Source organism: Oreochromis aureus, linkage group 4 (assembly GCF_013358895.1).
Source record: "Oreochromis aureus strain Israel breed Guangdong linkage group 4, ZZ_aureus, whole genome shotgun sequence".
NCBI classification, from domain to species: Eukaryota; Metazoa; Chordata; class Actinopteri; order Cichliformes; family Cichlidae; genus Oreochromis; species Oreochromis aureus.
The window spans coordinates 23,517,477-23,659,719 of NC_052945.1; the positions used below are offsets into that span (position 1 = coordinate 23,517,477).

At 41.2% G+C, this 142,243-nt stretch overlaps 5 protein-coding genes, 1 long non-coding RNA gene and 2 other non-coding genes across 14 annotated transcripts; 4 read left to right on the forward strand and 4 right to left on the reverse strand.

The window, feature by feature from the left end:
* The first annotated feature begins 3,098 nt into the window (after positions 1-3,098).
* Positions 3,099-4,674, forward strand: rasd4 (rasd family member 4). Its single transcript, XM_031732693.2, has one exon. The coding sequence runs from the start codon at positions 3,224-3,226 to the stop codon at positions 3,848-3,850; it is 627 nt and encodes a 208-aa protein (XP_031588553.1). The 5' UTR covers positions 3,099-3,223; the 3' UTR covers positions 3,851-4,674.
* A 3,664-nt stretch (positions 4,675-8,338) lies between these two features.
* prpsap1 (phosphoribosyl pyrophosphate synthetase-associated protein 1) lies at positions 8,339-20,954 on the reverse strand. Of its 3 annotated transcripts, none has more exons than XM_039611065.1 (11): positions 20,675-20,954; positions 18,634-18,686; positions 17,147-17,213; positions 16,888-17,060; positions 16,682-16,797; positions 16,514-16,569; positions 16,088-16,233; positions 15,019-15,060; positions 12,405-12,475; positions 11,407-11,553; positions 8,339-10,082 (listed from the first exon to the last, which is right to left on the reverse strand). In XM_039611065.1, exons 4-11 carry the CDS (start codon positions 17,039-17,041, stop codon positions 9,924-9,926), a joined length of 891 nt encoding a protein of 296 aa, XP_039466999.1. In that variant the 5' UTR covers positions 17,042-17,060; positions 17,147-17,213; positions 18,634-18,686; positions 20,675-20,954; the 3' UTR covers positions 8,339-9,923. The 3 variants fall into 3 exon arrangements, with proteins under 3 accessions (XP_039466999.1, XP_031588457.1, XP_031588458.1); XM_031732597.2 differs by lacking the exon at positions 20,675-20,954 and adding an exon at positions 18,947-19,359; XM_031732598.2 differs by lacking the exons at positions 15,019-15,060; positions 20,675-20,954 and adding an exon at positions 18,947-19,358.
* An 884-nt stretch (positions 20,955-21,838) lies between these two features.
* Positions 21,839-27,494, forward strand: LOC116314548 (cytoglobin-1-like). Its single transcript, XM_031732600.2, has 4 exons — positions 21,839-22,046; positions 22,141-22,283; positions 25,194-25,425; positions 26,429-27,494. Exons 2-4 carry the CDS (start codon positions 22,141-22,143, stop codon positions 26,591-26,593), a joined length of 540 nt encoding a protein of 179 aa, XP_031588460.1. The 5' UTR covers positions 21,839-22,046; the 3' UTR covers positions 26,594-27,494.
* A 7,654-nt stretch (positions 27,495-35,148) lies between these two features.
* LOC116314545 (fas-binding factor 1 homolog) lies at positions 35,149-48,124 on the forward strand. 5 transcript variants are annotated; one of them, XM_039611520.1, is made up of 31 exons: positions 35,149-35,165; positions 36,036-36,084; positions 36,239-36,269; positions 37,267-37,311; positions 37,407-37,452; positions 37,562-37,604; positions 37,701-37,751; positions 37,834-37,975; positions 38,105-38,185; positions 38,318-38,365; positions 39,887-40,012; positions 40,108-40,237; positions 40,446-40,600; positions 40,693-40,786; positions 40,873-41,316; positions 41,405-41,470; positions 41,553-41,623; positions 42,330-42,379; positions 42,947-42,994; positions 43,089-43,217; positions 43,338-43,438; positions 43,549-43,755; positions 44,094-44,201; positions 44,351-44,490; positions 44,603-44,721; positions 45,402-45,524; positions 45,622-45,798; positions 45,877-46,053; positions 46,135-46,272; positions 46,343-46,442; positions 46,529-48,124. In XM_039611520.1, the coding sequence occupies exons 2-31, from the start codon at positions 36,082-36,084 to the stop codon at positions 46,681-46,683; spliced, it is 3,348 nt and encodes a 1,115-aa protein (XP_039467454.1). In that variant the 5' UTR covers positions 35,149-35,165; positions 36,036-36,081; the 3' UTR covers positions 46,684-48,124. The 5 variants fall into 5 exon arrangements, with proteins under 5 accessions (XP_039467454.1, XP_039467453.1, XP_039467451.1 ...); XM_039611519.1 differs by lacking the exon at positions 35,149-35,165 and adding an exon at positions 35,410-35,527; XM_039611517.1 differs by lacking the exon at positions 35,149-35,165 and adding an exon at positions 35,522-35,620.
* Positions 47,759-49,405, reverse strand: LOC116314546. Its single transcript, XR_004199026.2, has 5 exons — positions 49,257-49,405; positions 48,894-48,961; positions 48,669-48,717; positions 48,418-48,484; positions 47,759-48,219 (listed from the first exon to the last, which is right to left on the reverse strand). It is a non-coding gene; the product is annotated as an uncharacterized LOC116314546 (long non-coding RNA).
* Positions 48,318-48,387, reverse strand: LOC116314617. Its single transcript, XR_004199028.1, has one exon. It is a non-coding gene; the product is annotated as a small nucleolar RNA R38 (small nucleolar RNA).
* On the reverse strand, positions 48,558-48,629 carry LOC116314618. The gene has a single exon (XR_004199029.1). It is a non-coding gene; the product is annotated as a small nucleolar RNA SNORD49 (small nucleolar RNA).
* Positions 49,406-50,442: 1,037 nt separating the features above from the next.
* On the forward strand, positions 50,443-70,921 carry LOC116314592 (sphingosine kinase 1-like). Its single transcript, XM_031732675.2, has 5 exons — positions 50,443-50,959; positions 59,686-59,835; positions 64,181-64,275; positions 64,724-64,839; positions 65,810-70,921. The coding sequence occupies exons 1-5, from the start codon at positions 50,533-50,535 to the stop codon at positions 66,708-66,710; spliced, it is 1,689 nt and encodes a 562-aa protein (XP_031588535.1). The 5' UTR covers positions 50,443-50,532; the 3' UTR covers positions 66,711-70,921.
* The last annotated feature ends 71,322 nt before the right edge of the window (positions 70,922-142,243 follow it).

A 142,243-nucleotide genomic window follows, 5' to 3' on the forward strand; every position in this document is an offset into this window, starting at 1 on the left:
CTCCTCTGTTTGTGAATTCACTGAACAATGAATAAAGTTGCTATTTTTTTCAGCTCTATATCATTGCTCCCATCTATATTTATATTAGCTCTTACTACAAGCAGTTTTTTGGTACAGCTTCTGACATGAAGTGCAAATTTTGCAATTGTAAGTACAGACTATTGGAATTTTTACCTGCGTATACAGCAGTGGCACTGGACCAGTGTAGTGTGACCAGGAAACATTTTGTGAAACATGACATGAGTGTTTGACTGATGGGCTGGGCTACCACTCATATTAACACGCCCTGCTGAGCTAACAGAAATAAACAGATAGGCATTAGATATAGTATGTATCTTATACAACTATTACCTATGCAACTGAATTAATGCTCCTAATACCTTTTCTCAAAAACCTTTTTTGAGGGGTAATTAGGGGAACATCGGGTAACATCTCTCTAAGCTGTATCCTTCATTTTGCTTTGGACAGTGAAGGCAGACATGCTGGGCAAACCACAGTTACACGACAAAAATAAGCATTTTTTCTTCTTCTTCTGTTATAGCTGAATAATATCAGAGTAACCTGCGTACAAAAATCAGAGTTGCTTAACAGAACACCGGATCCTGTGACCATATGAAAGACTGTGTTCAGAGAACAAATTGTTCCTTCCACTGTGACAGTCAGTCAACAGAAACCAACGCCTCCAGGCGACCAGCAGCTCAATGCTACATCACTGCTGGTGCTGCTGCTATTCATACATCTGTATCTAACATCCGAGAAGCCTGGAGTGGATGTTTAAAAAAGGTATCAAGTTTAACAAACAAAGCAAACAAAAGTAAATCATATCTAAAAATTGATCATGCAGAAGAAAAAGGAACCGAAATAGATGGGCAGTGACACCAGAGAAGTTACTGTTCACGGTCAAGACTATAAATAAAAACTAGACCAACCTCCCCATCCTCAAATTTAGCATTTTTTTTGTTTTTTGAAGCTAGAAAGGATCAAAGCTGCCAAAGCAAAGTTGTGCATCCACAGAAGGGAAAAGCCCAAAGACCAAAGCTATTTTTGCACCAATACTTGCCAATGAAGTGAAAACCTGAGCAGAGACATTGCATTCCATCTTTAGAGAAATATGATCAATATGGACATCTAGTCTAAACTTAGCATCCCTAATGAGTACGAGTAAGATCATGAACTGTACTTTAAAAGTATTAAAGTTTATATTTATTGTAAAAGAAAAAACGGTGACAGTGTGCTCTTTAAATTAGCCAGTATATTACTGGTTATTAACATTCCCCAGTGAACAACTGGAATCAGCGATGAATGGCATGGCTACACAGAGTGCTTCTAGCCCATGTAACTGATACTGTGGTGTCTTAGCAACAAGTGAAAGCCTGTTCAAGAACTAATAATGACAAATGCAATGTTATTACTGCGTGTGTGTTTTAATGCAATGATAAACTGAAATGTATTAGCTTTTTTTAAGCAGAGTGCAGTGTTCATTACAATCATGATGTAAAATTAGTAAACTCATTCAAAAATGACTATTTATTTTGGATATTTAGAGTGAATTACACATTGCGCACATTCTTTTTCACTCATTCTGTTGTTCATTTGCTGCTGTGCTTGTGATCATTGTCCTGTTTATGGCCTAATTCAAGCCAAGCTTTAGCTGTCAGTCATGTGTCTTCACAAGAATCCTTACAATTGAGGTTATGGTCAAGGCCCATTTCATGTTTCACAGTTGGTATGAAGTGTTTGCACCGATATGCTGCACTTGGTTTTCTCCAAATATGCCGCTTTGCATGTACAAACATTTCTTCTTTAATCTCATGTTTCCCAAAGAGATTTCTCCAGAAGTCTTGTGGTTTGTTCAGATACAACTTTACAAGCCTTAGAACTTCAAACAAGCCAAAGTTGTTCAAGCTTTTTGTAACTGTCCTGTCATGAGCTTTAACATTTAACATGCTAACTGAAGCCTGGAGAGTCTGAGATGTAGCTTTTGGATTTTTTTTACAACTTCACTGAACATTGCACAGTCTGATCTTGTTTGCTGGGACATTCACTCTTGTGAAGATTGTGTTAACAGACAACTGAATGCACTAGGCTGGCACACTGTGAAAATTGTGCTTTTATAGAGGTGCTCACACTTGCTGATTATCAGTTAATGAAATGCATTTAATTATCACCACCTGGCTGCTACTTACTCTCTTAATTCTTTATTCTACTTCTTATGGAAGCAGTAAGGTTGTACAGTTTTTCACAGAATGCCACAGAATCCTGTGACTACTTTCTTTTTCTTATAACAGTAAACTTAAATTACAATATTTCAGTGAGGACAAATAAAGTCAAACGGTGTTTATTTACAGTGATTTATATTTTACATTATTGCTCTGTTCTGGGATCTATGAGAAAGATAAAGACCATCAGTAGCGAACAAAGCAGAGATCAGGTACAATAGATATGAATAAGTCAGTTACAATATTAGAAGGACAAAACTGGGTTGCAAAAGGGCTTGCATGTGCACAGCAACTTTTAGCAGGCTAAAACAATTCAAACATTATGCTCTATATGAGACTTGCCTATTAGACGCATAGAAAGCTGATCTGTCAGAACTGTGGCTGATATTGACTTTGTCATTTGCCTAAATTACCTCTAGATAAAAACCTTAATTATTGTTTCTGATTCTGGTGCTACAACAACTGAGTATTAAGTCTTTGATGTTCAAAGATAAATTCCACAGGATTGTGAACAATTTAGTAAATGTAGTATAAACTCTTTTAAAACAAACTCTTAGCAATAGATGAAAATGATTGACCTCATTGCTGCAAAGGTAAGTATTATTTTTCAGATAAAAAGATGTGTTTAGATATTTGATGTTGAGCCAGCAGTCAGGAACGCTTTCTGCACTGCACACAAAAACTCTCAGAGAAAGCATCACTATCACCTTCTTTTCTTTTACTGGACTTGATTTACATGTATCTCTGATTGGCTGGTGTAGGTTCAAGATGGAGACGCTGCTCCCTGCTGATTGGCTGGGAGCAGAAGGGGGCAGGCAATGTGTGTAAATAAATGAGCAGTGTAGCCTCACAGGCAGACTCACATGCCAACCACTTTCCTCTTCATCATTGCCATCAAAACACCTTCCAGGCTAAGGATCCAGAGCCAAAGAGGAGAAGAATAAAGGGGTAAAAAAAAAAAAAAAAAGGCAAATTCTTCCTGTTACAAGAAGAAGCACATCAAGATGTCTTTTGAAGTGAAAGAGAAGACAGAGGTGCGTCTGGTGTTTTTGGGAGCAGGTGGAGTGGGGAAGACAGCCCTCATCCAACGTTTCCTCAAAGACACCTTTGAGCCAAAGCATCGGCGTACAGTGGAGGAGCTCCACAGGAAAGAATATGAGGTGGGGGGTGTCAAAGTCACTATCAACATCATGGACACCAGTGGCAGCTACTCCTTCCCCGCCATGCGCAGGCTCTCCATCCAGAACAGTGATGCCTTCGCTCTGGTCTACGCTGTGGATGACCCTGACTCTCTGGAGGCAGTCAAGAGTCTGCGGGATGAGATCCTAGAGATCAAAGAGGACAAGTACACACCGATTGTGGTGATAGGGAACAAGATTGACCGTAACAATGAGCGACAGGTGTCCAGCCAGGACGTGGAGTCCACTGTGGAGTTGGACTGGAACCACAGCTTCTTGGAGTCTTCAGCCAAAGACAACATCAATGTCCTGGAAGCTTTCAGGGAGCTGCTCCAGCAGGCCAACCTTCCTAGTTGGCTCAGTCCAGCACTGTGCCGGAGGCGGGAAACCTTCCCCAAAGACAGCAACAAACGACCACCTATGAACAAAACCAACAGCTGCCTCCTCTCATAGTGATGTTGAGATGCACAAAGGACAAAGAGAGACTGAGGGGCAGAAAACTGTTGTAAATAGATTTAAAGTTCCTCGTTGGTAAGGGTCAGATTTGGACAGAAGCAAAACAAGAAAAGCTGTTATACATCTTAAGCTTCATGTAAGACACTGAGTCACTAAAATATTTGTCCATCAGTCTTGTAAGCATTGCAGTTAGCCCCACAGAGGCACTGAGACCACAGAGATGCTGCAGCGAGGACCGACATGTGATGATGTAAACAAATATGACCTTAAAGACAGTGTGGAATGTGGCTGAGCTCTAAAATACTTACTGTGAATGTTAAAAATGTAAGATATGGTGACAGTGCAGAGGTCATTTTACACACAAATATATGGTAATATTTGATTTGGGGCCTTTATGTTACTGCTGTTAAAAAAAAAAAGTGCAATAACTGTGAAACCATATAAATGCAAAAGTGTTTTTGTGTCTGCATATGTCGGTTTTATGAATCAAGTGAACAACTAATTTAAACTTTTTTCTTGTGAATGCTTGTGCAACCTGTTCTACAACTCTTAGAAGATGGTTTGCAAAACCGCTAACATTTAAATACACAGAGCACATTCACTGCTGGTTTTCTCTACTTTGATGCTTATTTATGTGAGTTTGCCTTAAAGAATAGCTGACAGAAGTCCATTGCAAATCTGAGCATAAAGTTTTGTTTTGTTTTTCTTTTCTTATTAATGCGGTATTTTCTATTTATTGTGACACCACAAAGAGCCACAAAGGCATGTTCGATGTATTTATGCAGTGCGTATTCCAAGTTAAATAAAAGATTTGAATTTAATCCTGTCTATCCCGACTATTTTATCTTGTTTACTGCTGTGACTTTGTTATTTGACAGAGCAGCAGAGCAGACAAACAGGAACGGTATGAAAGTTACTGTGTAACTAGGGGAAGTTATCACATTCATAAGTGAAAAGTTATGAATCTAAAAAAAAACAGAATTTAAAGTCTAACACCTGAAAACAGGCGACCATTAAATAAATAAAACAACTTTGTTTTGTATGTCCTTAAAAAGATTCACACTGCACAGACCTCCTATACTGTTTCTCTTATAATAACAATTCAACATCAATCCATCATTTTTCTTCTGCTGTCCTGATTCAGGGTCGTTCTGGGTCTCTTTATTCCAAACAAACTGGTGGGGTGAGATTGAAATCTGATCTAATGTGTAGCTAATTTTGCAGAGACAGCCACTCCCACTCACATTCACACCTACAGACACTTTGACCTAACATGCAAATTTTTGTACTGTAGGACGAAGCCCCGGTGCCCAGACACTACTTCCTGTTGCACACTTCAATGCATTTGAGGCGAAACTTAACGGCATATTAATTCTACTCCAAATTGTATAATGCAGACAAACTATACCTCCCTTCTGGAGAATGGGGCTGGTCTAACCTGATCTGTACGGGATTTTTTGTTTGTTTGTTTTTTTAAGACGGAAATGTGAAAAAACTGCTGAATCACCCAACTGACATGTCTTACAGTTTGTTCCTAAGACCCTAGAAAGGTTATGTTGGTACTGAGTGGATTAAATCAACTAATAGGATCGCTAGGTTTGTCTTTAACACAATCTCAACAGCACAAGCTCTGTTTTGTGCTGCATTGCCCTCTGGTGGTGCACTTGGTGATGTGTGCATTGTTTGATGACTTCACTTTATTAGGTACACATTGTGAGTACTGGTTTGTAGCCCCTTTTGCCTTGAGAACAGCCTTAATTCTTCATGGCGCAAATTCAACAAAGTGCTGGAAACATTCCTCTGAGACATGACAGCATCACATAGATGCTGCAGGTTTTCCATAGGTGATCTATTGGATTGAGCGCTGGTGACTGTGGAGGTCATTTGAATACAGGGAACTCATCGTCATGTGCAAGAAGCCAGTTTGAGATGACGATAGTTTTATAACAAGGTCTGTTTTCCTGTTGGAAGCATCTGTCAGAAGATGGGCACACAGTGGTCACAGGTAGACCGCGGTGTTTCAACGATGCCAAAATATGGCAAGAAACCTTTGCACCACCATCAACCGTGCCAAATCTAGTCTTATTTCATAACTGACAGGAGGGCACCGGTGTGGTCTTCTGCTCCTGTAGTCCATCTGCTTCAAGGTTTGACATGTTGCACGCTCAGAGATGCCCTTATGCACACCTTTGTTGTAATTAGTAGTTCTTTTAGTTACTGTTCCCTTCCTATCAGCTCGAGGCAGTCTGGCCATTTTCCTCTGACCTCTGGCATTAAGGTATTTTGCACCCAGAGAACTGCCGCTTGCTGGATATTTGATGTTTCTTGGACCATTCTTTGTAAAATCAAGAGATGCTGCACAGGAAAATCTCAGACCAGCCCATTGAACATAAAAACCAATTCTTAACCCTGTTCAAACTTCAGCAGGTCATCTTGAGTTAATGCCATGTCACTGTCTGATTACATGTTTGTGTTAATGAGCAGTTGATCAGGGAGACCACTGAGTATGTGTCCAATAACCTCTAAAGTGCAAGATAAAATCTAGTTACTAGTTTTATTATCTGAGGTAAAATTAGTTAATGAGATTAAATCTGGATGCGTAAGCCTAAAATCTGATCTACTGCTTTAAGAAATTCACATGATGATTTGAGTAAAGAGCTTACTCCAGATGGTTCTCTATCTAATTCTCCACTCTTAACAATGGCAGCAATGACAGGATAAAGTTGCCTGATAAAGCATGATAAAGTATCATGGTATTTAATGTTCACTTTTCATGTTCTCTAAAAGCACTTCATACACATTGTTAGCATTTCCTGACTGTTAAAAGGCAACACAGGCTTAGAGAAAGAGACAAAAAGGTGCACTTCCTTTTTCCAAAAATGCTCAGATAAGGTACATTGTTTCCTCAGAATGAGACAAGGAAGTGATCTGTAATTATCACATCTTTAGTTCCTCTTAGTGCCTTGTTTAAACTCACAGCTGCCTTCAGCTGCTCCACTGAGATTCACAAACCCGTCTTTCTCAGCACATGGACGAAGACCCGGGAGGGGGGACCCCTGCCTTTTAAAACTCAGGTGCGATTCAAACCTCTTTACTTAGGTTGCTGGTAAAGCACAGGGCTCAGCTGTAGATAAGGTTAAGGAAATGCAAACTACTCAGATAAGATTACTGCTACTATAGCAACAAGTAGAAAAGTCTGATTTGTGAGTATGACCTCTGAAATTCCTCCACTTCCTGGCAAAGTGTTTGTCTCTGCTCCTAGACTTGGTCCAAGCTCCTCAGTGCTGTTTACATACCTGAGAAGCTTTGAACAAGTATAGGATCTCTGACTGCCACATCAGGTGTTTGGAAGTGGTAAGACCTAATGGCAACTGCACACTGGATCTTTATGCTAACATTTGAATCACATGTTAAAAGTAAATGAAAGCCTTCTCATAAAGCCGTATTCAATTTTACATTTGTCTCTGCAAGATCTTTTTTAGCAGGATTCATTAAATATCCAAACAGAATGCATATGAAAACCCAGAAAAGCCAAGAGAAATCTGGCTCTTTGTAGCCAAAAAATGTGCTTGATTACATGCTTTGACTACAAATGGAACAAAATGTTAGCTTTTCCTTGCTGAAATAGATCATTTGGACCGCAAATGTATCTGCAATCTTTAAATCTAAATAGATTCTGACAGATCAGCTTCTTTTAAATTCAAAATTAAGGCCCACAAACCAAACCTGGTACTTCTTAAACTTTAATCCAGTCCCCATATCCTGTTTTTCAATAAATTCTGTTAAGCACACAACTCACAACCTATAAAACTAAACAGACATTTGCACCTCCACAGCATCCGTAAACTAGCTGCTATGGTACAAAAAGGAAATTCTGTGACTACTTTGGTTTTCAGAGAATCCAGTTTGTGCCAGTTTGACTTCTGAATCCACGTCCTCCTTTGGACCACAAAGGCTTCAGAGAGGTTCTGAAGTGAAAGTGATGGAGCTGTAAAGGGTAATGGCTAGGCCATATAGTACAGTCTACATAAGGCTCATAGTCAGGCAGTATGTCAAGAACACAGCTGAAGATTGATTTTTTTTTTTTTATTACAACTTATGTTTAATTGTGTTAGCTGATGTCAAATTCAGGCTTGTGACATTATGGGCTATATAGTAGCCTTCAAGCAGAAATGTAATATGGATGCAGTTAAGTTAGCTTGAGTGTTATAACATGTGTTATAAAGCGAATAAGCTTTTTTTTTTTTTTGATTGATGCAGCACAAATTAGATGCGATTTTCATTACACGGTGCAGCCTTTAGAGAAACAGAACAGACTCAGCTAATCTAGAATGTATAGATAGATAGTAGTTTAAGGTGCACATGTTATGGAAAGGGAGTTATTCAAACAACATTTTTTGTCACATAAGTGGCAGATGCTGTGGATTTAATTAGATTTTTTTTAATCATATGGTAAATAATAAAGAACAATAATAAAATTCCTCATTTGGTAGAGATGAGGCAGAACCAGAGGCAATGCTTTTTTTTTTATTTTCACAAACAGTGACAAACAGTACAGTCTGACAGAAGGGTGGGGTTGGGATGGGGAAGGGTTAAGGGTTAAGGGAAACAGTAAATACAGAGGAATTCTGAAACACGCTGTGGACAGAAATTTGAGCTGACATGGCAATGGCATTTTTACCCAACTCTGTGCACAAGAGTGCCCAACCGTATCAAATAACATCCAGCATCTATAGCAAACCTAAATTATGAGATAAAACGAGCACAGGTGTACAGTACTGCTGTATGGAAGACATTCTCGAAGTATTAGGGTGTGCGCACACAACAGTAAAACACCTTCATAAGCACAAGAGCAAATAATTGTGCATTGGCTTCTAAAGTATATTTCCCTGAGCAAAAGGCTCAAACAGCATAGAAAATAAAGTCATTTTCACTCAAGCTTCACTCTGAAGTTCTCTCAGAGGGCAAAAAAAAAGAAGTGTGTAGAGCTGAACAACAACAGCTCTTAAAGGCCACAGGCCATACTCACTTGGAGACTAACATCTGTGCTGCTGTGTTGCAAATCATCTTAAAAATTAGAAGGCAAAACAAATGCAAACAGGGGACACCTTACAAAGATGTCAGTATGTTGCAAAACTGTCTATCCAAGTCAAGGCTTCAATATAGGCTATCTAAAGAAGGTAGCACAAATTATCTGTACTTTTAATAACAGATAGAGAACAATATTCACCTTCATCAAAGGCATTCAACCAAACCATAGCAGGTCCCTGCATCAGTTGGCAATAGTGTGGTGCACACCTCCCTTTAGCTATGTCTATGTAGTGCATTGTCACAATCAGGTAATAGTTAACGGCATTTCAGTCAATTAATAAAGTGAGAATATGATAAAGGCTCATTTCGCCCACAGCAGCTTGCAGCGGTGGTATGAAGCCATTTGCTCTTAAATTCCTGCTGAGAGTGCAATACAATGAAAGCGAGTGACATTTTAACCTGTGGCGACGACACTAAAAAACATTTTCATTTTCCCAAATATTTCTACAGAAAATGCAAAAAAAAAAAGCTGCAAAAAAATTATTATTTGAGAACTACAGTTTGTATACTTGTTCTTACTCATTAGATGAAACATGCCTCGTTCAGTGCAAAGAAATCAGTGCCTGAGCAGCCCTAATCACAAGACCTGGCAAGGTGTTGGTTAGTAAAGCAACAAATTCTTGCCAACTCTTCTCCTTTGCAGATTAAGCTCAGTCACTAGATAGGAGGTACTGTTAGAGTATGACAAAATAATACCAATACAAAGCATCTTTTGTTCAACTGAAATGAATGAGAGCAGCAAGACGTGCCTTAAAAAACTGCAACAGGTCTTGTTTGTTATAATATCCACGACACGCCCGAAAACGTATCAGTTTTTAATAAGTGAAATATATTTTAATAACTTCTGGCAAGAAGATAAATAACTTTGGGCAATTTATAGAATCTCTTCAAATGAATTACATTTTTTTTTTTTTTTTTTACATGTACAACACAGGAAATTATGACTTGCTCTCTATCACTGACAACCTCTGATGACACTCTAGTCATCCACAGTGATGTTGCGGAACAAGTAAGCCATGGACTCGCCATTGTGGATCCTGCGGATAGCCTCAGCTAATATCATGCTGACATCCACAGTTTTGATCTTTGGACACTGCAGCTTCTGTACTTCATGGGGAACTGTGTTGGTCACCACAACCTGAGGAGCCACAGTAAAAACAGACATTTATATTATGAATTTTCTTTTTTGTAATATTAGTTTGACATATAATTAACAGGGCTGCTTTAAAATGACTTGAAACGCAAGTATCCAAACATGGGCATGCACTTGAAAAAGTTTTACTTTAAAAAAAGGACAGGTCGGTAAAGACATTAATTGGACCCAAAACATAATTAAACACTCAAGCAATACTGTCATTGACTCAGATCTGCTACTCAGATCTCAGTTTTGTTAAAGAAAGATGTCCCAAGTTCAAAAAGAGGGCAAAAGAATACCTGACCAATGAACAGAAGTCCTAAATAAAGATCACAGGTATAATGTTACCTAGTTGCCATCCCTGACTTTTCTTTCTTTCTTCTTCATGCAATCAATCAGACAAGTGCAAGAGGTACAGGATCAATATTCTGATTCTGTTGTTTGAATAACTTATTTCTATAATTCTTAATAAATGAGCACAGCAGCAGTTTAGGAAACATCCCCACACTAAGTTTGCCACCTTCACACTCTGCAAACCTTTAAGATAACATTTGTTTGTTTTTTCCCCAATAGTATTAAGTTCAAAGTAAAGCAAAAACTTGAATCTTGACTCCTCTGTAGGATAATTTAGTGGCTCTGTCATGCTGAGAGGGGCATGGCTTGGACCCACTTGTGTCTTTTTCTACCCTGATAAGAATGATTGTTTTTTCATCCATTTGATACGAGGAGTAAGTATGAAAATGATGTGATCTGTAGTAGAGTAGCTAGAGCAAGTCATTAGAGGCTTGGTGACTCCAGTCTGCACACCAAAGCATTAATGGGAAAGATACTGAAGCCTGAGATGCATTCACTGGAGTGCAACTGTGTATGAATATTAAATATAAAGTATGAATGAGTGCATGAGGCATGTATGTATTAAGGGCTTAGGGTAGAAAAGCACCAACTACCAGTTCTTTCACCAGTATGTGGATCAAGATTAAAGAGATTAATAGATCAATTAATAATTAATAGATCTCAGATCTCACTTGTTTGTTTTTAGTAAGTCATAAATGTAGAATAAACTGCACCTATTGTTTTCTAGATAGTTCAGAGGAAGTGAAAATGAAAACTTCTATTCAGCAGATCATGAAACTCCTTACCCAGTACAGGGAAAAAATGCCCACTACGAGGAAGTATCTCGTTTTACACTCTGTTTACAATGAACAAATGATAGCCCGTGAAAAAAAAGACTTTGTCACACAATCTAAGGGAGAAGTGGTAAAGAGGACAGTTTCGTTCAAATACATGAATAACCAGTTCTCACATGGGTGGGGTGATCAGTCCTCACCTCATCAATGGCTGATTCCTCTATGAGGCGTGGAGCGTCAGCAGAAAGTAAACCATGTGTGGCCATAATATAAATTTTATAGGCCCCTCTCTCTTTCAGGATCTCGGCAGCAGCAACAAAGTCTCCTACATCATCTATGATGTCATCCTGTCAGAAAAAAGAAAATACAATCTGTAGTTAAAACTACATCCCCCTTTTTCTTTGTGTTTTTTTCCTGTGATTATTGGTGATATACTTGCGGCACTGCTCACAAGCGGTCTAATGATACACAAAATATACAAAAACACTGAAAAGATTAGGAAGTGTCAAAACTCTCACATTGCTCATTGTTCAGAAAGATAACTGGATCATATTTACAATTAGAATTAACTTCCTGCTTTTTGACTGTACACAAAGAACAAATATTGTTCAAACAGAAAAAAAACAAAAAAAAGAAGTTAAATCTTTGTTCCCGTTTTAAAAACAAAAAATGGATAGCGTCTGTACCTTAAGCGCTGGGTACCAAATGATTCAGAAGAAAGAAAGATCCATTACACCCCAACTAATCACACTCAAAGACTGATTTTGATCATTATTATCATCTTCATCATTATAATAGTGTGAGATTTCTTTTTTTTAAATGTCAGTTTTCCCATTTTTTGGCTTGGATTAGATCTTTTCACATCCTTTAAAAAAAGAATTTGATAACTTACAACAAATACGGAAAAATAAAAACAAAAATATGTAGCAGAAGATGAAGAGCATACGTAACCAAGTAAAGTAAGGACAGTGCAAAATCAGAATTGCAAAAGCACATGGTGCAGTATGCACTGGATAAATAGACACACTTAAAAGAAGTAAGCATAGCACACTTCAAAATAACTAGCCAATCGTTTTAAAGAAAGCTGTAGTGTTGCATTGTCAGATTTATCAAGGAAGAGGGCTGAATCATCAGCTAAAGTTAGCCACGAAAGCTAATGGAAATGATAACTAAGGAAGGAGCAGCAGAAATGACCTACCACAATGATGGCAATCCTTCCTCCCACATCTCCAACCACAGTAATGGGAGGTTTCTCTTTGGCCATCATTACTGGAAATGAAAAGAGCAGTTTGCCCATGAGAGCACTTCCAGGAAGTTATGCGTACAGTTTCTCACTTAATCAAAAATAAATCTCAGTAGATTGGGTAAAATGGGTTGAGAAAATTGTTTTGCGATTTAAGCTCATTTCACTCCAAATCATTGTTTTTTCCATTGCATGATGTGAATGATTCGTAGAAATGCTGCATTCAATTTGGATTTCAAATGCACTTGATTACACTTTCCCTCCATTCTACCCCTCCTACCCCTAAAAGATTAAACTCAAATGGCAAACATAGTACAAAACATGCCATGCAAAGATCAAATGACCAAAGGGTTTTCTGCCCAGGATACCCAATCAGAAGACAATGTATATAACCGCCTTGACACACATGTTGTCAGGTTGCCAGGCTGTGGCAGGCATGTGGCAGCACTCTGCATATGAATCAAATAAGCACCACACAGTCTTATTTCACATGGGACAACAGTGGCAAGCACTGATGAGGGTTTCTTCATACACACTTGCCAGTGTTCTGGGATCAGTCTTCAGTGGAACATCAGTGCTGCCAGTAACTACTTTTACATGCACGCCATAATTTTCCACATTTTAAAAAACATACAGTGACTTGGATATAACTTATTTCTATTAAGAAAAGCTCTGATTGTCATCAACACTGTCACTGTATCAGTGCTGACGTCCACAATCACACTTCTGGTCTCACATGATATCATATCACATATCGCTATGTGTTTATAAAACATGAAAGTGCTTCATCTTGTGACAGATCTTATCATGTCTCTAATTCTCAACTGATGCATTAAAAATTATCCTCAGATAAGGATTGATGCAGTGTACTTAAAGTGGAGAACCATCAGTAACACTCTCACATGTAACCCAAATCAAAAACAGCTGTTTTCTGATTACAGGTATGCATGTAAACGCAGTCATTCAGAGGGTTTTGAGGAAACAATCAACTGATAAACAATCAGCCAGCCAAGCCGATTGTGCAGGAAAAGTATAAAGCAGCAGAGAAAGGAGGAGGCATGCCTTGCAGAACATTTTGCTGAATACCGTGAGTCCCACAGCATCAGAAAACCTGGGAGTGTCACATTCAGTCTTTTATTGCTATCAACCAAAAACAGCAAGAGCCATGTTGTTAGCGGTACACATACTTAAAATACATTGTCTTGACAGTTTGTTGATGTGCTACGAAATCGTCCTGTAAAATGTCTGCTCAGAGGTTTCTGAAATTAATTTCAGATGTCTAAAACGTATCGATACTTTGAGTTATCTGTAGAAAATGTTAAATCAACAGGTTGGCATGCCCAACCTGTCCAAACGGCCTAACAGAGTTAAAGCTTTGCACCACATTAAATATGCCACCCGTCAGATCAGCCAGCAACCCATATACAGGAAGACTGGACCGGTTCTTCGTGTAAAGGGTCTTACATGGGTATTATATAGTCTTGGAGAGGATTTGAGAGAAAGGAGATGTGGTACATCCTGGCTTTTGCTTTGCCCCTGCTAAACTGCTTCAATAAAATATCCTGCATTCAGAAGTCTAAATTTCAGACATTCCTGTTTTAACTCTTTACGTAATCTTGTGAATAAGCAATAAATCTTTTTATACTTCTTACATGTTACCCTTAGGCCTTAAAATTAACAGATCCCTGGGACCTATGTTCTTTTCCTGGCCACCAAAGTACAACCTAGCAAAATTACCAAGAGCAAGCATCACAAGAGGAGAGCTGCCATTAACCAGTGTGGCTGACAAACGGTACTCAACCTACAAGGCTACTTAGCCAAGCAGGACAGACACTGGGAGGACCACCAGCTCAAGAACCAAGGTCTGCATTATCTGTTGGGAGCATTGCTTGGAATCAAAAACATGGTCCCTTTAAATGAAAAGCTGGTCCAGACCTGCAGGAGTAACTGACCGATCCAACACTATTCAATAATAAAATAGGTTATCTGATCCAGCATATTAAAGGTTGTATGCTATAATTCACTAACCGTCCCATTCACAACATCTTCTGTTCCCGTCGCTGGATGTTAGATTTCAAATGCATGCGTTACTGTTTCATGACATGCAGTTACGACCAAATGTTAATCAGGTTTTTAAGGGCGGGTTTTTTATGGGTGCACAATGTGTTGATTGGCAAGATGAGTCCAGATGTTCAACTACAAAATAAAAACAGAAAGAATGTTTGGTATGGTTCTGGTTTGATTTATGGATTTGGAGTTTAAAAAAAATTAAATAAAGTAAAATAAAAATCAGAACACAACAAAACAAAGAGGGTTTTGACCATCTTGTAGAACTAGCTGTCTGGAGTCATAGAAATGTAGCATAATGCAAACAGCATATGGAAACTAAAATTTACTGGTCTTTTAATTCGTTTGAGCACTAATAATCCACTTTGTTTTTACCGACCTGAATCCAGACTGTATTTTCACAAGATGCAACACAAACCCTTTGTCTACACATGCAAATTGAGGAACCATTTGAAGAGGAATCATTTCATAAGTCAGATGTAAATTAATTTTACGGTCGTACTTGGAAGTTCTATGCCAGGGAACGGAGCTTGTTGTTTGCCTGCTATTGTCAACAAATAAACACCACGTTAAACACAAATGCACAATTTTTGACACGACACAACACATGACGCCAGGACTTGAAAAATCCTCTGCTCGGGCTGACGGGAATTTTAAAAGAGACACAACAAATCAGACTTATTCTGAGAAGGTTTTTTTTAAGGATGAAGCCATTTGTGAGTTGCGGTTCCAAAAGAGGATTTTTTAAGTCGAGGTTAAAAGCACAAAGTTGTTGTTTTGTTTTTTTAACAAAATAATAAACTAAATATTGGACACAAATTTGGAGTCATTTGCCAACGACACACTCATTTGACATTACTTCAGATTCAGATTTAGCACTATAAAAGCTTCACCCCAGTCACACGTATTCTCACCGACAAATAAATAAATAAATAAAAATAACGTGGCAAGAAACAAGCAGAAGACTACGCTTTTATGATTACATAGTAGTTCACACTTTGTAAGTTAGGAACTGCAGCTTGCCGATGATGCAGCATGAGTCAAAGTAGCTCATCTGTAGAAACTAAATCATGCATTAACAAAAAATAAATAAAAAACAGAAATCAGTTACTTGCAGTATGGCTGATGGTATGAGTGAGAAACGGCAGAATCGTCAGCTCAAAACAGGTTAGCATGAGTAAGAGCTGTATTTAGGCTGTTTTCCCACAGAAGACATTTTAACCTGCTACAGTAGCAAAAACACAGGTGAACTCTATCATGACTGCACCCCACTGACGCTGTTGTGCATGTTGGCTAATTGTCATAGCTTCCTGTGACGCTTAATAAACTCATCATTTCACCTGTGCTTTTTCTGCTTCTAAATGTCTGCTGTGAAAAGGTCTGTTAAATTATAAATACAATGAAGTGCTGACATTAAAAATTCAGATCAGTGAAGAGTTAAACTAGGAGAGAATTCTGAAAGAAACGATAAATAGTGCAACTCATCAGTGCTGGTAATATCTATGGAGCACTTAAGCTACAAGAAAAATTATAAAAATAAACATAAATGCTTTTCATATGGGTTTTCTTACAAGGTAACTCCAGGCCTGTGTGTCCTGTGGTGTTGCGTACACATGGTGGGGAGTGTCTTCCATCAGCCATGTCAGACTCTGAACACTGAGCCTCGCCATGGATCACAGCCAGACCGAGACGCAGTCGTTCTGCATAGGACTGAGCCCTATAAAAGAATAATAATAGTTCACTAAGAAGTCAATAACGACATTATTATTAGCAGTAACAACAACAAAAACAATAATAATAGTAACAATAATAATAATTTCAAAAATGCAATGTTGAAAGTTACATGTATGTACAAATATTCATATATATATATACACACATTAGTTATACATATGTATCTAAATATGCATGCACAGAATAGGACAGGAATTATTTTTGCAATATATATCTGATGTAAAGATTATCAGAAATTATCAGTGGTGTATTGCATCAGTTACCTTTTAGCTGCAGCAGGGGACTTTGCCACAATGATGGCATTTCTGTAATCGGGGATCTGGCAATAAAGAGTGAAAACAATCTGATTAGACTTATTGATGGAGTTCTGGATGGAGTGATCCACAGGTTCACTAGAATACACACAGCAGAGATCTGACAGGGATCATTACCTCTTCTTGAATGTACTGAATCAAAAAAGGGGAGGCACGCAAGTTGTCCACGGGAAAGCTGAAGAAACCCTGGATCTCCTTCTGATGCAAGTCCATGGTGATGATGTGTGTTAATCCTTCAGAGTAAAAGACATGAAATAATCAAAGTCAAATAAAGATTGTTTGAACAAATCACAGATTGAGGTTTTCTTTTTTGCTGTCTTTACCTGCTTTGGCTAACATGGAAGCTAACAACTTGCACACTATTGAGCCCCTTTTTCTCATCTTGCACTGCTTGCTGTAGGGGAAGTAAGGAATAACTCCAATGATGTTCTTTGCACAAGAGGTCTTGAGGGCATAAGCCATGACTAGCAGCTCCATGATGGCCGTGTTCACATCCCTGGTTGTAAAACAAAGATGAGATGACTCTGTTTGGTGAAAATCTAATAACCTTTTTAAATGTTTGGCACACACCACTATACTCACCGTGGTATGGTCTGGATAATGAAGATGGTCTGTCCACGAACAGATTCTTTTACATCCACTCTAGTCTCTGAACAGAGAAAAAAAAATCTGTACCAATACTTCTTAATACACATTTGTTGTTTATTTGAGCAACAGAGCACGGGATGTTGTACATTTATGTCTCATGACCTAAAAACTGATGAAATCTTGTAACTCTATTACATGAACAATGTGCTATTTTTGATGGATTCCATTAATTTCTGCAACAGTCGTGTCATATTAATATCCATGCCCTACTCTACAGCGATACTGTGCCAACAACTTTTAATGCGACTATTAGGAAAGCTCTGCTTTCCCAAATGAAACAGACAGTGGTACAGTGACTGATAATCTGAGCTAAAATGTCATAGATCAATTTCTTTGTTTAAGTAAGAAAAAAAAAGGGGAAGAAGATTTTTGTTCATAGTTAATTCATAAAGCTTTAAAGGTGTCAAACATAAAGCACGGGGGCTTTAAAACAAGTGTAACTAGTAAATAATTGATAAACACATCAATAACATAAAAGTTCCTCTTTTTCCACTATCTACTATAGAAATGTGGTTTAATGGGACTAATGCAGAAAAAAAACAGGAAGTTTTCTGTTAATTAGCAAAGGCTTTCTATTTTATAACGACAGGATAGCCTGTCCGTGAATAACCAGAACTCTTTCTGTAATTCTACACATTATATTCTAACAATTTAACTACAAACAGTCGTGCTGACAGATTTCTTTCTTTACAACAGCAGCATTTCTTTATCTTATAGAAAAATGAACCATATTATTGAAACTGCATGTATTGTTCTTTCATTAAGATGTGTCAGGTATTATATAAGTTTAATTAAACTTCTTTACACTGACACTAAGCAGTTTTGCTTGTTCAGATTTAAGGTCAAAGTGGGCTGTAGTGGCCCATGACGTAAAATGAGTTTGGCATCCCTGATCTTGAGGATACTTCTATTTATATAGCACCAAATCACAGCCGCCTTGGGGTGCATTGTGTTGTAAGATAAAGACCCTACAATAATACAAAGGAAAGTCCAACAATCAGATGAGCCCCTAGGAGCAAGCACTTAGCGACAGTGATCGTTGGGAGTGAGGTATTAAAATGAAAGGGAAAAAGTCACGGACAAGCTGTTTATAAAGTCTACTTCTGGTGAGAAATCAGCTTATCAAGCAGAACAAATAGAACAAATTGAAATACCAAGTCTGAACTGAACTTACACCTGTCCCTGACAAATTCCACTTACATTATGCATTTCATAAAAAGGAAAAATTCAAATACCAATATGAAACTGACCATTTCGAAACAACAAACAGTCATAAAAATATCAACTACAGTAACTTTAGCACACAATCTCTAACTACCCGCACCTACTTGTGTATCAGATTACAACCCTACATATCAGATCAAACCTGACCAGAAACATTTGGGAAAAAATTGCATATAAAGCCATAACACCCTGCTCACCTCTGTTAGACTCCTGGAAGACCACAGACTTCCCCAGCTCCACACCCAGACGCCTGCGAAACATGAACACAACATGGCAACCTAATGGTCATCTGCCAGCTGCAGAGCTTCAACACACAACATCAGGCTTTCACCGCACGACTAATTCATTCATCCACACTTTACAGACCACACTCGCTATGCATGGTAAAGTGTCGGCAGTGAAGTTTTTCCACAATTATCACCGACCAACAATCCCAAAGAAGCACTATTAGTGGCATTAAAAATTAACTAGCAGTCAGTCTTAACACTAACGGTTCAAAGCGTTACTTACTCTGTTATTTTCTTGGCTAATTCTGTGCATGCTGCAGAGGAGTTTGCAGAAAATACTCGATAAGCACTTTTAGCGACATTCATTCTGGTGTTTAACTGGACAGGCACTGTCAACAGCTCAACCTTATTCCTTCTAACCGATTAGTTTCTTGTCCTTTTTTTCTCTGACGTAGTCGTTAGCTTGCTCGCTAGCTGGCTCAAACTAGCCTGCTAGGGAAGCTGATGTACCCAGAATGACCGTCAGAGTGCGGCACAAAGTTAGCTAAAACATAGCTGTAAAATAAACATTGCTTATTTTGGTTTGTCAAATTATTATCGCAGTTTTTCGCGGGAATACTACTGACACCTGCCTCTCTCTCAGGTAGCAATGTAGCCTACAATTGTTAACTACGGAATCCCCGTTGGGTCAGTCTTAACCGCGGATCAAAAACTTACGCTCCGTTGTACTGAATGTCACACGCCGGTTTTTCTTTAGATATACTAATAATCTGGTAATAATTTGGTTAACCAAGAGATTACATTAATTAAGCAATAGTTTAGTAACACACTGAAAATATTCTGTTAAAAAAGTAATTTATCCAGAGCCAAAATATAGTTTAGCAAAATGTGGATATAGTCAAGTGACTAGATGAACTCGTCATTTCATATTATTGCATATTGTTTATATAAGATTATATTTTTCAGGGTTTTTTTTAATAAACACTTTACTGTTTTGGTAGGTCAAGTAGGTTAAAGCTTTTGAAAAAATTAATTACGGAGTTCAATTATTTACTCTGAAATGTATTACGGTCAAAGTAGCATAAAATATATGTACTCAAGCAAATTTACAAACTTTCTAATTGAAATAATAATAATTCATATTATTTTATTTTCATATCCTACAGGTTTTTTAATTTTGATTAATCGGGTAACATATGAAATATGTTGTTGTCATAGATTAATCATAGTGCGACCGTCAGTCAGTTAAATATTTTACTGCCCAAACTAATTTCACCGCGAGATAGCGAACTGTGTGAAAGAAAGAAAAAAGAAAATAAAGACAATAAAAGGAGTTATTACCGCAACTGTCCAGTAGATGTCACTGGAGCTGTACTGACTGCAGTTACAGCAGTTATTCTTTTGGATGATAATATCCATCCATATTGTTTTTCTTAAGAGAGTGGGTTAAAGGTTTGTGAAAAAGCGTCTGAGTTTACTGTGGGTGTGAACACCACTAGAGATTCAAGTAATCATAAAGTGTTTACAGAAGTATGTGGATTTGTCTACAGGAACATAAACCTGTAAAAATAGAGTTTTTTGATCCCAAACTTTATCCACAATAATACTTTGACCTGGGGCCACAGGTAACAGCATGCACATGAACAACATACCATCCTTTAATTATGTGGCTTCTTGTACGCCTTACAACCACGACGGGATGCAATATCTTGTATACCACTGGTTTAATGTGATGTTTATAATTACTGTTATAACTTGTAAGACAGCGCTGGCAAGGCAGCCATGGTGGTGCTGATCTTTGGAAAATGTAAAGGAACAAACATAAAGCCCTGACTGGCTTACATGAGGTCGACGAGTAGCCTACACGGTTAGGATCGTGCGCATATTCATGATCTTGACAAACCAGCTTGAAGGTCACATGCCTGCATTATAATGAGCTTCACACATGAACTGATGGTGCATGTGTCACGGCCTGGGCTCTATAGCTCCTCTTCATCCCCTGTGTTCTTACCTTTCTGACCCCCCTGGCTCCAATCAGCATGCACACCTGTGGCTCATCATCTCATCACCAGAAGCATCACTCTGCAGTCTCTTTGACAAACCGTTCTGCTTGAAGCTGTTACCCATCACCTTGTTGTCTACCTGCCCAGCTCAGGCTGCTTCCTCTGATTGCCTTCAGTTCCATTCTGCTGCCTGCCCAGCTCACTGCCTGTCAACTTGTGTCCTGCGTGCTCTGCTTTTGATCACAAAACCCAGATCTCATTGCAATGTTTCTCACCGCACACCTTAGGGGCAATAATACCCCGTCTTCCGTGTTACACTGTCCCCCTGTTCATTTCCCCTGTTTAATTGGTACTGCCTCTGCAGACAAGGTAAGTGAAAGCTGTTTTGAAAGGTTGATTATGATACATCTACCTTAAGTCTACTTTTTTTTTCACCAACTTGAATGGCATACCATCAACTCTGTCAATGTTTAACACAGAGTTGTACATTGTACCTCCCCTTGTAAGACAGCTGATATTACCTAAGTCACAGTGTCTGGTCTTGTGTTTGCTCTCCTCCCACATTTACGTCCCAGATTCCAGGCTACCTAGGTCGTGGTTGCCCAATTCATTATAAAACAGCAATAACAACTTACTCAAGCTTTTTTTTTTCAACACGTGGAAGCGATATATCCTTATACTGATAACACCAACCACAGCAAAGCTACACATGTTTGCTTTTGAAGGAAGAAAACGAAAAGGTTAAAGCACAAAAACACCTGAATTAAAGGGCTACAATAAATTGGAAATCTGCCCTATTTCTTCTTATTATTAATATTATTTTTATGATTTTTATCTATTTATTTATTTTTACATTTACATAAAGGGAGCTTTGTGAGAAAGTCAATATCATTCCAGGTTATTCTCCCGGACAGAGTGACTCTAGAGGGAAAACAAGTTAAGAGTGTGCAGCTTTATCTTATTTTACCATGCTGACATTACACTGTATCCGCGCTCACACGTTGCGTGCATGGCATATCGGGCTCCCTTGCCCAGGATTTGTTTCTGATCTCATCATATTTTCATTAAACACCACCTACAAAGGTGAGGCGGGCAGAGGGAGAGAAGGGGAAGAGAAGGAGGTAGGCAGGGAAGGCAGTGTATAAAGAGAGAGTACAGAGGCTCCTCCTCATTCGCTGCTGCGTGTGTTTCTTGTGTGATTTTTTTTTTTCCTAGCCTGTTCTTCACTCACACTCTCGCTCAGCAGAGATTCAGAGGTCGGGAGCAGAGATTCTCACAGGGAAAGGGGTGGAAAAAAGGAAACTGCTTTTCCCTTCTGCCACCACATAGGAGACACAAACAAGAGGAAAAAACATCAACAACAACAACAACAACAAAAAGGTACAAATTGTGTTTATTTTGCCTGAGGGGGAGGGGTGCTCTCATCAGCCCTGCCTTCTGCATGTGCTCAGCTCACTACACACTGTGTTTCCAGATGGAGAGGACGCAGGGAGACGGAGAGGTGGACCACCTGGAGCGGCCAAGCCCGCTGACTGACAAGGAGAGGGTGATGATCCAGGACTCCTGGGGAAAAGTCTACCAGAACTGTGATGATGTCGGGGTGGCCATACTAGTCAGGTATTTCCTTTTCTATGTATGTCTGAGGAAATATCTAATTCACACCAAAATAATAAAAAGAGTACTGTGAAAAATGTTGTCTATAATTAGCAGGAATGTTATATTTGAACTATTTTGATGTTTATCATCCTTTGTTAGGGCTATGCATCTATTTACTCACATGCTTTTTTTAAAAATATATAACACAAACAGTGTAATATCACCTATTTTGAGACTTTGGTATGAAAGTTCTTTCCATCTTTATTATATAGTTCACAACACGTAAGTTAAGGTTTCCCTTTTACCCCCTTTTACCTTCAGCACACCAGCAGGAGCCAATAAAAAAACAGCTGATGCTTGTTTGTTCCCCAGTGCAGACTTTTAAAAAAACCCTGCTTCCTCAAAATCCAGGATACACTCAACTTCAATGAGCTTGCTGACTTTTACAGGTTTTACAGTCATCTCTTTAGATGTGACGCTCTCTTAATCCTGTTTGTTAAGTTGTTAGGGCAGAGGTCAAACATTTAAACCCCATCTGTGTCCATGAAAGGGGCACACTCCCTCTCAGAAGAGGTCCTGATTCGAATGCCTGTATAGAGGGCTTGGCAACCTATGGCAGCATGACTCCATCACCAGCTGTAAGACGTTTAAAATCCTCCTCTTTTCTCTATTACAGTGTATACATACACAGTAGTATATTTACTACATCCTATTTTGTTGATTTGTGGGTTGATTCCTACACTTACCAAGCTATCATTTTTCACACTGAAAGTTAAGCAAAGAAAATGTTGCAAAAATCATCCACGTGCAGGGATTTAGGAGAAGTGTGACGGCTTTGAATGTAATTCGTGTGTGACGAGATTCGATGCACGACAGAGCATGCCTTTAAAATCCGTTCCGACTGCAGGAGGTGAAAGTTGAGAGGGAGTGTAATACTGTATTTATACAATCACTATTGGTAATGTAGTTTTCACAGATTGTTGAAAAGATGGAATTTAGCTGCTGCGCTTTCCTACAAAAACAGAAAATAGTATAAAAAAGTATTTAAAATATTTCCTTTCACATTGTCTTGCTTATATTCCATCACTAATTTCCTGCGACCTTCAGGAATTTGATTAATAAAGTCCAGTTGATATCCGTGTCCCTGGCAAAATTCTCCTTCAGCCAGCGAGAAAAGATCCTGCCACCGTTTCCAACTTCAAGCCTAACGCTGCTAATCCTTCAAACTCGTCGGCTTTATGGTCGTCAGATAGGATCTAAAGTAGCAAATCTCGGCGCTCTGTCTCTGAAATGAAAAACTTTCTCTCACTTCAGCTCTTCATTTATTCTCGAAATAAGATAAGGAAGGATTAAGAACCAATGACCATATGAAAAACTAATGAGGCTATTTATATGCAACCACAGGTCACATGCAATTACAAAGACAGAAAGATTAAACACCACGGTTCATTATTTTGCTCCGGCACTTGCAGAAGCCCCTTCACCCAGGATTGAAAAATGAATGCGTCACCTCCCAACCTCCTTCCCTCAGACGTTGAAGTTCACGAGTAAAACTTTAATATCGAGCCATATGTTGCAGATCTGACAGTGTAAATCCGCGCTTCCTTTTTCTGTTAGTTGCTCTACAGACAGGGAGGAGATGGGATATCTCGATCCGATAGCCAAAAACCAGATGCTTTGGCCCTCTTCCCAGACTTTGGGAGGGGGTAAGTTTTTAGGTTCCTCATTGTTAATTCAGTCTGATACTTCTGAGGGTCAAAGAAAACATCTTTAAAAGGACTATTTTCTGTCTTTAGAAAGAGCGCAGCAATATTAAATTCTAGACCCGGAGCTGAAACTGAGATGAGAAACTGAGTATTCCAACATAAGAATAACTTCGTATCTGTCTTTGCAAGAATTATAATTTCAGTGTCACTCAGAAAGAAAAGGAAGTATCAGGTGTGATCATAGCAGCCTTAGTAAGCAGTAATACCCATGCCCTCATCTGTAATAAGCATGTTACTCTTTTTTGGAAAGTATGCAGGATTATGTTTTTTTAAGTCCTGACAGGAACCAGAGCAGAACTAGAAACATCAGCCAACAGGTTCCCAAACGAGGAGCAGCAAGGGTGGGTGGAGACAGGTTTCATGTTCCTGATATTAGTTTTGTCATTCCATCCCAAGGAATGAGCAAAACAACAAATATTGGCATTGATAACAGGACAGGAACTGTTTTTGTTTAAAAACAATACAGTTATTCATCACTCTGGGTTTTCAGGTACGAAATAAGGATACGCATATTTATACTACCTTATGAGTTGAATGGCAAAGGGCCTTAAACTGCAAAAGCAATAAGAAGTCTCCATCCATTCATTTATCAAAGCAAAAACAGTTATGAAACAGAAAAGCTTCCAGAATATCAGAGTTAGTGCACGCTTTGGGAGTCTTTATCTGATGCTACAAGATTCACTTTCCTTCTCCAGTGTGACATATTAATTGGTTTGGAAAGCAAAGGAAGCTATAACTTTATTTATGATGATAACTATTTCATATTTAGTCATTTAGTCAGTATTCCTCATTTTTATTTCATAAATGTAACCACAGCTGTTGTTTAGTACAATAAAACTTGTGAAATCACTTTGTAAAGTATCTATTTATTCAGCTCTTTGGCATGATCGCAGCTCTGCAGCTGGACTCTTCCCTTTACGTTGTAAATCCTTTGCAAATGTATGGAAACCATACTGCACAGTATCAGTTTAATGCAGTTATTTTACACTAAAAGTATGCAGCACCCTTATACATGCGCTAGTGTTTACTCGTGTTATCTTGCCAACTTGACAAGGGAACGTGGGTTTATAGGATGAGGCTGCAGGCAGAAGGAAGATGAGAATAGTACAGCAGTTACACGTATGTATATATATCGTATCTTTCATTTAGCACTCCTCCTTTGCAGATTCTTTGTCAACTTCCCCTCCTCCAAGCAGTTTTTCAACCAGTTCAAGCACATTGAGGACGCGGAGGAGCTGGAGAAGAGCGCCCAGCTCAGGAAGCATGCTCGGAGAGTAATGAATGCCATCAATACACTGGTGGAAAACCTTGACAACTCAGATAAGATGGCGTCGGTGCTGAAGCTGGTGGCCAAGGCCCATGCACTCCAACACAAGGTGGAGCCTGTGTACTTCAAGGTAAAGTGTGTGAAAAAAAATAGTGTGTGAACAGCTGTGCAGAACGCACGCTCCAAGACATTAGTAAAAAACAAACAAACAAACAAACAAACAAAAAACTGTCTTTCATTCTGCACCATGTGCTTCTGTAGAGTCACATATTTATAGTCAGTCAGTTTTAATAGGTTAGCATAAAATGATCAATAAATCATTTTGCATTCACAGGAAATGATACAATGTGAGACAAATGTGATACAATGTCAAAGCATACGACGCATGTCATCACCCCCAACCAGTCACAGCAGATGGCTGCCCCTCCCTGAGTCTGGAGATTTCTTCCTGTTAAAAGGGAGTTTTTCCTTCCCACTGTTGCCAAGTTCTTGCTCAAAAGAGATTGGTTGATTGTTGGTGTTGTCTTTGTATCATTGGGTTTTTACCTTACAATATAAACCACTTTATATTATGTTCGTCATTAAACTCATCTTTCCTGCCACCTCTGGTATTCCACAAGCCATAATTTTGTGACTTGGTTTTGCTTCCTGTCCTTTGATTCCTTTTATGTTTTTTCTCTTGCATGTCGTTTTAAGTAGATACATAATGTACAGTCAATTGTTGTGAGCCCGCGAACACAAACCAGCTGCACACCGTTTAATATGATGCACAACGCAGCTGTTTGGACCAGGAAACCAGATTAATTAGCTGAGAGCGCCGGAGACTACTAGCAACCCTTCCCATCTGAGATTCCTTTGATTCAGTATTGAAACATAGAGTTATATGAAAAAACTGACACTAAATAAGAAGATAAGAGACAGCTAGTGTATTTGCAAATTTGAAAAACAGTTCCGTGCATCTGACCAAAGATAACAAGCACAACTCAATCCCTCCCAGTCTGCATATTGTACATGTTATGCTTTCTTTGCTTCAACTGTACAAAAACCCGAGACTGGGGGTCAACATTTTCAGAGAAAAACAAACCTAACTGCTCCATCAATGTCCTGAGCAAATTTGTTTGTGTCTTACTCAGATTCTGAGCGGTGTAATCCTAGAAGTCCTGGGAGAAGAATATCCAGAGGTCGTCACACCTGAGGTGGGCGCAGCATGGACAAACCTCTTGGCCACGGTCTACTGCAGTATCTCTGCCATCTATAAGGAACTGGGCTGGGAAAAGCTCTCAACCTCGACTGGTTGAACATTTTAAACTTGGACTACCCATATGGAAAAGAAGTAGTAAAATTTTCTTAGAAATATACACGCTCTCTAATAGTAAAAGTTAGTTTTATATACATACATATCGTAATACTATGATTTACTCATGATTGTGTCCATTTTCTGTTTTTCTGGTGTCATAGTTTGAAGTTTTTTTTACTGTTGCATGAGAAAAATGTGAAATGGCCACTTTCATATGTAAATTGATGGTATAAAATATAAGCCTTGACAATTACACATATAAAAAAAACATTTACTTGGTTTTTGTTTGGGGTTTTTCTTATTTTCTATTTCTTTTCCACATAGGCAGGCATGCGGGGAAACCTTCTAATTTCTAGGCTTCATAGGACATCAATGAGTTGACTCTGATGTGAGATACAGCTTGATGTAATCTAAGATAATCATGGGACGTCCACTCTTACGTGTGGTTAGTAAAGTGTGTTTCTAGTGTGTATATGAGCGGGAGAGACAGAAAGAAAGAGAGGGAGAGAGGGAAGAATTTAAAAAAATCAGCTCACCTCCTTACATTTGTACTCTTGTAAAAAGCTAAACCATTAAAAGGAGAGAGAGCAAAGAGGAAGAAAATGCAAACATAGAACCACCAGTGGACTAGAGGTCACATTTGACTTGGATGTGCCTTCTGCTGAATGTGTATATCTCGAAACAGAAATGTAAACAGCATTCTTTCTAAACAGTATGATGTCTTTCAGATGTTTAATCTTATCAGTCTGTATCCACTTGTATCCACTTTATTAGCTCTTAAGTATACCGAGACGTTTTTACATTTTTACATTTAAATGTGACGATTGTACATTTTTCATCATGGCTCACGTTTGTATCTGTAATTGATTCAATTTTCAAATAAAAAGAAAAGCCTCTGTTTATCTGCTGCTCCGATGTGACTCTCCTGAAGTTCCACTCGTGGGCATGCCGACAAAATTACACCTTTCTTTTCTATTCCTTGCCCCACTGCTCCCTTATTCTGTGCTTGAGTCAGCAGTGCTAAGTATAAGTGGCTTAGCTGCCGACAGTCCGTATTTATACCCTCATTTATCCCACTATGTGCTCTCTTTTCATAATATATTGTAGGAACACTGCACTTGGCCTGCAGAGAAGTCATTAGAGGGTCTGGTTTTGGTATATTTAGAATCAGTCCCATGATATGTTGTAAACAATCAATGTTTCCCAAGGTATGTTTGAGCACAATAATGCTGAAGTAATCCACTTATAAAGCAATGTAAGCTGATTGGTATGTTGATCTTTAGGTTCATGTTGCGAAGCTACCCTATTGCCCCCGTTACATAATTCTGCCTATCCTCTACTGAAAAAAAGACAATATACTGATGAGATGGATTTAGCATGCTGTGCTAATGACATGGTGGTAAGGGTGGGCTGTTTTTAGAACAGCAACTCACAGCATGCTCTGTTTACCTCATAGTCCTGCCAGCGAGATCTAACCCCCCCTCCTTGATCCTAGCTAATCCTTCATGGTAATCTCCCCAATCATGTGTGAGCGCCAAGGCAGGAATAGTCAGATTGTTACACCACAAACTCTGCCTTTTACCATTCAAGCCTTTCAATGGCGGAAGACGGTTCAGTGCTCTGAACCACCAGCGTTCCCAAGGCAGGAGATCCTTGGGGTAGAGCCATGTGTACGACTATGATGGTCCTCACCACCATTGCTCTCATCCTACGACAGAGGTTCTCCAACAAAATCAAACCGTGAGTATAACTTTATAAACCCTCGTTTGAATTTTCACATCTAGAAATGTTGTTTTATTTTTGCATTTAACCCCCTTATGTCAGTATTTCCTTTAGCAAATGCCTGAAAGAATAAAGAGGAAATTAACCTTGAGTCATTAGAGAAACAGATTAAATACCTCATTAAATAACTGACACAAAAACTATACTTTTAGCACATAAAAGTGCATATCTGTTTCATATGTGGGGAACAGCGTGAGAGACTGGTTTTCATTGATACGAAATCAGCCATGTGATTATTTTAGGGCTTGCTTTGAGCAACAGCGTGGTGGATTAAGTGGCTGGCTATGTAACGACAGTGTATTCCAGCTTGGAGACATGAATGGAGGAGGAAAAAAATATTGGTGCTCTTGAGTTTATGGCTGCTAATTGACTTAAAGTGCAATCATCTCAGGCCCCTGGCCCTGCTTACCCACTCACACTGCAATAGCAAACAACGCCATGTGGCTACAGCACCATGGAGCACGGCAGCATCTAGCTCACTATTAAGACTGAAAAAAGCAAATAGGAAAAAATGAAACAGGAAAAACTGTGCGCACATTTTCCATCATCCAGATCTTAAGATTTTATCATGATAAAAGTGTGCATTGTGCTCTTGTTATGTATCACCTCCCACAGGCAGAGAGAGGAGTTTGAGGAAGACGTGCCATACATGAAGAGCAATGGAGCAACAGAAACAGAGAAATGACTGGGTAAGGAAACGCAAACAAAAGACCTGAAGGGAAGCAGACTGAGAAAATGCAACACCTTTTCTTCAAATTCGAGAACATGCGAGCGACAGATTAAAAAGCGGCGGACAACAAGATCCGATGGCTTCTTTAGTGCTTAGCGCTGGCCAGGTTCCAAAGTTTTAGCATTTACAACTCCCGTAATTCAACTTACAGCCCAGGTTGTTAAATGCTGTTGAAATTGTCAAACATGCATGTCATCCTTCTACTGGCCTGACATGAGATAACGTCCACCGGGTGTTATTATTGCAGCCTTGAAAAGTGTCCTCTCTTTACAGGTTGTTGAATCACAGCAAACCTCCAGTGCTCATTAAAACCCTGCTTTTAATGAGGAATCATTCAAAAAAGATCAGGATTTTGAAAACTTCAAAATCCTGTAGCTTGTGATGAAGATTACGCAATATGTTTTGTTCTAGGATTTGACAGTGTTTATACAGTCAGTGTTTAAGAATCCAAACCACACTACAGAACTCAACATATGATATGTACAAAATATTTTGGTTGTAAATCGAAAAGAAAAGGCAATTCATTAAATAAAAACATTACAATTTACTTAAGACCAACGCGCCAAAACTGAGAATCACAAAGGGTGACGGAAAGACAGGCTGACAATTATGAGGAAATGGTGTGTGTGTGTGTGTGTATGTGTGAGCGGAGGGGTTTACAAAGGGGCTTCAGACAAGTGGAGAAAGTGGAGCAGTGGAGCATGTTGGAGAGGCACAGATGCATAAAGAGCCAAGACGCCTGCCCCACATTTGGCTTTTAAGTACTCACTGCTACACTGCTAACACTAAATGATTCAGAGGCAGAAGAAACAATGCACCATCTCTTTAGAGGGTTATTATAAATACATTGCCTTCCTGGAACCGCAGTGTTAAATGCGAATGTGAAAGATCGCTACATAAAATAGTAAACCTGTGCCCCACTGCAGGATGGAGGTTTCATGTAGGTCACAGGCCACCTTAGGAGAGCATTTTTACGAGGGCAATTGGATTTAGCTGAGTCAGGATGACTATTCCTTCTAAATCATTATTGGCCAATACCATTCATGACTTTGCAACTAACAGCATTTCAGCACCAAACTGTGTGTTCGTGGTGTTTACTGTTCCAATTGCATAAGTAGAGGAATTGTTTTCCTCTCCGGTGCAGATGGCCAAAGTCTGAACTGTCATTGGTGTTTTTTTCCAAACTTCCAGCCATCACTTAAAATGTCATTAGCCATTGCAAACCGGAATTGTGAGTGGAAAACCTCTTCCCACCTTAGTTTATTTTAATTTGGTTTGCTTATGTGTGTCAGATACACCGTGTAGCGTTTGATTCCAGTAAATTATTGCCTATAAATAAACTGTCTTCAAAATTTGCGGCGATGCCACACGTTTCAAAATCATTAGAGGATAATTTCCAACAGGAGTGAACTGAGGCACGCACCCTCGGTTAGCTTTATCACAGGAGGTAATGAGAGAAATCATAACTTACGTGCAATCTGACACATTCCTGAGTTGATCTAGTCTAACGTGTGCTGGATTTGGGCTGTTCAGTCTGTTATGACAGAGGAAGGAAAAACCCCACTGATAAATCAATTCTGCAATAAAAAAGAAGAAAAAAAGAAAACATTCCAACATATCTGACATTCCAGGCGCGATATTTTAAACAGAGATTGAAAGATCTGCCAGATCCTCTATCATCTCTAGAACACCTGCAAACGCTGTGCTGTAGTGATGAAACTGAAGGAGGTTTCGTAACTTTTGTAAACCTTCGAAAGATGCACGAAGAACAGAGATGCCTGCCTCACATTTGGCTTTTGAGTACTCACTGTTACAACGCTAAATGATTCATGGGCAGAACAGCAATCCATCATCTCTTTGGAGGGGTAGTATAAATACATCACCTTCCTGGAACCGCACTGTTAAATGCCGGTGTAGGGGAACTTAATAAAGTAGCTGACCCCCATACTGAACCACAGCATGTGACTCTCATGAATCATCTTCTGGAGACAGCTGTATTCACCTGAGTCAAGGCGTGCCGTTCATTTTGTTTTCCCACATCATTCATGACTTTACATTTAATATTTCAGTTTTTTTCCCAATTACTTGCTCATCCTCCCCTGCAGACGTCATTTGTTAAATCTTAAGTAGAATAAGCCAGAAAACAAGTCTTAATTTATTTTGTGCTTCTTTTTTTCAGTGGCCTCTTGATGTCAAGACTTGTTCCACCGATGCTACAGGACAGACTTCATGTAATCTTCTTTGTATTCTCTCAGTGATCTGGTTCTAATTCATCTGCATTTGGCAGCTCACAGTAAGGCTCCCACCGGGAGTGAAAAAAAAAAGAAAATAGAGGGCTACAAAAACAATGAGGCTTGTTTTGATCATGCCTTCCCCCTGTCTGTCCAGCAGATGTTCGTTTTACTGAAGAGGAAACAGCAAATGAGTGAACATGGGTATGTTTCAGTTTGGAAGAAGAAACTGGACAAAGGCTGAATTTGCAACATCGCTAATACTGCTGTCTGCTTTAGAGTCAAAATGTATCTTTAGTTTGTGAATTTGATCAGATTTTCAGGGTTTAAAGTAACAAATATGTGCCTCCATACAATAAAATGCCACAATGTTCTTCTCTGATTGTCTGATGTTTTACTTTGACATATAAAATTATTTTCCATAAGGAAAAACAATAGAACAAAACATTTTCATACCCTCCAACAGTAAATAAACATACATACTACATTTTAAATCTTACAAAATTTATGTTTCATTCATACATGGTGCAAGTAGCTTCTAGATGGGAGAAGTGAATCCAAGGCCAAATCACCTTAAAGCTGCATTCTTTCTAGTGGCCAGCAGGGGGCGACTGCATTAGTCGCAAAAAGACTTCTGGTTATGTTACTGTGACCACTTGCAGTCAACAGCCAACTTTAAACTAACTTTGGTGTTTCAGGATGGTGATCAAACAGGAATAAGACGGCAATAAGACAGTTTGTCACTGAATGGGGTCAAGTTAGCAGTTACATTCAATCTGTTTGTGATTAACTGTGATAAATCTGTGCAATTACATACACAGAAATTCAATTTAACGATTAACATTCAGAGTTCAGCAAAAATTTCTTCAATTTGAAACTGAAAATGTACAAATTCCACAACAAACTGGGAGATAGTTACTCCAGGACTGGCAATTTAACTGCAAAATAACATAGATGCTCAGTATATTTGTTTTTATATGAGCATATAATCAGCTACATCCAACCAGCTAATAACCAGTTGAGTCCCGTATTGCAAAGACACATGTGACAGATGAGTTGTACTCATTGGAACAGACTGCCACAGACTGATTGCAAGGTGTTTGCTATCTTTCTACATTTCTAAATTAGATGGCAATCATTTGCAAACTTTTACCAATTTGTCATTACAGTCTGTGTGGTTTGGAACATCATTGCTTGGAGACAGGTCGCATCTCACCAGGCAACCTCCCGATCAAAAGTAGTCACTCAGAGGTTGAAGGTGTTGCATGCTCGAACTACGTGCAATCAGTTGCTAAAGAATTCAATGTAGTTATTGGGCAACCCTTGATTTTCCCTTGTCCCAAGAAGGTTGGTATCCTATTTTTACTCTACTATTACAGAACCGTTATATTAGAAGTCCTCAGCTCTCTCACACTTAAACATTTTTCTGATATGGGTTCAGTTACAAGTTTGAAGTCATACTGAACAAAACATGAAGTTCACTGTGTTGACATTATTATTAATGCTACAACTTGTAACTGACATCATTAGCTGAAGGGTGTACACTGTCCTCGGTTTTATTGTCACTCCCACCCCTCCTTCATCAACTGCTAAACTTTAGGCTTCATATGGAGGTCACTAACCAGTATGACCACACACATCTTTCATACTGTAAATAGTCTCATCTCACACTATGGTTAACCATAGATTACATAAAAGATGGACGCCTATTTGGAGGCCTGAAAACAGCCAACACCACTCAGGGCTAGCTAGCTTGGTGAGCAAAGTCCATTGGCATGCTAATTTTGGCTATTGGAAAAATAGGCCTAAAACAAAATGTTTTAACCAGAAAAACTGAACAACAAACTCCATTACATATATTTTAGTGCAACTGAATGCTGATCAAGACCAACCATCCATGCTCCCATGTTTTGCATAACTTTAGGCCTTAGCAGAATTTTAATGGGAACATTAGAGCAAAATTCACATGTCATGATTACAGAACTTAGCTACAGTGGCCCAAATGGTTTTTGCAAAAGGGTGTAAACATATTTATATTGGTGGTAAAACTGAGTATTTTAACATGGCGTATCTGCAGATTGACTCACTTTTGGAGTATTTTAATTAAACATATTTTTTACTTTATTAGCAGCCAGTTCTTGTGTTTTTTTCTCCAGAAGACTGCAAATGTTACCACTTTCATGGGTAAATCATAGCATGACACATACATTTTTTTCCTGCTTCTTTTCCATATGGTTTGTGTTAAGTTGTTGTGCACAAAGAGATCCTTTGGCAGGATGCATCTCAGCATTTCACAAGTGGCCTCATTTCTTCTGAAGTATTGAGCTTATGTCATATGTTGCACTGTATGTGGCATGTAAACATTAAAGCTTTATGCTGCTCTCCCAGAGGAACCCCAGCAACTAAATAAAGCATTAAAAGGCATTTATGCTCTGCTGTGTGCCACTGAACATCAGGGAGGCTTCTCTGTCATATGCACTAATAATAACTGTTCCATACTTTGGTGATTTATTAAAATGGTTTTCATATCATAGAAGTATTTATTTTCCACTCTAACACAGAAGGTCAAAGTGCTTTTTTTTGCCTCCTACCAACATTTAAAATGTCAGCTGACATTACAGTAAACAAAGCACTCCTGTAAAGTACACTGATCACATGACGTGCACAGCAGATCATTTGGAAAATAAATAAAATCTGATTTGCACACCCAGAGTATTTTATCAAAGGCAAATTGCCACAGATTATCATTTGTGTGCATTTATCCGACAGTCTCGACAAAACTGCAGAGGGGAAATGAGGCCTGTCCACATTTGCCAGCAGAGGAAGGAAACGTCTCTGTTAACAGCTCCTGTCTGACTCACCAATTCAGGAAAAAGGAAATAATATCAAGCATGTACAGACCTCATGTGCTGAAACTGTTTTGATACTACAATGAATAGGACACAAAATCAGCTTGAGTTGTATGTAACTCTGTAACATGATGAATGACGGCTTTGAGGAATGTGCTTACTGGAAAACGACTGTCCTCCTGCACATTCAAACTCAGTCCACACAAATCATCACAGAAAATAAACTTTACAGTTCAAATTAAACATTAGATCAATATTGGAAAATTCCATTAAGATATAAAGCTCACATTCACATTCTTTTATTTATCCATTTCAGAGCTCATGGGAGGGTAGGGGCGGGGTACACTGTGGACAGGTTGTCAGTGTGTTGCAGACCCAACACATAGAGCACAGGTGTCGAACTCCAGGCCTCGAGGGTTGGTGTCCTGCAGGTTTTAGATGTGTCCTTGATCCAACACAGCTTATTTAAATGGCTAAATAACCTCCTCAACATGTCTCGAAGTTCTCCAGAGGCCTGGTAATGAACTAATCATTTGATGCAGCTGTGTTGACCCAGGGTGTTATCTAAAAACCTGGACACCGGCCCTTGAGGCCTGGAGTTCGACAACCCTGACATAGAGACTGATGATCACATTAGAGTCACCAATTAATTTAATCCACACGTCTTTGGGATGTGTGGGGTACCCAGAGAATATCCCCGCAGACACAAGAAGAGCATGTAACCTCCCCACTGTGGCTGCAGTCTGAATTCGAACCCAGCACTAACCACTGCATCTCTGTTCCACCCTACATGAAAATTAGTGTTTATGTATGAGCACATATGCATGTATAGCTTCAGCACTGTGGGACAAACTTCCCTTTGCCATCAGAACTGCTCAAAAAGCTCTTTTTAAAAATCTACTTGTAAACTTTTAAAGATGATTACTCTTTTTTTTCAATTTTTTATAATGACTTTTATAAAACTTGAAGTTTAGGTTAAAGGTACTCTTCTAGTCAATTTGCCAGCTGTCTCTGACAACAGAAAAGGCTTTAGAATTTTAATAGTATTAGTATTAGTCCTAATAGTTGCTGTAGTAGTAAACTGGTTTTAAAATATTACTCAGCTGTGATTTGCCTTGAGTCATTTTCTAAGCTTTGATGCCACCTGCTGGTAAACCACTTTGGCAGACCTCACTAAGCAGGCCCAAGCACTTTGGCTTAATATACCAGCTCACGTTCAAAACGACTAACTTCAGTGTTTTTAGACACAGCCCAAATCAAAAGCTTCTTTTTAAACAGCTTTTCCCGAAGGGTTACTTGAAACTACTCTACCCATAATGCACCTCAAACAGTAAACAGGAAACGTATGTTTTGCCGGTCGGTACGATTGTGGCACCCGCTACTCCAGCACTGAGTGGCCCAAACGCCGAAGCTCGTGGTTTACTGCTTATTTTTTTGTATGTAGCTACATTTAATGCTAATCACAAGCCTAGCGCTGGAGCACTAGTTAGCTTTTGTTTGCACTGTGGCTAAGGTGCAACCTTCTGTAAAAATGTGTTGTGTGGGGGCGGTGTGATTTTTTTTCTTTACCGTTAGTCTGCTGGCCAACTTTAAGATGCTAAACACAACGAGCTGTATCAATACGTGACTATTTAAACCACAGTAATTAAGACGAAAGGCTCCAGTCGTGCTATGTTCTTGACAAATGCTAGCTAGAGTAGCTGAGCGGTTGCCAATGGAGACAGGAGGCGCTTATGTGTGTTCATTTTATGCTGCTCTTAAATCCAGAGCTGCTAACAGTGACGATGAAATGATAAATAAATAAAAAATGACAGTAAAAATTTATTCTTCTCTTTTCCTTTGCACTGTTAGCTCAATGGCTACTTTTACACTGTAAACCCACCAGCACAGATTGAACATGGTAAGTCAAACTGTGCTCTCACTCGACATTTCTTTTTATTTATTCATTGACGATATAACGGAGTTTCATTATCATTGAGGATCATTTCATTATCATTCACTTTTTTCATGATTATCTGCTAACTTAATAAACTTATTTTCACTGCTATTTTCAGGCTACAAAGCCGAAGGGGAAAGCCTCGAAAAGTAAGTTAATCTTGTGCTATTTGAATCCTACAAACTTTCCTTTTTTTTTTTTTTTTTTTTAATAAACTTTCAGGAGTATCAAACATAAGGCCTGGGGCCCAGAATCAGTTCGACAAAGACTTCTAAAGGGTCTTGTACCAAGTAGTGATTTCCGATGTTTCTGTGTATTTGTTTCAATGTGTAATGTCTTTGCTTATATTGATATATAGACTGTAGCTAACATGATTTATTAAGGGGTTTTGTATATAAAATAAATAAAACACAGTGTCTTTATATAACTATTATTTTGTATTTGTTGCAATTTTTGCTCCCTTCTTGGAGAGATCACTCTTTAAAAAGACACTTTTAATGTCAGTGAGACTTAGCTGGATAAATAAAGGCTTATATATAAGTTAGTTTGCCCAAAACTGATTGCAGCTTCTACCTTGTGACAGGAATGTTGTTTGTGGCTCCAAACGGCTCGATAGCAATCATGAAAGATATGTTTGACAGATTATATGCCAACAAGTCATTTACAAGAGTTTAAAAACGATGAATTGTGTTTGGTACAACACTGACCTGCTGCGTGGCTTTGAACAGTCTAAAGCACGGCATAAAATTAGACTTTTAACTGATTTACAGCTTGATAAGGAGCTCTCCCATGGCCATTCATACTACACCAAAGTAATTAAGTAATATATAAACTATAAAGCAGAAAATTTAAACTTTTGTACAGTGACAGTTAGGGGAGTTTCACTGGTCTGGTCCACTTTATATTCAAGTGTGTTGTATCTGGCACACAATTACATCCTTGTCCCTCATGATTGTACCTCAGCAAAACATTGACTATAAAATGATAAATGCCTATTTCTGCATTAAAATATAACCCAGTGTGTCTCCGTCCTCCTGATCCAATGAGGATGTCATACCACCACAAATACAGATATAGGCAGCAGCAGTAGTATACCTCGCCTGCACCATGCTGAAGTTGACTGTATACCTCTGTTGCTTTTCTAAGGTTCATTCAAGGATGATTTGCTTGACAGCTTGCTTGATGATGACAGTAAGTGAGCGCAGTTGTGCAGTTTTATCAGAATTAGCGTCTATCTTTATGTTAAAGTGTGTCATAATATTTTCTTGCAATTATTTGCTAACTAGAGCAGCCAGTAAGGACGAAAGCATCACGCGATGGACCTATGTATAGGTAAGTTAGAAGGAAGATTTGTGAATTGCAAAGTGCCAGCTGTAAATTATTACTCCTCTTCATGTTCTGTTTTCGTTTCCTGCTTGTCTGCTACTGATTATATCTTCAGCACGCTAGCACAGGAGATAAAAATGGATGGTGCGGACACTGAGGTATGTAGGATAATATGCAAACTGGGTCATATTCACACAGTTTTTTTGTCCTTTTGTGTTTATTTTGTCTCTTTATATTTTCTTCTTTTGTCCAAGGACTCGGATGTGTCAGCGGCTGATCCCAGCGACATACTCAAGAGCATGAAGGTGGGTCATTAAGTGAGGTTGCGGCGGCAGAGATAAAGTTCACACTGTGCACGTTTCACTTTTCCTCTCTGTCCTCGTGCAGGACATGGACGACATGGACGCTGACCTCTTTGCATCAAAGAAGAAGCCTAGTTTGGCTCCCGCGCAAACAAAGCCACTTGTTAGCGAAGGACCAAAGAAAGACTCTGCTGTGCTCGAGAGCAATGCAAAACCAGAGGGAGCAGGTAATTCAGTGCAGAGTGTTCTCGCATAAATTACTTTCCCATTATTAGCTCCACATTATTACCAGCTTTGAAGTTTTACATTAATAGCAGCGATCAGAAAAAGGCTTTTGTCTGCCTCGCTTCCCTCAGATGAACCCACCATAGGGGGGAAGAAGCCGAACTCTGCACCTTTATCCTCAGCGCGGAGTTATAAGAAGTTCACCTTCTCTGGTAAGCGAGTCTCCCCGCTCCCTCTCATGGCATCCGCTTCCTCGACTGAGCTTTGTATAAATGAACAAGGTGCAGATGTGTTGTTGACTTGCAGCTTTGCTTTGTTTCTCTCAAAATGTTGCTTTAACTCAGACAGTGGTGGTGAGGACGAAGGTGTTGCTCAGACTCCTTACGCTGAAGGTACATTAGTGTTGATACGTGTTTAGTGCTGTACTTGCAGTTAAGTCACATCAGTGGGTGCTTGTGGGTAGTATTTAACAGTGGAGGTGTACACTGTAAAATGTTTGCTTTTCCACATCGAATCAACAAATCTGGAAGTATACGGAAGGAATTAGATTTGCATTTTTATGATCCAACAACCAGATGCGATTACCCTCCAGTTATTCCATTATGATATGTATACATGTAAAGGGAGAAGTATAAATAATAATTTGAAATGGTGCCTATGGATAAAGCTCATATATTCAAACAAAATGTCACAACTTCATCTGCATTCTTTAGTTTTCTTTGCCATTGAAGTTCGTGGTGTCGTCAGAAGTAAAATGTTGTTTTTGCCGGTGACTTTGACTTTTAAAGCTCTCCAAATGATTTGAAATTAACTGTTCCCCTCTAAAGAGAATCAGCTACAATTTTTAGAGGAGCAGCCACCACAACTTACCCACTCTAAAAGCAGATTTTTTTATTTTTCATTTTTAATAAACACAAAAAAGTCCCCAGGAAGCCTGAAATGTCCTCACATCATCTGCAGTTAATTGTTTCGTTGGCTTGCACTTATTAAGTCAGCTGAGTGAGTTCTGCATTTTATTAAAGAGTGAAGTTGAAGTTTAATTGAAAGTCAACTGAAAGCATAGAGGGGAAAAAACTGTCAAACATATTACAATTAAAGAGATTTTGCTCAAAATTGTTCAAAAACAGTCGTCAGAGATTGTTGACAGACATGCAAAACAGCTAAAACAACTGATTTCTGCAAAGAAAAAGCTAGATTCTGTTTGATCTAGCTTGTGTACACTTACTTTTTTCACAACAGACTATTTATATTTGTATTTTGTTCAATAAATGGTAGATGGGCATGATCAGAAATATTACTCAGGTTGACTGTGAGTCCGTGTGAACTGTAGCCTCAATTTCCTGTTATTAGCTGACTGAAATCGCACTCAGTATCATCGTCTTCTGCTGTAGCCCTTCTGCTTCTTGGTTCGACAGGTTCATTCAGAGATGCTTTCTGCAAAACTTGGTTTTTCAGGTTATTTGAATTAATGTTGCCTTCTTATCAGCTCAAAGTAGTCGGTGTGTTCTCATCTGACCTCTGGCATTAACCACTCTAGATTCAAAGTCAATTAAATGAGCTTTTATTTCCCATTTGGATGCAAAGTTTGAACTTCAGCAGGCCATCTTGACAACATCTGCCTACCTAAATGCACTGAGTTGCTGCCATGTGATTGGCTGATTAAGTATTTGTGTTAACGAGCAATTGAAAAGTGTGCCTAACAAAGTGGCCATTAAGTGTATGTTTCACAACTGGGAAATGTGTCACTTAATGAATCCAGTTCAACAAAGTACAGTTTCAAGTTATTGTATTGGTATAGCAGATGTGGAAAAAAAGTTTTTTTAAAAAGTATTTAAGTGTTTTTTACTCTTTTGCACTCTGGGGCCCAAATCCATTATTCATGATATAAAGATTCTTATTTTTTTAATCTGCAGATCTAGACGACCCCCTGAATGATTTGCTTCCAGGTGACTCAAAGCCTGACTTGAAATCTAGCTTCTCCAAACCTGAAAAATCCGTGCCATCTCCTTCAGCATCTCCCATGCTAAAGAATGAAACGAGTAAGCCTTAAACTTACCAGGATCCTTTAGTTTCCTTTCTTTTTTTAAATAATCGCCAAATGCTGAATGCTTGTGTTTTATTCTTTGTTGATCAGCTAAGGCAACAAAGAAAGGCGAGCTCACGTTTGAGGATGATAAGGATCACCTAATGGATGCACTCGGATTTGACAGTGACAAAAACAATCCCAAGAAAAAAGAGACACCGCTTTGGTCTCCCAAGGAGAGGTAACAGCTCTGTTTTCACTTTTTTTTTTTTCCTCTCTCTCTCGTTGTTGTCCTTATTTATAGCGCTCAAATGATGAATAATTACTGTGGTATTGCTTTGGGCTGCAGCTAAAAACATAACCAAACTCTGACTTTACAAACTAGCCTCAGTCTGGTTTGTTTAGCCTAGCTGCTTTTGTGCATCACCTCTGTTCCCTGTTGCTTTCAGAGCCGACGCCCCTCAGAGACCTCGTACCAGAATTGATGAGATTCTGGAGAGTTTCACGTCACCGCGTCTTCTGGAGCGACCACCAACGGGCGAGAGGAACGACGAGCTTCAGTCTCAAGAGAAGCCGCAACAGGAGAAGACGTCTGCTGGGAAAGGTGATAGAGCACCATAGTTTTGTCCCTAAGTTGGCTGTAATTAAATACTATTTTAAAACAATGAAGCAGCTAATCTTCTTCCCAACTATCAGAGCTGCATTTAGACGACGACCTCACATTTGGATCCTATCAGCCCACACTGGGATCCACTTCTGAAGGGCGTCAGTCTCGTAGACAGTCTGTCAGGTGTGCCCAGGTTTTGTTATTTACAGTTTGCTTCATGCCTGCAGCTTTCAGCAGGACAGAAGTAATCTTTTTTTTCTTATGACCAGATTTTCTACTGAGGACATGAGTGTATCTACGCCAGAAAAGAAGCCAAAGCCCACCACTCCCACATCTTCTCGACAACGCAACTCAGCCGACTGGCTGGGCCTCAAGACAGAAGATGAGCCCGTCTATCTAGAGGAGGGCGTCGATAAGACAAAGAATCCAGCAGAGGCTTCAAAGAGCCCCTCGTCTCCTTTACTGGAGAGAAAGACCTCGTTCACTGATAGCCATTCCACATCTGTTGCAAAAACACCAGAAGAGAGCTCAGCCCCAACTGACAATACCATTAAACAGGCCAAGCCTGAGGTTTCTAAAACCCAGAGGAAAGAAGGGGATGATGAGGATGACTGGTTAGCTGGGGCACTGAGCAGGAGGAAGGCTCTGTCCACGTTAAACACAGAGGCAAAACCATCCAAGCAGGAAGAGTCTTTCACTGACTTCAGTGTTAGGTACAATTTGAAGACAATAACAGAAATGCTACAGAGACAGAAAGAGCATGTTGCTCAGTAATGATTGATGACCTGATCTCATTTTTAGTAAACAAGTAACATCACAAACTCCCAAAAGCAGAGAAGACACGCTTCCTTCAATCAAAGAAACGAGGTAAGGGGTTTGTGTAAGTCCATTAAATCCATGTTAACGATTTGGCCCTTTTTTAAAAAAATGTTCCTTATATTTTATGTAGTGACACTTTTCCCGGACGCCTCGGTCCTGCTGCTCATTCCACGCCTGTCAGAGAAGAAAGGCTTAATCATGGTAGCTATCCTTCCAACTTATTAAAGTCACCGATTCAGATTGCCAGCAAATTTGCCATTGCACATTTACAGCAGAAGCCCTTTTGACCACTCCTCTCACACAATCATGCTAGTTAATGTTAATTAATTAGTTAGGCTGCTTCTTGTATACTTAAAAAAGCCATCTAATACCTAATCCTACCTTTTATCACATCATTTTAAAATAGAAATAAGTCATGAGCTCATATTTTACTAAACCGTGTCTTCCTTTTCTCATACACTCTCCTTCTGTAGTCAACGAGTATACACCCACAGGCGAGTGTTACCTCCCCTCCACCTTAGCATCATCCCCACCAAACCCACTCCATCCATCAACTCTTAGTTCCCCTTATCCCTCAGTTTACTCTGCTAGCGATACTGGTCCCATGTTAGCCTCTGCTGTTAGCATTAGCCAGCCTCAGCTTCAGTCCAAACCCCACCACTTTCCATCCAGCACGGGATCCAAGGTGCTAACTGAGCCCACTCAGGCTTCAAATGAAACCTTGCAACAACTGCCTTTGCCCAGCCCCCTGTCTACTGCACTGCCCGGCACAATGTGGTGTAGGTAATCTCAGGGAAATGACTCGGTTCACTAAAGTACCATCAGATTTCTCTCCAGCGCTTTGATATCAGATGTAACGCCTCGGTGTGGTTGTTACTCATGTTTTTTTGTTTTTTTTTTCCTGCAGTTCCGCAGCAAAATGCAACGCTAAACACGTCAGCTGCTTTCCCACAACAGGTACTGTTACCTTCATGCATCAAGGCTGTCATAATTGTAATAGATATGTTTTACCTCCACCAAGGGGGTGATGTTTTTGGCACTGCTTGTGTGTGTACGTGTCCTTCTGCCTGTCTGTGAACACGATAGCTCGAACAGGTTTGGATGAATTCTGATAAGACTTGTAGCTGCAGAGTGAGGTCATGTTAATAGTTCATTATAATTTGACTCATATCCACCAAGGTCTTCGAGGTTAACTTAAAGATTTATTGTTCAAAAATGGACAAAAACTCTTATAACTTAGAATCTATGATTCTTACAAGTGCAGTGTGTATTGTCAGCATATAGAAAATGCTGTATAAAGATTTAAAATAAGTCACTGTTGACCTTTACGTCATAAGCTCAAATTATTCATGTCCAGTTAATTGCAAATCAATACCTATTATCCATTACCTACTCCTACTAAAAAGCCTGCAGTTTGTAGAGCAGTAAAAACAAGTGCAAGTCCCTTTAAAGTAAATACCCCCAAAAACAGGTTTCTTCTCTTTGAGTGTTTCTTGTTGTTTTTTAATGCTTTCTTTGGAACAGGCATCATTTTCAGCCGACAGTTTGCAGCAGCTGCTCCTCCAAAACCAGGTAAGGACCTCCTCACTTCTAAAGACCTACTGATAGATTAAATCACCAGATTCATCCTTTGGTTTGTTTTTAATTTGGCTACTCTCTTTCAAAGCTGATGCAGACTCAGTTGCTGGGCCTAGGCGGTGTTGTTGATGCGGGACTCCTGCAGAGACTTAAAGAAAAAGAACAGCCTGCAGACTATCAAGCTTTACAGGCCCGTGTCATCCAGTTGGAGGGACAGGTATGTCCTGATGTGATGGACAAGAAGGATGGGAGGTGTGATGGGGGAGCATTGTTACTGTATTTTTTTATTTTATTTTTTGCAGTGAGCTGCTTTAAAGTTTATTGTGTCATCATCCAGGTCAAGACTTTGCAGCTGGAGCGAGACCAAAGCCAAATGATGCTGGAGAGCATGCAGCAGCGGCACAAACAGGATATGGAGCTCCTGGAGAACGCACACAAGTAGTCCATTCCTAGACCACATCAATTTATCAATTCAGTTTAGCACATGAAACTGTGGAAGTCTTCTACATACATGTGTCTGTAACCCAAGTCTCTCTGTGTATTTTCAGAGCTCGTGTGAAACTGCTCGAGGATTCGGTTGCCCAGCGGGAGATTCAAGCGCGACATGAGTGCGAAGACCTAATGGAACGCCTGGCAACGGTAACACGAGCGGCTGAGAAGGAACGCTCGGAGCTCCAGGCTCAGTACCAGCGGAAAATGGCCCAGGCCCAGCAGGAAAGAGACTGTGAGGTGGAGAGACTCAGAGACCTTCAGAGGTAAACGTGGGAAAACCTGTTTTATGGCAGCAGGTTGACTATGAAATGAAAGCAAGAACAAATTCTGCGTTATATGATTATTTTTCTACAGTTAGCAACAAATTTACTGGCTGTGAAGTTATAGGTTCAAAAAAATAATTCTCCCAAACAAACACACACACTGTGAGACAACACCATAGAAAAAAAGCTTTATTGAAATTGGTTTGGGTTTTGGGATTTACTCGACTAAATTATCCAGATAACTCGGTGAAATAACTCAATAAGTCTCCAAATGTTTTGTTTTTTATCGCAAATAGATGACTTTATGTTTAGTGTATATTTGTTGAATTGCTGCTCAGAAAATCTATCTTGGAGATGAAGAGAGACTATGAGGATCAGATCCACAGGCTGAAGAGGCTAAAGGAAGAAGAGATCGATGCTGTTACAAGCGCAACATCTCAGACCAGGTAAGAAAATTCCCAAAAAGTCTAATTTACAGTCACACATTGAATTTTTTTGCTTCTTTTTCTTTTGTGCACGATATCAGCGCCAGTGCTGATAGATGTAGCAACCTTTTCGTAGACGTAAAAGTTTTAATTCCACTGCCTTTGTCCAGATCCGTTGCAGGGGTGATTGAAAAGATGGAGCAGTTCTCCTCGCGTCTTGGAGAGCTTTCCTCTCGGGTGGAGAGCACGCACGAACACACCGCTCACGGCCTGGAGCAGGAGGCACGGCACAGAGACGAGCAGCTTCGAAGTATTTTACACACACACACGTGTGTACTTTATATAAAATGGGTCAAGATGCAGATTGTCCGAGAACGCGATGGCTTAACGTCATTCTGTGTGTGTGTATGTGTGCATTTCAGCAATGCAGGGTCATCTGGCCCAGCAGCAGAAAGCCATGGCAGAGGAGAAAGCTTACCTGAAGGACATTATTTCCAGGATGGACACTCAGCTTAAAGAGCAGCAGAGACAGCTTGAGAAGGTGATTATGAGAAATGACAGTAACAGACCAAGATCATACACCGGGACCTGCTGCAGTAGTGCGTCAACAAAAAATGTCATACTTTAGATTTCCAAACACTCCCTTTGCATATTAAGAAATATTGCAGAATCATTTTTACCTCACACCAAGAGACAACTAAGCACTTGGAATTTGTAGAAATATGGCCGAGCACTTGATGAAGCAATAAGACTAAACATGGGCGAACGAACAAAAGCATGGTTCGTGTTTAACTGAAATCATAACAATAGGAGCAACTGCGCAGACTGAGAAGAAGAAAAAGACAGAAGATAGTCGTCCTGCGTCTGCAGAGCATCACACAGACAGAAAGTATGCAGCAGACGTGCATCCCAACCGCACCGAGCTGATCTCCGAACTGCCAGAAGCCTCACAGCCAAAAAAACTGCTTTTAATGCTGAAGAAATAAAGCCCAAAGCTCATTTTGATGTACGATGTTGACAAAAAACATGCAACCACAGTCATAAACAGTGGTCTTCTGTCCTTTGGCAGGTTCTCTAAGGTGTTCAGAGCATGCTACTTATTCATTTTTAAACTATACTTTATAAGTGTGAGGAAAACAGCTAAAAAAAACACACCTATAATATAAACTGAGCCTCTTCTCATTAAAGACTGAAGATGCCATTTAATTTTGCGTGCTTTAGGAGCGCTGGAAGATGACAGCAGAACAGGCCAAAGCCGAGTCGACCCAAAGAAGCCTGGAGGAAGAGCGGCGTGTCCTCACCACGCAGATCAGCGTGGAGCGAGAGGAGCTGGAGAGAGCCAAGGTGAGGCCAACGAACATCCGCAGCAGCAGCGCAGGTGTTTTGTGCCGACTTGACCGTCGCTTGATTCTTTGGCCAGTAACGCGCTCTGTGTTTTCAGAGCGCGTTACTGGAGGAGCAGAAGTCAGTGATGCAGCACTGCGCGGATGAGAGGAGGAAGCTGGCGGCCGAGTGGGCACTCTTCCACGCCCAGGAGAAGCAGAGGCATGAGAGGGCTGAGCGTGAGGTCAGCAGTCTGTTGGAGAAGAGGGAGGGATCCATCATAAGTCTGGCACAGGTGAGCTTGAGCTTTAGGTCATCTCTTTACCCCACACAAGTCGTCAAAACACACAAAAAATGTAAAAAACTTTTGTAGGAGCAAGCTGACTTGAAGCTTCGCACGGCCGAGCTGAAACAGAAGGAGCTGGCCGTGGCACGGGAGCGAGAGGCTCTGGAAGAACTTAGAGAAGAGCTGGACAGAGAAAAAGAAAGACTAAGCAGCACGGCCCTGAGACTCAAAACACGAGCCCAGGAGGTCGAGGCCTTCAGCAAGGTAATTTCACACTACACCGATCCCTGTGTGCCGTTTTGTATCCGGTGTGTGTTCATATTTTCCCTACACTGTTCTTCACAGCTCGCGGCAGAGAAATATGAGGAGGGGGAACGAGCGTTGCAGGAGGCAAAACGATTGGAGGCGGAGCACAATGCGCGACTGAGAAATATTCACAGCCAAACAGAGCACCTGAGGCAGCAGGAGCAACGGATTTTAAAGGTATGTGTGTCACTTTATGAAGGACATAAATGAGTGGATGTGTTGGTTATCTTAACACTTGTTGTTACAGGAGCAAATACGATTAAGTCACCTGCAGAAGGATACAGAGAGGCTGAGGCAAAACCCTCCTCTTACACCTCTACCACAAATTATTGCCCCCGTTTTACCAGGTGAGGCTGAACGTTGGTCTTCTCTACTAGCTTAAAGTAACACATTTTCTGTGATCTCTAACTGGCCTTTGTTACTGTCCCTACAGACTCAGTTTCAGAGCTCCCTGCAACCCTGAATGTTCCTCCTCCAGTTTCATTTACCAGCTCTCAGTCTATGGCACTTCAGGCCAATCTGGCTCTGTGGAGATATACTGCAGAAAAGGTGATCGCATTTTTAGTTGCAAATGTCAAATATCACTAAAACAGAAACGACAAACAGCAGCTCACAAGTTCTATTTTTCCTCACATGTGAAATTTTTACCTCTTACTTGAGCCAACCTTATTTGATCCTAAATTAAGACACAGGTCTGATTGTTTGTGGATGTTTTTGGATGAAATCTATTTCAGTGAAGCCAAACACATCTTCTTCCCACCACTCTGGCTCCAATTCCACATTCACCTCTGTGCAGAAGTAGCAGGCGATGTGCGTGACTGAGTAATTGGCCCAAAACCTGCCCAAAGAAATTGCTCACTTCCACTGCACATCATAGACTTCATGGCCTCTGTTTATTTCTGTACAGCAGCGTGCTATACTGACATTTTTAGTGTTCCTTGGGGTGGCTGTGGCTCAGTAGGGTAGAGCAGGTTGTCGGTTTGATGCCTGACTGCTCCAGGCAGCATGACAAAGTACCCTTGTGACTCAGGTAGAGTAGAAAACCAGTCCGTTTACCACTCTTTTGAACACAAGTGTCTGCTCTGGCCAAACAAAATCAGAATGGTGGTGTGACGTTTGGAAGGTTGAAACCAGCCCAACGCTTTCCTATTTCCATATTTATCAATTTACTGTCCTAAAATTAAGAAACCCTTCAAAAAACTGAGACTGTTCTGTAAGGAGAGTTCAGCGTATCTCTCCATTATCTGGGTCCCCTTACCCCAACATGTGCAACTGGGATAAGTAGTCATGCAAAGCTGGTTATCAACTAAGTTAACCCAGGGTTTCACATGTATGTTCAGGCATTTAGCATCTGACCAATCACAATTATTGCCAAAGCAAGGTCACCACAGAAACCTTGGAGCCACCAGGATAGTACAGGCAGCAATTTTTACATTTAAGAAACAGATTAATCCATTTAGTTTTAAATTTATCCTAGACATAAACTGAAAGAATATATAAACCAGTACAGTCTGTTTAAGATTTTAATTCCAAGTCTGAGGTTATTAATTGCACCAAGGTTTGTTCATATCTTTTATTTTGGTAACTGTTGCTAAACTGTTGGTGGGAAAAATGGAACCACAGCAAACAATCCAAAAGAAATGACTTCAGATAAACACAAGTGTTATGATCCAGTACAGGCTTTTATTGCGCTTTGGAAACTCAGTCAACATGAGGCATCACAGTGCACATGGCTTTTTAATACAATCACTATTTAGCCAGCAATGCTTGAAATCATTTGTCAATAATTCAAGTGTTCAGATTTGACTGACTGGATTTTGTTTTTCTGCCCCCAACAGGACCGTGAATATCTCCAAGAGGAGCAGTACTTTCTAGAAAATCTGAAAAAGAAATCTTACAGATCATCTTTCAGCACAGATTGACCAACACATGCTGGGGGTTCTTCCCAGCACATATGGACTCATGTTACTTTTTATACTTGAATTTTATACGTCATTGTAGTTTTATTAAAAGCACATTTCTGATCCAACATGATTTTCATCTTTCATAAAGACAAATACTGAATTTATTCTCCTCTGGCATCAGACTTGAGGTTGGTATTCTGTCCTTCCGCACCAACTCAATCTGCAAGTTAGAAAATAAAAAAATAAGACCATAACACTAAAATACAACATGATCAATACAATATTCAAGCAAAACTTTGCTATAAAAAACATCAGCAGTCAAGCCTCAGGTTACCATGACTCCACACTTGAGTTCAGACAGGGATAACTTGTATCATCACTGGCTTGACTTTAAAATCACAACTCTTGCATGATTTACCTGCTCAGGACCTGCTGTCTTCAAGGCCCAAAAATCTTCTCCATCCTTTCTCTTGCTACTACAGCACCTGTATCACGAAACAACACGTGGATGACCGAGTGCTCAGATCACACAAGCTGAAAGCAAAGAGCTTTGCAGATTCTCAGAACAGCTTTCTATCGTCAGTTATCGCATCAGACGGCACTTCCTATGCAGCAGTTTTCATCACTGAACAAGTGGCAACAGATCACAAGACCCAGTGCAATACAAACCTTTTCACTGTGGTTCCTCAGTGGGAAGGAGAACAGATGAGCCACGAATCTGCAAAAACACAGGTCATCAGTGACGATCCATCAGCAGCATGTGGGTTTCACAAATAAACACAGCAGCTCAGATACCATTGTTTTCCACAAGGTATTGTTTTCTCGGACAGGGATAACAAGCTCATCATGTGCACTGCACTGACACAAATGCATGTAACTGTTAACCAGTTTTACCTTTAACCAGGAAATGAAACTTCGCCCTGTTGCAGGCAGAAAGAGGAGTCCCTCTGCATCATCCAGACCTGTATGAGAAGTTAAATCAGTGATTGGCTGTAACGTGACACAAGCAGCATAACACGGTTCGTCAAAAACGTAAATAATTAATTACACTTATCGTGCTTCTATTCTGCGTGACAGTAAACGTGATGCAGGTTTCCTTACTTAAACGAAACACTCACTCTACCACTTTCTGAGTCCTCGACTGCGTGGACTCATTGCACGTGTTCACCCGGCTAAAGAGCAGCTAACAGCTAGCACACGCGCACAATTATAACTTCCACATATTGAAGTGTCATTAAAGGCTCCCCAAAGTCTCACCTGCTCACGGTGGGTCACCAGCAGCAACCTCAACATTTATACATAAATATAATTTAACAAAAATGAACTGCATGGCGAGAGTCAAAAAAGCTCCACGCGCTTATCTACTGCCTGGAGAAGAAGACCGGAAATCTCGCGTGAAAACGTTTTTATGTGTCGTACGCGTCACATGCCACGTGACCGTGATTGGGTGTGGTTGAAAAGTTGTTGTTTTTTTCATTGTTCCACGCTAAAAATATGTAACAACACAATTACCATCCATGGTTAATAATAATAATAACAATAATAATAAAGCTAACAAAACTAGCTGATAATATTGCGGTCCGCTTACGGTTACTGTGTAAACAGAGGTCATGTGATCAAATTTTCTAATTTACTATGTTTTTGAACTTTAAAACATTTAGTTGCTATTTATTGTCGCAGATTCCCATCAATAATACTAATAGAAATACATTAATAAATGATGTTTGGTTATAGATTAAGATGACCAGCAGTATAAAGCAGGTTAAATGAGCGAGTTACTCGTCATAAATAGTTTACTGGATGCTATACTTTTTCGTTATAAATGCTTTTACTTGTAATAGAGTATTTCTATGGACTGTAGTATATGATTATTTATTTGTTCGTTTTACTTAAACTCTTCTTTTACACATATACCCTTGTGCATACGTGCAGAGGCAATTTTCATGTAATAAACTATCAGAGCACAGGATCCTGACAAGTATGGGCAGAAATCTGTGCCATCAGAAACTGAATTTGAATAAGTTAAATTTGAATTTGAATTACTCGGATTGAATCTGAATTGTAACTTGAATGAAAGCTTTTGACTGGTGTGTCATCCAAACATCTGTGACTTCATTCAATCAGGAATAAAATAAAATGAAATGAAATAAAACAAAATAGGAGACATCGCCTGTTGAATTTTAAACTGAAGTTTGTGAGTCTAATGACACGCAGTTAGTGGCTTAAAATGGACATACTAGTTTTAAAATATTGTGTAAGACTTGGTGCCACTAGATAAAATCTGCTGCACAGATAAGGTGCAAAGTGTTTCATAAAGTCTGAGAAGGAGACGCGGTTGGGACGGTTCGTTCTGCGCTCTCCTCCAGCTCCATCACTGCCATTCCCCTTCCCAGTCACTAGGGAGAGACTCTGAACTAAGCAAGCTGCTGTTATTACGCTTAAAGGGTCCCACAGCAGGCTGGTAGAATCAGAGTCTGCACCGCACCGCCATCCGCTCACCGGCCTCCGGGACGCGTCGCACTCTCCGTCCGGGATGGAGAAAGACGCCTCTGATCCGGACCCATCCCGCCAGCGGAACGGGTTCGTGGGCGTGCTGTACGGGGAGTTCACCGACATGCTCAACGACAGGGTCCGCTACTCGGTGAGCTTGACGGAGAGCGCCCTGACCATTCAAAGAATCTCCTCTTCACCCGGCCGGACTAAGGTGGTTTTTAACTTGACCGACTGTGTCGGCTGTCGGGCGTACAGAGGGCCGGACAGTGCGGACGTCGGCGCTTACTTTACAGCCTATTTCTACCCGTTCAAGAGGCGCTGGATGAGCGCCGGAGTGACCCGGCAGAGAGTGGAGCAGTGCTTTCGGGTCGCACTGGTCCAGGACCCGCTCGCCAACCTCCAGGAGGCTGAGAGGTGGGCTCATGCCATCAGAGATGCTTCGGCGCGTCAGGCGCCCCGGAGAGACGGTGAGCAAACGCGCGGGTCACACGTGTGAAGCCTGAGATTCAACTTTATATTGTAAAATAAATAAACAAATAAAACACGGGTCTATATGTAGCAAAAAAAAGGCGAACGCTGACAAATTTTATGTGCAGATGTTAAAGTATTCAGTGAGGTCAGGGGTGTGAGAAGGCCTTTCTGGCTCTCAGAAAGAGCCTCGTGCACAGTTATCCAAAGCGGAGATCTCCAAGTCCCCGGAAAAAGAAAAAAAACCAAACAGGTTTGGCAGAGAGGAAACACATTCCACCCGCTACTGTAACCTGTTCTACCTGCTGTGAACGGTTAGCAGTTAACTGCTGTCCCATTCATGCATGGAGCACATGGTGGTGATTTTTGTTGGATATGAAGCTTCTTTTGAAAAACACACACACACACACAAAAATGATCACTTAAGTAGTTGGATTTTCAACTGATCTTCTGTCAGCAGAGGCTGTAGCTGCTGTTCATCCTTCCATATTCGCGCTCAGTAAATTCCCACTGAGAGTTTATTGTTGATGGGTGAAGGAAAAAAATCACATCAAAACAGCGTCTGTTTTTCACCCAGCTTTGCAGCAGCCTCGTCTAATTAGGTCTCGTCATGTCTCGCTCTGTTTAAAATGCAGACTGTCCTCAAGTTCCTTTTGTCTTCCGATCTCATTATCTCCTCTGTGCTCCATCCTGGTATACAACAACAGCATAATTAACGTGAATACTGTATGAGAAGCGTTTATGCGCCTAATTATCACTATCACTCATTTGGGAACTGATTGGTGATACTTGCTGAGGATGCAGCGCAGAACAGTTTTGGTCTCAAAACTGTGATTCTGAATCTTCTGTGTCGGGTCAGGCAATATCTCTTCACACAGAAATATGAAAAGAAGAAGCGGATATTTGAGTGAGCGGTGACTAATTTTGCTATGATACCAAGTAAATACAGGGCCGGTATTACCGATACAATACCGATACCAATATTTTTGACCTACATCCTCATCATCTAAATTTGAACAACAAAAACGTATACAATGCCTTCAACTTAGAACATAACATCACAAAAAAATATTTTCTCATGTTCAACTAAAACTATATGTAGATTTGCTAATTTGAGGTAGAAATAAACATCACTTTGACTGCTGTCTTGGGTTAATTGCATTTTCTTCATTCTTATACTTATTCAAAATTTCTTTTTTGAGTTTTATTTTAAACTGGTTTATATCACTACTGACCTTTATTTCTTCTTTTAACTCATTCCAGAATTTAACTCCCTCTATTGAAATAGACATCCTTTTCAATGTTGTTCTTACTCTTTGTAATTTTAAATTCCACTTCCCTCTAAAATTATACCTCCCTTCTTCTTGTGAGTTAACACAATAAAATACACCTTTTAGCTTTTCATGTATTTTGAAACTGTTTTTTTGGAAACCTAAGATGTAAATGTGACTGTCTTTAAAGCACTTTTGGTCAGCTTTTGTTGGTTAAATGTGCTTTAGGCTATAAATAAAACTGACTTGGCAATGAACAGAAAAAAAGTTTTTATTCCCCCCCAAAATGAATACAGTTCAATGGCTGTATACTCAATTTAGAGGATGGAAACTAAATATCGATCCTATTACACTAGTATCGAACTAATACCGATACCAGCATTGGTATCGATACTCTCTATATTTGGATCGTTCCACCCACTTCTACTGTGTGATGAGGAACATCCAGCCTCCCTCTGCTTCTGCACTGTTTATGTGCGGCAGGCAGGCAGATGGTAAGCTCAGAGGTAACTTGGTTGCTCACTGGACTCCTCATCAAAGGGCTCCAGCCTGGGAGCATTTCAATCACACATACTAATGAACCGGCTCAGGCCTCTAACAGTTTGTAGCCTCTTATTCCCAGCTTTCTTTCACTTGTCTTCTTCTTTTGAATGCAGCGTCTCACGCGATGATGTGATCATATCATTCATTTTTAAGCTTGTTTTAGCGTTCCAGATCCGGTCGAGCTAATAACAGAGCATTTAACGGAATATATGATGTGCTTTAAGTGAGTAATGTTGTACTAATGATGTGGCACAATTGCTGCTTGTCACAGAGGAAGCAGGGGAAGTCAGAGTGACTCACTAATCCCCAATAGTGTATTTACCCCCTGAGTTAATTGCATGCCATCTCATCTGGGATTGCAGATGGAAAGGTTGGATTAAAAGTGCAACCACTGCACAAGATTGGTATTTAGGCAGGGAGTTATCGCGGTGACACACTTACACTCGGATATAAAGTGATTTAAACGTGTAATCTAATATATGAAGGTGTAGTTTACAGTGAGGCTGGAACTCTGCTAATTTAGCTAGTGTGCTGAAGTCTATTACAGTGGAAGCGTCGCAGGGTTTTTTATCCTCACTGTGGGTTCACTGGAATGAATGCGCTGTAAATAATGAAGAGCACACACTATGATACAGTCCTGCTGCTTAGAAGATCCGTTGGGAGATTGCATGCGAAAGAATGAGATGATGGTTACTTGATTTGACTTATCTTACAAGCACCTGTTTTTTTTGGCTACTAGCCGTATCCTTTTTTGGCTCTTCGGATATCTGATAGAAGGCAGATTGTAAATTCCACATTTTGTTTTACATGACATGTTTTCTTCTTTCCTTCCTGCTACACTGGTACATCATCAATGAGGATTTGTCTCGAGTTACTCCAGAAAAAAGTGCGTCCGCGCTCTTTAAAATCTGCAAATAAGCTTCTGCAGTGGTGATGTGAGTGTGATCCTGGTACCCACTGTGTCTGCTATTTAAGCTGAAGAGTGGAAAAGAGAAGGAGAAGAGGGTAGGAGCTGGGGGTAGTGGTGTGCCAAATGTTGGTATCGATCCGATACCAAATAAACACAGGGACTGCTGATACCGATACGATACTTTCACCCTATAAAGGCAGCTTATGTAGGTGTGTCACGACTTTTAAGATCATCATAACTTTGCAGATTCTGAACAGAATTTAATGACCTAATTTGACCTAATGACCTAATATTTAATTTACTTTGGGTCAACCTCTGTGGTTTAAATGTGCTATGGACTAGAAATAAAATAGGCGTGACAGTCAGCACAAAAAGGTTCAGGTATTTTTCAAAGTAGGTATGTTATTTAACACAATTCAGTCAGCTTAGAAACAATGTATCGACTCTGTTGCACTAGTATCGATCCAGTATCGATACCAGCACACTGGTATCAGTATTTGGAATGATCCGCCCACCTCTAGTGCTCTGCCCCATAAAAAGCAACTGTTTACTAGAAGCTTTGGGGTCAGGTGCTCCTGTCATTGTGTGATCTCCCATGGGGCCCTCCACTGAAGCAGTCATGTCTTCCTCATTGAAGGAGTCGAGAGCTAAAAATGCGTCACTAGAAGACCTCTCACCCCGGCCGGCATCTCGGTCCCCCTGGAGCTTCTGTCTTCTGCTCTGTGACACATGGCTGCGATGGGCTGTCAGCCGCTGCCACAGCGGGCACTGGTGTTTGTACTCTCTGGACGTCTTCTCCTCCTCTCCAGCAAGCACTCACCCAACCTTGGAATGCAGTGTGTGTATGTGTGTGTGTGTTGGCAGATGCTTCTTTGCTGCCTGAATTTAGTGCTGCTCCTGAACAGGAATGCTCTCAGTAAATAACCCACATATTTGTTTCTGTTCCAGGAGTTTTCATCGAATGTTTTCATGTTTTAACAAATCCCACCTGTGCTGCCGCTTGCGAAACTTAGAGGCACATTTCGTCTTTATTTAGATTTTTCTTTTTCCTGTATAGACGTACACCTTTTTGGAAATGAGGTGGCAGGTTCTCTCTGTCAGCTCGGCACTTGTTAGTTCTGACACATTGTCATTTCCCGTCTGCCTGTCACCTCGCTGCCGGTGTGTGTTTACCCACTCGTATCTGTGAAATGCACACACTGAAAATTTTGTGGCAGGATGGCGCCTGCAGGTATCTGACTTCACATCCCAGACAGACTTCACATTCACATTCATATAACTCCTATAAGTCCCTGTCATATGCACAGGTGACACAGAGGTCAGGGCAGTGGAAATGTCTGGGAAGTTGCCGTCTTGTCTTGACGTAATGATCAGAAATCTTCTTAAATGTGGCCTGTATGTACTGTTTGGGTATGCCGACTTAAATCAGCCTCATTTTATGGAGCAATTTCCCAACGTATACCATGCAAATCTTCTGAAATTAGAGTGTAAGTTTCACTAGTACTACTTACTAGTTTTACTATTGAATATAGATCGAGTAAAATATAAAAACAGCAGAGCACCGGATTACTGATTTGCAGTTTTTAAGGAAAGATGTAGCTTACAAAATTAATGAGCAATTCTACAAGACAGGAGACAAATTGTTTTAGTTACCATTACTGCTGATAATACTGCTCATCGGTGCTGTCTTGTGTCATTAGGCCAGACTGACGGCAGTGCTGCTGTGCAACATGAGTTCAATGTGATAACATCAAAACACAGAAAGAAAAAGAAATCTCTTTTTTCCATTTTAATCTGATAAGCTGCATGTGCATATTTTTTTATCTCCCATCATAATCTCAGCGTTTTGTAAGAGTCCCAGTTCATATACACTTGCAGCCACTTCATTAAGTGAACCAGTTAAACTGCTTGTTAATGCAAATATGTAATCAGCCAATCGCATGGCAGCAGCTCAGTGCATTTGGGCATATGGACATGGTCAAGTTGGCGTGCTGAAGTTCAAACTGCGCATCAGAATGGGGAAGAAAGACGATTTACGTGGTTTTCAATGTCGCATGGTTGTTGGTGTAAGATGGGCTGCTGCTGATCTACTGGGATTTTTCCTACACGGCCATCAAGGTTTACAGAAAATAGTCTGAAAAAGTGGAGCAGCAGTTCTCTGGATGAAAATTTTGTTGATGGCAGATGTCGAAGGAGAATGGTCAGACTGCTTTGAGGTCTGAGGGAGGCACCTGTGACTCAAATTAGCATTTTTTACAACCAGAATATGCACAAGAGCATCTCTGAATGCAGAAATGAACCTTGAAACTTGAAGCAGAAGGGCTACAGCAAAACAGAAGACCAGACCAGGTGCCACTACTATTAGCTGAGAGGAAACTGAGGCTACAGTTTGCATGGGCTCACTAAAATTGGAAAAGAGAAGATTGGAACACTTTTTGCCTGGTCTGATGAGTCTTTATTTCGATTTGCGTTATTCAGGGTCAGAATATGGTGTAATCAGCATGAAAGCATGGATCCATCCTGGCTTGTACCGTTCAGGCTGATTCAGGTGGTGTGATGGTGTCGGGGATATTTTTTTGGCACTCTTTGGGCCCCTTAGTACTAATTGAGAATTGTTAAGGGCAGCCTTAGGAAACCACCATCAAATAGAAAAATCCTGCAAAAGCACACAAAACACTGCAAAAGCTCAATAAAAAATGAAAAAAAAAACCCTCAAAAAGCACAACGGAAGTGTTTTGGGGGAGACAATAACTTATCATGGCAGGTTGAAGGACTCTGTATAAATAGACTTCAGATCTGGGTGACTATTCACCTTTGTTCTCATTGATATCCAGCATGCTACATTTAATGTTTCTGCATAAGGCATCTAAATGTCCTAAGTGTCCTTTCTGATTAACTGAACATTGTCTCACAAGATTTCCACACCTTGCACGTATCATTGTAGCTGCTAAACACTTTGGCATTATTATTGCAGGCGTATTAATGTGCTGATGATAACATTTAGCTTAAAAAAACCTCCAGCATGGCTCTTTATTAGCTACATTAGGTTATGTTATCTCAGTGCTTGCAGTGATTCTCAATTAGAACGGATTCATGAAGATCTGAGAAAATCCCTGCTGTAAATTAATGCGCAAAGTTGCTAAGTATTCCCTTGCACAACAAGTAAGTTTGTTTCAAAGTAAAGCTACATAGGCTAGAATGAGTTAGGTGAGGGACTGAACACAGTTTCTTTTTTGCTTTGCTGCATTATTTCATTTGAATCACTGAAAAAAAAATCACAGGTGTAATAAGCAGAGTTCAGGAAGAGCACATCTTCTGCTTTATGTGTCATATATCCCAGTGTGAAAAATGCTAAAGGTGTTTGCTTTGACAAACAAAAATGCCTGTTTTGGGTTTGACCCTTTCAAGGGTGTCTGTAGGTACAGGAATGGGATGGGCTTCAGCCCTGCAGACTTGAGGGCAAAAACCCTTTTCGAAGCCCTTTCACTGTCAGCAGCCATTTTCCACTGTATTCTGCAAGTGTAAATAGGACCTTTGTGTCTGGATGCCACATTGTGCTCAGATTCAAGTAAACAACAATGCTAACCCTGTGTGACTGAATAGAGGCACAGTTTGGCGTGTGCCTGTGTGTGTTTGCTCTCTCACCTTATTCTTTTTGGTGGGTTCACACCTCTTTCTCTGAGATGTTTTCGTACCTTCACTGTTTCCTGTCATCAGAGACCATATAAGGTAGAGGATGGCAGCAGCACAGACAGGTCACAGACCTGGAAATTGAGGTTATAAACTATCAAGAGGACAAATACCCTGACAGCTCAGCCAGAGCCGACAGATAGTGAGTCAAAACAAAGACGGCAAAAGCATTTGCTCTGTCAGTACTTAGGTTAAAAACGACAGCTGAAATTACTAAATGATGAGGATCATTTTTTAACATCTGTCACATTTTATGATTCTGAGAAACTTTGCTTGCCTGATACCAAAGGCAGCATCATCTGCAGCCATGTATTTATGGCAGAAATCAATACCGGTTCTGCTCTCCATGCCCCAAAATGGGATGATGTTTTTGTCCTTTCTGATTCATTTGATATGGTCTCTGGCGAGTCTGTGTGTGCTCTAAAGGTCAAGAGCGTCTGCTGCAAAATCCAACTCCAGTGAGGGAAACTACTCTGTAAAAGCTGCAAATCCTTTTAGTTGCAACCAACAAGTATTTTACAATTAAAGCTGCAGTAGGCAGAAATCTTTTCCAGATTTCTGCCTACTGCAGATTTAAAATTAGACAGCTCTCCTCCCGCAGCTCTCTGTTTTAAGCCCCCAAACAAACGAACATGGGCTAAAAATAATTGGCTGCCCCTGGGATTTAAACCCCACTCTCACTGGTGAAAGTCATTTACTTAACCCATTATGCTACAACATCTCCTGCGCTCTTTCTCCATATTTAACTTTTAGTTTTTTGCTACAACTTTATATTGTTCCTTTAATGAGCTTGCAGGAGTCTAGTTCCCTCTCAGAACTCTTCAATTAGAATATGATGAAAAGTTGTAGTTCAGATATTGCAAAGTCCTGTAGTAGCCCTTACTACGATCATTACTTTACATTTGGCAGTTGATTTTTGGCATCAGGAGCAATGTGGGGAATCATTGTCTGTCTACAGGATGCATGTGGACAATCTACTATAACTTTATCATTATTCTACTTCTGATGGTGGTTATTTTGGGGGAAAGGATGTTGAAGATGGAGCTGCCAAGCAAGCAGCGTTAATTTTTAATTATAGTTATTGTCAGGGACTTTTTTCAATCACAACTAGAGGCGGGACAAGTTTGGAAGTGATCCAATCAAAATCTTGTGAAGGTGAAATGTGCACATTTGAAGTGAAGTGGTACAGCTATATTGTTTTTTTTACCAATTAGCAGTGATGTGCAGTTTTTGGCATCAATCTGATACCAAGTAAATGCAGGGTAAGTGTTGCCAATACCAATACAGGTGCTGATACTTTTAATTTGTAAAGGCAGCTTATATAGGAGAGAGCACTGTGTCATGATTTAATCATCATCAATGTGCCAAATCTGACCAAGTATACGGATGCTGATATTGGCAGGGGTGCACATAAGTGGTCCTCAGGTGCGCATTCGCTGCCAAAATAAAAGACGCGCACCAGATAAGAAGTTGCAACGCGGGTTTGCGTACATATAAAAGGGACTGTTTTTGTCCGCTAGAGTGGGATTTTCACGGCATATTCTGCACCACATCTCTGTGCGTTCATCATTTGTTTGAAGCCAGCTCACCTCCTGCAACCACTTTTCCGAGAATACTCGCTTCTTTTGTGGTTCGGACTCCTTCTGACATTTCTTTGGAGGTGGAGGAACACCAAAGTAATTGCTTAAAGGAGCTTCTTCGACATCTTTAAGAGTTCTAAACAAATGTCTGTCCTCCTCCAGAAAATCTTATGTACGCAAACGCATGTTGCAACTTCTTATCTGGTGCACGTCTTTTATTTTGACAGTGAATGCGCACCTGCGGACCACTTATGTGCACCCCTGGATATTGGTATTTGATCGATACTAGCGTATGGATACAGCTGGAAGACAGCTAGCATCCACAGTGCACATGTGCCCTTGAGCAAAAGGGCCAAGTCCCTAAAAACCTCAGGAAAAATGGATTTTCTCATTCCATTAATCTGTCTTCTCTTGAAAGACACAAGCAACAGGAGGATTTCCCTCATGGGGACGACAAGATGTCACGAGTTGCTAATAATACATGGTGAGATCCCGAATGAGAAGCATCTGTAAGCCCTCTCTCTTTGAAGAAAGTAGCATGCCACATTAAAATGAAGCGTTGTCAGCCTGAATGCTCTCACAGCCCGTGCCTTTACTGCCTCATGCTTCTTTTTTTTCTGTGCCAAAGAGACCCCGAGGGAAAAGGATGCCCTTATACATTCTTTAAAAATCCTACTCCTTCATCTCTGTCCTCGCCTTCACTCACATCCACCTTCCTCTGCCTCTCTCAGGTGTGGCGTATATGGAGGTGCGTCGGCCTTGCAGAATTATGATACTGGTGAATCCTCAAAGCGGGCGTGGACAGGCTCTCCAGCTTTTCACCGGCCACATACAGGGCATGCTCACGGAGGCCTCTGTTCCCTACACGCTTGTCATCACAGGTCAGTGGAGTTCACGCACTCGTAAATATGTTTGCCCCGTGCGGTCGGCTGGCAATGTTCTCAAGGTCACCTCCATATGAAAATATCAGATTAAAATCTTTAACCCCACCGTGGATGATCATTTAAAGAACTAGGTCATCCTGCCAATTACACACACACGCACATAAGTTGACATAACTGCACTCTAAAACAACTTTTAATCTCTGCAGGAATTATGCATTGCCTGTGTGATCACAAATTCACAGGCCACATGTTCACGGCAAACACAAGTATGTGCAGGCACTCAGGCACATGTGCAGTGATACGCATTAAAATCTCTCTCAAGCTGCTCCATATTCCATATGAATTGCTGATGCCTTTTTGTGAATTCAAACAGTGTTGCGTTGGTTGTTGTCATCAGAGGCTTTAAGCTCCAAGTGACCTCCCTCAGGATACCAATAAGCTGATAAAGAAATATAAAAAGGCTTTAATACGCAAACATATGGAATAAGCACATAGATCATTTACCCTCCTGCCTGTAACTTTAACTATAGAAAGTTTGATAAAGCCTTTACAAACCTATGTCAACCACTGGTTTATAAAATCGTGTTCTAAAGCCTCAAGTCGCTATCACGTGTTTACCAACCAAGCTAGCAACCTTGGCAGCAACGTGCATTCGTATATTTTGTTCGTACGTTGCATAGATGGCTCAACAAAAACTGTTTTTCAGGGCTTTCATTGCAGCCAGTAGATATGTGGGACAATCCTACCTGCTCCATCCATTAATCCTTTACATTGAAGATCAAATAAATCATCAGCATATACAGTGGTTTTAAGATTGCATTTTATAAATTACATTCATTCTTTGATTTCCACATGCACGGTTCACCCACATGCAGTGAAAGCCTGTTCAAATGTGATTGGTCAGTACTACCTGATCTACAAACAAAGTACTAATGGAAAGCAGAAAGCTCCCAATGGCAATGATGTTGTTCCTTGCTACAGACTCTCCTTTTTCATATGTATGTAAGTGTTTATAGAGACTGCTATTTCAGTGCCTTGAATTAACTGAGTTGAAGCTCAGCAGAGAGCTACTGGCTACAACTGTGTCAGAACCCATATTTGATGTACCTAATAATGCATAATTTAAGCCTTCATCAAATTTAAATGGTTAAGGAAAAGAAGAAGTCATCTCCTGTACCACTTTACACAAAGCTATAGAGAGAAAAATATTTTTTATGCCAGCTTGTCTTTACTTCAGTCATAACATTGGCCAATTTAATGGGAGTCTACCACTTGCGTCAGCCTCTAGAACAGGGGTGGGCAACTCCAGGCCTCGAGTGCCAGTGTCCTGTAGGTTTTAGATGTGTCCTATCGAACACACAATGAGTGAACTAATCATTTGATTTACGTGTGTTGACCAAAGGTAATATCTAAAACCTGCAGGACACCAGCACTCGAGGCCTGGAGTTGCCTATGCCTGCTCTAGAAGTTAACATGTAAGTGCACTTGCGCGTTAACGTCTCATTAGTGATCGTGTTTGGATACAGTTATGTGTTTGATAACACTAATTGGATTGATCAAATCTCAGAACAACCCTGAAAAGTCCAATGAACTCATTGAAGAACTAAGAAAGAACACTGTAGACTTTAAAAAGTTGGGAAGATCTCTTGGAGCCATTTCTAAACAACTGCAGGTTCCAAGATCATCATTTCAAACAACTGGATAGGAACAACTCAGTAACCACCTAGGATCAAACCTGCCATGAACTGGGAACTGCTGAAACACCAGTGTCCATGTCCACAGTGAAGCAACTTTTACCTTGCCATGGACTGAGAGAGTGCCAACTAAGAAAGACGCCCCTGCTCCAAAGTTGACATGTTCAAGCTCCAATGAAATCTGCAGCTGTTTATATGGACAAGCCTAATGGCTTCAGGAGAAAAGTTTTATGGTCAGATGAGGCAACGATTGAGCTGTTTGGCCACAATAAGAGGCGTGTTAGGAGAAGTAAAGATGAGGATTTCAAAGCTAAGAACAGTGGTAGTTTTAGCATCAGGGCTGATTTGCTGCCAGTGGTACCAGTACATTGCACAGAGTGAATGGAAACATGAAGAAGGAGGGCTACCTCCAAATTCTTCAACTCAGATCAGCAGCTAGATGTGTGAAAATTGGACACAACTTGGTGTTCCAGCAGGACAATGATCCCAAACACACAAACTGGTTTTGGAATGGATAAAGGGGGCTAACATCTTCAGGCTTGTGAACTACGCTAAAGCTGAGTCCATGCCAGGTAACCAACCAATTTAAATGAACTCAACCAGTTCTACCAAGAAGAGTGGTCAAATGTCCTGCCAGAATTATGCCTGAAGTTTGTTGTTGGCTAACAAATCATTTGGTAAAGGTGTAATTTGCTAAGGGACATTTAACCAAAGAGTGGGGATGTATGTATACATTTGGGCAAGAATGTATACTTGCCCAAATCCTAAATAACTTCCAACTTTTGCTCCTAATTCATGCTTTTTAAACTCGCCAAAGATGTATGTAGGTTTCAGTTATTGTGCAAATGTACTGTTTATAAGGTTGGGGCAACCTGCAGTCAGCTGAGACTGAGGAAGTCACTTGGATGAGCGACATAATGTTTCTCCCATTGAAAACGCTACGTCCAGATGAACAGAATGAACCTTTTGGGATATGCTGTAAAATCATTCCACGCTGGAAAAAGAACTTTTGAAAGAAATCAGTAAAAGCCCCAAATTATCATTACATTCATGCCCATGATTAGTGGATGTGAACTTCTCACCACAACTGTAAAAGCGCTGTCTTCTTATTCAGTCCTGGAGGTTACCACTTGCCTCCAGCCAAACCCTGTTTGACAGAATCAACAGAAGCAGCTTTTGCTTCTAGCATCAGCTTGATAGCGTGTAGCTCAATGTGAGATGGACCACAACAGCAAATTCAAAAAATAACAGGACAGGCTCCATGTTTGTTTATTTGAGAGAGGCTGCTGATGTGTACTCATTATACAGACCTCTGGGATTCAAAGGAAGGCTGGCAGATGGATGGTGATGTAAACAGACAAACAACAATAACTAATGTTAAACAGAAATAAAGGTGGGGGGGTAGGGATCACTAAATGGCTTCTTTGGTCTGCTGCAGATTAACTGGCACAAGCCATTTACCGGGACAGGTCCTTGATGACTGTATCACACTGCCTTAGCCTGAGGAAGGACAAGTACCAATGGAGGCACCTCTTGTGTCAGCATGTACCTTTTACATACTGTATGAAGCATCCAGTGCACCAAGTTTAATCTTTACCCAGCTTAACCTCAGAAGGAGGCACATGGAGGTGACATAAGGAGGGAACAGCTGCATTTAAAGTGGAACTTACTGAGGATTTTAAACATTTTAAACAGAGCAAAATCTTTGTTAGTCGTGTGCAGATGGTGGAAAAATCTACAGCGAGCATGCCAGGTGAAAACTTTGTGGCACCTCTGCCGTCAGGTTTAAGGCTGGATGCGTGGCAGCGACCTCTTGAATAAGGAAGTGGCTAGGAAGTAAAGCATCAACTCTCTCGGCAGGCTCAAGTTGCTGAGTCAGCTGTGCAGTGCAGTTACTCCCTCTGCTTCAGTCTGTCAACACAGCACTGCATCAGTGCCTCGAGCCTCCCCAGCAAACAGCAAACAAACAGCAGCAACATGGGGAGCACCGCCGGGGAAAGGGAGACCCAAGAGACTTTCCAGGCATGGGGGTTGTGGGGAAGACAGGTAAAAATTGAGCAAAGTGAAAAGAAAAGACGATGCCACTGTTTTTATTTCCATCAATAGATCAGAAAAAAGTATTTCAACCATGATGTGAGCGTATCAGTCCTTGTTAATTTCATATCTGCCGTCCTCTTTTACCATGCACGACTTCACTGGGGAGTCTCGGCTGGCGGGACGGTAGAATTTGATGCTGACAGAATGAGCCCCCTGCAGAGGGACCTACTCAACGATGCTGCCAATAAAACTAGGCTTAACAAATAGCTCACTGCTCCTCCAGCGCATTAACCAACATTCATGCATGCACACACACACACACACACATTCTGATATTTGTCAGTCACAGATGTTTGCAGGCTGGCTAAAGCTGCCTTGGAGCTGTTGAGTAGCCACTGGATGGGCTAATGTGATATGTCTGCCCTGATAAGGGGAAATTGAATCTCTTTTCTGCCTAATCTCCCTGATCCTACCCCAGAGGCTGGCAATAAAGGGGAGCATATCTCTTTCTCTGCCCTTGCCCTTGTTTTTATGTCTTTGCTTCGTCCCGCATTTCACCACACTTTCTGCTTCGTGTTTTACTTCTCCGTCTCCTCTCTTGTGTCTTCCAGAGCATCAGAACCACGCTCGGGAGCTGGTGAGAAAGGCGGACCTGTCGCAGTGGGATGCACTGGTCATCATGTCCGGAGATGGACTGCTGTTTGAGGTGCTTTAACTTTACTTGGCAAGGACACGAATGCTAATCAGCTGTGGATGAAAATCATACAAACTCTTCCTATTCCCAGGAACTTCTTAGAATAGGACTATAAAAATTTAATTTGTTCTCAATCATGACAAAAGAGCTCAGGTGATGTGAGTCTGGCACCAGATAAATGAAAAAGCCTTTTTTTTCTGTGGATTTTTTCAAGCTATGATGTAGAATATAAGTAATGTCAAGGTTTTTCTTTCTTTTTTCTTTTTTGCTTTTATTTCTCTGATTATATAAATCTTCCACCGTGGTACCTTCATGTTTCCTGGAAGCACTATACTTAACACAGAACAGCTGTAACTATCAGAGAAACACTTTTTATCAGAACTTGCAGTCTTCCACAGTCACTACTTTCTATTTAGAACCGCGGTCTGATTCTGTTCTCGTATTTTTCTTGCTTATTCAGGTGATAAATGGTCTTATGGAGCGAGAGGACTGGCAAGAGGCCATTCAGATCCCTCTGGGTATTCTACCAGGTGGCTCTGGCAATGCCCTGGCTGCGTCCGTCCACCACTACTCACAGTGAGTTGATCCATTAATGAGTCATTTAAATGCATGGGCTAACAGTGCAAAAGATAAACCTTCCTCAGCTTTGGAAAAAAAAAAAAGACAATTTATCTCATGCTTGTGTAATTATGCCAAAGGCTGACTGGGCACATCATTTCCTCAGGAGAGAAACGAGACTTTCAACTGCTTTGCTGTGCGGCAAGGTCATTTTAGGTTCCTCCAACTCTCAAAGGAATGATGTAATGGGTTTAAAAACTGGCACATTATGAGTGATTATAGTCCAGAGTGCAGCTGGGGAACATGTCGACCCAGCACATGTTCAAGGTGTCATCTCCATCTGCTGGTTGGTTGTTAGCACAACATCAAAGGGGCGAACAGAAATATACACTAATGAGTCAAAACATTATGGCCGCCTCCGACTAACAAGCTGTTGGGCCTTCAGTGCGGCTCTGACCTGCTGAGTCATGGACTTATAACATGATCTGAAGGTCTGTAGGTGTAGCACTGAAACTTTGAAGATCCAGAGTTTTGAGATCAGACTTGGTCAATCACACCCTCCAAGACCAAACTGCTAGTTCAGTAGTTAAATAGTGTTAATTAGCATGCTGTTGCTACAGTAATATCAGCATTATGTGCAGCAGTATGATTATTTAAATCGTTATGTGTCTATTTGTGAGCATTTGTAGTGTTTTAGCTCATTCACACATTTGTCACCCCAGTTTTTGGGGTTCTGGGTTTTTAATGTTAGTTTCTTTTTAATGGAGAGAAAGAGAATATCAACCATGCCTGAGGACATGGTGGTTGATATTCTGTCTCTTTCTGTTAAAATGAAACTACCATAAAAGTTAGAGACTCTTCATTTCTTTGGAAGTGAGTAAACTTACAAATTTAACAGGGGATCAAGTAATTCCCCCCCCCCACTGTAGTCCTATGTAGTAGTTGTGAAATTGAGGCTTACCTCATGATCTCTTAAACAACTTTTCAGGTCACCTCCAGCATGGAATGAGGAGCTTCTGTTGAGCTGTGGTTTCATGCTGTGCAAAGGCCTGGTTGGCCCTATGGACCTGGTGTCAGTCCACCTGGCCTCTAAACAGCGCCTCTTCTCGTTCCTGTCTCTGGCCTGGGGCTTTGTGGCAGATGTCGATATTGAGAGCGAGAAGTACCGCCACGTCGGAGCTATCCGCTTCCTTATGGGCACCCTGGTACGTCTGGCCTCACTCCGAGTGTATCAGGGCAGATTAGCATACCTTCCCGTGAAGGAAGCACCAAAACTTTCAAAAGGGAGCTTCACAACAAACCACCCACCCTCCACACCTCAGCACCCCTCACTCTGTTCTTCACTTCCTTGTCAGTTTATTCCCAACACTTCCCCAAACCAGAGCTCTCGCCACGGCACGAACTCAAACCACAACACTAGAACCAATTCTTCCAACAATGCCATCACCACCAAGAGGCCTCAGATTGAGAGTGACACCAAGACAAGAGCCCCTGTAGACTCTCTGCTTCCTGACCTGGACCAACCTGTCCCAGAGACGTGGACAGTGGTCAAGGAGGAAGACTTTGTCTTGGTGCTGGCTATTTACCAGTCCCACCTGGCTGAGGACCTGTGGACAGTCCCTGGTGCAATGGCAGATGATGGTCTGATTCATTTGTTCTACGTGACAGCAGGGATCTCCCGGCCTGCCCTTTTGCGTCTCTTCCTTGCCATGGAGAAAGGTGCCCACTTGGCATGTAGCTGCCCCCACCTGGTGTACGAGAAGGTGACGGCTCTGCGACTGGAGCCCATAACTCCACAAGGCATGATCACTGTGGACGGAGAGGTGGTGGAGTACGGGCCGGTGCAGGCTCAGATCCACCCCGGAATAGCTAGACTCATGTGCGGATGAATTTGGAGCATCACAACCTTTTCCTGGCTGTAGAGCTTTCTAGATTGGCCTTTTATACTCAGCGTCAATTTCTTGATGTGTGCTGTTTTTTTTTCATTATTTTATGTTTTTTCAGAAGTGCCAAAGACATTTTATCAGCCTCTGTAAATTTCTCTATTTTTCTACTGAAACAACTTGTCCTATTTTTATGGATCTCCGTCCCCTCTTTCTCCAAATGTTTGATTCAGGGTCAAAGCCATGGATGGTTGGTCTTGCTGCTGGCTGGTCCAGGCTTAGGGAAATACGGAGGGATTATGTGTCTGTGTGTGTATGTGTGTGTGAGTGCATAAGAGAGAGAAATCTTTATGTATGTTTGTGTGTGAGATCGTGCATGAGAAGCTTTAGCGTTGCGGTGGCTGAGGAGTGCATTGTGCTCTCTGCTGTCAGACCTCATAAGCATGGAACACGTGAAGAGAAGCACATTTCCCCTTCCTGGGAGACTCCTGGAAAAAAAAATCAAACACACCGCTTGTACCCAGTGTACCACACCAGACCAATAATCTCACTCCTGGGCATCGCCTCCCTCTCAGCTTCATAGAGAGGAGATTTCTTAAAGAGGAAATGTAAATCTACCAAGGATTTCGCATTAACGGAGCTTTAATCTTTGATTAATGTATCTTAAAAAAAGCATCAACGAGATCTTGTCACATTAAGCTTTATCACCTTATGATGCCCACTCCATTTTCTTGAGCGTGGAAACATTCATCAGCTGACAATGCATGAAGTGCTGGCAAGGTAGACAGAAACCCGGCCACCTGAGGTTACACCTCCACTGCTGGCCGCGCCTTTTCCTCTCCTCCTGTTCCATCTACAACCATCATGAAACCGTAGGATCTGCCTCTGCTCACACGCAGATACACACTCTCACTTTCTTTCCCCCTTCCCCCTCCTCCTATGCACACACACACACACACACACACACGTACCCTTACATCTCTGCAGCACTTAGCGAGGGGGAGGGGCATGGTCTGCCGCTGTGCATATGATCCCTACTCCTCTTGCCGTCTTAAGATTGTACTCATTCTCTCCCTCCCTCTGTTAACGAGCCATCAGCACCTAATGTGTCCTTAATATGAGGCTTTACATTTGTAAAACCGTGCTCAATAGAGAGCCTCTCTTTTTTTTAATCAAATGAAAGCTTTTAGGTGGGCTTCAAACACATATTAGACTGGTTGAAACACACTTAAATGGAGGAAGTAGGATTTCATTTTGAGTCAGTCAGCATTGAATATTGAGAAGCGTGCAATCAATGTGAGCAAAAGCTCTGCTCAGCTGTGTGGCCTTTCCTCTGGGTGTCAGCGCAGCTGTGATGAGCATTAGTGCGCTGGAGAAGTGCAAATGTTAGCATTATTATCAGTGCCCTCTCCACACACACACACACACACACACACACTAGTTTAAATTATAAAAAATAATCGTGTTAACAGAGCAAAAGAAAAGATAAATGCAGATGCATCTGCTAAAAAGCAAATCACATGTAATGCTGAAGGTGAAAATCTGTAATGTCGACAGGCTGATGGAGCTCAAAGTGCTGAAGATCAGCTGCTTCAAGGTTTTGATGAATACATCACTGTCATCAGTGAAATACAGTCAGTGTGATGAGCTGAATTCGCACACCAGTTTCTACTTCTGGAGGTTCCATGAGTGATGGACCCTTTTTCGTAATGAAAATTATTGGGCAATGGCAGCCGGCCATCTGGACACTGGCTGAGACAGCTACTATTAGTTACACTGGGGTGGCCCAGAAACCTACGTCTCTATTTATTTTTTTGATAACACACACGCAGAAGTGCACCATCAGGAAACAACAGCTGCTGAGAAATGCTTCAAAAAGAAAATGCATAAATTTTTTTAGTTCACTCTGTTCAGTAATAGACACATATAGTTCCCAAATAGGCCACCCCTGGCCACCACTTGGCTCCACCCCTGCAGTATATCATAGGCTGGATACCAGGCAAAATGGTGCCTCATATGTTTGGATGAAAGCTGCACAGTGGTAATTACACTGGAAATAATGAAATAAATAATTGCATGAGGGACTCAGGTGCTCTGCACATGCTCCATACCTCATAAAAACACACAGCTCTTCTAAATTTCCTAAATCATATTAAATTAAGCACATCAAATCCAGAAAAAAAATCATCTCATGAGATGTTTATATTGGATCGTATTTTAATGATTGCTTATGAAGAGGGTAAAAAAAATTATTTAGTCCAGCCATCCTCTGTGTACATCACGTGATAAACACAGAGGATGGCTGATTTATTTATATAGTTTAGATGGATTATTTAGGACATTAACATCCAACTGAATAATGTTTAAATGTATCTTTAAAAACAACCTAGACATTTGAAACAAAACACAAAAACAAATGAATTATTAATTTATTGCTGCTGTTATCTGTTTTTTGATAAATTCTATAAGTATATAGCAATTTAAAATATAGCGGAAGAGGAAGATAATATCAGAGAATTATAGGACACTCCCTAATAATACTTTTACAGTCCTTTAATGAACTGTAAGATACTTGAAGTTGACCTGACTCATTATGCATATTTTTGTTTTCCATGTTCACTGCAGTGCCGATTTTCTGCCTATTACTTGATTTTCCGTGCGGACACATGCCGCGTGAACCTCATCGTTCCAACTCATACCTGACATGCTGTACCTTCTACCATTACTGTGTCCTCAGCGATGCTTTTCAGGTGCTTTGAATGCATTGTCACGCTCTCGCGGGTGCACTCCTGACATTGCAGCCGCCCGCCTGCACTGTTCATTATTAAATGTACATCTCATAAGGGTAGAGATGACCTATGCAAATGCCTTGTCATGGCTGCAGATAGTTGGAGCGAGGGTTCCCTCTGCTGGACCATCACTGAATATCGAGTGAAGGTTTTATCTGTGATCGTTTCTTCTTACATTATTCAATGCAATCTACTGAAACTAACACCTGCTTCCTGCTTTTTTTTTTAGATTTACAGTGATGATTATCATAGCTCAGCTGCAGAAGACATTGCATTCTTCGTTGTTATTATGTTATTAAAACCGAACATCCAGCTTATTGTAATGCAATATTGGGGAAACTTTTTGATACTTCCATTGAAGCACAGCTGCAAATAATAGCTAATCTCAGCATCTCAGTGTAGGATGTTGGCACACTGCTGTTAATCTACGGTACTATACTGTTGACTTGTTGTACTCCGTTGGCTGCTTGAATGTAACAGCAGCATTTTTTTTTCCTCTATGTCATTAATGTTACAGCATTTTACAACTGATTTATGAAAAGTGAGACTATGAACTGATATTATACAAACCAATGATGCTTTTTTCTGTTCCTGTAAGAATCTGAATATGTTCTCCTTTCTGTATCATGTACACTGTACTTAAGAAATTGTGAGTTTGTGTTTATGTCAGTGCGTCATCCTGCCAAAACGTGGTCCTAGAGAAACCCGCAGCAGGAACTACTACACAGATAGATTTGAGTAGGTGTTTGTCTCTCTGTGGACAGATTTTGTCACCATTCAAGAAGTCAGGACATTTTTAAGGACAGGTCTGGTCCAAGGAGTCATTCGTGTCATGGCTGGAGTGATATACTCACAAGAAAACATCTGGTACATGTGTTATTTGTTTTGTGTGACGTTATAAAGTGCTAAATAAGCTTTTAGTGCAGAACATCAATGGTGTAGTGCATTTGAATGTGTTATACTATTTGTGTCTATAATAAAAAATACAAAAAATATCTATACATGTGGCACAGTTTTGTAAATTGTGCCAATTAAAGAGCTTTTTATGTAAAATTAAGTGAAAGGAAAGACGTTTCTCTAGAAAGTGCCTTAGTCTTAAGCCAAGACAGCAGTTAGGTGGTGCACAGAAAAAATAAATACATGAGAAAACAAACTGTTTACCACGTGAAATCACAGTTTAGCTTTATGAAAGACTGATTTTTTTTCTTTTCGCATATGTCAGTGTTATACTGAGGCTCTGATCTGCACAGGTTACAATACAATCACAAAGAGTGCAAGTGAAGCGCTTTGAATGACTGTAAATGTTTAATAATGACATATAAGGGTGTTATTACATCTATTCAACTGGCTGATGACAACCAGGCATTTATCATCTCCTTTTATTTTGTTATGAACTTCTTAAAAAAAGCCCAATAAACACATTCATATACAAAAATGCTCTATGTGTTGTTCTCTGATTCATTGAGAAGGTGTCAGGGCTGAGCAGCCGCTGTGTTTGAGGTGTGGACCCAAAAAGCAGACAGGAGAGCGATGGAACAGAAGTTTAAAAGGCGAGCTGTTTATTTGGCTGAAAAAACATGAGCACAAAACAAGGCAGAGCATACAGGGGTGTGAACTAAAACTAGAACCTAAACTGGGAAAACCTAGACTTTGATAAATATGACAAAGTGACATGAACATTCTGATCATGAGCATGTGAGAAACTATGATGAGAAAAACATGAACATGACCATGACCTGAAAAGAATTATGAAATACTTTAAACCTGATGTGACGTGGAGGAAGAAAAACAGACTCACCGACACTGAACAGAGAAAGCTGTGTCTCAATTCAGGGGCTGCATCCTTCAGAGGACCCGGCCTTTGCGTCTACGTGGGCTGGGTCCTCCAAAGACGGAGAAGGCCGGAAGTGCGAGGCTGTAAAATGGGACGGTCTAGCCTTGCGTCACCGCTGTCTCGGTGGAGTTTAATAAACTCAGCCGTCTGCTCCTTGCTATCTAAAATATAACAGGACACTGGCGTAAATTCTCGACCATCTCACACTTCAGTTTAATCAGTTTTCTGTTTGACGTTTAGCTGAGCTGTGTGAAAACTATAACTTTAATCTCAGTCAAACCGATTTACTCACGAACAAATAAAACACTGAAAAAAGCCAAACAATAACATTTTTAAGTTATCTAAGAGACTTATATATCATTTTTACCTGAGTAGTAAAAGACTGTGGGGGGGTTTGAAAACGATGTGGCGAGAGTCCTGTGTTCTTCTTGACCTCCCGGTCAGCTATCAAGCTGGTGGGTAACAGACATCTCCGAAAACGTTGGAGCAATAATAAACAGCAGAACCCTCAGCTGTCAAGCTGTTCATCTGCAGATACACCTGCTTTCTGTTGTTGTCTCTGGAGATGGTAAACCAGCCTCTGAATGACTGAGAGTAGTAGATGCTACCACCGCTGTAGATCGAAGCGTTCCACTCCAGTCCTTTTCCAGCAGCCTGTCTGACCCAAGCTGCAGCAATATCATAACTGAATCCTGAGTATGTACAGGTCAGTCTGTGGGAGTCTCCAGGCCTTTTGACCACTGATTCAAACTCAGTCAGTGTTTGACCTTCAGTACCTAAAAGTGTTAAGAGTTCATTAGTGTAATCAAATTGTCCTCACATAGTTTTATTTTTACAATTAATTAGTTTGTCCTTACCAGCCAAGAAATAAAACAGAAAAAGAAAAAATATTAAATAAAAAGGTCTGATCATTGTAACAGTTGTTGTTGTTGTTATTCAGTCTGCAGAGTGTATGTTGAGTCTTTGTGTTTTGTGCTGCCGCATATATGAAGTGACATTAGCAGTTTTGCATTGTCTCCTCCTCTTTTTGGTGGTTTCATGCTATAACGTTTTAATTCATGGGGCATAATTTAAACTGACGATATCATAAACAGTAAAGACACTAAAAGTCACATAATATGACGTCATAAAAACAATCTACAATTCATTCATGGTCTTAGAGCTCCCCCTCTGGTGGTTTCATGGTATAACTGTTCAGGCACATTTTGTGTGTTTTGTTCAGGTCATGCTGAACACAGTTCTAATACAAGTGACCGTGTGTACAAGATGGGCTATTTATATTGATACACCGTAATAACATGGGAATGGTTGGTGATATTAAAGTCCTGTTTGTGGCACATTAGTATATGTAAGGGGGCAAACTCCTCAAGATGGGTGGTGACCATGGCGGCCATTTAGAAGTCGGCCATCTTGGATACAACTTTTGTTTTTTCAATAGGAAGAGGGCCATGTGACACATCAAACTTATTGGTAATGTCACAAGAAAAACAATGGTGTGCTTGGTTTCAACGTAACTTTATTCTTTAAAAAAGAAAAAAAAGCTCTCCAACTTTACCTCATGTGAAAAAGTAATATCCTTCTAAACCTAATAAGTGGTTTTGTCATCGAGCAAGAACTGCAATCAAGCATTTGCAGTAACTGGTGATGAGTGTTTTACAGCGCTGTGGAGGAATTTTGGTCCACTCTTCTTTGCAGAATTGTTTTAATTCAGCCACTTTTTCTAGCATAGGCTGAGTTTTTAAGGTCATGCTAAATCTTGCAGTCCATTCCTGTGCAGGCTTCTAGTGATTGTCTTCTTCCAGACTACAATTCCTGACTTGACTAAGTTATTCACTCGTGTCTTAGCATTTTTTATTAGTCTTTAAACACATCTCTTACTAGTTTTCTTTCCAGAGTCTTTGAACTCTCTCGATTCCTGCCTCTGCCAGGCTTGTTCTGTACTGTGTGGCTCTCTTTGAATTTCTTCTCACTCCAGTTTGTCACACTTGGAAACTTTGCGAAAACTTTGTATATCTTCTCCTGCTTTGTTAGCATCAACAATTCTTTTTCTCAAGTCTAAACTCATTTTGTTTGTTTTTGGCATGATGCTTTGTCGAGTGACAGCTCGAACTTTTACCTTTTATACTGTTGGGTCACAGTTTTAACTTGATTTTAAAAGCTTTGCACATTACAAAGTTCAAGCACATCATTGCCCAGCTCAATGAAAAGGAACCTTTTTGTGGGGCAAATAATATTGACACCAGTCATTTTGTGTTTTCTGAAATTATTCTGTTATTGTGTACAAAATATTTAAAAATAAGCTATAGGGAAATCCTCTACTTGAAAATCCTGTTTAAAAAAAAAGCACTTGGGACAATTGTGTTGGTGACAGCTTTTGTTATAATATTAATAATATTTATATGAATATGGGATACTGTTACATGTCTGCATAGACTTTTGTGGAATATGGAGACACTCCTGGCATTATATGAGCAAAGTGAGACCCACTTTTTAGGGTTCGTGGAGATGAGTGTGAAGACCCAAACAATCCCTGTCAGTGATGGAGAAGCTTTGATGAAAACATTTGGTAAAAAGTTCACCAGCATGAAGGAAATGAAGTTCTCAAACTTTCCTTAGGAGGACCCCAGCACGCCTGCTTAAAGAAAAGTAAGTGTGCTGATGTGGATGCTTGCAGCGACTGCTGTATAGAGGCCATCCTGCTACACATGAAACACATCAGTGTCATAATTGTTATTTTAGTCACGTGTTTGTTTATTATCCTTATTGTTTTATCAGGGACTGTCTGCAAACATCTCAGAGAGAGGAGACACCAGCATCTGCACAGAGACTCAAACCAGCAACCTGCAGGTCCCTGCTTGGCTGCTCCACTTTTCTCCTCACTCATGTTGCCCACCAGTGATTTCTAGCTGTCCACACACACAGCAGGCTAGAATATGCGCTGAGCCTCAGCACCATGGTTGCAATACTTGGACATGTTTTCTTTATTAAATAATGAACCAGACCCCCAAAAGTAAACAGCTGTTATTGCTAGGCAACGGGAGCAGCATTTGGTGATGCAGCACCTGACCTTCCTGACAATGTGGGCGGAGCATGCATGAAATGGAATGTTTAGTAGAACTGTGCAACACAAGCACTTAGTTACAGCATTTTTCATTGTATCCAGACACGGCTAGAGACACATCTACAGCAGCATCTCTGTGCAGGACAAACCACAGTTGACGAAAAAAAAACCCATTGAAAACTTCCCTTCTCCACAATACTTTGGTTTCTTTGTTTAAAGGGCCAAAATGAATCAAGGGAGATCCAGAAGAGGCTTGGTGAGTGCTTCACCATATGGTACAGTACAGTCTGAGCTGACTAACCTACGAGAAGAATTTCAAAAAATACAGACTGAAAATGTCAAATTAAAAGAAGAGGCAGAAAAATCAAGAGGAGAAGCTAAAAATTCAAAGTTTGAAACTGAAATAGTATTGAAGGAATTGCTGCATGTAAGTCTAAGACTTAAAGGAGAGAAAATGGGAAAACAACAGGCAGAAAATGAGAATGAAAATATCAAGAAAGGACTGTTGGAAGCTCAAAAAGCACTGGAGGAAGTGAAAACCACAGCACAAGAAGCCAAAAATAAATATCAAACTACAAAGAAGGAGGCAGAAAATGCGATGCAGGAATTACAGGAGGTGCAGAAAGCTTTTGAAGAGGAAAAAAGGAAAATGCAGTTGGCAACACAAGAGGCTGAAAATGCAATGGCTGAAGCTGAAATACTAAGAAAGGAATTACTGCATGTAAAGCAAGAACTTGAAGAGGAGAAAAAAGGTAAACATGAGGCAGAAAATGAGAGTGAAAATATCAAGAAAGAATTGCTGGAAGCTCAAAAAGTGTTGGAGGAAGAGAAAATTAAACTACAGGAAGCAGAGAAAGAAATGGAAGATACAAAGAGTTACACTCAAAACATGAAGAAGAAGTTGCTGGAAACACAAGAAGCTCTAGAAAAAGAGACACATGGAAAATGGGAGGCAAAACAGGAAAGTGAAACTGTGAAAAAGGAACTGATGAAAGTGCAAGAAGAACTTGCAGAAGAGAAAATTGAGGTGAAGGTATTCAAGAAAGAAATGACAGGCTCTGAGGTGACCAAGAAAGACTGCAAAGATGCACTTAGAGAAATAAAAAAGCACAAAAAGGAAGCTAAAGAGCTCCTCAAACAGAAAGGGAAACTGGCCAAACAGCAGCTGAAAGAAAAATTTCAAGACGCCGAGGAGAAGCTAAAAAAAACCTTAAAAGAGCTGAAGGCAAAAGAAAAAGAAAAGAAAGCCGAGGACAGGAGTGGATTCTGGAGCAGACTGCTGAGAAAAAACTGACCCAGCAGCATCTTCTTCCTTCCCCGTCTCTCCACCTTTCTTTCACCCCATCCTTCTTCTTCTCTCTCTCTCTCATCTTCTCTACCCTCACCTCTCACCTTTAACCCACTTTCTCTTTCACCGTCCCTCTCCTCCTAAAAATCCCCCCATACTTTACTTGGGACGTTTGTTTGTTTTTGAAAAACTTTATTCTGAATAAAATTGCCATAACTTGATGAGACCTCATGTTGCCTGCTTCTTTTCTTGTGTGTCTGTGGATGTAAAACAGTAACACACTTTCTGCTCTGCCTGTCTTTAATTGCAAATAAATGCAATATATCTTCATTTAAAATGCAGTGCAAAAACTTCTGCTCTCAATCTTTTTAGCAGAAAGCTTTTTTTTTTGCCCTTCCTGATTTCTTATGTTTTAACATGTTTGTTACACTTACATGTTTCCGATTTCCAATTTTAACACAGATGGTCAGAGTAAATACAGATTGTAGTTTTTTAAATGATGGTTTCATTTAGTTTGGAAAAAAGCTCTCCAACTTTACCTCATGTGAAAAAGTAATATCCTTCTAAACCTAATAAGTGGTTTTGTCATCGAGCAAGAACTGCAATCAAGCATTTGCAATAACTGGTGATGAGTGTTTTACAGCCCTGTGGAGGAATTTTGGTCCACTCTTCTTTGCAGAATTGTTTTAATTCAGCCACTTTTTCTAGCATAGGCTGAGTTTTTAAGGTCATGCTAAATCATCTCAATCTGATTCCAGTCTGCACTTTGACCAGGCCAAAACCTCCATTTTGTTTTTTGTGCCATTCAGAGATGATCTTGCTGCTGTGTTTTGCATTATTGTCCTGGTGCACTTGAGCTTCAGGGCACATTAAATGAGACAAGTGAGGCCTTCAGGTTTTCCACATTTTCTGGATAATGACCCTCATCGTGGTTCGATTCCCAAAGCGTTTGAAATGCCTTTGTAACCCTTTCCAGACTGATAGAGTTCAGTGTTTCTTAGCTCTTTCTTTAGATGTCCATGATGTTGCTTTCTGAGATCTTTTAGTCAACTTCACTTTGTCAGACACGTTCTAGTTAAGTGATTTCTCGAGTAAAATATTCTGGCCATATTCCAGCCTGGGTGTTGCTCTAGTTAACTCCTCGTTGGAGGGAGAGGGAGGGAAACATGAGGACAAAGGAGGGCGGGAACAACTGAGCTGTAGTGCTTTTTTTTTCACTGTGCAATATTTGCAATATTTTTTTTGTGATATTCGACTGTGCAATAGACCCAGTCAAATGTGCAAACCACTGGTATTCCTATTTAACCCTATTATATGTTCTGTATTTATATATGTGTATATATGGTATATTTATGCTCATATCCTTACTCTCATTCCCTTTATTTGGTATTCCAACTCTGTAACATGCAACTTCTGTCGGTGCTGTGCTACTGGAAACGGTATTTCCGGAGGAACCCACCCGAGGGATTAATAAAGTTTCATCTAATCTCTAATCTAATCTATACTTCAGTCTGGTATGAAGGTGTCTGTTTTGCAGAAGTCGAGTTTTTCTTGGTTTGCAATCTTGCAGTCCATTCCTGTGCAGGCTTCTAGATTGTCTTCTTCCAGACTACAATTCCTGACTTGACTAAGTTATTCACTCGTGTCTTAGCATTTTTATTAGTCTTTAAACACATCTCTTACTAGTTTTCTTTCCAGAGTCTTTGAACTCTCTCGATTCCTGCCTCTGCCAGGCTTGTTCTGTACTGTGTGGCTCTCTTTGAATTTCTTCTCACTCCAGTTTGTCACACTTGGAAACTTTTGCGAAAACTTTGTATATCTTCTCCTGCTTTGTTAGCATCAACAATTTTTTCTCAAGTCTAAACTCATTTTGTTTGTTTTGGCATGATGCTTTGTCGAGTGACAGCTCAAACTTTTACCTTTTATACTGTTGGGTCACAGTTTTAACTTGATTTTAAAAGCTTTGCACATTACAAAGTTCAAGCACATCATTGCCCAGCTCAATGAAAAGGAACCTTTTTGTGGGGCAAATAATATTGACACCAGTCATTTTGTGTTTTTCTGAAATTATTCTGTTATTGTGTACAAAATATTTAAAAAAATAAGCTATAGGAAATCCTCTACTTGAAAATCCTGTTTAAAAAAAAAAAAGCACTTGGGACAATTGTGTTGGTGACAGCTTTTGTTATAATATTAATAATATTTATATGAATATGGGATACTGTTACATGTCTGCATAGACTTTTGTGGAATATGGAGACACTCCTGGCATTATATGAGCAAAGTGAGACCCATTTTTAGGGTTCGTGGAGATGAGTGTGAAGACCCAAACAATCCCTGTCAGTGATGGAGAAGCTTTGATGAAAACATTTGGTAAAAAGTTCACCAGCATGAAGGAAATGAAGTTCTCAAACTTTCCTTAGGAGGACCCCAGCACGCCTGCTTAAAGAAAAGTAAGTGTGCTGATGTGGATGCTTGCAGCGACTGCTGTATAGAGGCCATCCTGCTACACATGAAACACATCAGTGTCATAATTGTTATTTTAGTCACGTGTTTGTTTATTATCCTTATTGTTTTATCAGGGACTGTCTGCAAACATCTCAGAGAGAGGAGACACCAGCATCTGCACAGAGACTCAAACCAGCAACCTGCAGGTCCCTGCTTGGCTGCTCCACTTTTCTCCTCACTCATGTTGCCCACCAGTGATTTCTAGCTGTCCACACACACAGCAGGCTAGAATATGCGCTGAGCCTCAGCACCATGGTTGCAATACTTGGACATGTTTTCTTTATTAAATAATGAACCAGACCCCAAAAGTAAACAGCTGTTATTGCTAGGCAACAGGAGCAGCATTTGGTGATGCAGCACCTGACCTTCCTGACAATGTGGGCGGAGCATGCATGAAATGGAATGTTTAGAAGAACTGTGCAACACAAGCACTTAGTTACAGCATTTTCATTGTATCCAGACACGGCTAGAGACACATCTACAGCAGCATCTCTGTGCAGGACAAACCACAGTTGACGAAAAAAAACCCATTGAAAACTTCCCTTCTCCACAATACTTTGGTTTCTTTGTTTAAAGGGCCAAAATGAATCAAGGGAGATCAAGAAGAGGCTTGGTGAGTGCTTCACCATACGCTACAGTACAGTCTGAGCTGACTAACCTACGAGAAGAATTTCAAAAAATACAGACTGAAAATGTCAAATTAAAAGAAGAGGCAGAAAAATCAAGAGGAGAAGCTAAAAATTCAAAGTTTGAAACTGAAATAGTATTGAAGGAATTGCTGCATGTAGGTCTAAGACTTAAAGGAGAGAAAATGGGAAAACAACAGGCAGAAAATGAGAATGAAAATATCAAGAAAGGACTGTTGGAAGCTCAAAAAGCACTGGAGCAAGAGAAAACCACAGCACAAGAAGCCAAAAATAAATATCAAACTACAAAGAAGGAGGCAGAAAATGCGATGCAGGAATTACAGGAGGTGCAGAAAGCTTTTGAAGAGGAAAAAAGGAAAATGCAGTTGGCAACACAAGAGGCTGAAAATGCAATGGCTGAAGCTGAAATACTGAGAAAGGAATTACTGCATGTAAAGCAAGAACTTGAAGAGGAGAAAAAAGGTAAACATGAGGCAGAAAATGAGAGTGAAAATATCAAGAAAGAATTGCTGGAAGCTCAAAAAGTGTTGGAGGAAGAGAAAATTAAACTACAGGAAGCAGAGAAAGAAATGGAAAATACAAAGAGTTACACTCAAAACATGAAGCAGAAGTTGCTGGAAACACAAGAAGCTCTAGAAAAAGAGACACATGGAAAATGGGAGGCAAAACAGGAAAGTGAAACTGTGAAAAAGGAACTGATGAAAGTGCAAGAAGAACTTGCAGAAGAGAAAATTGAGGTGAAGGTATTCAAGAAAGAAATGACAGGCTCTGAGGTGACCAAGAAAGACTGCAAAGATGCACTTAGAGAAATAAAAAAGCACAAAAAGGAAGCTAAAGAGCTCCTCAAACAGAAAGGGAAACTGGCCAAACAGCAGCTGAAAGAAAAATTTCAAGACGCCGAGGAGCAGCTAAAAAAAACCTTAAAAGAGCTGAAGGCAAAAGAAAAAGAAAAGAAAGCCGAGGACAGGAGTGGATTCTGGAGCAGACTGCTGAGAAAAAACTGACCCAGCAGCATCTTCTTCCTTCCCCGTCTCTCCACCTTTCTTTCACCCCATCCTTCTTCTCTCTCTCTCTCATCTTCTCTACCCTCACCTCTCACCTTTAACCCACTTTCTCTTTCACCGTCCCTCTCCTCCTAAAAATCCCCCCATACTTTACTTGGGACGTTTGTTTGTTTTTGAAAAACTTTATTCTGAATAAAATTGCCATAACTTGATGAGACCTCATGTTGCCTGCTTCTTTTCTTGTGTGTCTGTGGATGTAAAACAGTAACACACTTTCTGCTCTGTCTGTCTTTAATTGCAAATAAATGCAATATATCTTCATTTAAAATGCAGTGCAAAAACTTCTGCTCTAAATCTTTTTTTAGCAGAAAGCTTTTTTTTTTGCCCTTCCTGATTTCTTATGTTTTAACATGTTTGTTACACTTACATGTTTCCGATTTCCAATTTTAACACAGATGGTCAGAGTAAATACAGATTGTAGTTTTTAAATGATGGTTTCATTTAGTTTGGGAAAAAAGCTCTCCAACTTTACCTCATGTGAAAAAGTAATATCCTTCTAAACCTAATAAGTGGTTTTGTCATCGAGCAAGAACTGCAATCAAGCATTTGCAATAACTGGTGATGAGTGTTTTACAGCCCTGTGGAGGAATTTTGGTCCACTCTTCTTTGCAGAATTGTTTTAATTCAGCCACTTTTTCTAGCATAGGCTGAGTTTTTAAGGTCATGCTAAATCATCTCAATCTGATTCCAGTCTGCACTTTGACCAGGCCAAAACCTCCATTTTGTTTTTTGTGCCATTCAGAGATGATCTTGCTGCTGTGTTTTGCATTATTGTCCTGGTGCACTTGAGCTTCAGGGCACATTAAATGAGACAAGTGAGGCCTTCAGGTTTTCCACATTTTCTGGATAATGACCCTCATCGTGGTTCGATTCCCAAAGCGTTTGAAATGCCTTTGTAACCCTTTCCAGACTGATAGAGTTCAGTGTTTCTTAGCTCTTTCTTTAGATGTCCATGATGTTGCTTTCTGAGATCTTTTAGTCAACTTCACTTTGTCAGACACGTTCTAGTTAAGTGATTTCTCGAGTAAAATATTCTGGCCATATTCCAGCCTGGGTGTTGCTCTAGTTAACTCCTCGTTGGAGGGGAGAGGGAGGGGGAACAGGAGGACAAATGAGGGCGGGAACAACTGAGCTGTAGTGCTTTTTTTCACTGTGCAATATTTGCAATATTTTTTTTGTGATATTCGACTGTGCAGTAGACTCAGTCAAATGTGCAATCCACTGGTATTCCTATTTAACCCTATTATATGTTCTGTATTTATATATGTGTATATATGGTATATTTATGCTCATATCCTTACTCTCATTCCCTTTATTTGGTATTCCAACTCTGTAACATGCAACTTCTGTCGGTGCTGTGCTACTGGAAACGGAATTTCCGGAGGAACCCACCGAGGGATTAATAAAGTTTCATCTAATCTCTAATCTAATCTATACTTCAGTCTGGTATGAAGGTGTCTGTTTTGCAGAAGTCGAGTTTTTCTTGGTTTGCAATCTTGCAGTCCATTCCTGTGCAGGCTTCTAGTGATTGTCTTCTTCAGACTACAATTCCTGACTTGACTAAGTTATTCACTCGTGTCTTAGCATTTTTATTAGTCTTTAAACACATCTCTTACTAGTTTTCTTTCCAGAGTCTTTGAACTCTCTCGATTCCTGCCTCTGCCAGGCTTGTTCTGTACTGTGTGGCTCTCTTTGAATTTCTTCTCACTCCAGTTTGTCACACTTGGAAACTTTGCGAAAACTTTGTATATCTTCTCCTGCTTTATTAGCATCAACAATTCTTTTTCTCAAGTCTAAACTGATTTTGTTTGTTTTTGGCATGATGCTTTGTCGAGTGACAGCTCGAACTTTTACCTTTATACTGTTGGGTCACAGTTTTAACTTGATTTTAAAAGCTTTGCACATTACAAAGTTCAAGCACATCATTGCCCAGCTCAATGAAAAGGAACCTTTTTGTGGGGCAAATAATATTGACACCAGTCATTTTGTGTTTTTCTGAAATTATTCTGTTATTGTGTACAAAATATTTAAAAAATAAGCTATAGGGAAATCCTCTACTTGAAAATCCTGTAAAAAAAAAAAAAAGCACTTGGGACAATTGTGTTGGTGACAGCTTTTGTTATAATATTAATAATATTTATATGAATATGGGATACTGTTACATGTCTGCATAGACTTTTGTGGAATATGGAGACACTCCTGGCATTATATGAGCAAAGTGAGACCCACTTTTTAGGGTTCGTGGAGATGAGTGTGAAGACCCAAACAATCCCTGTCAGTGATGGAGAAGCTTTGATGAAAACATTTGGTAAAAAGTTCACCAGCATGAAGGAAATGAAGTTCTCAAACTTTCCTTAGGAGGACCCCAGCACGCCTGCTTAAAGAAAAGTAAGTGTGCTGATGTGGATGCTTGCAGCGACTGCTGTATAGAGGCCATCCTGCTACACATGAAACACATCAGTGTCATAATTGTTATTTTAGTCACGTGTTTGTTTATTATCCTTATTGTTTTATCAGGGACTGTCTGCAAACATCTCAGAGAGAGGAGACACCAGCATCTGCACAGAGACTCAAACCAGCAACCTGCAGGTCCCTGCTTGGCTGCTCCACTTTTCTCCTCACTCATGTTGCCCACCAGTGATTTCTAGCTGTCCACACACACACAGCAGGCTAGAATATGCGCTGAGCCTCAGCACCATGGTTGCAATACTTGGACATGTTTTCTTTATTAAATAATGAACCAGACCCCCAAAAGTAAACAGCTGTTATTGCTAGGCAACGGAGCAGCATTTGGTGATGCAGCACCTGACCTTCCTGACAATGTGGGCGGAGCATGCATGAAATGGAATGTTTAGTAGAACTGTGCAACACAAGCACTTAGTTACAGCATTTTTCATTGTATCCAGACACGGCTAGAGACACATCTACAGCAGCATCTCTGTGCAGGACAAACCACAGTTGACGAAAAAAAACCCATTGAAAACTTCCCTTCTCCACAATACTTTGGTTTCTTTGTTTAAAGGGCCAAAATGAATCAAGGGAGATCCAGAAGAGGCTTGGTGAGTGCTTCACCATACGCTACAGTACAGTCTGAGCTGACTAACCTACGAGAAGAATTTCAAAAAATACAGACTGAAAATGTCAAATTAAAAGAAGAGGCAGAAAAATCAAGAGGAGAAGCTAAAAATTCCAAGTTTGAAACTGAAATAGTATTGAAGGAATTACTGCATGTAAGTCTAAGACTTAAAGGAGAGAAAATGGGAAAACAACAGGCAGAAAATGAGAATGAAAATATCAAGAAAGGACTGTTGGAAGCTCAAAAAACACTGGAGCAAGAGAAAACCACAGCACAAGAAGCCAAAAATAAATATCAAACTACAAAGAAGGAGGCAGAAAATGTGATGCAGGAATTACAGGAGGTGCAGAAAGCTTTTGAAGAGGAAAAAAGGAAAATGCAGTTGGCAACACAAGAGGCTGAAAATGCATTGGCTGAAGCTGAAATACTAAGAAAGGAATCACTGCATGTAAAGCAAGAACTTGAAGAGGAGAAAAAAGGTAAACATGAGGCAGAAAATGAGAGTGAAAATATCAAGAAAGAATTGCTGGAAGCTCAAAAAGTGTTGGAGGAAGAGAAAATTAAACTACAGGAAGCAGAGAAAGAAATGGAAGATACAAAGAGTTACACTCAAAACATGAAGAAGAAGTTGCTGGAAACACAAGAAGCTCTAGAAAAAGAGACACATGGAAAATGGGAGGCAAAACAGGAAAGTGAAACTGTGAAAAAGGAACTGATGAAAGTGCAAGAAGAACTTGCAGAAGAGAAAATTGAGGTGAAGGTATTCAAGAAAGAAATGACAGGCTCTGAGGTGACCAAGAAAGACTGCAAAGATGCACTTAGAGAAATAAAAAAGCAGAAAAAGGAAGCTAAAGAGCTCCTCAAACAGAAAGGGAAACTGGCCAAACAGCAGCTGAAAGAAAAAATTTCAAGACGCCGAGGAGAAGCTAAAAAACCTTAAAAGAGCTGAAGGCAAAGACAAAGAAAAGAAAGCCGAGGACAGGGTGGATTCTGGAGCAGACTGCTGAGAAAAAACTGACCCAGCAGCATCTTCTTCCTTCCCCGTCTCTCCACCTTTCTTTCACCCCATCCTTCTTCTTCTCTCTCTCTCTCATCTTCTCTACCCTCACCTCTCACCTTTAACCCACTTTCTCTTTCACCGTCCCTCTCCTCCTAAAAATCCCCCCATACTTTACTTGGGACGTTTGTTTGTTTTTGAAAAACTTTATTCTGAATAAAATTGCCATAACTTGATGAGACCTCATGTTGCCTGCTTCTTTTCTTGTGTGTCTGTGGATGTAAAACAGTAACACACTTTCTGCTCTGTCTGTCTTTAATTGCAAATAAATGCAATATATCTTCATTTAAAAATGCAGTGCAAAAAACTTCTGCTCTAAATCTTTTTTTAGCAGAAAGCTTTTTTTTGCCCCTTCCTGATTTCTTATGTTTTTAACATGTTTGTTACACTTACATGTTTCCGATTTCCAATTTTAACACAGATGGTCAGAGTAAATACAGATTGTAGTTTTTTAAATGATGGTTTCATTTAGTTTGGGAAAAAAGCTCTCCAACTTTACCTCATGTGAAAAAGTAATATCCTTCTAAACCTAATAAGTGGTTTTGTCATCGAGCAAGAACTGCAATCAAGCATTTGCAATAACTGGTGATGAGTGTTTTACAGCGCTGTGGAGGAATTTTGGTCCACTCTTCTTTGCAGAATTGTTTTAATTCAGCCACTTTTTCTAGCATAGGCTGAGTTTTTAGGTCATGCTAAATCATCTCAATCTGATTCCAGTCTGCACTTTGACCAGGCCAAAACCTCCATTTTGTTTTTGTGCCATTCAGAGATGATCTTGCTGCTGTGTTTTGCATTATTGTCCTGGTGCACTTGAGCTTCAGGGCACATTAAATGAGACAAGTGAGGCCTTCAGGTTTTCCACATTTTCTGGATAATGGCCCTCATCGTGGTTCGATTCCCAAAGCGTTTGAAATGCCTTTGTAATCCTTTCCAGACTGATAGAGTTCAGTGTTTCTTAGCTCTTTCTTTAGATGTCCATGATGTTACTTTCTGAGAACTTTTAGTCAACTTCACTTTGTCAGACACGTTCTAGTTAAGTGATTTCTCGAGTAAAATATTCTGGCCATATTCCAGCCTGGGTGTTGCTCTAGTTAACTCCTCGTTGGAGGGAGAGGGAGGGAAACATGAGGACAAAGGAGGGCGGGAACAACTGAGCTGTAGTGCTTTTTTTTTTTTTTCACTGTGCAATATTTGCAATATTTTTTTTGTGATATTCGACTGTGCAATAGACCCAGTCAAATGTGCAATCCACTGGTATTCCTATTTAACCCTATTATATGTTCTGTATTTATATATGTGTATATATGGTATATTTATGCTCATATCCTTACTCTCATTCCCTTTATTTGGTATTCCAACTCTGTAACATGCAACTTCTGTCGGTGCTGTGCTACTGGAAACGGTATTTCCGGAGGAACCCACCCGAGGGATTAATAAAGTTTCATCTAATCTCTAATCTAATCTATACTTCAGTCTGGTATGAAGGTGTCTGTTTTGCAGAAGTCGAGTTTTTCTTGGTTTGCAATCTTGCAGTCCATTCCTGTGCAGGCTTCTAGTGATTGTCTTCTTCCAGACTACAATTCCTGACTTGACTAAGTTATTCACTCGTGTCTTAGCATTTTTATTAGTCTTTAAACACATCTCTTACTAGTTTTCTTTCCAGAGTCTTTGAACTCTCTCGATTCCTGCCTCTGCCAGGCTTGTTCTGTACTGTGTGGCTCTCTTTGAATTTCTTCTCACTCCAGTTTGTCACACTTGGAAACTTTATGAAAACTTTGTATATCTTCTCCTGCTTTGTTAGCATCAACAATTCTTTTTCTCAAGTCTAAACTGATTTTGTTTGTTTTGGCATGATGCTTTGTCGAGTGACAGCTCAAACTTTTACCTTTTATACTGTTGGGTCACAGTTTTAACTTGATTTTAAAAGCTTTGCACATTACAAAGTTCAAGCACATCATTGCCCAGCTCAATGAAAAGGAACCTTTTTGTGGGGCAAATAATATTGACACCAGTCATTTTGTGTTTTCTGAAATTATTCTGTTATTGTGTACAAAATATTTAAAAAATAAGCTATAGGGAAATCCTCTACTTGAAAATCCTGTTTAAAAAAAAAGCACTTGGGACAATTGTGTTGGTGACAGCTTTTGTTATAATATTAATAATATTTATATGAATATGGGATACTGTTACATGTCTGCATAGACTTTTGTGGAATATGGAGACACTCCTGGCATTATATGAGCAAAGTGAGACCCATTTTTAGGGTTCGTGGAGATGAGTGTGAAGACCCAAACAATCCCTGTCAGTGATGGAGAAGCTTTGATGAAAACATTTGGTAAAAAGTTCACCAGCATGAAGGAAATGAAGTTCTCAAACTTTCCTTAGGAGGACCCCAGCACGCCTGCTTAAAGAAAAGTAAGTGTGCTGATGTGGATGCTTGCAGCGACTGCTGTATAGAGGCCATCCTGCTACACATGAAACACATCAGTGTCATAATTGTTATTTTAGTCACGTGTTTGTTTATTATCCTTATTGTTTTATCAGGGACTGTCTGCAAACATCTCAGAGAGAGGAGACACCAGCATCTGCACAGAGACTCAAACCAGCAACCTGCAGCTCCCTGCTTGGCTGCTCCACTTTTCTCCTCACTCATGTTGCCCACCAGTGATTTCTAGCTGTCCACACACACAGCAGGCTAGAATATGCGCTGAGCCTCAGCACCATGGTTGCAATACTTGGACATGTTTTCTTTATTAAATAATGAACCAGACCCCAAAAGTAAACAGCTGTTATTGCTAGGCAATGGGAGCAGCATTTGGTGATGCAGCACCTGACCTTCCTGACAATGTGGGCGGAGCATGCATGAAATGGAATGTTTAGTAGAACTGTGCAACACAAGCACTTAGTTACAGCATTTTCATTGTATCCAGACACGGCTAGAGACACATCTACAGCAGCATCTCTGTGCAGGACAAACCACAGTTGACGAAAAAAAAAACCCATTGAAAACTTCCCTTCTCCACAATACTTTGGTTTCTTTGTTTAAAGGGCCAAAATGAATCAAGGGAGATCAAGAAGAGGCTTGGTGAGTGCTTCACCATATGGTACAGTACAGTCTGAGCTGACTAACCTACGAGAAGAATTTCAAAAAATACAGACTGAAAATGTCAAATTAAAAGAAGAGGCAGAAAAATCAAGAGGAGAAGCTAAAAATTCAAAGTTTGAAACTGAAATAGTATTGAAGGAATTACTGCATGTAAGTCTAAGACTTAAAGGAGAGAAAATGGGAAAACAACAGGCAGAAAATGAGAATGAAAATATCAAGAAAGGACTGTTGGAAGCTCAAAAAGCACTGGAGGAAGAGAAAACCACAGCACAAGAAGCCAAAAATAAATATCAAACTACAAAGAAGGAGGCAGAAAATGTGATGCAGGAATTACAGGAGGTGCAGAAAGCTTTTGAAGAGGAAAAAGGAAAATGCAGTTGGCAACACAAGAGGCTGAAAATGCAATGGCTGAAGCTGAAATACTAAGAAAGGAATTACTGCATGTAAAGCAAGAACTTGAAGAGGAGAAAAAAGGTAAACATGAGGCAGAAAATGAGAGTGAAAATATCAAGAAAGAATTGCTGGAAGCTCAAAAAGTGTTGGAGGAAGAGAAAATTAAACTACAGGAAGCAGAGAAAGAAATGGAAGATACAAAGAGTTACACTCAAAACATGAAGAAGAAGTTGCTGGAAACACAAGAAGCTCTAGAAAAGAGACACATGGAAAATGGGAGGCAAAACAGGAAAGTGAAACTGTGAAAAAGGAACTGATGAAAGTGCAAGAAGAACTTGCAGAAGAGAAAATTGAGGTGAAGGTATTCAAGAAAGAAATGACAGGCTCTGAGGTGACCAAGAAAGACTGCAAAGATGCACTTAGAGAAATAAAAAGCACAAAAGGAAGCTAAAGAGCTCCTCAAACAGAAAGGAAACTGGCCAAACAGCAGCTGAAAGAAAAATTTCAAGACGCCGAGGAGCAGCTAAAAAAAAACCGTAAAAGAGCTGAAGGCAAAAGACAAAAAAAAAGAAAGCCGAGGACAGGAGTGGATTCTGGAGCAGACTGCTGAGAAAAAACTGACCCAGCAGCATCTTCTTCCTTCCCCGTCTCTCCACCTTTCTTTCACCCCATCCTTCTTCTTCTCTCTCTCTCTCATCTTCTCTACCCTCACCTCTCACCTTTAACCCACTTTCTCTTTCACCGTCCCTCTCCTTCTAAAAATCCCCCCATACTTTACTTGGGACGTTTGTTTGTTTTTGAAAAACTTTATTCTGAATAAAATTGCCATAACTTGATGAGACCTCCTGTTGCCTGCTTCTTTTCTTGTGTGTCTGTGGATGTAAAACAGTAACACACTTTCTGCTCTGTCTGTCTTTAATTGCAAATAAATGCAATATATCTTCATTTAAAATGCAGTGCAAAAACTTCTGCTCTAAATCTTTTTTTAGCAGAAAGCTTTTTTTTGCCCCTTCCTGATTTCTTATGTTTTAACATGTTTGTTACACTTACATGTTTCCAATTTCCAATTTTAACACAGATGGTCAGAGTAAATACAGATTGTAGTTTTTTAAATGATGGTTTCATTTAGTTTGGGAAAAAAGCTCTCCAACTTTACCTCATGTGAAAAAGTAATATCCTTCTAAACCTAATAAGTGGTTTTGTCATCGAGCAAGAACTGCAATCAAGCATTTGCAATAACTGGTGATGAGTGTTTTACAGCCCTGTGGAGGAATTTTGGTCCACTCTTCTTTGCAGAATTGTTTTAATTCGGCCACTTTTTCTAGCATAGGCTGAGTTTTTAAGGTCATGCTAAATCATCTCAATCTGATTCCAGTCTGCACTTTGACCAGGCCAAAGCCTCCATTTTGTTTTTTGTGCCATTCAGAGATGATCTTGCTGCTGTGTTTTGCATTATTGTCCTGGTGCACTTGAGCTTCAGGGCACATTAAATGAGACAAGTGAGGCCTTCAGGTTTTCCACATTTTCTGGATAATGGCCCTCATCGTGGTTCGATTCCCAAAGCGTTTGAAATGCCTTTGTAACCCTTTCCAGACTGATAGAGTTCAGTGTTTCTTAGCTGTTTCTTTAGATGTCCATGATGTTGCTTTCTGAGATCTTTTAGTCAACTTCACTTTGTCAGACACGTTCTAGTTAAGTGATTTCTCGACTAAAATATTCTGGCCATATTCCAGCCTGGGTGTTGCTCTAGTTAACTCCTCGTTGGAGGGGAGAGGGAGGGGAAACAGGAGGACAAAGGAGGGCGGGAACAACTGAGCTGTAGTGCTTTTTTTTTCACTGTGCAATATTTGCAATATTTTTTTTGTGATATTCGACTGTGCAATAGACTCAGTCAAATGTGCAATCCACTGGTATTCCTATTTAACCCTATTATATGTTCTGTATTTATATATGTGTATATATGGTATATTTATGCTCATATCCTTACTCTCATTCCCCTTTATTTGGTATTCCAACTCTGTAACATGCAACTTCTGTCGGTGCTGTGCTACTGGAAACGGTATTTCCGGAGGAACCCACCGAGGGATTAATAAAGTTTCATCTAATCTCTAATCTAATCTATACTTCAGTCTGGTATGAAGGTGTCTGTTTTGCAGAAGTCGAGTTTTTCTTGGTTTGCAATCTTGCAGTCCATTCCTGTGCAGGCTTCTAGTGATTGTCTTCTTCCAGACTACAATTCCTGACTTGACTAAGTTATTCACTCGTGTCTTAGCATTTTTTATTAGTCTTTAAACACATCTCTTACTAGTTTTCTTTCCAGAGTCTTTGAACTCTCTCGATTCCTGCCTCTGCCAGGCTTGTTCTGTACTGTGTGGCTCTCTTTGAATTTCTTCTCACTCCAGTTTGTCACACTTGGAAACATTGCGAAAACTTTGTATATCTTCTCCTGCTTTGTTAGCATCAACAATTCTTTTTCTCAAGTCTAAACTGATTTTGTTTGTTTTTGGCATGATGCTTTGTCGAGTGACAGCTCAAACTTTTACCTTTTATACTGTTGGGTCACAGTTTTAACTTGATTTTAAAAGCTTTGCACATTACAAAGTTCAAGCACATCATTGCCCAGCTCAATGAAAAGGAACCTTTTTTGTGGGGCAAATAATATTGACACCAGTCATTTTGTGTTTTTCTGAAATTATTCTGTTATTGTGTACAAAATATTTAAAAAATAAGCTATAGGGAAATCCTCTACTTGAAAATCCTGTTTAAAAAAAAAGCACTTGGGACAATTGTGTTGGTGACAGCTTTTGTTATAATATTAATAATATTTATATGAATATGGGATACTGTTACATGTCTGCATAGACTTTTGTGGAATATGGAGACACTCCTGGCATTATATGAGCAAAGTGAGACCCATTTTTTAGGGTTCGTGGAGATGAGTGTGAAGACCCAAACAATCCCTGTCAGTGATGGAGAAGCTTTGATGAAAACATTTGGTAAAAAGTTCACCAGCATGAAGGAAATGAAGTTCTCAAACTTTCCTTAGGAGGACCCCAGCACGCCTGCTTAAAGAAAAGTAAGTGTGCTGATGTGGATGCTTGCAGCGACTGCTGTATAGAGGCCATCCTGCTACACATGAAACACATCAGTGTCATAATTGTTATTTTAGTCACGTGTTTGTTTATTATCCTTATTGTTTTATCAGGGACTGTCTGCAAACATCTCAGAGAGAGGAGACACCAGCATCTGCACAGAGACTCAAACCAGCAACCTGCAGCTCCCTGCTTGGCTGCTCCACTTTTCTCCTCACTCATGTTGCCCACCAGTGATTTCTAGCTGTCCACACACACAGCAGGCTAGAATATGCGCTGAGCCTCAGCACCATGGTTGCAATACTTGGACATGTTTTCTTTATTAAATAATGAACCAGACCCCCAAAAGTAAACAGCTGTTATTGCTAGGCAACGGGAGCAGCATTTGGTGATGCAGCACCTGACATTCCTGACCATGTGGGCGGAGCATGCATGAAATGGAATGTTTAGAAGAACTGTGCAACACAAGCACTTAGTTACAGCATTTTTCATTGTATCCAGACACAGCTAGAGACACATCTACAGCAGCATCTCTGTGCAGGACAAACGACAGTTGACGAAAAAAATCCCATTGAAAACTTCCCTTCTCCACAATACGTTGGTTTCTTTGTTTAAAGGGCCAAAATGAATCAAGGGAGATCAAGAAGAGGCTTGGTGAGTGCTTCACCATACGCTACAGTACAGTCTGAGCTGACTAACCTACGAGAGGAATTTCAAAAAATACAGACTGAAAATGTCACATTAAAAGAAGAGGCAGAAAAATCAAGAGGAGAAGCTAAAAATTCAAAGTTTGAAACTGAAATAGTATTGAAGGAATTACTGCATGTAAGTCTAAGACTTAAAGGAGAGAAAATGGGAAAACAACAGGCAGAAAATGAGAATGAAAATATCAAGAAAGGACTGTTGGAAGCTCAAAAAACACTGGAGCAAGAGAAAACCACAGCACAAGAAGCCAAAAATAAATATCAAACTACAAAGAAGGAGGCAGAAAATGCGATGCAGGAATTACAGGAGGTGCAGAAAGCTTTTGAAGAGGAAAAAAGGAAAATGCAGTTGGCAACACAAGAGGCTGAAAATGCAATGGCTGAAGCTGAAATACTGAGAAAGGAATTACTGCATGTAAAGCAAGAACTTGAAGAGGAGAAAAAAGGTAAACATGAGGCAGAAAATGAGAGTGAAAATATCAAGAAAGAATTGTTTGAAGCTCAAAAAGTGTTGGAGGAAGAGAAAATTAAACTACAGGAAGCAGAGAAAGAAATGGAAGATACAAAGAGTTACACTCAAAACACGAAGCAGAAGTTGCTGGAAACACAAGAAGCTCTAGAAAAAGAGACACATGGAAAATGGGAGGCAAAACAGGAAAGTGAAACTGTGAAGAAGGAACTGATGAAAGTGCAAGAAGAACTTGCAGAAGAGAAAATTGAGGTGAAGGTATTCAAGAAAGGAATGACAGGCTCTGAGGTGACCAAGAAAGACTGCAAAGATGCACTTAGAGAAATAAAAAAGCACAAAAGGAAGCTAAAGAGCTCCTCAAACAGAAAGGAAACTGGCCAAACAGCAGCTGAAAGAAAAATTTCAAGACGCCGAGGAGCAGCTAAAAAAAAAACCTTAAAAGAGCTGAAGGCAAAAGAAAAAGAAAAGAAAGCCGAGGACAGGAGTGGATTCTGGAGCAGACTGCTGAGAAAAAACTGACCCAGCAGCATCTTCTTCCTTCCCGTCTCTCCACCTTTCTTTCACCCCATCCTTCTTCTTCTCTCTCTCTCATCTTCTCTACCCTCACCTCTCACCTTTAACCCACTTTCTCTTTCACCGTCCCTCTCCTCCTAAAAATCCCCCCATACTTTACTTGGGACGTTTGTTTGTTTTTGAAAAACTTTATTCTGAATACATGTACTTAAATACACAAATAAAATTGCCATAACTTGATGAGACCTCATGTTGCCTGCTTCTTTTCTTGTGTGTCTGTGGATGTAAAACAGTAACACACTTTCTGCTCTGTCTGTCTTTAATTGCAAATAAATGCAATATATCTTCATTTTAAAATGCAGTGCAAAAACTTCTGCTCTCAATCTTTTTTAGCAGAAAGCTTTTTTTTTTGCCCCTTCCTGATTTCTTATGTTTTAACATGTTTGTTACACTTACATGTTTCCGATTTCAAATTTTAACACAGATGGTCAGAGTAAATACAGATTGTAGTTTTTTAAATGATGGTTTCATTTAGTTTGGGAAAAAAGCTCTCCAACTTTACCTCATGTGAAAAAGTAATATCCTTCTAAACCTAATAAGTGGTTTTGTCATCGAGCAAGAACTGCAATCAAGCATTTGCAATAACTGGTGATGAGTGTTTTACAGCGCTGTGGAGGAATTTTGGTCCACTCTTCTTTGCAGAATTGTTTTAATTCAGCCACTTTTTCTAGCATAGGCTGAGTTTTTAAGGTCATGCTAAATCATCTCAATCTGATTCCAGTCTGCACTTTGACCAGGCCAAAACCTCCATTTTGTTTTTTGTGCCATTCAGAGATGATCTTGCTGCTGTGTTTTGCATTATTGTCCTGGTGCACTTGAGCTTCAGGGCACATTAAATGAGACAAGTGAGGCCTTCAGGTTTTCCACATTTTCTGGATAATGGCCCTCATCGTGGTTCGATTCCCAAAGCGTTTGAAATGCTAAACTAAACTAGACTAAAATATTCTGGCCATATTCCAGCCTGGGTGTTGCTCATGAAGTCATCTCTATAAAAAAATGTGATTAATCACTGTTGATTGTTGATTTAACACATTGGTGTAATTACTTTTTACATAGAGACAGAGGTTTGGGCAGCTCTTTCCCTTTATTTGTATTTTTTTTGTATTTATTCAGGTTATCTTGGAAATATCTCAGTGTGACACTGATACTGTGCAGCACACAAACGTACAGTATTTGACAGCACACCACAGACATAAGTGTGTCTCAGATGGCATAGCTGTGACTTTGCTTGACTCAGCATCAAACTGTTTGTGTGCGGCACATTGTCGTTGCCTTGGTGGTATTAACTGTGGATTAACTTTCCTTTTTGTTGCAACTCGGGTCTTATTTTTGATCTAATTTGTTAAATTATTATTGAGATTAATTTGCCATGACTCTGCCTTGTCAACACTGAGGCTTTTCTGATCGATAATATAATTAGTTTTACTGGGAAGACAATTCCTCAGGTGGCTTTGAATTCTCATGTGTGCTCTTATCTACAGTGGAGGTTAATCATGTACTCTCTGCCTTATATTCTTTATCACACATTCAACCATCATAGTTTCATATAGATCATAGTTTGCATCAGCTCCTCCTCACAGACAGACAAACACAACCTCTGTCATTGCAATTTCTAACAAATTGTATGCTAAATAGTTCAGACTGACTTTAGAAATGCACAAATGTGAGATATTTTTCCTCTCACTTCATGAGATAACCAACTTTCAGTCCATCATGTTAAACTGTGTCCACTGTTCCCAGCAGTCAGATAAGTACACTGAAGACCTCAAGTTTTACATTGACTCCTCTCATGAGAGAGAAAAAAAGATCATGTAGAGTGTGCAAGAAAAAGGAAAACTGATTCATCATATTATGTTTATACTGTGTTTATTTAACTTGAATAATAGTGATTTTAAAAAATAATAAAATATAAACATCTGCCATCATAGTAGATCTAAGCAATCCACTCCAGTCCTTTTCCAGCAGCCTGTCTGATCCAAGCAGCATCAATATCACTGCTGAACCCTGAATATGTACAGGTCAGTCTGTGACAGTCTCCAGGCCTTTTAATAGCTGTTGCTGTGGCCTCTGGCACAGTAATACACAGCAGTGTCCTCAGGCTGCACATTCTGTCTATTTAGAGTCAATGTATTCCTGGAATCATCCAAGCTGATGGTGAACTTGTTCTTTAGTGAGTCTTTGTATGATGTCTCGTATCCATAATGTGCACTTCCAATACACTCCAATCCTTTACCCACAGGCTCTCTGATCCAGTCTGTCCACCAGCTGCTCACAGAATAAGAGACCTGACTGGTGATGGTCAGAGGCTGGCCTGGCTGCACATTCACACAAACTAGCTGTGTTAAGCCAGAAAATTACCTTAGTTGGAAAGCCACATTCCAGAGCACCATTAGGCACCTTGTTCTAACCGCCACTGAAGTAATCAAACTACTTATTAAGTGGCTAGGCCCAGAGTCTTCTGAACATGCCAAGAGATTAAAAGCAGTCCACATAAAGCATCCACCTGCCGTGGACTGAAGATGATATGGTTGAGACTAGACTAGAGGAACGTTACGGCTTGCCAGAAGCAAAACTCTGTTTGCCCGAATACGAGACTTTCCAAAGCTCTCCAGTAAAGAACCACACAAGCTTTGTGACCTACTGTGTGAACTCCAAGCTGCAAAGCTAGATGGTTATTTATCTGATTTAAGTTACCTCGACACAGCTAGGGGAGTACATCCAATTGTGGAGAAGCTGCCCTTCCATCTTCAAGAGAAGTGGACAATGGTAGGGTCAAAGTTTAAAGAACACCACAATGTTAGCCTCCCACCATTCTCAGTCTTTGTTGAATTTGTGAAACGTCAAGCCAAAGCAAGGAATGATCCAAGCTTTACCACACCTTTAAACACAACTCTTTCCTATGTCAACCACATGTGCAGCTACAGAAAAGAAAAACCGTTAAGCAACCACAACCAAAGGTCATCAGTTACAGTGCACAAGAGAGACATATCATCAGGGGGATTGAAAGCAAAAAAAGCAGATGAACACATTGAAAGACAGTGCCCCATACATCACAAATCCTACCCACTTAAAAGATGCAGGCTTTCAGAGCTATGCTGCTTGAACATAGAAAAAGGTTCTTCAGAGACAATAACATCTGCTATCACTGCCTTGCCTCCACCGGCCACCAAGCCAAAGACTGCACAGTCATGATCAAATGTGAAGAGTGGAACAGTGAGAAACACCTGGCAGATATAGCATGTTCTGACTGAGTGATTTGTGAAATTAAAACGTACAGCTCTGCTATCACTTCCAACATAAATGAAGACAGAAAACTAAACAGCAGTAACGTTTGTAGGATTACTGAAGTTGGACTAGCTGTTATATAATGATGTGCTATGTGATCGCTAGCGGCATAGCTATGTTAGCATAACATAAACACAGTGAATATGGAGGATGAACGCTAACTTTTTTCCACTCAATAAAAGTTAACACGAGGGTTCCCGATGGTTAGGAACAAACGCAATCGCATGGGAGGATGCTGTAAATGGACCAAACTTCAGTCAGAAGAAAAACTGAGAGAATCCATCTATAATACAAGGTTTGTCATTAATATACTGCAACAACATGGGAGTAGAGCAGCATTAATGAATCAATGGTACAGAAGTGGAGGAAGCAAGAAGAATAAGTTGAGTAAAGTTTGACTTATCTGACTGTTTTGTTTTGCTTAATGCGCCTTATAATCCGGTGCACCTTATGTATAAAAACAGACCTGTTCATCAACAGTGCACCTTATAATCTGGTGCGCCTTATTGTCTGAAAAATACAGTAAATAAATTCTAACAACAGCTTATCAAGCTAAAACGTGCCGTTGTTGTTTACCTGCTGGTTTCTTCTTCCTGGCTTAAAGTGGGCAATAAACAAACAAGAGAGATGGGACTTGAGACAGAAAAGCCGATCAGCTGAAGTAGCAACAGGAAAGGGAGGGGGAGAGAAGAGAGAAGAAGAGGCATTCACTCCATATATCGGTTGTTAAGCTTAATGTGGGAATGCTTTAAAAACATTCAGAGATGAACTTACACACTTGATTTACTTCTCTGGGATAGCTTTCTTGGAGATGAAATGCCGGTTTGGAAGCACGTAGTGAGGCTCCAAATGCTCAACCAGACCGTCGACAGGTCTCGCACACCACAGACCCCCTATTAAGTGATGCATGCTGCTCAGACGTGCTAAGGTCATGAGCTGGAGTACAACACATCACAAGTTCTTGTGAGGTGCTTTTGTGATATTTAATGGATCGGATTACATTTTTTATTTCCAATTTTATTTCCGATATCCAATCCAGTAATTTAGGTCAGGATCGGACCGATACCAATACTGTGTATCGGATCGGTCCATCCCTAGTTGAAGCCCCACAACAGACAAGTTCACAATCTATGTTCCACAAGAGCAGAAAACCTTCACTCGCCAAGACGTACTCTCAACAGTGAACAGCTTGTTTGACCCTCTTGATTTGCTTGCACCCGTCACCATCAAAGGCAGACTTCTTCTCAGGGAGCTCTCCAGCAGCAAACTTGAGTGGAACAGTTCCTTACCCCAAGACATGTACGATGACTGGAGAAGGTGGCATGACTCGCTACAAAGTCTCACAAATCTACACATCCCCCGTCCCTATTTCACGTTCCGAATCTCACAAGCCACCTTCATTGAACTTTGTGTGTTCTCAGACGCTTCAGTGAAAGCCATCACTGTGGTAGCTTACCTGAAGGTCACACATGAAGACAGTGAAGTCGGATTCATCATGGGTAAGGCCAAACTAGCTCCTGTACCAGAACCAACCATTCCTCAATTAGAGGTGTGCGCTGCAGTGCTTGCAGATGTCAGAGCTTCTCACAGAAGAACTGAACATAAAGATTGACAGGACAACATTTTACACTGACAGTAAAGTGGTGTTAGGATACATCAACAATCAAAGCAGAAGATTCCATGTGTATGTGAACAATCGTGTACAGAGAATCAAGCAGTCTTCCCTACCAGATCAATGGAGATATGTCCCATCAGAGCACAATCCTGCTGATCACGGCTCTCGGTCTGTACCAGCAGAAAAACCCTCTGGTACCTCATGGTTGTACGGCCCAGCATTTTTTCTCAATCTCAATACTCTCTCTCCAGAAAAGGGTCCATTTGAACTTGCCGATCCACAGTCTGGTTTATTTGGACTTCCCTTGTCCAAGCAGTGGCCTACCTTCATTACATCTCCCACAGTTTCAAGTCTAAATATGGTAGTGTTTGTAGCGGCTGGCATCTTTGTAAGGCTAGTCTCACAGATGAAGCCTTAGCTCAAGCAGAGCATACGATCATCAGGTGTGTCCAGCATGAAGTCTGTCCAGAAGAAATCAAATGCATCATGGCATTTAAAACAAGACTGACCACAAAATAGTGCTCTTCACAGACGTCATCCCTCCTCTGCAAGGAGGTCGACTTGCAGAGTCTGGGTTGCAGAGTCATGAAACTAACCCTCTTCTGATACCAGGGAAGCATCACATTGCAACACTGCTCATTCAACATCACCATAAAGGCACCCAGCACCAAGGAATTTTCTTATGTTGGCCTCGATGTATTTGGACCGTGGGAGTCCAATACAATACTGTAGAACTATTTCGGACTGTATCCTTCTTCTGAGAGATTAGTCTAATATGTAAATAGGGTCTAGTGGCATTCTTAAAATAATGCCAGGCATATTTTTTGCAAATATGTGATATGTTGATAAATCAAGCATATATTTGAAGTTTACACAGCTACATTCTCGCCTGAAAATATCTTAAAAGTTTATTTTGTGACCCAGAAAGACTAATAAGAGTAATATTAAAACTAAGTAGCTGCTGGCATTGTTGGAAACTGGAATTAACTGGGCTGTGCTATGAATTCTGGGATAGGTTGGACCACGAAGGATACACTCGATCCTTCAAATCTGGGGAAAATGAGGATGCATTTGGAGCAGCCTTCGAATTTGGACAGCCTTCTTTGCATCGCTGTGATGTAATCGGCCATCAAATGCAGCTTCTGAAGGATGCAGCCCCTGAATTGAGACACAGGCGAAGACAGAGGACTTAAATACACAGAAGGGTAATGAGGGAAGTGGAAACACCTGGGGAAACACAGCTGACACAAATGAACAAGATGCCACAGGGGAAGCAAAACTAAACAAACTGAACATGAAAACACTAGAGTTTTAAAATAAAACAGGAAACATGGGAACTGGGACATGCAAGCTTTACACAAGAGACTGAGAGAGGGAGTGAAACACCAGGGGAACCCAGATAGACAAAGAGATAGCACATGACAAACAGAAAAAGACTCATTAACAAGGAGACATGAACGATAACATCAACTAGGCTAAACTTCAACTAAACCCTAACTAAATAACAACACAAGAACTTAACATATTTTCAATATAACATAAGAAATCAAAACTACAAAATAAACTCAAAATGCTGGGTCCCGGCCCTCTGACAGAAGGGTTATTTTAATGATGATTGTTGAAAGTTACTAATATGTGTGTTCCTGAAATGACAATTTCACACACTGGCCATGAGCACAACCAGGCAGAATGACTGTACACCTTATAGATTAGGGCTGCTACTATATTCACATGAACATATTCACTTCATCACATGGATAGCTTTCGCTTATTTGAAGGTACAGGTGATTACTTTCATAATTTAAATAAATCCAAAAACAGATCAGTCACGTGAATGAAAAAGTAAGTAAATGCTCAAATATAAGGCCCGCGGGCCAGAATTGACCCGGCAAAAGCTCCAGTCTGGCCCGCTGGGCGGCTTTGGAAAATGCAAAGGACCGCATAAATTTTGGACTTTTAACAGTATTTTCATAAGTTTTGCAGCTTCCCCTGCTGATAAAGGACGCCCCCGCAGTCATTCTTCTCTTTCTCCTCACCTCAGCTGGCCTTGAGAGGTCGCTGCTCCTCCCTGAGCCTGGTTCTGTTGGAGGTTTCTTCCTGTTAAAAAGGAGTTTTTCCTTCCCATTGTTGCCAGAAATATAATATAATATATAAAATATTAAAAATAATATAATTACACATTATAAATTTATTTCTTACTATTTAAGCCCAAAGACAGATTTCCTTCAGACAGACTAAAGTAGCATTTCTTTATCATAAAAAAAAAAAAGTTTAAATATTCCCTGACACATTTAATCCCAAATATCTTTGGGATTAAATGTGTGTTTAAAGGTCTTTACAATGGCCAGAAATTGGACTTGGACACTGGTCTGGCCCACTTAAGATCAAAGTGGGCCATATGTGCACAAATGTGTTTGACATCCCTGATTTAGACTTTTAGGGACTCAAGAAACAAAAATGTGGATGCCTATAAATATAGAAAATAATTTACAAAGATTTGTATAGTGCTTGGCAAAGACAATGGGGAAATAGATGCTGTGATTTATTGAAATGTACAAAAAAACAGAACAGAGGCAAAAACAGAATTTGTGCTTTTCCAACAAGTAGATATAAAGTCAGTATTTGCTATGACCACCTTTATTCTTCAGTTTGAACTCTCTTAGGCAGTTTTCATGTCATGTCTTTAAGTAGACTTCAGGAATATTCCCCCAGGTCCCTGCGCGCTACTAAAATAAAGGAGCCAGGATTAGACAATCACTGTCAGCTGTGACCGCCAGCCTCCCCTGACACTGCCCCTCAACCCACTGCACCACCCCTCCCCTGCAGCTGAGCCACACACCGCACCCCGCCACATTCTGGTTTGGTATTTTTGATTAACTTTGTTTTATGTATTCTAAACTGGTTATAATAGCTCTGTTATTTCTTAGTGTTTGCATGTCTATAATTTCCTCATGGTTGGTACGAGTTTCTTTGGTGATGTTTGTGCGTGTTTGTCTTTTGTCTCTGTCGGGTTTGTGTGTTGTGAGCCTACCGTCTGTTACTTCCTGTTTTACTTTGGTGGTCTTTAGTCTCTTGTGTTTTGTAAAGCTTTACTTCCTGGCTTGTCATCTATAATTTCTCTCACCTGCATTTCCACCTGTTGCCTCTTCCCTCATCAACCTGTGTGTATATAAGTTTGTATATTTTCTCTGTTTCTCTGCGTACTCCCTCATTGCTGTCATCCTCCTAGTTGTAGGTTTTAAGCTGCATTATCCTTTACTTGTTTGAGGTCAGCATTAAGGCTGCTTTTAAGTTTACCTCTCCTCTTCTCAGTCCTGCATTTTGGGTCCAACTCCTGCTTGTCACGCTTCAAACCTCGACACCTTTGCTATTCAGGCACTTTTCAAATAATATTATTTTTTCTGCTACTTTTCTGTGCTCATAATTCTCTAATTTTGACAGTATCTCCAATACAGCTGTCTGAAACACAGCCCTAAACCTTTAGGGTCTGCCAGCATGCACATTGAGCAAATACGTAGGACAGCTTTCATTTATTTTTGCATTATCACTAAAGTTAGAAACATATTGTCTCAGACTCAAGCTAGTTCATGCATTTATTACTTTTTAACTGAACTATTGTAATTAATTACCATTATTAGGTCACTCACTACAACTCCTTGAAAGCCTTCAGTTGATCCAGAATGCTACAGCAGGAGTACTCGCTGGGACTGAAAATCTTTGACTTACATCTTAGATTACCTTATTATCCTAGCAGAGCACTTTGCTTTCAGTATGTCGTTTTCAAATGTAGACTGGAAGGCAGAGCCTTGAGCGTTCAGGCCCCTCTTCTGTGGAACCGGCTCCCAGTTTGCATCAGGAGACTGACACCCTCTCCACCTTTGAGATTAGGCCCAAAGCTTTCTTATTTTGATAAAGCTTTTGTCTTATCTCAGTGTTCTCTTCTCTTTCTCCTCACCTCAACAGGCCTTGAGAGGTCGCTGCTCCTCCCTGAGCCTGGTTCTGTTGGAGGTTTCTTCCTGTTAAAAAGGAGTTTTTCCTTCCCATTGTTGCCAAGTGCTTCTTCATAAGAGGCTTTGCAATTGCTGGAATTTTTTTTCTCTATAATTGTAGAGTCTTTATCCTTGACTTCATTGTTGTTGTGAATTGGTGCTATATAAATAAAACTAAATTGAATTGAATAAGACGTGTTACTGCTGATTTTCAGCCCAGTCCTTGTGTAATTTGGCGTACCTCAGATTTTTTCTCCCTCTTCTCATTGTTTAAAAATGGCTTCTCAAAAACCAACCAATGTTCTCTCGAAGCTGGCACTGGCAGAGAAGATTTGGCAAGTTTTCCATGCGTGGAACCGACTCTCACAAATGCATTTTCCTTACAAATGTGGCACTACTTTAGGGGAAATAAACAGGCTTTCCAACAGTAAAAGATGTATCACTAAGAAGTATTGTTACAAGAGAAAATTAATCAACCAAATGTTTATATATGTGGCTCATTGGGAGGAAATTCAAAGAAATGGAGGGTGACTCCAAACTAATGGTCAGTATTATTTGACCACTATATCAAATTCAGCTCCAATGGAGACGTTTTGCTGCAAAGAGAAGTGTCAAGGAAACCCTGCATTTCATAAAAGGATGTAGGAGGTAACTCCTGTCATGGTGCACATGTTTGCATTCAAAATTCTGTTGCATAAGAGTAGTGAATCCCTCTTCTCACATCTCTAATTCCTCTTCTCCTGTCTACCTCCTGCCAACGATGCCAGCAGAGGTGGTGAGGAACAGACACAAGGAGAGAGGAAAACATTTAAACAAGTGAGACATCCTCAGCACGGAGCCTCATTTTAAAGCGATGTCAATCCAACACAGCCGGGAGCACAACTGTGTCACAGCTGCATTTTATGTCAGATATAACAGTGTTGATGACTCGCCTTACATATTGGGCTGCTTTTAATTACATTTAAACACATGATGCAAAGTCACAAGATGTCATACATTTTTAATCAAACACACACACAGTGAAGGGCAGAAAGCTGCTGATCATCTCAACTGAAACAGCATATGAATGAAATCGATGAGTGTTTTGAAGAGTCCCGCTCCACCTTGGTTGTGTACGGTGGCCCTGAAGTGCAAACCACAAAAACAAATCACAAAACGCACAACAAATTGAAAAGCGCAAAAACAAATTGAAAAGCGCAAAAACAAATTGAAAAGCGCAAAAACAAATTCACTTAACGCAAAAACAAATTGAAAAGCGCAAAAACAAATCACAAAGCGCACAACAAATTGAAAAGCGCAACAACAAATCATAACGCAAAAACAAATTGAAAAGCGCAAAAACAAATTGAAAAGCGCAAAAACAAATTCATAACGCAAAAACAAATTGAAAAGCGCAAAAACAAATCACAAAACGCACAACAAATTGAAAAGCGCAACAACAAATCACTTAGCATAAAAACAAATTGAAAAGCGCAAAAACAAATTCATAGCGCAAAAACAAATTGAAAAGCGCAAAAACAAATCACAAAAGCGTTAAAAACAAATCACAAAAGCACAACAACAAAAACAAAAACAAATTGAAAAGCGCAAAACAAATTGAAAAGCGCAAAAACAAATTCACTTAATGCAAAAACAAATTGAAAAGCGCAAAAACAAATCACAAAACGCACAACAAATTGAAAAGCACAAAAACAAATTGAAAAGCGCAAAAACAAATTGAAAAGCGCAAAAACAAATTGAAAAGCGCAAAAACAAATCTCTTAACGCAAAAACAAATTGAAAAGCGCAAAAACAAATTCACTTAACGCAAAAACAAATTCACTTAACGCAAAAACAAATTGAAAAGCCAAAGGAGTTTGCAAAGAAAAGCGTCTGGACTTCTTTAAGTTGCTTGAAGACGTTTCACCTCTCATCCGAGAAGCTTCTTCAGTTCTAAGGTCAAATGGCCGAGAGTCCCAGATTTAAACCCAGTGGGAGTATCCCCAATGAGGGACAAAGGACCCCTGGTGATCCTCTAATCACATGCGCCAAGGTGTGAAAGCGGGTGTGGGACCTAATCAGCCAGGGTTTCGGGTGAGCCCATTGTGAAACCTGGCCCCACCTTGTCATGTGAATTCCTGAGGTCAGATGGCCCAGGATGTGAGTGGGCGTTAAGGCGTCTGGGAGGAACTCAAAACTGGATTATAGATGGCAGACAGTTGGTGTCGTAAACCACCGCCTCTGTTCAAAGATGGTCGCTCACAGTGGACATAGATGGCCTCTTTCACTCCTCTTTCAAACCATCTGTCCTCTCTGTCCAATATGTGAACATTGGCATCCTCGAAAGAGTGACCTTTATCCTTAAGATGCAGATGGACTGCTGAGTCTTGTCCTGTGGAGGTGGCTCTTCTTCAAGCGCATGGCACAACATAGAAGAGCCACCTCCACAGGACAAGACTCAGCAGTCCATCTGCATCTTAAGGATAAAGGTCACTCTTTCGAGGATGCCAATGTTCACATATTGGACAGAGAGGACAGATGGTTTGAAAGAGGAGTGAAAGAGGCCATCTATGTCCACTGTGAGCGACCATCTTTGAACAGAGGCGGTGGTTTACGACACCAACTGTCTGCCATCTATAATCCAGTTTTGAGTTCCCTCCCCAGACGCCTTAACGCCCACTCACATCCTGGGCCATCTGACCTCAGGAATTCACATGACAAGGTGGGGCCAGGTTTCACAATGGGCTCACCCGAAACCCTGGCTGATTAGGTCCCACACCCGCTTTCACACCTTGGCGCATGTGATTAGAGGATCACCAGGGGTCCTTTGTCCCTCATTGGGGATACTCCCACTGGGTTTAAATCTGGGACTCGGCCATTTGACCTTAGAACTGAAGAAGCTCGGATGAGAGGTGAAACGTCTTCAAGCAACTTAAAGAAGTCCAGACGCTTTTCTTTGCAAACTCCTTTGGCTTTTCAATTTGTTTTTGCGTTAAGTGAATTTGTTTTTGCGTTAAGTGAATTTGTTTTTGCGCTTTTCAATTTGTTTTTGCGTTAAGAGATTTGTTTTTGCGCTTTTCAATTTGTTTTTGCGCTTTTCAATTTGTTTTTGCGCTTTTCAATTTGTTTTTGTGCTTTTCAATTTGTTGTGCGTTTTGTGATTTGTTTTTGCGCTTTTCAATTTGTTTTTGCGTTAAGTGAATTTGTTTTTGCGCTTTTCAATTTGTTTTTGCGCTTTTCAATTTGTTTTTGTGCTTTTCAATTTGTTGTGCGTTTTGTGATTTGTTTTTGCGCTTTTCAATTTGTTTTTGCGTTAAGTGAATTTGTTTTTGCGCTTTTCAATTTGTTTTTGCGTTATGATTTGTTGTTGCGCTTTTCAATTTGTTGTGCGCTTTTGTGATTTGTTTTTGCGCTTTTCAATTTGTTTTTGCGTTATGAATTTGTTTTTGCGCTTTTCAATTTGTTTTTGCGCTTTTCAATTTGTTTTTGCGTTAGTGATTTGTTGTTGCGCTTTTCAATTTGTTGTGCGTTTTGTGATTTGTTTTTGCGCTTTTCAATTTGTTTTTTGCGTTATGAATTTGTTTTTTTGCGCTTTTCAATTTTGTTTTTGCGCTTTTCAATTTGTTTTTGCGCTTTTCAATTTGTTGTGCGTTTTGTGATTTGTTTTTGTGGTTTGCACTTCAGGGCCACCGTAGTTGTGAGCCATGTCCACGTTATACTTGAAGGTAAAAATGTTCTGTAAAGCGTACACTTGTGCATCTTCAACCATAGCTCCTCTTGCTTCTCTCCTTTGTCCTCTAAATGCATTACAGGGAGTGCAGAATTATTAGGCAAATGAGTATTTTGTCCACATCATCCTCTTCATGCATGTTGTCTTACTCCAAGCTGTATAGGCTCGAAAGCCTACTACCAATTAAGCATATTAGGTGATGTGCATCTCTGTAATGAGAAGGGGTGTGGTCTAATGACATCAACACCCTATATCAGGTGTGCATAATTATTAGGCAACTTCCTTTCCTTTGGCAAAATGGGTCAAAAGAAGGACTTGACAGGCTCAGAAAAGTCAAAAATAGTGAGATATCTTGCAGAGGGATGCAGCAGTCTTAAAATTGCAAAGCTTCTGAAGCGTGATCATCGAACAATCAAGCGTTTCATTCAAAATAGTCAACAGGGTCGCAAGAAGCGTGTGGAAAAACCAAGGTGCAAAATAACTGCCCATGAACTGAGAAAAGTCAAGCGTGCAGCTGCCAAGATGCCACTTGCCACCAGTTTGGCCATATTTCAGAGCTGCAACATCACTGGAGTGCCCAAAAGCACAAGGTGTGCAATACTCAGAGACAGTGGCGGTCCTAGCCTATTTGGCGCCCTGGGCGAACACTCCCTCTAACCCCCCCCCACACACACACACACACACACATATGAAGACAGAGAAAATATAGTATGCAAACGGCTACTAAACAGACATCATAATTCGTCATACAATGAGAACAGGACAAATCAACAAGTGACACTGACTAATTACTATTATATTAATATTATATTATTGTATATATTGTTTGGAGTATTTTTACCATTTCTTTTTGGAGGAGCTGTAACCCACATAATTAAGAAAGTATTCTGAAAGTTTTAGGATGCATGACCTGCCATTATCCAATGACACATCTGCTTACCTGTATCTTTTGCTCGTTTCTTCTTGTAGGAGCCATAATTAAATGTATTGAATTTTAATGATCACTGGGTTTTCATTTGTTTGGTAGCTGCAAATTAGAGCTGAAGGGCTAAAGGGGCTCAGGGTGCTTTATATTTCAAGGTAAAGACCCTACAATGATACAGAGAAAACCCCAATAATCAGACAAAACATTCTCAGCAAACACTTGGCGACTGCGGGAAGGAAAAGCTCCCTTTTAACAGGAAGAAACTCCAACAGAACCAGGCTCAGGGAGGGGCGGCCATCAGCCGAGACAAAAGACACTGTGGAAGAGAGTCAGTGATAAATAATAACATAAAAACAAATCAGCAGTAATAATTAAAATATGCTGTTGAAATTGAAAATGCCAAGAACTTTCTGCAACTGCTGTTATTCATAATAAAACCTTATGCAACTAAATAAAAGAAACTACTCATATCTGCCATTTATATTCATCAATACTAACTAGTCTGTTCATTTAAAGAAACCTTGCAGATTGGCAGATTGTAATCTTATGAGTCCTCCATTTCCTCTTTGATCTCTCTTTTAATCCCAGCTCAGAGGAAATGGATTTGGTTTTGTTTGATGGTAGAATTTCTAACATTGTTTCTCTTTGCAGGTACAAACCACTAACACTAACAGATAAGCATGTAATCTGCTCACATTTATACAGCACTTTTCTAGGCTTACTGATCACTCAAAGTGTATTTAACTACAAGTCACACTAAGTCCAAGTTCATACAGCACTTCATTCTTCATTCATGTTAAAGTTTGTTAATGTTAAGGCACCCTCTGACTTCTGTGTGACCTCTTTTCCTTATCTGCACCATACATGATCACTTTTATGTCCTTTTAGTGTTAAACTCTTTGAAAATTCCTCCCACGATCCTTCTAAGACCAGCGAGTGTCTGTCTCTGTGGGAACCTGGGCAACTATAGTGGGAACATAGACGGTCCTTGTGACTGAATCAAACTCCTGCCTTGATCTCTGTGACTGCTGTCCCATAAAAAATACACATAGACAGGATATGTGCAGTTTCAAAATTGCCAAAAACAAACTATTTTCCCTTGATTTGACCTACGCTGTCCGTCTCAATACATACAGGTCAAATCTGTACAGGTTTTTTTGTATTTTGCCTCAATTTAGGAAAAATACCCATCAAATATGCAGCTAAAATAATCAAATTTACTGCTGTCAAAAGTCAAAGCAGGTGAAACTTGACCTAAACTGTATGTTAGAGTTGAGAAATTGTATAGTTTACCGAGAGTTTATCAACTTTTATTTATATCCTCTGTTTCAGCAGTGTGTTAATATAACTATTTATTTAAAGGATTGCTATTTGGATACTGGTCGCACACTCACAATGGACTCTGTTTTAAGTATCAGTTTAACTACAGCCAGCTTGAAGGCCTGCGGTACATAGCCAATTATTAGAGATAGGTTGATCATATTTAACATTGAAGCATTAGTTAATGGCAGGACTTCTTTGAGCAGTTTTGTAGGAATGGGGTGTAAAAGACACGTTGATGGTTTGGAGGAATTAATTATTGAAGTTAACTCAGAAAGATCAATTGGAGAAAAAGAGTCTAAATGAATACCAATGGTGCTGAAGAAAGCTGTAGATAATGCTAATTATCTACAGCTGATTATGAGTAATTTTTTCTCTAATGGTTAAAATTTTATTTGTGAAGAAGTTCATGTCATTACGTTAAATAAATGGTTGGCTCAACAGTGCTCTGACTTTTTGTCAGCCTGACTACAGTGCTAAAAAGAGGGTTGTTCTTATTTTCTTATTCTTATTTTCTGCAATCAGTGATGATCAGTAAGATGTTCTAGCTTTACGGAGGGCTTTCTTATAAAGCAATAAACTATTTCTCCAGGCTAAATGATAATCTTCTAAATTTGTGACACACCATTTCCTCTCCAGCTTACGAGTTATCTGCTTTAGGCTACGTGTTTGACAATTATACGAGGGAGTCAATTACTTCTGATTTGAGGCCTAAGTTTTCACAGGAGCTACAGTATCCAGAGTCATACAAAGTGAGGAGGCAAAATTATTAACAAGATAATCGACCTCTGTTGGAGTAGCAGCCAGGTAGCTGCTCTTCTCTGTGTTGGTACAGGGCATTGAAGATGATAACAGTGGGTGGATTATATTCTTAAACTTAGTTACAGCACTTTCGGAAAGACATCTACTTTGATAAAGTCTACTCTTCACTGCTGTGTAATCAATTATTGTAAATGTGAATGTTATCAGGAAATGATCAGACAGCAGAGGGTTTTCAGGAAACACTGTTAAATGTTCAGTTTCTATGCCATATGTTAAAACAAGATCTAGAGTGTGATTAAAGTGGTGGGTGGGTTCTTTTACATTTTGAGAGAAGCCAATTGAGTCTAATAACAGATTAAATGCCATGTTGAGGCTGTCATTTTTAGCATCTACATGGATGTTAAAATCACCCACAATAATTATTTTATCTGAGCTGAGCACTAAATCAGATAAAAAGTCTGAGAAATCAGACAGAAGCTCTGTGTAAGGCCCAGGTGGACGATAGATGATAACGAATAAGACTGGTTTCTGAGTTTTACAGCTGGGGTGGACGAGGCTAAGCATCAGGCTTTCAAATATTTTAAAGTCTGCCTGGGTCTTTGGTTGATTAATAAGCTGGTGTGGAAAATTGCTGCCACACCGCCCCCTCGGCCTGTGCTTCGAGGTTTCTGGTAGTTAGTATGACTCGGGGGTGTTGATTCATTTAAAGTAACATGATCATCCTGCTGTAACCAGGTTTCTGTAAGGCAGAATCAATCAATTTGTTGATCAATTATTAAGTCCTATACTAACAGAGACTTGGAAGAGAGAGACCTAATATTTAATAACCCACATTTCACTGTTTTACTCTTTGGTGCTGTTGAGGATACCGTATTGTTCTTTCTTTGTGTTTTTTCTGTTTAAGTTGTTTTTTGCTGGTTTTTAGTTTGTTTTTTGTCTGTTTGTCAAATTGTCCTTCCATATGTTTCTGACAAGAGCAAAATATGTCACTGATTTTTCTTTCATTTTTTCTTTTTTTTTAAATTGGTTACGATTATTTAAAGAATGGCACCTGGTGTTTCCACAGCAAACTGTGGATATACTTCCTACCTCACACTACATGAAATATTGCACAGCATTATTTTTGAAATCCCTCAAAACCTTTTGAAGATTTAATGTACATTTATCTACAGTTTAATTTACAGATATACGCATGTGTCATGACTCTTTTCTAAAGGCTTAGCAAAGCAAACAATGTTTTAGCTGTAAAGCTCTAGCCATGGACGGTGTACGGCTGTAGTTACTGTAAAGCCATAATGAATGCAAGTCTGTGAGTAAAGCCACAAACAGTCCAAGCATATATGCAAAGGTTGACACATCATCCTGTTGGTATGGTTTGCAGAGACAGTTTGACATTATGTTTTAAGTATACTGTTAATTTATCATGATATATATTGTTTTCCCATTAAAAGCAATTCTTGCTGTTGTGATGTGACACGATTATTTCTATGGATAAATACATCATGCAAACATAAATCACTGTTGTTTTCTATCAGAAACTCAATATATGAATTTTTTTGCCTTCATAGATCCACTGTGATCTGCAAATTATAATGTACATGTAACATCAGTAGACTCATGAAAAGACTAAAATATATTGCTTAAACGAAAAGATATCTCACACAGCTCATAATCTCTTTACATAAGTACCAAATTAAATGTGTAAATTCCAAGATTTTCAGAACACATTTGACTTCGTCAGCGAGATAACTGCCTCAAAACAATAAATAAAGCAATGATATGCACACAGTTTTTTATTTGTACAGTTTGGCTCGCTTGTACTTTTGTTGTACTTTTGTTGTTTCTGCTAATTTGTAATTTTGACAAGCCCGGTAACCAGTCTGTTCAGTAACATTAATCAGACAGAGGCTTAAAACTGCTGCAGCAGGTGTGGCAGCATTCTCACCTTGAGTTTCACATTAATATTTGTACAGTGAAGCAACTGTACCTTTACTCGGCTGTCGTAGAGAAGTATATTTTAGCTCAAACTTTTCTGTTTTTTTTCTTTCATAAATTGAAATGAATGGCAAATGGTAAATGGCCTGTATTTGTGTAGCGCTTTACTTAGTCCCTAAGGACCCCAAAGCGCTTTACACTACATTAAGTCATCCACCCATTCACACACACATTCACACACTGGTGATGGCAAGCTACATTGTAGCCACAGCTGCCCTGGGGCACACTGACAGAGGCGAGGCTGCCGGATATTGGCGCCACCAGGCCCTCTGACCACCACCAGTAGGCAACGGGTGAAGCATCTTGCCCAAGGACACAATGACACAATATTTTGCACTTTGTATATTTTGCTATTAATATTAATAATATTAATATTAACTGTGGCAGGGGTGTGGTCTGCTGCAGTGGAGGCTCTAAGCAGTGGAGTGCTTAGAGCGGCACCGAGGTGTGGCAGAGAGAGCAGGTATGAGAGCTCAATGTAATGATCTTCTTCTTTTCTGTGTATATATAGTGACGGCAGAGGCGGAGGAGGGGATGTGGAATGGAGCAGCTGTTCCTGAGTGACTGGTGCCAAAAAACGTCAAAACAGTTGCTAAAACAAAATAAAACGGACTTGCACTTGCATGAACTCTTGTGTGTGTGTGGGTCCTTATCACATTAATACTTTGACAGTTTGCACACATCACCAAGATGAAGCTGTAATTCTAATAAAAGCTTAAAATGTTTGAAATTATTTAGTATAATTAGTCCCAAGAGGAGGATCAGAGCAGTCAGCTTCATTGTGATGAACAGGTCAGTGCTGCAGATTAGTTTCCCTGGACTGTGATACTAAACCTCAGGAGCACTGCTACACTTTATATACTGAACAGGTGAGCTCAGGATTGGGTGTGTTTACATTTTTACAGCATGAACATTCAGACACTCATCTCCTCTCGTTTCAAATCATTCTGTCAGAGCACTTTACCACACCCTTTGTTCAATTGTACATTTAAACAAAAAGGGTATGCAAAACCTGTTTAATTTCTAATTAGAAATGAAGAAGAAGGATTCCTTTGATGTGTCACTGAGTCTTCATTTTGTCTTTTGCTTTGTAAAATTATTATGGGTATTTTTTTATGCATGTGTTGGTGTTTTCTGGTACCCAGTGTTTGGAGTTTTGTCTGATTTTGTCCGAGTCTGTCTGTCCTGTTCACTGTCATGTCCTCCCACACTGTGTATTCCCGTGCCCAGTGTTTCGTGGGATTTTTTTTATGGTAGTTTACCTGGTAGTCTTTTCCTGCTGAATTATGTTGAATTTCCAACAATAAAACGTTGTTTATTGGCTCCTGTTCTGCGTCCTGAGTTCTGCATGTGGATCTGCAACCAGCCCACTATAAACCACAACATGTGGCAAATTTGATAAAAGTTGGTAGAGTATGGAACGAATAGTCAGAACTTCCTACCTAACACTACATGAAATATTGCACTGCAGTATTTTTGAAATCCCTGAAACCCTTTTAAAGATGCGTTAAAAATACTTTAATGCTGTATTGCTGTTTCTACATTTGAAATTATGTATTGATTCCTCATTAGTCTGTTCTAAAGGCTTAGCACAGCAAACATGATTTAGCTATATGAAGTATTAACCATGGAAGCTCATCTGTCTGTGTTTTTTGTTGTTTCATAAATCTAAATATATATTTTGCTCTTGATATGTTTATTTGACAGTTCAAACAGATCTCCGAGTACAGATGAAGCTGCAACTCTATTATGTTTAAAGCTCAACATATTTGAAATTACTCAGTGTAATTAGTTAAATATTAGTAAACTCAGGACTGTTTTCACACAGGGCTGTTTTGCTCTCTGATGACTTTGCCACACCTTATCTTACTGACGTCTGCTGCAATCTCTAATTATGTCTTAATAAAAGCATGTTGAAATTCAAACAATAAAGGTATTCAGGTATTCAGGTATTCATCGATTCAGGTCACCTTATGTGTCACAGGCACACACACCCATCTTATGTACGTCATGCTTTTTCATGAGGATAGTTTCCTTAGCAATGCATAAGGCAGCAAGGACTATATGCGATTTATTTGCTTCCACACCTAATTCACCTATGTCACCTAAGTTGCACAGCTTGGGTGACGCTGAGATACATCATGAAAGAGAACATTTGTTATCTTGTCTTGTCTTTTGTTTCTTGCATCAGTGAGATCAAGGTAAAAGAAAAACATCCATTTTTTTGTCATGGTCCTCCTTTCCTCCTGGTTGCGTAACGTAACTCACCTTTTGACAATCCTGTGATCAGCCTGCTATTTAGAAGAAGGAAGACCTTCATTTGATGCCACATCAATAAGCTGGAAACTCCTGGCTTTGTTGGTAGGGCTGGATATTGTCACTGATTTCTAGAATCGATTTGATTCCGATTCACAAGGTCCCGATTCAATTCAATCCACAATTTTGATTCGATTCCATTTGAATTGGGGAAATTTTGCCTCAGGCAGTCAGAAATATTATAATTCTGATCATTTATCAGTTCTGACACTTGTGAGAGTTCATCAGAGGTGTGAGCATCACAGCAGATCCCTTTGTGTCAATGTAACTGAGGATAAAACACAGAAAAACATGAAGGAGTTTTTCCTGGCCTGGCCTTTTATAGCCGATAACCTTAAAAATATTCTGCAGTAGAACAAAAACAAAAAAAACAAAACATGAATCAACATATGAACAGTACTTGATTCAGCTGAAGTGAAGCTGAGTAAAGTTACAGAGGTTTTATTAGAGACACAGCTAAGCACTTTGCAAAAGGTCATAAGTTTAAAAAGTTTACATTTCTTCGGTATTGAACAGTAGAAATTAGGCTTTCGTGTCGGAAATCATTAAATAAACAGCATAAGCGAGTAATACAGGAAGTGAAGATTTTTAGATGGGAAACTGTTCTTAAAGTACACTGAGAGAGGGAGAGAGCTTTGCAGGAAGTGCGATTTTATCGTGGTGGAAGCAAAACAACAAAAGTAAGAGGGAATGCATGACGATTTTTATGTGAAGCGAAATGTGAAGCTTAGTTTTGATCTTCTTTTGCTGCTGGTTCAGTGCATTTTGGTTGGAGAGTGATGAAACCTGCAGCTTCAGAATCTAGTGCAAAGCGCGGACCTGACCTGCCTACATCAGAATCAGTAAGGTGTCGGCTTTCAGCCCCGACGGCGTGTCCTTGTACGTGCCATCGGGTGAGAAAGCCGACATCTCATTGATTTGTGTTTACGTCTTTTTCCGTTTACCTGCTCTCATTTACTGTTTTAGCTGTTTGGTGGTTGTTAAAGTAGTTTTGTGAGGTTTAACCTGAGATTCTGGCGTTTCTGGCAAAATACATTTATATTTAAAAATCAATTCAGGATTTTAATGAATCGATATGCTTTAATTAAACTAAAATCAATTTTGATCAGAAAATCGATTATTGAAACCCACCCCTAATTGCTGGCTCCTCTTACCTGATGTTTTGTGGTGTTTTGCTTTTGCTTCTACCTCATCTGTATATTCTCATGTGCTATGAAAAACATAATATGAAAAAACTCATATTAGAATTAGAACAAAATGGTAAGTCATTAGAAGATGCCTTTGCTACGCTCACCTCAAGAACCTATAATTAACAACCTGAGAAAACTAAAACTAGAATTAATTGAAATGTTTACTAAGAAAACACAATTTCATGTGCAAAGGTTGCATTTAAAAAACTTTGAGATACACCATGAAAATAATGTAGTTAGGTCTTCTCATATCCTCTGCCAGAACCTCTGAACAGACATACAAGTTACTCGTCAGCTTAAATTAAAGTAACTCATACAATTTTTACAACAATTTGGAATCCATCCATCCATTCACTTCCGCTTATCCTTTCCAGGGTCGCGGGGGGCGCTGGAGCCTATCCCAGCTGTCATAGGGCGAGAGGCAGGGTACACCCTGGACAGGTCGCCAGTCTGTCGCAGGGCCAACACACAGGGACAGACAACCATTCACGCTCACATTCACACCTAGTGACAATTTGGATTATCCAATTAACCTATTCCCTCAAACTGCATGTCTTTGGACGGTGGGAGGAAGCCGGAGTACCCGGAGGGAACCCACGCAAACACGGGGAGAACATGCAAACTCCACACAGAAAGACCCCAGCCTGATGGTGGAATTGAACTCAGGACCTTCTTGCTGTGCGGCAACAGTGCTAACCACCGTGCCACCGTGCTGCCAATTTGGAATACAGGAATTAAACTTCTGTTACCCATGGAGATTTTCTATTAGAGTGTTTGTTTTAGAGAGGATTGTGAGTTCCCAGGGAAATATAATACATCAGCATTCAGGCTTATCTCATGGTTTCTATTTTCAGTTTGAATTCTGCATTTTGTCCAATTGCTGCTGCTAGTGGCTCAATAAAAATGACAAAAAGTGAGGGGGAAAGCAGACACCCCTGTCTGGTCCCCTTTGGAGTGAAGGTTTGGGAAGTAAAGTCGTTTGTCCTAACACATGCATTTGGAGAGCTCTATAGTGTTTTCATCCAATCTAAGAAGAATGAACAAAATCCAAATTTGGATAGAACCGCTAATGAAAATTTCCAGTTTACCCAGTCAAATGCTTTCTCTGCATAACTGCAGTGATTTCTAATTTATTGATGCCGCAAAAATTTATTACATTTATTAGTTTGCGTGTATTATTGGCTGAGTGTCTACCTTTAATAAAACCTGTTTGGTCTGTTATGAATGGACTGTGTGTGTGTGTGTGTGTGTGTGTGTGTGTGCATGTGTGTGTGTGTGTGTGTGTGTGTGTGTGTGTGTGTGTGCGTGTGTGTGTGTGTGTGTTTCTGGCAATGACTTTGCAAAGTATTTTAAGGTCTACTGTATAAGTTAAATTGGGCAGTAGCTGGATGGGAGTTCAGGATCTTTGCCTGGTTTAAAAAGTAGACTAATGGTGGCAGAGTTAATGTTCGGAGATAGAGTCTGATAGAGTTCTGAATTTGTGTAATTTGTGTGAAAAAAAATTCCCCAAATTACACACAGTGAAAAAAGTGGGTGCTAGCGTAGGCCAAAACTCTTTGTAAAACTCTGCAGAAAAACCATCTGTACCTGGGGTTTTATTGTTTGGGAGATGCTGTAAATCTTCATGAACTCAGATATTAAAAGAGATGAATCCAGAGCCACTATTTGTTTGCCATTTAGTTTTGGTAGATTTATATTGTTGAGAAATTCTTCAATGGCAGCATCAGATGGATTAATATGTGTATAAAGCTTCATAAAACTCTTTAACAGATCTATTTATTTGTTGTGGATCATGAGTAATGTTCCAAGCCGAATTCTTTATTGAATAAAGAGTTGTTTTTTTCTTTGTATAGTTTTAACTAGAGATGGACCATCCGATATTACGTATCGGTATCGGTCCGATACTGACCTAAATTACTGGATCGGATATCCGCGAGAAATAAAAAATGTAATCCGATCCATTAAATATAAAAAAAAAAAACACCTCACAAAACTTGCGACACGGCGTAACTCGGCTCATAACCGTAGCACGTCAGAGCAGTGTGCTCACGTGATAGAGCGGCTGTGTGTATTTGTAGCCTGGCTACCAAACCAGCATTTCATCTCCGAGGAAGTTATCCCAGAGAGAAGTAAAGCAAGTGTGTAAGTTCATCTCTGAATGTTTGTAAAGCGTTCCCACGTTAAGCTTAACAACCGATATATGGAGCGACTGCCTCTCTCTCTCCCTCACCTTCCTGCTCCTACTTCAATCGTGAAACTGATCAATGATCAGCTGATCGGCTTTTCTGTCGCGAGTCTGTCTCTCTTGTTTGTTTTTGGCCCACTTTGCACCAGAAAGAGGAAACCAGCGGCTGAACAACAGCAGCACTTTTAAGCTTGATAAGATGTTGTTAGAATTTATTTAATATTACTTTCTACACCAGGATCCTTTTCTACGTAGCTGACGGCTGGTAACTGTGCAGGGGCGGATCTAGCAAAGTTTAGCCAGGGGGGCCGATAGGGCATGAACAGGGAAAAGGGGGCACAAAGACATACTTTTCTTTCTTATTCTCATTTAAAATGTCTAGCTTTTAATAAATAATTATCTGAATCTTACACCCAAAGTTTTAATCTGATGTAAAATGTATAGAAGTCCATTACTGTATATAGTAACTGTTAAGTCTAATATACCCTAGTAAGCTATAGTACTTTTTCCTTTGGGAAGGTACCATCTGTGCAGTCTGCAATTCTGTTGAAGAAAGATGTTGAGTCTATTTAATTATTCTTGAAAAATAATTTATTTCTGTGTATTTTTTTTCACACTGCATCAAATTAAAGTTGATTACATCGATTAAGCATCATGAGGTGGAGGGTGGGGTGGTTCCCTATTTTTTTGTTGGGAGTTTGCAACCCTATTAATTAGGTTGCTTAATATTTCTGCTAAGTACTCTTTAAAATACCAGAATAGGGAGGATGGAGTAGGTTTAAGTTTATTAGATTGATCAGTGTTGCTGAACTATGAAATATTTTGGGTGCAGTGTATTTTTTACATACAGGTATAACAGAATAGCTTTAGTGTTGTTGTTTACTTAAACTTGAGTATGAACTTATACAAAATGCAGCAAGATATTAAAAAAACAGTTTTATTGATTAAAAAACACACTATATCAGATTCATATCGGTATCGGCAGATATCCAAATTTATGATATCGGTATCGGACATAAAAAAGTGGTATCGTGCCATCTCTAGTTTTAACTAGTTAGCAAGGAATTTCCCAGATTTGTTGCCCTGTTCAAATTTTTTCAAATGCAGCCTTTGCACATTAAATTGTGTTTTCTTAGTAATTATTTCATTTTATTCTAGTTTTAGTTTTCTCAGGTTGTTAATTATATGTATATGAGGGTAGCAAAGGCAGCTTCTAATGACTTACTTGCTAATTACTTATTTATTACTTTCTTATTATTTCTTATAAGAACAGTAAGATATTATCCTCCCCCCAGCATTTCATAATACAGATGGACAGTGACCCAAAACACAGCCAAAGCAACCCAGAGGTTTATTAAAGCAAAAAAGTGGAATATTCTTGAATGGCTAATTCAGTCACATGAAAACCAATTGAACATGCATTTAATTTATTGAAGACTACACTTCAAAACAGAAAAGCCCAAAAACAAACAGCAAGTGAAAGCAGCTGCAGTAAAGGACTAGCAGAGCTTTAAAAAGGATGAAACCCAGCATCTGGTGATGTCCGTCAGTTCAAGACTTCAGGTTGTCATTACCAGTAAAGGTTTTTCAACCAAGTATTAGAAATAAACATTTTATTTTTAGTTATTTAATTACTTAATTCGTCTAATTACTTTTGAGCCCCTGAAATGTTAAAAAATGCTTTAGTTCCCCACATTTTTATGCAGTCTTGGATTACCAACAGACTGGTAATCTGTTGGGGTTTTTTTTACCTTCTTCAGGCCAGTTAGCCTTCACTCCATGTACTTTAAATCTCACTGCACATCTGTCATTCATCTTTGCAGATGCCTTCGCACAACCTACCTCCTCCCCATCTCTGCCTCTCATTACTCAGGCTCCATTCAAGCCTCAATCTTCATCTCCATCACCAATGTCTAGTCTCTGGGGGGTCCTGCCCTAATCCCTATCCCTGCTGGGATTCCGTTCTGCTGTGATGGGCCAACTGGATCTAATCACCAAATACCTCAAATTGTATTCTGTACATCAACAAATCATGTTCAATTCCAGACCGCAGCTCTTTACCAGCTCTTTCTGTTTAAAAGGTCCAGATTTGGTCACCTGCTACTAACTGTACTCCATAGACTCTCGCAGAGTTTGAAACTCTATGTGAAGGAATTCCATTTAACAGGTTTGCAGAGCAAAACACAAACTGTTTGTGTGCAGTAAGTCACAGAGTGTCTACTACTGTAGCTAAAGGTACAGCTGCTGTAGGGAGAACGGAGAAAAAAGAACAAAATATAACTTCACTCACAGATGGAGAAAGTTGTAAGAAAGATAGGGCAAGACAGGAAGAAGAGAGGTTAGATTTAAAGGTAAGGTGCTCATGGTCAGAGTTAGGTTACATCAAGTGGAGCAGAGATAAATTTGAATTTAAACTGATGGTACTTAGAATCATTCACTGAATTCCACCATCATACCAACTTTATACCAACTAACATAAAGATAGCATAAACTTTCCCCTATAAAGTCAGTGTAGGAGAAGGAAATCAGCCAAAGCAAAACAAACCAGCTTGTGGAATATTGGGTTAGATCTTGTTGAATTGAGTTGTATAAATCCACAAAGAGCACTAAATCAGAGCAGCAGTAGCACAGGTCAGAAATTCTAGACTTATTATTCTTTCATTACAACTAATCTTAGGGTTCCCCCACCTCCTGATTGTACTTATTTCTGTTTAGATGTGGATGCACAGTAAAAAAAAAAAAAGGTTTGTGTTCCCATGTACTAATATTATTATATTAATATAGCAAGAGGTTCAGTTAGCTTTGCACAAAAATGGCTGGTGGAAATGTCCTTCAAATAGCTACTTTTTACTTTCTTACTTTCTTTACTTTTACTTGAATAAAGAAGTTGAATCGGAACGTCAAATTCAGAACTCAAAGCGAGCCATCCATCTGAGTAACACCACCTCAGCTGCTGATCTCCTCCCTCCATTGGAGTGTCCATTTTAGTTTCTGTAATGCTTTAATTAACAAATGATTGCATGACATGTTCTGTACTTGATTTTAGAAAAGGGAAAGGCATTAAAATTATTTATGAAATAAAAAAGCCGAATGAACATCCTCTGAGTGTGGTGATTTCATAATTATTATTTGGGATGTTTAGAAGACCTCTCTGCTTGGTTGCAAACCTGCCAAAATTCATATTAGTTATTAGTTCCATTATAACCAAAAATTTAGGTTCTTATGATATGGTATATTATGTACTACAATGTCATGTACAAGCATTTATGAAGCTCTTTTTTCTAGTCTTGTCAGCCACTCAAAACCCTTTAGACATTAAAAAAAAGAAACAAGTGGTTAGGGCGTTTTAGAACCACTAAAAGTCAGAGGACTGCGTTATTATTGAAACCTGATTACTAGAAACAGAGATTATATTAGTTTAAAAAGAAAAATACTTCAACACATCCTTCTTCCTTTTCAATTATCCAAATTTGTATTTCCATTAGGAAAATTTACTGGCAATTACAAAAGCCCCCCAAAATATTAGATTTCCTAATAAGACTGATGAGTATTATAAAATATAACATTTCATTGAAGAAACTTTTAAATATTTTATAGGTACGGTAATTCATATAGAAAAACAATTGATGCATTAATAGTTTTATTAAGATGAAGAGAGTAAAAGTCTACATTCTGGGAAAACCAGAGTATCTCATCTTAAATAACATACAGTTACTATGTAATTATATGAAAGATAAAACTGGGGCCATGTGTGGCCATCAGTATGACTGAGAAAAATCAAGAAAATAAGTGACATTCAGAATAATCATAACATTATTCAAAACAAATATATTGTCATAGCTTTTATATTCCCCATATTTGTGATCAATGGGATAGTTCCAAAGCACAAAAAAAATTCCATCATAATGTCTGTTGAAAACTTTATCACAGTCACAGTTGTTATCTTTTGGCATTTCTGGTGTAATTGTTGTTGTAGTTTTACAATGCTGTCATTGAATCACTGTTGTAATATAAAACTGACAATATATATGCATAACAAAAATCCCCAAATAACTAGTTATGGATATATGGATATATATTTCTGTTCATATTACTGCACACTATTACATTTATTCAAGACATTTGCATGATAAGTTTAATAAGTAAATATTAAATATATATTATACTTTATAACTCACTTGGAAAAGGGTAACTGTGTGTTAAATAGTTATCCATCCTCAGGTTTACCCAGACCCCTTTTCTTACATCTGAAACAAATTAAATTTAAATCCCAACTAAACAAGAAGAGCAGAGGTAAACATTGGCAATAAAAAAAAATAAAATCCATTCACAGTTTTAGTGGTTTTTATGGGGTTTCCATCTGTGATTTTCCTGTTTAATAATAAATGGTAAAGACAAAGAGTCCCAGTACAAGAGGGATTACATTCATTCTGACAGAAGATGCGTTACTTGTTGTCGTCGTGGATGATTTAGTTGTTGAAGAAATTGTAGTGGTTGTTGCAGAAGTGGTCTTTGTCGCAGCTGTTGTCGTTGTAGATGATTTTGTTGTTGAAGACATTGTAGTGGTTGTTGCGGAAGTGGTTGTTTTTGCAGCTGTTGTTGTGGTTGTTGACGCAGTGCTTGGAATTGGAGTAGTTTTTGTTGTTGTTGATGATGCTGTCGAAGCAGATATTGTGGTCTGGGCGACAGCTGATGTTAGAGGTGATGTTATGGTTGGTGAGGCTGTTGATGTTGTTGGAGCATCTGGGCTTATTGTTGGGGCAGCTGTGGTTGTGGTTGAAGTGCCTGTTGTCATTGCTGGTGCAGCAGTTGTTGTGGTTGCAGATGCGGTGGCTGTGGTCACAGCAGCTACTGCTGTTGTTGGAGCAGATGTTGTTGTGGTCGGTGCAGCAGTTGTTGTGGTTGGAGCAGCTGTTGTTGTGGCTGGTGCCACAGTGATTGTGGTTGCAGCAGCTGTTCTTGTGGTTGGAGCAGCTGTTGTTGTGGTTGGAGCAGCTGTTGTTGTGGTTGGAGCAGCTGTTGTTGTTGTTGGAACAGCTGTTGTTGTTGTTGCTTCTACTGTTGTTGTGGTTGGTGCCACAGTGGTTGTAGTTGGAGCAGATGTTGTTGTGGTTGTTGTCACAGCGGTTGTGGTTGGGGCAGCTGTGGTTGTGATTGGAGCAGCTGTTGTTCTTGTTGCTGCTACTGTTGTTGTGGTTGGTTCCACAGTGGTTGTGGTTGGAGCAGTTGTTGTTGTGGTTGTTGTCAAAGCAGTTGTGGTTGGAGCAGATGTGGTTGTGGTTGAGGCAGCTGTGGTTGTGGTTGGAGCAGCTGTTGTTGTGGTTGGTGCAGCTGTTGTTGTTGTCAGAGAAGCTGTGGTTGGTGCCATGGTGGATGTGGTTCGTGCTACTGCTGTTGTGGTTGGTGTACTTGTGGTTGTGGTTCGAGCAGCAGTTGTTGTGAATGGTGCAGCTGCTGACGTTGTTGTAACAGCAGTTGTTGTGGTTGGTGCCACAGTGATTGTGGTTTGTGCCAGAGTGATTGTGGTTGCAGCAGCTGTTGTTGTGGTTGGAGCAGCTGTTGTGGTTGTTGGAGCAGCAGATGTTGCTGCTGCTGCTACTGTTGTTGTGGTTTGTGCCACAGTGTTTGTGGTTGGAGCAGATTTTGTTGTGGTTGTTGTCACAGCGGTTGTAATTGGAGCAGATGTGGTTGTGGTTGGGGCAGCTGTGGGTGTGGTTGGTGACGCTGCTGTCGTTGTTGGAGCAGCTGTTGTTGTGGTTGGTGCCACAGTGGTTGTGGTTGGAGCAGATTTTGTTGTGGTTGTTGTCACAGCGGTTGTAGTTGGAGCAGATGTGGTTGTGGTTGGGGCAGCTGTGGGTGTGGTTGGTGCAGCTGTGGTAGTAGTTGGAGCAGCTGTGGTTATTGTTGGAGTAGATGTTGTTGTGTTTGGTGCAGCTGTTGTCGTTGTTGGAGCAGCAGTTGTTGTGGTTGGGGCAGCAGTTTTTACGGTTGGAGCAGCTGTGATTGTGGTTGGTGCCACAGTGATTGTTGTTGGTGCAGCTGTTGTTGTGGTTGGAGCAGCTGTTGTTGTTGTTGGAACAGCAGATGTTGATGCTGCTGTTACTGTTGTATTGGTTGGTGCCACAGTGGTTGTGGTTGGAGCAGACGTTGTTGTGGTTGGTGACGCTGCTGTCGTTGTTGGAGCAGCAGATCTTGTGGTTGCTGCTACTGTGGTTGTGGTTGGTGCAGCTGTTGTCGTTGTTGGAGCAGCAATTGTTGTGGTTGGTGCAGCTGCGGTTTTGGTTGGGGCAGCAGTTGTTGTGGTTGGTGCAGCAGTTGTTGTGGTTGGAGCAGCAGTTGTTGTGCTTGGTGCTACTGTTGTTGTGGTTGGAGCAGCAGTTGTTGTGGTTGGTGCAGCAGTTGTTGTGGTTCGAGCAGCTGCGGTTTTGGTTGGTGCCACATTGATTGTTGTTGGTGGAACAGTGATTGTTGTTGCAGCACCTGTCGTTGTGGTTGGTGCCACAGTGGTTGTGGTTGGAGAAGTTGTGTTTGTGGTTGTTGTCACAGTGGTTGTGGTTGGAGCAAATGTGGTTGTGGTTGGGGCACCTGTGGGTGTGGTTGGAGCAGCTGTTGTTATGGTTGGTGCAGCTGCTGTCGTTGCTGGAGCAGCTGTTGTTGTGGTTGGTGCCACAGTGGTTGTGGTTGGAGCAGATGTTGTTGTTTTTGTTGTCACAGCGATTGTGGTCGGAGCAGATGTTGTTGTGGTTGGAACAGCTGTTGTTGTGGTTGGTGCTACTGTTGTGGTTGGTGCAGGTGTGGTTCTGGTTGGAGCAGCTGTGGTTGTGGTTGGAGCAGCTGTTGTTGTTGTTGGTGCAGATGTTGTTGTTGTTGGAGCAGCAATTGTTGTGGTTGGGGCAGCAGTTGTTGTGTTTGGTGCTACTGTTGTTGTAGTTGCTGCAGCTGTGTCTGTGTTTGGTGCCACAGTGATTGTGGTTGCACCACCTGTTGTTGTGGTTTGAGCAGATGTGGTTGTGGTTGGGGCAGCTGTGGGTGTAGTTGGTGACGCTGCTGTCGTTGTTGGAGCAGCTGTTGTTGTGGTTGGTGCAGCTGTTGTCGTTGTTGGAGCAGCAGTTGTTGTGGTTGGAGCAGCTGCTGTTGTTGTTGCTGCTACTGTTGTTGTGGTTGGTGCCACAGTGGTTGTGTTTGGAGCAGATGTTGTTGTGTCTGGTGCTACTGTTGTTGTGGGTGGTGCAGCTGTGGTAGTAGTTGGAGCAGCTGTGGTTGTGGTTGGAGCAGCTGCGGTTGTGGTTGGAGCAGCAGTTGTTGTGTTTGGAGCAGCTGTGGTTGTGGTTGGTGCTACTGTTGTTGTGGTTGGAGCAGCAGTTGTTGTCGTTGGTGCAGCAGTTGTGGTTCGAGCAGCTGTTATTGTGATTGGTGCCACAGTGATTGTTGGTGGTGCCACAGTGATTGTGGTTGCAGAACCTGTTGTTGTGGTTCGAGCAGCTGTTGTTGTGGTTGGTGCCACAGTGATTGTTGGTGGTGCCACAGTGATTGTGGTTGAAGCACCTGTTGTTGTGGTTGTAGCAGCTGTTGTTGTTGTTGAAGCAGCAGATGTTGTTGCTGCTGCTACTGTTGTTGTTGGTACCACATTGGTTTTGGTTGGAGCAGCTGTTGTTGTGGTTGTTGTCACAGTGGTTGTGGTTGGACCAGATGTGGTTGTGGTTGGGGCAGCTGTGGGTATGGTTGGAACAGCTGTTGTTGTGGTTGGTGCAGCTGCTGTCGTTGTTGGAGCAGCTGTTGTTGTGGTTGGTGCCACAGTGGTTGTGGTTGGAGCAGATGTTGTTGTGGTTGTTGTCACAGCGGTTGTGGTTGGAGCAGGTGTGGCTGTGGTTGGGGCAGCTGTGGGTGTGGTTGGAGCAGTTGTTGTTGTGGTTGGTGCAGCTGCTGTCGTTGTTTGAGCAGCTGTTGTTGTGGTTGGTCTAGCTGTTGTCGATGTTGGAGCAGCTGTTGTTGTGGTTGGAGCAGCTGTTGTTGTGGTTGGAGCAGCAGTTGTTGTGGTTGGTGCCACAGTGGTTGTGGTTGCAGGAGCTGTTGTTGTAATGGGAGCAGTTGTTGTGGTTGAAGTAGCAGTTGTTGTGGTTGGAGCAGCTGTGGTTGTGGTTGGAGCAGCTGTTGTTGTGGTTGGAGCAGCTGTTGTTGTGGTTGGTGCAGCTGCTGTCGTTGCTGGAGCAGCTGTTGTTGTGGTTGGTGCCACAGTGGATGTGGTTGGTGCCACAGTGGTTGTGGTTGGTGCAGATGTTGTTGTTTTTGTTGTCACAGCAGTCGTGGTTGGACCAGATGTGATTGTGGTTGGAGCAGCAGTTGTTGTGGTTGTTGTCACAGCAGTCGTGGTTGGAGCAGATGTGATTGTGGTTGGAGCAGCAGTTTTTGTGGTTGGGGCTACTGTTGTTTTGGTTAGTGCAGCTGTGGTTGTGGTTGGAGCAGCTGCGGTTGTGGTTGGAGCAGCAGTTGTTGTGGTTGGAGCAGGTGTGGTTGTGGTTGGTGCTACTGTGGTTGTGGTTGGAGCAGCAGTTGTTGTTGTTGGTGCAGCAGTTGTGCTTCGAGCAGCTGTTGTTGTGATTGGTGCCGCAGTGATTGTTGGTGGTGCCACAGTGATTGTGGTTGCATAACCTGTTGTTGTGGTTCGAGCAGCTGTTGTTGTGGTTGGTGCCACAGTGATTGTTGGTGGCGCCACAGTGATTGTGGTTGCAGAACCTGTTGTTGTGGTTCGAGCAGCTGTTGTTGTGGTTGGTGCCACAGTGATTGTTGGTGGTGCCACAGTGATTGTGGTTGAAGCACCTGTTGTTGTGGTTCGAGCAGCTTTTGTTGTGGTTGTTGTCACAGCGGTTGTGGTTGGACCAGATGTGGTTGTGGTTGGAGCAGCTGTTGTTGTGCTTCGAGCAGCTGTTGTTGTGGTTGGTGCAGCAGTTGTTGTGGTTGGAGCAGCAGTGGTTGTGGTTGGTGCCACAGTGGTTGTGGTTGCAGGAGCTGTTGTTGTAATTGGAGCAGTTGTTGTTGTGGTTTGAGCAGCTCTTGTTGTGGTTGGAGCAGATGTTGTTGTGGTTGTTCTAGCTGTTGTCATTGTTGGAGCAGCAGTTGTTGTGATTGGTGCAGCAGTTGTTGTGGTTGGAGCAGCAGTTGTTGTGGTTGGAGCAGCTGTTGTTGTGGTTGGTGCTACTGTTGTTGTGGTTGGTGCAGCTATGGTTGTGGTTGGAGATGCACTTGTTGTGGTTTTTGAAGCTGTTGTCGTTCTTGGAGCAGCAATTGTTGTGGTTGGTGCAGCAGTTGTTGTGGTTGGTGCAGCAGTTGTTGTGGTTGGTGCAGGTGTGGTTGTGGTTGGAGCAGCTGTGGTTGTGGGTGGAGCAGCTGTTGTTGTGGTTGGTGCTACTGTTGTTGTGTTTGGTGCTACTGTTGTTGTAGTTGGTGCAGCTGTGGTTGTGGTTGGAGCAGCTTTTGTTGTGGTTGGTGCAGCAGTTGTTGTGGTTGGAGCAGCAGTGGTTGTGGTTGGTGCCACAGTGGTTGTGGTTGCAGGAGCTGTTGTTGTAATTGGAGCAGTTGTTGTTGTGGTTTGAGCAGCTCTTGTTGTTATTGGAGCAGATGTTGTTGTGGTTGTTCTAGCTGTTGTCATTGTTGGAGCAGCAGTTGTTGTGATTGGTGCAGCAGTTGTTGTGGTTGGAGCAGCAGTTGTTGTGGTTGGAGCAGCTGTTGTTGTGGTTGGTGCTACTGTTGTTGTGGTTGGTGCAGCTATGGTTGTGGTTGGAGAAGCACTTGTTGTGGTTTTTGAAGCTGTTGTCGTTCTTGGAGCAGCAATTGTTGTGGTTGGTGCAGCAGTTGTTGTGGTTGGTGCAGCAGTTGTTGTGGTTGGTGCAGGTGTGGTTGTGGTTGGAGCAGCTGTGGTTGTGGGTGGAGCAGCTGTTGTTGTGGTTGGTGCTACTGTTGTTGTGTTTGGTGCTACTGTTGTTGTAGTTGGTGCAGCTGTGGTTGTGGTTGGAGCAGCTTTTGTTGTGGGTGGTGCAGCTGTTGTCGTTATTGGAGCAGCAAATGTTGTGGTTTGTGAAGCAGTTGTTGTGTTTGGTGCTACTGTTGTTGTAGTTGGTACAGCTGTGGTTGTGGTTGGAGCAGCTGTTGTTGTGGTTGGTGCAGCTGCTGTCGTTGTTGGAGCAGCTGATGTTGTGGTTGGAGTAGCTGTTGTTGTGGTTGGTGCAGCAGTTGTTGTGGTTGGTGCAGCTGTGGTTGTGGTTGGATCAGCTTTTGTTGTGGTTGGTGGAGCTGTTGTCGTTGTTGGAACAGCAATTGTTGTGTTTGGTGTTACTGTTGTTGTAGTTGGTACAGCTGTGGTTGTGGTTGGAACAGCTGTTGTTGTGGTTGGTGCAGCTGCTGTCGTTGATGGCTCAGCTGTTGTTGTGGTTGGAGCATCTGTTGTTGTGGTTGGTGCCACAGTGGTTGTGGTTGCAGGAGGGGTTGTTGTAATTGGAGCAATTGTTGTTGTTGTTGGAGCAGCAGTTGTTGTTGTTGCTGCTACTGTTGTTGTGGTTGGTGCCACAGTGGTTGTGGTTGGAGCAGCAGTTGTTGTGTCTGGTGCTACTGTTGTTGTGGGTGGTGCAGCTGTGGTAGTAGTTGGAGCAGCTGTGGTTGTGGTTGGCGCAGCTGCGGTTGTGGTTGGAGCAGCAGTTGTTGTGTTTGGAGCAGCTGTGGTTGTGGTTGGTGCTACTGTTGTTGTGGTTGGAGCAGCAGTTGTGGTTCCAGCAGCTGTTGTTGTGATTGGTGCCACAGTGATTGTTGGTGGTGCCACAGTGATTGTGGTTGCAGAAGCTGTTGTTGTGGTTCGAGCAGCTGTTGTTGTGGTTGGTGCCACAGTGATTGTTGGTGGTGCCACAGTGATTGTGGTTGAAGCACCTGTTGTTGTGGTTGGAGCAGCTGTTGTTGTTGTTGAAGCAGCAGATGTTGTTGCTGCTGCTACTGTTGTTGTTGGTGCCACATTGGTTTTGGTTGGAGCAGCTGTGGTTGTGGTTGTGGCAGCTGTGGGTGTGGTTGGAGCAGCTGTTGTTGTGGTTGGTGCCACAGTGGTCGTGGTTGTTTTTGCAGCTGTTGTTGTGGTTGTTGTTACAGCGGTTGTGGTTGGTGCAGATGTTGCTGTGGTTGGAGCAGCTGTTGTTGTGGTTGGTGCCACAGTGGTTGTGGTTGCAGGAGCTGTTGTTGTAATTGGAGCAGTTGTTGTTGTTGTTGTTGCTGCTACTGTTTTTGTGGTTGATGCCACAGTGTTTGTGTTTGGAGCAGCAGTTGTTGTGGTTGTTATCACAGCGATTGTGGTTGGAGCAGTTGTTGTTGTGGTTGGAGCAGTAGTTGTTGTGGTTGGTGCTACTGTTGTTGTATTTGGTGCAGCTGCGGTTGTGGTTGGAGCAGCAGTTGTTGTGGTTGGTGCAGCTGTTGTCGTTGTTGGAGCAGCAAATGTTGTGGTTGGTGCAGCAGTTGTTGTGGTTGGTACAGCTGTGGTTGTGGTTGGAGCAGCTGTTGTTGTTGTTGGAGCAGCAGTTGTTGTGGTTGGAGAAGCAGTGGTTTTTGTTGAAGTAGCAGATGTTGTTGCTGCTGATACTGTTGTTGTGGTTGGTTCCACAGTGGTTGTGGTTGGAGCAGATGTTGTTGTGGTTTTTGTCACAGCGTTTGTGGTTGGAGCAGTTGTTGGTGTGGTTGGAGCAGCAGTTGTTGTGGTTGGTGCAGCTGTTGTCGTTATTGGAGCAGCAAATGTTGTGGTTTGTGAAGAAGTTGTTGTGTTTGGTGCTACTGTTGTTGTAGTTGGTACAGCTGTGGTTGTGGTTGGAGCAGCTGTTGTTGTGGTTGGTGCAGCTGTTGTTGTGGTTGGAGCAGCAGTGGTTGTGGTTGGTGCCACAGTGGTTGTGGTTGCAGGAGCTGTTGTTGTAATTGGAGCAGTTGTTGTTGTGGTTTGAGCAGCTGTTGTTGTGGTTGGAGCAGATGTTGTTGTGGTTGTTCTAGCTGTTGTCATTGTTGGAGCAGCAGTTGTTGTGATTGGTGCAGCAGTTGTTGTGGTTGAAGCAGCAGTTGTTGTGGTTGGAGCAGCTGTTGTTGTGGTTGGTGCTACTGTTGTTGTGGTTGGTGCAGCTATGGTTGTGGTTGGAGAAGCACTTGTTGTGGTTTTTGAAGCTGTTGTCGTTCTTGGAGCAGCAATTGTTGTGGTTGGTGCAGCAGTTGTTGTGATTGGTGCAGCTGTGGTTGTGGTTGGAGCAGCTGTGGTTGTGGTTGGAGCAGCTGTTGTTGTGGTTGGAGCAGCTGTTGTTGTGTTTGGTGCTACTGATGTTGTGGTTGGTGCAGCAGTGGTTGTGGTTGGTGCAGCTGTGGTTGTGGGTGGAGCAGCTGTTGTTGTGGTTGGTGCTACTGTTGTTGTGTTTGGTGCTACTGTTGTTGTAGTTGGTGCAGCTGTGGTTGTGGTTGGAGCAGCTTTTGTTGTGGTTGGTGCAGCTGTTGTCGTTATTGGAGCAGCAAATGTTGTGGTTTGTGAAGCAGTTGTTGTGTTTGGTGCTACTGTTGTTGTAGTTGGTACAGCTGTGGTTGTGGTTGGAGCAGCTGTTGTTGTGGTTGGTGCAGCTACTGTCGTTGTTGGAGCAGCTGATGTTGTGGTTGGTGCAGCAGTTGTTGTGGTTGGAGCAGCAGTTGTTGTGGTTGGTGCAGCTGTGGTTGTGGTTGGATCAGCTTTTGTTGTGGTTGGTGGAGCTGTTGTCGTTGTTGGAACAGCAATTGTTGTGTTTGGTGTTACTGTTGTTGTAGTTGGTACAGCTGTAGTTGTGGTTGGAACAGCTGTTGTTGTGGTTGGTGCAGCTGCTGTCGTTGTTGGAGCAGCTGTTCTTGTGGGTGGAGCATCTGTTGTTGTAGTTGGTGCCACAGTGGTTGTGGTTGCAGGAGCGGTTGTTGTAATTGGAGCAATTGTTGTTGTTGTTGGAGCAGCAGTTGTTGTTGTTGCTGCTACTGTTGTTGTGGTTGGTGCCACAGTGGTTGGGGTTGGGGCAGCAGTTGTTGTGTCTGGTGCTACTGTTGTTGGTGTTGGTGCCACAGTGGTTGTGGTTGGAGCAGCAGTTGTTGTGTCTGGTGCTACTGTTGTTGTGGGTGGTGCAGCTGTGGTAGTAGTTGGAGCAGCTGTGGTTGTGGTTGGAGCAGTTGTTGTTGTGGATGGAACAGCTGTTGTTGTGGTTGGTGCTACTGTTGTGGTTGGTGCAGGTGTGGTTCTGGTTGGAGCAGCTGTGGTTGTGGTTGGAGCAGCTGTTGTTGTGGTTGGTGCAGCTGTTGTTGTTGTTGGAGCAGCAATTGTTGTGGTTGGTGCAGCAGTTGTTGTGTTTGGTGCTACTGTTGTTGTAGTTGGTGCAGCTGTGGCTGTGTTTGGTGCCACAGTGATTGTGGTTGCACCACCTGTTGTTGTGGTTTGAGCAGATATGGTTGTGGTTGGGGCAGCTGTTGTTGTGGTTGGTGACGCTGCTGTCGTTGTTGGAGCAGCTGTTGTTGTGGTTGGTGCAGCTGTTGTCGTGGTTGGTGCAGCAGTTGTTGTGGTTGGAGCAGCAGTGGTTGTGGTTGGTGCCACAGTGGTTGTGGTTGCAGGAGCTGTTGTTGTAATTGGAGCAGTTGTTGTTGTGTTTTGAGCAGCTGTTGTTGTGGTTGGAGCAGATGTTGTTGTGGTTGTTCTAGCTGTTGTCATTGTTGGAGCAGCAGTTGTTGTGATTGGTGCAGCAGTTGTTGTGGTTGGAGCAGCAGTTGTTGTGGTTGGAGCAGCTGTTGTTGTGGTTGGTGCTACTGTTGTTGTGGTTGGTGCAGCTATGGTTGTGGTTGGAGAAGCACTTGTTGTGGTTTTTGAAGGTGTTGTCGTTCTTGGAGCAGCAATTGTTGTGGTTGGTGCAGCAGTTGTTGTGGTTGGTGCAGCTGTGGTTGTGGTTGGAGCAGCTGTGGTTGTGGTTGGAGCAGCTGTTGTTGTGGTTGGAGCAGCTGTTGTTGTGTTTGGTGCTACTGTTGTTGTGGTTGGTGCAGGTATGGTTGTGGTTGGAGCAGCTGTCGTTGTGGGTGGAGCAGCTGTTGTTGTGGTTGGTGCTACTGTTGTTGTGTTTGGTGCTACTGTTGTTGTAGTTGGTGCAGCTGTGGTTGTGGTTGGAGCAGCTTTTGTTGTGGTTGGTGCAGCTGTTGTCGTTATTGGAGCAGCAAATGTTGTGGTTTGTGAAGCAGTTGTTGTGTTTGGTGCTACTGTTGTTGTAGTTGGTACAGCTGTGGTTGTGGTTGGAGCAGCTGTTGTTGTGGTTGGTGCAGCTACTGTCGTTGTTGGAGCAGCTGATGTTGTGGTTGGAGTAGCTGTTGTTGTGGTTGGTGCAGCAGTTGTTGTGGTTGGAGCAGCAGTTGTTGTGGTTGGTACAGCTGTGGTTGTGGTTGGATCAGCTTTTGTTGTGGTTGGTGGAGCTGTTGTCGTTGTTGGAACAGCTGTTGTTGTGGTTGGAGCATCTGTTGTTGTAGTTGGTGCCACAGTGGTTGTGGTTGCAGGAGCGGTTGTTGTAATTGGAGCAATTGTTGTTGTTGTTGGAGCAGCAGTTGTTGTTGTTGCTGCTACTGTTGTTGTGGTTGGTGCCACAGTGGTTGGGGTTGGGGCAGCAGTTGTTGTGTCTGGTGCTACTGTTGTTGTGGGTGGTGCAGCTGTGGTAGTAGTTGGAGCAGCTGTGGTTGTGGTTGGAGCAGTTGTTGTTGTGGATGGAACAGCTGTTGTTGTGGTTGGTGCAGCTGCTGTCGTTGATGGAGCAGCTGTTGTTGTGGTTGGAGCATCTGTTGTTGTGGTTGGTGCCACAGTGGTTGTGGTTGCAGGAGGGGTTGTTGTAATTGGAGCAATTGTTGTTGTTGTTGGAGCAGCAGTTGTTGTTGTTGCTGCTACTGTTGTTGTGGTTGGTGCCACAGTGGTTGTGGTTGGATCAGCAGTTGTTGTGTCTGGTGCTACTGTTGTTGTGGGTGGTGCAGCTGTGGTAGTAGTTGGAGCAGCTGTGGTTGTGGTTGGAGCAGCTGCGGTTGTGGTTGGAGCAGCAGTTGTTGTGTTTGGAGCAGCTGTGGTTGTGGTTGGTGCTACTGTTGTTGTGGTTGGAGCAGCAGTTGTGGTTCCAGCAGCTGTTGTTGTGATTGGTGCCACAGTGATTGTTGGTGGTGCCACAGTGATTGTGGTTGCAGAAGCTGTTGTTGTGGTTCGAGCAGCTGTTGTTGTGGTTGATGCCACAGTGATTGTTGGTGGTGCCACAGTGATTGTGGTTGAAGCACCTGTTGTTGTGGTTGGAGCAGCTGTTGTTGTTGTTGAAGCAGCAGATGTTGTTGCTGCTGCTACTGTTGTTGTTGGTGGTGCCATTGGTTTTGGTTGGAGCAGCTGTGGTTGTGGTTGTGGCAGCTGTGGGTGTGGTTGGAGCAGCTGTTGTTGTGGTTGGTGCCACAGTGGTCGTGGTTGGAGCAGATGTTGTTGTGGTTGTTGTTACAGCGGTTGTGGTTGGTGCAGATGTTGCTGTGGTTGGAGCAGCTGTTGTTGTGGTTGGTGCCACAGTGGTTGTGGTTGCAGGAGCTGTTGTTGTAATTGGAGCAGTTGTTGTTGTTGTTGTTGCTGCTACTGTTTTTGTGGTTGATGCCACAGTGTTTGTGTTTGGAGCAGCAGTTGTTGTGGTTGTTATCACAGCGATTGTGGTTGGAGCAGTTGTTGTTGTGGTTGGAGCAGTAGTTGTTGTGGTTGGTGCTACTGTTGTTGTATTTGGTGCAGCTGTTGTTGTGGTTGGAGCAGCAGTTGTTGTTGTTGGTGCAGCTGTTGTCGTTGTTGGAGCAGCAAATGTTGTGGTTGGTGCAGCAGTTGTTGTGGTTGGTACAGCTGTATTTGTGGTTGGAGCAGCTGTTGTTGTTGTTGGAGCAGCAGTTGTTGTGGTTGGAGCAGCAGTGGTTTTTGTTGAAGTAGCAGATGTTGTTGCTGCTGATACTGTTGTTGTGGTTGGTTCCACAGTGGTTGTGGTTGGAGCAGATGTTGTTGTGGTTTTTGTCACAGCGTTTGTGGTTGGAGCAGTTGTTGTTGTGGTTGGAGCAGCAGTTGTTGTGGTTGGTGCAGCTGTGGTTGTGGTTGGAGCAGCTTTTGTTGTGGTTGGTGCAGCTGTTGTCGTTATTGGAGCAGCAAATGTTGTGGTTTGTGAAGCAGTTGTTGTGTTTGGTGCTACTGTTGTTGTAGTTGGTACAGCTGTGGTTGCGGTTGGAGCAGCTGTTGTTGTGGTTGGTGCAGCTGTTGTTGTGGTTGGAGCAGCAGTGGTTGTGGTTGGTGCCACAGTGGTTGTGGTTGCAGGAGCTGTTGTTGTAATTGGAGCAGTTGTTGTTGTTGTTTGAGCAGCTGTTGTTGTGGTTGGAGCAGATGTTGTTGTGGTTGTTCTAGCTGTTGTCATTATTGGAGCAGCAGTTGTTGTGATTGGTGCAGAAGTTGTTGTGGTTGGAGCAGCAGTTGTTGTGGTTGGAGCAGCTGTTGTTGTGGTTGGTGCTACTGTTGTTGTGGTTGGTGCAGCTGTGGCTGTGTTTGGTGCCACAGTGATTGTGGTTGCACCACCTGTTGTTTTGGTTTGAGCAGATATGGTTGTGGTTGGGGCAGCTGTTGTTGTGGTTGGTGACGCTGCTGTCGTTTTTGGAGCAGCTGTTGTTGTGGTTGGTGCAGCTGTTGTCGTTGTTGGAGCAGCAGTTGTTGTGGTTGGAGCAGCTGCTGTTGTTGTTGCTGCTACTGTTGTTGTGGTTGGTGCCACAGTGGTTGTGTTTGGAGCAGATGTTGTTGTGTCTGGTGCTACTGTTGTTGTGGGTGGTGCAGCTGTGGTAGTAGTTGGAGCAGCTGTGGTTGTGGTTGGAGCAGCTGCGGTTGTGGTTGGAGCAGCAGTTGTTGTGTTTGGAGCAGCTGTGGTTGTGGTTGGTGCTACTGTTGTTGTGGTTGGAGCAGCAGTTGTTGTCGTTGGTGCAGCAGTTGTGGTTCGAGCAGCTGTTGTTGTGATTGGTGCCACAGTGATTGTTGGTGGTGCCACAGTGATTGTGGTTGAAGCACCTGTTGTTGTGGTTGGAGCAGCTGTTGTTGTTGTTGAAGCAGCAGATGTTGTTGCTGCTGCTACTGTTGTTGTTGGTACCACATTGGTGTTGGTTGGAGCAGCTGTTGTTGTGGTTATTGTCACAGCGGTTGTGGTTGGACCAGATGTGGTTGTGGTTGGGGCAGCTGTGGGTATGGTTGGAACAGCTGTTGTTGTGGTTGGTGCAGCTGCTGTCGTTGTTGGAGCAGCTGTTGTTGTGGTTGTTGTCACAGCGGTTGTGGTTGGAGCAGGTGTGGCTGTGGTTGGGGCAGCTGTGGGTGTGGTTGGAGCAGTTGTTGTTGTGGTTGGTGCAGCTGCTGTCATTGTTGGAGCATTTGATGTTGTTGTGGTTGGTGCAGCTGTTGTCGTTGTGGTTGGAGCAGCAGTTGTTGTGGTTGGTCCAGCTGTTGTTGATGTTGGAGCAGCTGTTGTTGTGGTTGGAGCAGCTGTTGTTGTGGTTGGAGCAGCAGTTGTTGTGGTTGGTGCCACAGTGGTTGTGGTTGCAGGAGCTGTTGTTGTAATGGAGGCAGTTGTTGTGGTTGAAGTAGCAGTTGTTGTGGTTGGAGCAGCTGTGGTTGTGGTTGGAGCAGCTGTTGTTGTGGTTGGAGCAGCTGTTGTTGTGGTTGGAGCAGCTGTTGTTGTGTTTGGTGCTACTGTTGTTGTGGTTGGTGCAGGTGTGGTTGTGGTTGGAGCAGCTGTGGTTGTGGGTGGAGCAGCTGTTGTTGTGGTTGGTGCTACTGTTGTTGTGTTTGGTGCTACTGTTGTTGTAGTTGGTGCAGCTGTGGTTGTGGTTGGAGCAGCTTTTGTTGTGGTTGGTGCAGCTGCTGTCGTTGTTGGAGCAGCTGATGTTGTGGTTGGAGTAGCTGTTGTTGTGGTTGGTGCAGCACTTGTTGTGGTTGGAGCAGCAGTTGTTGTGGTTGGTGCAGCTGTGGTTGTGGTTGGATCAGCTGTTGTTGTGGTTGGTGGAGCTGTTGTCGTTGTTGGAACAGCAATTGTTGTGTTTGGTGTTACTGTTGTTGTAGTTGGTACAGCTGTTGTTGTGGTTGGAACAGCTGTTGTTGTGGTTGGTGCAGCTGCTGTCGTTGATGGAGCAGCTGTTGTTGTGGTTGGAGCATCTGTTGTAGTGGTTGGTGCCACAGTGGTTGTGGTTGCAGGAGGGGTTGTTGTAATTGGAGCAATTGTTGTTGTTGTTGGAGCAGCAGTTGTTGTTGTTGCTGCTACTGTTGTTGTGGTTGGTGCCACAGTGGTTGTGGTTGGAGCAGCAGTTGTTGTGTCTGGTGCTACTGTTGTTGTGGGTGGTGCAGCTGTGGTAGTAGTTGGAGCAGCTGTGGTTGTGGTTGGCGCAGCTGCGGTTGTGGTTGGAGCAGCAGTTGTTGTGTTTGGAGCAGCTGTGGTTGTGGTTGGTGCTACTGTTGTTGTGGTTGGAGCAGCAGTTGTGGTTCCAGCAGCTGTTGTTGTGATTGGTGCCACAGTGATTGTTGGTGGTGCCACAGTGATTGTGGTTGCAGAAGCTGTTGTTGTGGTTCGAGCAGCTGTTGTTGTGGTTGGTGCCACAGTGATTGTTGGTGGTGCCACAGTGATTGTGGTTGAAGCACCTGTTGTTGTGGTTGGAGCAGCTGTTGTTGTTGTTGAAGCAGCAGATGTTGTTGCTGCTGCTACTGTTGTTGTTGGTGCCACATTGGTTTTGGTTGGAGCAGCTGTGGTTGTGGTTGTGGCAGCTGTGGGTGTGGTTGGAGCAGCTGTTGTTGTGGTTGGTGCCACAGTGGTCGTGGTTGGAGCAGATGTTGTTGTGGTTGTTGTTACAGCGGTTGTGGTTGGTGCAGATGTTGCTGTGGTTGGAGCAGCTGTTGTTGTGGTTGGTGCCACAGTGGTTGTGGTTGCAGGAGCTGTTGTTGTAATTGGAGCAGTTGTTGTTGTTGTTGTTGCTGCTACTGTTTTTGTGGTTGATGCCACAGTGTTTGTGTTTGGAGCAGCTGTGGTTGTGGTTGTTATCACAGCGATTGTGGTTGGAGCAGTTGTTGTTGTGGTTGGAGCAGTAGTTGTTGTGGTTGGTGCTACTGTTGTTGTATTTGGTGCAGCCGCGGGTTGTGGTTGGTGGAGCAGCAGTTGTTGTGGTTGGTGCAGCTGTTGTCGTTGTTGGAGCAGCAAATGTTGTGGTTGGTGCAGCAGTTGTTGTGGTTGGTACAGCTGTGGTTGTGGTTGGAGCAGCTGTTGTTGTTGTTGGAGCAGCAGTTGTTGTGGTTGGAGCAGCAGTGGTTTTTGTTGAAGTAGCAGATGTTGTTGCTGCTGATACTGTTGTTGTGGTTGGTTCCACAGTGGTTGTGGTTGGAGCAGATGTTGTTGTGGTTTTTGTCACAGCGTTTGTGGTTGGAGCAGTTGTTGTTGTGGTTGGAGCAGCAGTTGTTGTGGTTGGTGCAGCTGTTGTCGTTATTGGAGCAGCAAATGTTGTGGTTTGTGAAGAAGTTGTTGTGTTTGGTGCTACTGTTGTTGTAGTTGGTACAGCTGTGGTTGTGGTTGGAGCAGCTGTTGTTGTGGTTGGTGCAGCTGTTGTTGTGGTTGGAGCAGCAGTGGTTGTGGTTGGTGCCACAGTGGTTGTGGTTGGTGCCACAGTGGTTGTGGTTGCAGGAGCTGTTGTTGTAATTGGAGCAGTTGTTGTTGTGGTTTGAGCAGCTGTTGTTGTGGTTGGAGCAGATGTTGTTGTGGTTGTTCTAGCTGTTGTCATTTGTTGGAGCAGCTGTTGTTGTGATTGGTGCAGCAGTTGTTGTGGTTGAGCAGCTGTTGTTGTGGTTGGAGCAGCTATGGTTGTGGTTGGAGCAGCTGTTGTTGTGGTTGGTGCCACTGTTGTTGTGGTTGGTGCAGCAGTTGTTGTGGTTGGTGCAGCTGTGGTTGTGGTGGAGCAGCCATTGTGGTTGTTTGCAGTTGTTGTTGTGGTTGGAGCAGCTGTTGTTGTGGTTGGTGCAGCAGTTGTTGTGGTTGGTGCAGCTGTGGTTGTGGTTGGCAGCAGCTGTGGTTGTGGGTTGAGCAGCTGTTGTTGTGGTTGGTGCAGCTGTTGTTGTGTTTGGTGCTACTGTTGTTGATGTTGTGGTTGGTGCAGCTGTGGTTGTGGTTGGTGCAGCTGTTGTTGTGGTTGGAGCAGCTATTGTTGTGGTTGGCAGCTGTTGTTGTGGTTGGTGCTGTTGTTGTGTTTGGTGCTACTGTTGTTGTGGTTGGTGCAGCTGTGGTTGTGGTTGGAGCAGCTTGTTGTTGTGGTTGGTGCAGCTGTTGCGTTATTGGAGCTGTTGAAGCAGTTGTTGTGTTTGGTGCTACTGTTGTTGTAGTTGTTGGAGCAGCTGTTGTTGTGGTTGGTGCAGCAGCTGCTGTTGTTTGTGATGTTGTGGTTGGAGTAGCTGTTGTTGTGGTTGGTGCAGCAGTTGTTGTGGTTGGAGCAGCAGTTGTTGTGGTTGGTGCAGCTGTGGTTGTGGTTGGATCAGCTTTTGTTGTGGTTGGTGGAGCTGTTGTCGTTGTTGGAACAGCAATTGTTGTGTTGGTGTTACTGTTGTTGTAGTTGGTACAGCTGTGGTTGTGGTTGGAACAGCTGTTGTTGTGGTTGGTGCAGCTGCTGTCGTTGTTGGAGCAGCTGTTCTTGTGGTTGGAGCATCTGTTGTTGTAGTTGGTGCCACAGTGGTTGTGGTTGCAGGAGCGGTTGTTGTAATTGGAGCAATTGTTGTTGTTGTTGGAGCAGCAGTTGTTGTTGTTGCTGCTACTGTTGTTGTGGTTGGTGCCACAGTGGTTGGGGTTGGGGCAGCAGTTGTTGTGTCTGGTGCTACTGTTGTTGTGGGTGGTGCAGCTGTGGTGTAGTTGGAGCAGCTGTGGTTGTGGTTGGAGCAGTTGTTGTTGTGGATGGAACAGCTGTTGTTGTGGTTGGTGCTACTGTTGTTTGTGGTGGTTGGTGCAGGTGTGGTTGTGGTTGGAGCACAGTTGTTGTGGTTGGGCAGCTGTTGCTGTGGGTTGTTGTGTGTGGTTGGAGCAGTTGTTGTTGTGTTGGCAGCAGCTGTTGTTGTGTTTGGCAGCAATTGTTGTGTGTTGGTGCAGCAGTTGTTGTGTTTTGGTGCTACTGTTGTTGTAGTTGGTTGCTGTGTTTGGTGCCACAGTGATTGTGGTTGCACCACCTGTTGTTGTGGTTTGAGCAGATATGGTTGTGGTTGGGGCAGCTGTTGTTGTGGTTGGTGCGCTGCTGTCGTTGTTGGAGCAGCTGTTGTTGTGGTTGGTGCAGCTGTTCGTCGTGGTTGGTGCAGCAGTTGTTGTGGTTGGAGCAGCAGTGGTTGTGGTTGGTGCCACAGTGGTTGTGGTTGCAGGAGCTGTTGTTGTAATTGGAGCAGTTGTTGTTGTGTTTTGAGCAGCTGTTGTTGTGGTTGGAGCAGATGTTGTTGTGGTTGTTCTAGCTGTTGTCATTGTTGGAGCAGCAGTTGTTGTGATTGGTGCAGCAGTTGTTGTGGTTGGAGCAGCAGTTGTTGTGGTTGGAGCAGCTGTTGTTGTGGTTGGTGCTACTGTTGTTGTGGTTGGTGCAGCTATGGTTGTGGTTGGAGAAGCACTTGTTGTGGTTTTTGAAGGTGTTGTCGTTCTTGGAGCAGCAATTGTTGTGGTTGGTGCAGCAGTTGTTGTGGTTGGTGCAGCAGTTGTTGTGGTTGGTGCAGCTGTGGTTGTGGTTGGAGCAGCTGTGGTTGTGGTTGGAGCAGCTGTTGTTGTGGTTGGAGCAGCTGTTGTTGTGTTTGGTGCTACTGTTGTTGTTGTGGTTGGTGCAGGTATGGTTGTGGTTGGAGCAGCTGTCGTTGTGGGTGGAGCAGCTGTTGTTGTTGCTGTTGTTGTGGTTGGTGCTACTGTTGTTGTGTTTGGTGCTACTGTTGTTGTAGTTGGTGCAGCTGTGGTTGTGGTTGGAGCAGCTTTTGTTGTGGTTGGTGCAGCTGTTGTCGTTATTGGAGCAGCAAGTGTTGTGGTTTGTGAAGCAGTTGTTGTGTTTGGTGCTACTGTTGTTGTAGTTGGTACAGCTGTGGTTGTGGTTGGAGCAGCTGTTGTTGTGGTTGGTGCAGCTACTGTCGTTGTTGGAGCAGCTGATGTTGTGGTTGGAGTAGCTGTTGTTGTGGTTGGTGCAGCAGTTGTTGTGGTTGGAGCAGCAGTTGTTGTGGTTGGTGCAGCTGTGGTTGTGGTTGGATCAGCTTTTGTTGTGGTTGGTGGAGCTGTTGTCGTTGTTGGAACAGCAATTGTTGTGTTTGGTGTTACTGTTGTTGTAGTTGGTACAGCTGTAGTTGTGGTTGGAACAGCTGTTGTTGTGGTTGGTGCAGCTGCTGTCGTTGTTGGAGCAGCTGTTGTTGTGGTTGGAGCATCTGTTGTTGTAGTTGGTGCCACAGTGGTTGTGGTTGCAGGAGCGGTTGTTGTAATTGGAGCAATTGTTGTTGTTGTTGGAGCAGCAGTTGTTGTTGTTGCTGCTACTGTTGTTGTGGTTGGTGCCACAGTGGTTGGGGTTGGGGCAGCAGTTGTTGTGTCTGGTGCTACTGTTGTTGGTGTTGGTGCCACAGTGGTTGTGGTTGGTGCAGATGTTGTTGTTGTTGGTGCTGCAGTCGTTGTGGTTGGAGCAGCTGTGGTTGTGGTTGGTGCTGCAGTCGTTGTGGTTGGTGCAGATGTTGTTGTTGTAGGTGCTGCAGTCGTTGTGGTTGGAGCAGCAGTTGTTGTGGTTGATGCTGCAATCGTTGTTGTTGGAGCAGCTGTGGTTGTGGTTGGAGAAGCACTTGTTGTGGTTGGTGCAGCTGTTGTCGTTGTTGGAGCAGCAGTTGTTGTGGTTGGTGCAGATGTTGTTGTTGTTGGTGCTGCAGTCGTTGTGGTTGGAGCAGCTGTGGTTGTGGTTGGTGCTGCAGTCGTTGTAGGTAAATTACAGGTTGGTCCACTCTTGATGGTACCAACACTCTGCATGAAAGGTAGAGAACCCAGGCTTGAAGCAGCTGCACACAGGTTGCTGGATGCACAGCCGTAAGCTGGAAAATCGTTGGTGCCATCGTTCACTGTAGATGAAAATCCCAGTTTCAACAATTTCACATATTTTTAGACATACATAACTGTGTAATAGCTTTTGAAAATCAAGACATACTTATATAAAAATATAATATTATTGGGTATAAGTTCAAAAAGTTTTCGAGGCAACATTACACTAAACTACTTCCATTTAGCAAACATAAATATCTTGTACAACAACAAAGTAATCTAACATCTTTTTAATCTGTTCTGTTTGCTCACAATGCTGAAACTTGAAATCTTACTGTAGTGACTTTTGGGTGTACTCTAAGACCTGAGTTGTGTGTTCAACATTTCTAATGTATAATACCGCACCCACCAGTAAACAATTTTAATTAGAGACAAGAACAGAGCCTGATTTTCAGTCAGTTGTTTCGTGACTTTCACTATCAAGTTATTGAAAACAAATACTCACAATGTCAGAAGCCAAAGTGATTTCCTTTTAATGAACAGTGTTCCTACACTCGGTGTTCTATTATCACATGTGTTTTTTCCATTTAAAGCAGGTAACTGATTTTTCCATCATCAAGAAATCAAAGTGCTCCTCTTGATGTTTTCATGCGTATTTTCTTTACTTTGCTCTTTTGTAGTGGACATTTATCTCTTTGTTTTCAGCTCTTGTTTTATACAAATGATTAGTCATGACAATAGCTGACAGATTAATCAGTACCTCCATGCTACAAATATTGATTTTTGTTTAAAGTTTCGGGAATACTTCTTAACTAATATATTTATGTGTTGTGGACAAATATGTATCATTTCCTACACTGACTATCAAATCTTCATCTTTAAAGATTTAAAGTACAAAATCACATTCATTACAAATACAGATAAAATGCTTGATAACGGTTTTCCTGACAGTCTAAAAAAAAGAATGTTTGTTGAATTTATTTTATGCAAAAACCAAATTTAAAGATGCTTTTTGTTAAAGTATGCATGTTGAAGACTCACTTATTGATTGAAAGCATTGGTCCTCCACTCCCTGACATTGCAATGGTGTGTTGCACTGAGAGGTGGAACAATAGTTACATAGTAGGCCGTTACTTGACTGAGGAGTAGGGGCTGAAACAGAAAAGAACATCATTTCATTTTAGAACAGAATATTTCAGCAGATATCAGAATATTGTTTCTTATCCCTTTCTGTCATGTCTGTTCTGTTATGTGTCTTTAACTTGACTGATTTCTACTTACCAGCCAGAGTTGCTGAGTTGCAGTTATCCGTGTTGCAGCACGTGACAGATGCAAGAGCACTTTGAACACCCAGGTCAACTGCAAATGTCTGAGAGCCCGTAGTTGGACACAGGGAGGAAGATGCACATGCCTTGTAGATTTGTGTTGCCGTAGTTCCAGATGAGGTAGCTGCAAAGTAATTTTAATATTTTTAATGATGAATTTTATTAATGTTGATGGAAAGCACACATAGCCTCACAGGTATTTGAAATGTACTGAACTGTATGAAATAATATGAAGAAAAGATTACCTAAAATAGTAGCTGTAACACACATGGTCTCTGAAGAACATGTATTTGCTATTGTGGTTGAACATGTCTGATCTGTGCAGGTTTGACACTGAAGGGCTCCAGCTGCAATCAGGAGAGAAACAATGAAAGGACTGAAGTTAAAATGAAAGATTACAGGTTTTTAAATGCCCCACTATACTGGTATTATTAAAGAGTCTTTATCTCTTCTATTTTTTAAGCTGTTACACAGATTGATGAAATGCTGTTAATCTCTTTAACATCTGTATAAATATATTTTTAATAAAGTGACATGAAACACTACATTAGTGTTAATTTAAGGTTAATGAAATAAGGATCATTTAAATCACGGAGGCCTGCTCCAACAACTGTCAAACATTTAACAGTTTCTGACTCTATATTTAAAGTTTTATCATTTTTTTGAATGTGTAGCACCACCATGTGGAGCACCTGTTGTCGGGTTGGAGCAGCTGTTGTTGTGGCTGGTGCTGCAATCGTTGTGGTTGGAGCAGCTGTTGTTGTGGTTGGTGCAGCTGTTGTCGTTGTTGGAGCAGCAGTTGTTGTGGTTGGTGCTGCAATCGTTGTGGTTGGAGCAGCTGTGGTTGTGGTTGGAGAAGCACTTGTTGTGGTTGGTGCAGCTGTTGTCGTTGTTGGAGCAGCAGTTGTTGTGGTTGGTGCAGATGTTGTTGTTGGTGGTGCTGCAATCGTTGTCGCTGTTGGAGCAGCTGTGGTTGTGGTTGGAGAAGCACTTGTTGTGGTTGGAGCAGCTGTTGTTGTGGTTGATGCTGCAGTCGTTGTGGTTGTAGCAGCTGTGGTTGTGGTTGGTGCTGCAGTCGTTGTGGTTGGTGCAGATGTTGTTGTTGGTGGTGCTGCAATCGTTGTGGTTGGAGCAGCTGTGGTTGTGGTTGGAGAAGCACTTGTTGTGGTTGGAGCAGCTGTTGTTGTGGTTGATGCTGCAGTCGCTGTGGTTGGAGCAGCTGTGGTTGTGGTTGGTGCTGCAGTCGTTGTGGTTGGTGCAGATGTTGTTGTTGTTGGTGCTGCAGTCGTTGTGGTTGGAGCAGCTGTGGTTGTGGTTGGTGCTGCAGTCGTTGTGGTTGGTGCAGATGTTGTTGTTGTAGGTGCTGCAGTCGTTGTGGTTGGAGCAGCAGTTGTTGTGGTTGGTGCTGCAATCGTTGTTGTTGGAGCAGCTGTGGTTGTGGTTGGAGAAGCACTTGTTGTGGTTGGTGCAGCTGTTGTCGTTGTTGGAGCAGCAGTTGTTGTGGTTGGTGCAGATGTTGTTGTTGTTGGTGCTGCAGTCGTTGTGGTTGGAGCAGCTGTGGTTGTGGTTGGTGCTGCAGTCGTTGTAGGTAAATTACAGGTTGGTCCACTCTTGATGGTACCAACACTCTGCATGAAAGGTAGAGAACCCAGGCTTGAAGCAGCTGCACACAGGTTGCTGGATGCACAGCCGTAAGCTGGAAAATCGTTGGTGCCATCGCTCACTGTAGATGAAAAATCCCAGTTTCAACAATTTCACATATTTTTAGACATACATAACTGTGTAATAGCTTTTGAAAATCAAGACATACTTATATAAAAATATAATATTATTGGGTATAAGTTCGAAAAGTTTTCGAGGCAACATTACACTAAACTACTTCCATTTAGCAAACATAAATATCTTGTACAACAACAAAGTAATCTAACATCTTTTTAATCTGTTCTGTTTGCTCACAATGCTGAAACTTGAAATCTTACTGTAGTGACTTTTGGGTGTACTCTAAGACCTGAGTTGTGTGTTCAACATTTCTAATGTATAATACCGCACCCACCAGTAAACAATTTTTAATTAGAGACAAGAACAGAGCCTGATTTTCAGTCAGTTGTTTCGTGACTTTCACTATCAAGTTATTGAAAACAAATACTCACAATGTCAGAAGCCAAAGTGATTTCCTTTTAATGAACAGTGTTCCTACACTCGGTGTTC

What these genes read in the sequence shown, in the direction of transcription:
- rasd4 (XM_031732693.2), top strand. Translation starts at nt 3,224, where the DNA reads ATGTCTTTTGAAGTGAAAGAGAAGACAGAGGTGCGTCTGGTGTTTTTG.
- prpsap1 (XM_031732597.2), bottom strand. Translation starts at nt 19,029, where the DNA reads ATGAATGTCGCTAAAAGTGCTTATCGAGTATTTTCTGCAAACTCCTCT. An exon ending in ATTATCCAGACCATACCACG is followed by an intron (nt 17,061 to 17,146) that starts GTGAGTATAGTG and finishes TTTTACAACCAG; the next exon opens with GGATGTGAACACGGCCATCA. An exon ending in AGGAATCAGCCATTGATGAG is followed by an intron (nt 10,083 to 11,406) that starts GTGAGGACTGAT and finishes GTGGCTCCTCAG; the next exon opens with GTTGTGGTGACCAACACAGT.
- LOC116314548 (XM_031732600.2), top strand. Translation starts at nt 22,141, where the DNA reads ATGGAGAGGACGCAGGGAGACGGAGAGGTGGACCACCTGGAGCGGCCA. An exon ending in GGGGTGGCCATACTAGTCAG is followed by an intron (nt 22,284 to 25,193) that starts GTATTTCCTTTT and finishes CCTCCTTTGCAG; the next exon opens with ATTCTTTGTCAACTTCCCCT. An exon ending in TGGAGCCTGTGTACTTCAAG is followed by an intron (nt 25,426 to 26,428) that starts GTAAAGTGTGTG and finishes TGTCTTACTCAG; the next exon opens with ATTCTGAGCGGTGTAATCCT.
- LOC116314545 (XM_039611520.1), top strand. An exon ending in AGCAGAGACAGCTTGAGAAG is followed by an intron (nt 44,722 to 45,401) that starts GTGATTATGAGA and finishes TGCGTGCTTTAG; the next exon opens with GAGCGCTGGAAGATGACAGC. An exon ending in CCATCATAAGTCTGGCACAG is followed by an intron (nt 45,799 to 45,876) that starts GTGAGCTTGAGC and finishes AAACTTTTGTAG; the next exon opens with GAGCAAGCTGACTTGAAGCT.
- LOC116314592 (XM_031732675.2), top strand. Translation starts at nt 50,533, where the DNA reads ATGGAGAAAGACGCCTCTGATCCGGACCCATCCCGCCAGCGGAACGGG. An exon ending in CTACACGCTTGTCATCACAG is followed by an intron (nt 59,836 to 64,180) that starts GTCAGTGGAGTT and finishes TGTGTCTTCCAG; the next exon opens with AGCATCAGAACCACGCTCGG. An exon ending in TCCGTCCACCACTACTCACA is followed by an intron (nt 64,840 to 65,809) that starts GTGAGTTGATCC and finishes ACAACTTTTCAG; the next exon opens with GTCACCTCCAGCATGGAATG.